Genomic DNA, 120,182 nt, shown 5'->3' with positions numbered 1-120,182 from the left:
CCCTCCCCTGCAGCTGTCACCCTTTACCCCTCATCTGCTTTATTTTTCTCCCTAGTAGTTATCACCATGTCATGTACATACACATTTCATATTATTTTGTTTACTGTCTGTTCCCCCAACCCGCCATTAGAATATAAGCTCCACAAAGGCAGGGATTTTTATTTGTTTTGTTTACTGCTGCATTTCTAGTACTTAGAAGAGTGCCAGGAACAATACCTGGCACATGATGGGCAGTTAACATATATTTGTTGAATTAAACAGCCCATTGGCTTACCATCCATTGTTGGAATGCTGGTATTACAGTGTCACTAAACACAACGTAAGTTTAAAAAAAAAGAATCTGGTTAGTCCCCACTAAGAAAGCACATTAAAAATGCGCTATGTCATGTGACATTTTAGGCTGGAGGTTACCAATGAAGGTTATGACGTTCCAGCCTGAAGGTCAACATTTACTGAGTACCTTTTAGGTGCCAGGCCCTGTCCTAGACACTGGGAAACAGCGATGAATAGGACAGATAAGGATGTCTTGAGAGAGCTTACATTCTAGTAAGGTACCAGACAGTCCTTGTTTCCTTATGATTTTCTTGTTGGCTTCACTGAGATAACTGTCTCATTAAAATGGCATATATACATAAATACTAGCTTTACCTGTGGTAGATATTATTTCATTGGGCAAACAATTTTGAGCATTTATGTTCCAAGTCATGTCAGGCATTAGGAATGTAAATCATTCCTCTTCTCATGGTGCTCATAGTTTAATAAGGGAAGACAGAAAAGAAACAAATTCCTATAAAAAAGTTTAAGTGCTATGACAGAAGGAGGCACAATTACAATAAAGAGGAAAAGAAAATTTCTCAGTGGGCAGGGATGACTAAGCTGAGTTTTCAATGAGTTGACAGAACAAGAGAACGGAGAAGCACATGCATGGTAGGGAAAACATTAAGTCCCAAGGCAAAGAGGCTAAAATAGCATGGCACACTCCAGGAGGTTTATGAAGGCCCCTGAAGCCTAAGGATGAATGAGTGTGTGAATGTGTGAGAGTGTGTGCGCACGTGCAGATAGGTGATTTGCAAACCAACATGGGTCTAAGATGTAGGGTTAAAGACTTTACATTTCATTTCCCTTTACAGGCAAAAGATAGCTACTGAAGGACTTAAAGGGGGAATGACCATGTTAGCAGTTTAAAATGATCTCTGTGGCAACAATATAGTGGATGGACTGCAGGGACGCAACAGAGGCAAAGAACAAAAGATAGGAGGCCAGTGCAGGTTTTAAATAAGAAATAATGAAGACGTAACCTAATGCAGTGACCTAGGTAACAGAGAGAAGAGATGGTTTCAGAAACTTTTTAGAAGCGAGAAATCAAGGGGACTTGTCAATCACAACAGACCCTGTTCTTTGCCTACCTACCATTCAACCCTCTGATATTCCTTGCTAGCAGAGCCCTGATTTTATTCTAGAGACCACTCGTAGCTCATCCATGTGCACTAGGGAAGGAACCCAAACTCTAGCTCATTGTTAAGTTGTGGTTAGTCCAAATTAACGGTGGCAATCCATTCCTATTGCCCATGGCTGGTTTAGGAGTGGGCAGCATATGATGGTTGTAGCTAATGAAAGATATGTGGAAATCCTTTGAAGGTCATGTCACAACAGTTTTCTCACTCAAAAAAAGTCACACATGGAGGAACAGCTTGATTTTGTCATAATGTGAATGTGTTGACTGAAACTCCAGCAGCGAGTCACCTGATGAGGAGCTAGCCAAGGACAGACTCGTCACACAGAGAACGGAAGACTGAAAAGGGAAAAGGAACATGGGTCCCTGAGGACCTTCCTCAGTCAGTGGGTCAACCAATTTGGGAGCAGCACTATGTCACATCCACAGCTTTAAAAATCTCTGGGTTAGGAAGGTTTTCTGTTATTTGTTGCAAAGAGCAGACTAACAGACATGATAACCCACTAATTTTAGGGAGTTAGGAGACTTGATGGTTAAAACTAGTGTCCTGGGCCTTGGCTCAGAAAACTGATCTGACACTGGAAATAAAGACATATTTGTGGCTTTCTGGTATTACTAATTACTAATTCCTTCTATTCAGCAGAAAGGTGAGCTTATTCATTATTAATTCCACTTAGCTAGTAAAAGTAGAAAGAACAATAGTGATCATGCATACACAGATACAGCTAAGAGAGCACAGAGGAGAGGCCCTATTCCACTTGAGACTTGGTATACTCCCTACCATGAATATGCTTCTCCCTTCTCTTGTCCTATCAACTCACTAAAATTCTATTGCAGTACTTCTCAGGGGTGACTGAATTAACAGATGCAATTGTTAATGCAAACTAGAGATCATCTTCTAGTAGGGAAATGGGAATTTAAGAATAATACCCCATAATCTGCAATTAGAAAGAATATACCTGTAATTTATTGTTGGATCCAACTATTCAATCTCTAAGCTTCTTTATTTTAAAAGAGCCAACTTGAACAGTAATTAGAAGAAACCATTTAATTTTTAAGTTTATAAATAGCAAAAAATGATATTATAAATTCTGAAACAGCTAAAGAACATCTACTTACCTTTGCATAAGCTTTTCCACCTTTTAATTCCTGCCAAAGATAGAGAACACTGAAGGATGTCGTATGATTAAAGACTTAGAATTGAATAGATGTCAAATAATTCTGAAGTATAACAAATATAGATAGTAAAATTCTGATGATCTTATATCCAACTCTCCACCCTCAAAATGACCAGATTTTTTATTTAGAATTTAAATGAAATCTGAAAGAGACAAATGGTGAGAAGATAAGCTAATATTTAATCTACTTGCTGAAGAAGAAATTGCCAAAAAGTATCCTAGATACATTTCAAGAACCTGAATCACCAAAGAAAACTTAATTACTTTCTTAGCTAAGCACATCAATACATTGTAGAAAGATTTTAACAAGAGTTGAAACCCATATGCCAGAGGTCACGATTACCAATTTTTAGGAATTGTCTAAAATATGCTCTATGCATATATGTGTGTGTATGTTTTCCCTCTTTATTCAAATGATAGTGTACTACACACATAGTTCTCTATTTTACTTTTTTTTCCACTTAATATGTATTGCTGTGGGTACTGTTCCATGTTAGTGTAGTAGAAACCCTCTCGTCTAATGTGAACAAGACTGGAAAAAGTAAATAAATAAATAAATACACATTTTAATTTAAAACATTTAACTGTAGATTAATTTGCCAAATCTTTGGATAACACATCACACAGATGTGAGAATTAAGGGTAAAACACTTAGAACAATGCCTAAAACACAGTGTACTCTGTGCATGTGTTTGCCATTACAATTAAGGCCAAACTCCCCTCTCCCCAATCGCTTTAAAATATGTGTTTGCTGAATGGAATTGTCTCCTATCTTGTATTAACTAGATACATAATGTATTATGAACCATTTTCATCTTTAAAGTGGTGAATTTAAATAAATTGAGAAGTGATCTACTGAGAGTGAAGCAATTCTGTTATTCATGAATGCTTGCTGCCTCTCCCCTTCCCTGCCCCACTGATGTCACATGTACCCAGGTGAGATCTATCAAAAATGCTTCTTTATTAGGTTACTGTCATAGTCCTTAATTAGATGAAGCAAAACAGGACAGAACTTTCTCCAGATGATCCTTTTCTCTTCTAACAATTCTTTTCATTGCTCCTCTCTACAACCCAACTCCTCAAAAGGCTCACCCAAGCTCGCTGCATCTCACTGTATTCAGTCTACTCCAGGTGGGGTTTTGTCCTCACTTCCCTCTTCAATGGCTCCTATGATCACCAATGATCACCATTTTTATTCATGCAAAGATTCTGTCTTCATCTTACTTAATATCGCAATAACTTAATATCGCAATAACTTGGCCGCTCTGCCTCCTTTCTTACATAATTTTCTCTATAAACTTCCATGGTGCCACAGTTGTTTGGTTTTACTCCTACCTCAATGACTCTCTTCTCTCTCCTTTGCTGGACATAGTCCTGTTTTCAACCTCTGTAGAAAGAATGCTAGTTATATCCCTTACCTGTCTCCCCTTCTCCACAGTAATAGAATTCTCTGTTTTTGGTTGGGCACCTGGCTACCCAAAATAAAGTACAGTTGACCCTCAAACAACATGAGAATTAGGGCACTGATGCCCCTTTGTAGTTGGAAATCCTCATATAACTGACTCCCCCAAACTTAACTGCTAATAGTCTGCTGTTGACTGGAAGCCTTACTGATAACATAAACAGTCAATTAACACATATTTTGTATGTTAGATGGACCATACAGTGTATTCTTACAATAAAGTAAACTAAAAAGGAAATGTTCTTTTCAAATCATTACAAATCTCCAAAAAATCTCCCAATATATTTATTGGAAAAAATCCACATATATGGGGACCTGCACAATTCAAACTTATCCCAGCTTGCTGCATCCCACTGTATTCAATCTACGCTAGTTCAAGGGTCAACTGTAATGATGACATTTTCTACCTGCTTTTTGTGCTATGGCCCTGTGACTAAGATTTGGCCAAAAGCACACAAGAAGTGGTAAGTATGAATCCCTGCTCCTTTCTTGTACCTGCTAGCAGTAATCTCTAAGTGACAGTGATCCAGAATTTGCTCCAGGGCCTCCTATCTTCTCTAGCTACACTTTCTCTCTGGGTGATTTTATTCAGGTCTACGGCTTAAAATAACGACTGTATGTTGATGACCCTCAAATCTCTCTCTCTAGTCTGAACTTTTCCCGAGTTCCAGAACTAGTACTAGTTCCTAACATTTCATAGATGGCTCAAGTTTAACTTGGGCCAAATAGGCCTACTGATCTCAATTTACCCATCCCCAGTTATTCTGAATCTTCACCATTTCAATAAATAGCATTATTATCTACCCATGTACTTGGGCATAAGGTCTAAGAGCTACCCTCGATTCTTTTTCCTTCACTCACCACATCCAATCCATTAGTGTGTGTGTGTAAGGGGGTCTACCTCCAAAATATATCCTGAAGCATACCATCCAAACTGTTAAAACTCTATAACAAGCATTCCTCACCCAAACCATCCCAACCACCTCAGTGGTCTCTCTGCAATTTATTCTCCACATAGCAGTTAAACTGATCTTATAAAATCATGCCTCTCCTTATTAAAATCTTTAAATGGTTTCAATTATAATTAGAATAAAATTGAAACTCATTACCATGGCCTGTAAGGCCCAATCTGATACAGTATCTCCAACCTCATCATCAACAACTGGTCTTACATGCAAGATTTGTTGTTTATCCTAAGTGGGGGTCAGGTACTTTTCAATACGTGCCTGGATATTTTTCATCAGTTTTAGAAGATTCTTAGCCACAATTTCTCATCTCCTTCTGGGGCTCCAATTACATATATGTTAGAACTTCTTACCATTTCTTATGTCTTACACTCTTTTCTTTTTATTCTACCCATTTTCTCCATGATTTAGCCTGGGCATTTTCTTTTGTCTTATTTTTTAGTTTACCAATGCTCTCTTCAGTTGTGGCAAATCTGTTGTTAAATCCACCTGTTGAGATTTATTTTAATCTATTTAACTTTAAAGTTTAGTTACTGTATTTTTCAGTTCTAAAATTCAATTTGCTTTTAAAAAAATAGTTTCTAGTTCTCTAATAAAATCCTCCATATTGTTCATTAATATAGTTACTGTCAAAGTTTGTCTCTGAACTTTCTCAAATCTGTACTTTCATAGTCTGTTTCTATTACCTATTTTCCTTTTGATTTTTGGTCATGTAGTCATATCTCTTGGTATGCTTGGTATTTTGTGCATGATAACTTGAAGAAATAATTTGAAATATTTTCCTTCAGAGAAGATATACATTTGCTTCTGGCAAGTAATAAGGTAGGGTCAGATCACCTTCACCCAAGCAGAGATGGAGCTGATTGAAAGCTGAATTCTGTCTTTGTAAGAGTTGATCTATATCTACTAAACTCCTCCTTCTAGGATGAAACTTCTAGGGTGTCCCAAAGAAAACCTTGGGGTATTTACCAAGGCCTTTCCTGATGATGGGCCCTGGACTCTAGGTTTCATCCCTTTAGTTCTATAAAATTGCAGGAATCTCCGCTCCTTAGCCTCTCAGTCACTGCTTTTGGCACAACTTCTTGAGCACTGCTTGCAAATAAGCAAATGCTTGAGGGTAAGACAACATCAAACATCAGGCTAATCACTTTACTCTTCTTTATCTCATTATAATAAACCTTTCAAGTCCTCACTGCCTTGCCAGCTTCTGATACCTTCAAGCAGCTATTTTTAATATTTTCTCTAGTTTTTCTGATTGTTTTCAGAAGGAGGGGTGGTCTGTAACAAGATAGTCCATTAATTTCAGAAGTGTAAATCCCCAGGTTTATTATTTTAAAGTTTATTATTATTCCCAGCCTGATATGGATTGAACTGTATACCAGCAAAAAGATATACTTAAGTCCTAACCCCGAGTACCTCAGAACGTGGCTCTATTTTGAAATCAAGTCTTTATACAGGTAATCTGGTTAAAAGGAGGTACTACTATAATATGACTGGTGTCCTTATAAAAAGGGGGAAATTTGAACATAGACAGAGACACACACAGGGGGAAGATAATGTGAAGACACAAAAGAAGATAGCCTTGTATCTGGAATGATGTGTCGACAAGCCAAGGAATGCTTGAGGCTACCAGAAGCAAGAAGAAAGGGATGGAACAGTTTCTTTCTTGGCACCTGCAGAGCGAGTATAGTCCTGCTGAGACCCTGCTGATTTGACTTCTGGCCTACAGAACTATAAGACAAATTTCTGTTATTTTAAGTCACCCATTGTGTGGTAGTTTGTGAGAGCGGCTCTGGGAAACTAACACAGGGCTCTTCTACTTTTAGGTCTGATAGTTAATTTTATTGTCAACTTAATAGGGTCACGGGGTACCCAGATATTTGGTTAAACATTATTCTGGATGTGTCTATGAGGATGTGTCTGTGGTAGTTTGTGAGAGCGGCTCTAGGAAACTAACACAGGGCTCTTCTACTTTTAGGTCTGATAGTTAATTTTATTGTCAACTTAATAGGGTCACGGGGTACCCAGATATTTGGTTAAACATTATTCTGGATGTGTCTGTGAGGATGTTTCTGGAAGATACTAATATTTTAATCAACTGACTGAGTAAAGTACATTGCTCTCCCCAAGGTAGGTGGACACGATTCAATCTGTTGAGGGCTTCAGTAGAGAAAACAGGCAGAGGCAGGCTGAATTCTCTCTCTCACTGTTTGAGGTGGATGGACATCTGTCTTCTGCCCTCATTAGACTTATACCATCAGCTGCCCTGGTTCTCAGATTTTTAGGGTCTGCACTTACACCATTGACTTTACAGTTCTCAGGCCTTTTGACTCAGGCTGGAACAACACTACAAGTTTTTATGGGGCTCCGGCTTGCAGACAGCAGACTGTGGGACTTCTCAGCCTCTATAATTGCATAAGCCAAATCCTTATGATAACTCTCTTTTATGTTTATGTCTATATCTTTATCTTTCTCCACTCTATTGCTTCTGTATAAGGTTCTAATCCTTTAGAATGGTTCTTCCTTAGATCTTTACACGGGTGCCTCCTCTTCAAATGTCACCCTACAGAGAAGTCTTCATAGTCCCCTCCCCTAATTTCCTAAAATGATTTCCCCTTCCTATGTTATTCTCTATTACATCACTGTATTTTATATGTAACACTTGTCACTATATCTCAAATAATCTGGTTACATGCTTACTATTTGTCTTACCACTCTTCCCTTAACTCCAACTAGAAAGTAGAGTTCTTGAGGGCAGAACTTATTCCAGTTCACCACTGTCTGTTCAGTGCCTAGAATAGTACCTGGCACATGGTAGAAATTCACCTGTTTGCTGACTTGTGATTGATTGCTTCCCTTTTTCAGAGGTGCTAGAGTATATTATCAAACTTTTTCATCTTTGTCAAATTTATAAGTAAAAACTAGTATCAGTTTTAAAATATGTATGTAGTTTAAAAATATATGAGGAGATGGAGTAACCTTTTATATGGTTAAAGCAATTTATATTTTCAATTTTGTGACATGTATATTCTGTCCCTTGCTTGTTTTTCTAAATGGTTTTTGACATTTCTTACTGATTTATTTGAAGGTGTTCTTTCTATGCTAAGGAAATCAGTCCTTTGACATGATTGGCAGGTATTTTCCCCTAATTTATTACTTTGCTTAAGGTATTTTTTGCAAAGCAGAAAATGTTTGTATAGTTGAGTTTACTTGTTTTTCTTTATCTTTCTTACTTTTATCTTTATTATTCTCATGTGGCTTTTTCTCATTTCTCACTAGTTGAAAGATAACAAGACTGGAGCCACTCCCTTGGATCTAACAATGGGCACCAAATGGTGAGGATGGAGGAGCTGCTCTACCAGCCCTGGATCCCATACCTTATTACCCGTGGGAGACATAAACTTCTATCTTCTTTAAGTTATTATATATTTGGGTATGCATTACACACACTTATAACATATGCCCTAACTAATACACCAACCATGATAATCTGAGGAACTGGGATGAACAAGTCCTATCTTAAATAGAAAAAGGAAGTAAAAAAAAAAAAGAGAGAGAGACTCTGAGTCTCTTTAATTAGCAGTTTTACTTTACTCTCAACTGATTACATCTTTTTCCTAAAATTCAAAGAAATACAGATCATCTTTCAAAAATCTTGATTAGAACTCCATTTAGAAAAGGTTTCAATGTGAGAGTTGCAGCAGTAAAGTAGAAAGGCAAGAGGATAGAATGCTTTACTCATATCCTAGTTAATCCTTATGATGTCTTGAGGAAGCAATTACTATGGTCTTATTTGAACGAAAAAACTGATTTTTGAAAAGTCAGAAGAATTGGCTATGGTCTCATAGTTAGTAAGTGGAATACATGGGATTCAAGCCCAGTTCAGTACGATGCCACATACATGACTGCACTATACTTCCTTAGGGAAGTCTCTAATCAATTATTGCTACTCCAAATATGACTGTTTCAGAGGTCTGTTTTCATTAAAGGCTTAAAACCTATAAAATGTACATATATATATTTATATTTAACTTATATAAGGCAATATAAGATAATTTAAAATATAGCCACACACATCATAGTGCTACCAGTTCACTCAAAAAGCAGAATGAGAAAGCTAAAAAATGAAACAGCAGGATGCAAGACTGGAGTAGAAAGAACAAGGCAAGGGACTTCTGCTTTTCATTCTAAATCCTTCTCTATTTAATTTTTGAATGTGTATTTTAATGGAATTTTAAAAAATGTATATAAGATACAAACATGAGGTTTACATTTTAAAGACAGTAGCTTAATTCCCCAGTAGTGGTGACTAATGGATTCCTCCATTTCATCCAAAGAAGGTAGGATCATGTATTTATATATATATATATAGATAGATATAGATATATACATATGTGTGTATATATATACACACACAAATTATTTATATATATATATATATATATATATATATATATATATATATATAGCTGAACCATTTGAGATTACCATTTTTGTAGATTATAAGTAATATGCCTTAACCTAATATGTGGAAAGGAAATGTAATAAAAAGAAAACATGAAACTAGAGGGATTTATTTGTGTTTGAGTTCCCTACTGTGCCATTTATTAGCCATGTAAATTTGGGCAAGTAATAACCTCTCTGAGCCTTGGTTTTCCTGAAAAAAATGGAAAAAATAACACCTATTTTCAGGGTTGTTATTAGATATGATATAAGTAGTCCCTGAAACAATACTTAATAGGAATTTAATGAATGGCAGGGTATAAACATCTATAGCTTCTAAAATAATAAAAATGAGATTAATACTTATATGTATAGTGCAGTAAGATAACATCGCTGAATGATTTTAATATATAATTTCAGATTCTTCACTTTATTTGTCACAGTAACTTAAATTATTGCTGCGGGGTGAAGTGAAATCACATATAACAGTTCTAACGATAAAGCAGAGCTAAGTAAAGTGAGTCAGTGACTATGGAACTAATTATGGTTTCTGAAAGGTGAGAAGTAATAGGCTATTTTTATACCTTCCTCATAGATACTCTGTAGACACAAGGATCTAAGATGCCTGTGGTGGCACTTGCACTCATTTTGCACATAAATGAGAACTTCTTCCTCCAGTGAACACAGTTTGCTTGCACCACCTCCCTGAAGAAAAAAACAACAACCAGTTAATTAACTATTATTGATGACTTGTTAAAAAAGCACACATACTTTTTCACTCAAGTCTATAAATGCAAAAGTGACATACTAAATCCAGGATTTGGAAATAGTGAAACATGGAGAAAACAAATTCCTGACAATGTGATCTGAAAACCACTGAAAGATTTTAATTACCCACAAAAACTGAAAGGTGAACTGACTTATCAATTTAGTCTGTATAAATTGAAGCTTTACCATTTATTCATTCACATTTATTTTAATGTGCTGGGTGCTTAAAATATGAAGATGAGAAAGTTAGCATTCCTAACCTTGTAGGGCTTACAGATTACAGTTAATGTAAGAGACAGAAATATAAACATACTTTTTCTAAAATACACTACTGTCACAGTTTTACTCTTATTCTAGTCATAATAGCAACAGCAGCTACCATTTACGAACAGCTTACTATATGCTGTTCAATGTCACAACATCCCTAGGAGGTAGCTGGCATCCTCTTTATAGATAAGGAAACTGAAGCACAAGGAGAGAACTTAACTCAAGGCCACTTAGGTAGGAAGTAGCAGAACTAACATTCGTACCATAGCTGTTTACCTCATGAACCTACTTGTCCACAAAGGAAAAGCTATTATTTTTCCAAGAACTCTGCTTTTCAAGTTTCCATGTTTTTGTACATACTTGATCCCTCTACTGTTCTGTGTAAATACAGGGGCCTTAGCCTTAGAAAGGAAGGATAATTATTTTTCTGACACAGGAAGAAAAGTAAGACAATGGATGAACACAGAAAAGTGGAGAAAGCAAAAGGGGAAGGCAAGAGAGGCAGGTTGAAAAGTTTTGATCTTAGTGAGGTCATAGATGAGGTTACCTCTAAGGAGTGAAGGGGGCTGATGGGGGAGGTGAATGCACATTTAGAGAAAAGATGAGGACAGTTAGGGATAACTGATGTGGTAAATGTGACAGGGAATCAACTTGCAGCTGTCTCAGTGAATAAAATGGATTTGTACTGGGACGAGTTTCATTTTATGGATTTCTCCATCAATACACAAAAATACATGAACAGGATTTGCAAAAACAAATATAATTTTAAAATCAAGCATGTGTTTGAGTGTGCTATCTACATATATGCTTACTTATGTACCTATAAACAGACACACAAATGGGAGAGGAGGATATGTATTTTATCATAGGTTTCATTGTGATGACTTTAGCCATTTTATTTTTTTCATTAGGAGCCTTTAGGTGATTTAATGAAAAATGATGTGAAGAGAGTGTTTGTGTTCTTAGAGCAGTTTTTGTTGAAATCCAGCAGGAGTGCAATTTATTTGTATGGTCATAACAGGCTGGATGAGAATTATCTGGCAAAGGAGGGAACTGGAGGTATTTGTCAGCAGCATGAGACATCTCAAGTAAGATAAGCAGCAGCTAACCTGTGCACTCAAAAGGAAATGAATTTAAAAAATAAATGAATAATAATAACAAAGAGGAAAAGTCTAGAATTGTTTTAATTATTGCCTTGCCCTCAACATCTCTTGGCTTCAAGACTTAGACAATCACTCATGGCCTCTGGAGCTCTGCAAAAGTTATGCAGGTACAACGATGTGCTGGGCCCTTCAGGAGTGTGCTGTGCTTCAAGGCACTGGGTTTTCCTGCCACTGAGACCACTGACGTATGATCAGAAATCAGGCACAACATTAAAAAAGAAACTGGTATTTTGCTTCTCTTGAAAATTACATAAAACTTCTAGTTAGAGATGCAGGTTGAGTCCATGTATGGCCTCTGCTCCCTCCCAAACACCTATTTAAATTTTAAGGCACCATCTCAGGAGGACAAAGAGAACCAGATAGGAGGCAAAAATAAGTGGCCAGGGATGGATAAGTGACAACTGATACAGCAAATCAAAGAGAGCTGAACCTTAAAGCTGGTAATAGTGAAAACCAAGATCAGGAATCTTAAATTGTATCAAAGTAGAATGAAGAGGGACAAAAGGCTCAAGGACTGGTTAAAAACTGTTTAGAAACGGACCCTTAGACCATCTCCATGTCTCCTGCAGAAGACTGAGATTTAGTCCCTGACAAGGTAAACAAGAGGCATCTCTGCATTGCCTGACTTGAGTGTGGGAGATGGGGATGGCTAAGGGGATGCAAATGACTTTCTGATGCTGAGACCTCCAACCTTCTTTCCCTAACCTGGCTCTTCAGAATATATTCTTCATGAAGATGTGGGAAGAACATTCTCTGGGGAATCGAACCAGCCCCGAAGAAAAGATCTAATGAGATAGATGGTAAGGGTTTCCAAAGAGGTAGCTCAGTCAGATCAATCTACAGTAAAAACCTGAGTCAACAAACACTCTCAACATGTACAAAGCTTCTAAGCAGTTTTTAGTGCTTCACAGTTAAGTATGAGCAGACACTTGAGGAGAATCTCTTAATAGGAAAAAGAGACAGAAATGAATAGCAAAAAAGGCAATTTGAACAAAACGGTGTATGCTGGAAGAAGAAAAAAGATTCTCAGAGAGATAGAAACTGCATCTACCACACAGGAATAAGATGCTATTGAAAAAAAGAGAACCTACAGTGAAACTAAAGAAGTACTCACAGAAATAAAAAATTCTGGGCTTGATATTCTATTAATCATTCCAAACCCACTCTCCCCTTCTCTCTGGCCCAGGAGGCTGGCCTGTATGAACTGTATCAACCAGGCTCCTTAGCCATCTGACTCTGAATCTGCCAGAGGGACAAACACCAGAAGGACAGTGCACTAGGATAGAGGAGTTGCTGTATTGATTCTCCTGGTTTCTTCCCTTTCAGGCCATGTTGGAAATGGGTAGAGGTTGGTGACTACAGTTTTCCACAATATGCCTTGTAGCATATTGTGCATTTATAATTTTGTTAAAAACCAAATCAACAAATTGAAAATTTCAACTGTCAGAGTACAAAATTCAGTTGTCAAGTACTGAATCTGAAAATAGGAACAAAAATACACAACACTGTAAGCCATTTTTTTCTTACCTGCATAAAAAAAAAGCTCTGAAAACTTTCTTTATTGGGTAACATGAAAATTGAATGGTATCTTGAAGTGTTATTCAGCCAATTATTCTAGGAATGATGTCATAAGTATATAAAATTCCATTAAGATTAATTGCAAAATCCTAAAACTTTGCTTTATATTTTGTTACTTTTCACTTGTTTGTGAAATAACAATTCCTCAGTAATACTAATTATGGAAACACGTCTCTAGATTTTTATCTAGTTTAAAACCCTCTTACAATGTAGCAGCCTTTCCATACCAAGTAGTATATGTGATCATTTGCACAAATGGAGGGCAGCTTTGGCCTGAGTAACATGAATAAAAGAAATCAAGTGAACTCTGTATGTGAATGTTTCTCTTAAAAAAAAACACAACAAGAAGGAGTATTTACAGAAATACTGATCTAGTTTAGTGATGGAATGGAGGAAGGCAACACTAAATCTGGTGGGCTTGTGATGAAAAAGAGACTAAAAAATTTCAGCACAGTATCATAAATGTGCACAGAAAACTAAAATTATGGTGTAGAACACAGATTAAGAATGCATCTTAATAAAGGACATGACATTAAATCTTCAGGGAAAAAAATGCACCTCGTAACCCTTTTTTCCCATCTACTTACTACCATTTTCTTTTCCTTCAGATCCAGGCTCCTTGGAGATGATAATATTAATGATGATAACAAGGACAGTATTTACTGAGTGCTTATTATATACCAGGTTTTGCAGTAAACATTTTCTCTGTATTAACTCTATCATCCACAAAAGAACTTTATGAAGGAAGTACTGTTAGCTCCATTTTATAGATGAAAGAACCAGGATAAGGGGAAATGAAGTGATTTGTCCAAGGTCACTCAGCTAAAAAGGGTTGGAAGTGGTGTTTGAAGAACTGTCTACAGTATAGACAATTTCCTCACCTGCCACTTTTCAATTACCTCTTATCAGGCTTCTATCCCCTCCACTCTACTGAAAATGCTCACCAGTGAGCAACTGATTGCCAAAGCCAATGGGCTTTTTTTTTATTACCACAGCTGACCTCTCTTAAACATTCTTGCAATACTGGACTATTCCCAGTTTCTCCTTCCTCTGTCTCCTTAAAATGTTAATGTCCACCAAGGTTCTACAGACTTGGTTTTCTTTTCTTTATACTCTTACGGCCTTAACTACTATGCATATACTAAGAACATCCAAATCTGAAGTCTTCCACTGTAGTCTTTGGATTCATATAGCCACTTATTTACTGCTGGTTTCCACCCAGGACTACTAATCTCTAGGTAAGGCCTCTGACCTCTGTTCACCATGGTACTCACCAGCAACCTGGTTACCCATCAGCTTGAAGAGTTATTAAACTAGTCACATGGTTTGCCTAGGGGTGTAAGTGACAGAGACAGCCAGCTGCTTCTCCAACATCATCTCTTCCCTTCCTTAAAAACAGAACCCTGACTTGATTCAGAATAGCAATGTGTCCATTTGAAAGACTGCATTTTCCCATTCTCCTTTGTAGCTAGAGGTATGCTTACTACAAGTCAGTAAGACATAAAGGAGGTTATCAGGCATGACTTCTGAAAAGGCATAGTGAAAGAACAACAGCTGTCCTTTTTACCTTACCCCTTCTTCCTTCCTCTTCCTGGAAAATGGTTATAATGATGGGTAAACTGTCAAAAGCTACTTGAACCACAAGGCTACCCTGAGGAGTGCCATGGTGATGGTGCACAGAGATGGAAGGAAGATGGTCCCAATAACCATGTAGCCCTGGACCATCTCCCTCCGAACTTCTAAAATCTTATTTAACATGCTGATTTTGGGCTTTGCTATATGCAGCTGAACTAAATCCTAACTGATGGAGCCTCGGTCAAATCATTCCCTAATAAAGGAATCTATAGGGTTAAAATATTAATTCACATTGAGGTACTGCTCCAAGAATCAGTCCCTAGCCTTCATCATCCCACAGAAACTGTCTTGAGATATCCACAAATAAACATGGGTTTGGGGGAGCCTTGAGTTCTAGCTGCCGGCTGTGACACCAGTGGAGCCCACTGAGGAGGGCTGCTCTGAGAAGGCAGGCCCATGCCTTGGCTGGTGCTGGAACTTTATTAGTTTCCTTTGGTGATATCACGTTTACCTGATTCTTCACGATCTGTGTAGCCTTGCATGGTGTCTGTACATTTGAAAGAGCAGAAAACCCTTCTAGTAATTACAGACTATTTTTTTTCCCACAAAAAAACTGAGGGCTTTTCAATTTTCTCCAGGGCTACTTAAGCCTTCAGTATTCAAATAATTATTTTTGAGTCTCTCACTACTTCATTATCTTTGTTTCTTCTCATTAAAAAATTTTTTTTATTGAAGTGTAATTGATATGTGATATTACATTGGTTTCAACTATACAACATAGTTATTCAACAGTTAATATATATTATTAAATCCTCACTTCAGCTAGTGTAGTTACTACCTGTCAACATAGAAAGATGTTAACAGAAATATATTCTCTGTGCTGTACTTTCATCCCCATGACTAATATATATATTATGATTTAGATCTTGTGCCTATCTCCTTCACCTATTTCACCTCCCCTACCCCAACCTGTCCCCATGGTAACCACCAGTCACTTCTCAATTACAGACTAATTTTGGCAGGTAAAGACCTTCTCTTGCAGGTTCCTGAACTGATAGGAATTCCTCTGGGATTGTGCCAAGTGGGGATGGAGCTGGGTCACAAGGCTGCTTCCAGGTCCACAGTGAAGGCTGACTCTGGTCCTGGCTGCTAAACTGGAAGAAGCTTGCCCCCTACAGACTTAGCACCAGCCCCATCCACCAAGAGATGGCAGTCCTGCCACCAGTCCCATCTATCAAGTGATGGAGCCACATCTATCTGTGCCTCCCAGTAACAAGGCCACTGTACACCCTGAGTAGCCCCATGATGTACCCAGCCCTGCTTGACCCATCTTGGATATGGTCCTGTCTGCCCAGCGACACAGAAGACACACTTGTTGGTGCTCTTGGAAATAGGTCTACTGACCACAGACCCAACTGCACACCCTGAAGCAGCCCTGTGGCCCTGCTCTAGTCCTGCTTTACTATAGTCTAGTGGCAGCCCTGCCTGCCCAGGGACCCAGTGGGAATCATGTCTGTACACCAGAAAATAGGCCTGCCAACCTTGAACCAGACTGTGGACCCTGAAGGAGCCCTATGGCCCAGTTCCAGCCCTGTTCTATCATGGTCCTAAAGGTAGTCCCACCTGCCTGGGGACCTGACAAGAACTACATCTGTCCACACCCCTGGTAAAAGCTCTGCTGTCTGTGGACCTGACTGTAGCCCCATGACCTTGTTTCAGCCCTACCTGACCACAATCCCAGAGGTAGTCCCATCAGTCTGGCACCCAGCAGGAGATGAAATCAGTCTGTAGAAACTGAAAGAGTTGTTGATCCCTTCAAATGTACACACCAACACAAGCTACATGGTTCACAAAGAATCAGGCAAACATGACACCACTAAAGAAAACATAAAATTCCTATAACGAACTCTAAAGAGATGGAGACCCACAAACTGCTTGAAAAAGAATTCAAAACAATCATCTTAAAGAAGCTTAGTGAGCTGCAAGAGAACACTGAGAGACAATGAAACAAAACCAGGAAAACTATATGAACAAAGTGAAGTTCAATGAAGAGAAGCCATAAAAAGACCCAAACAGAACTTCTGGAGCTGAACACAACATCTGAATTGAAAAATTCAATAGAGAGCTTCAACAGCAGACTCAACCAAGCAGGAGAATCAGTGAGCTTGAAGACAAGTCATCTGAAATTGCCTAGTAGAAGGAAAATAAAAAAGAATAAAATGAGTGGAAATAACCTATGGGACTTATAGGAAACATAAAAAGAACCAACTTATGCATTATGGGAGCTCCAGAAGGAGAAGAGAAAGAGAAAAGGAGTGGAACATTTATTAAAGAAATAATGGCTGAAAGCTCCCTGAGTCTGGGCAAATAAACATCCAGATTCATGAAGCCATTAAATCAAGGAGAAAATTAAGAGGGAATTAAAAAAAAAGATATCAAGACAAACAAAAACAAAAACACAACATACCAAAACTTACGGATTGTAGTAAAAGCAGTACTAAGATGGGAGTTTATAGCAATAAACTTACATTAGAAGTTAGATCTCAAATAACCTAACTTTATACCTCAAAAATTGAAAAAGTACAAACTAAGACTAAAGTTAGAAGGGAGGAAATAATAAAGATTAGGCAGACATAAATTAAAAAACAGCAAAACAATAGAAAAAATTAAGAAAAATAAGAGTTGGCTTCTTGAAAAAATAAGCAAAATCAACAAATCCATAACTTGACAAAGAAAAAAAGAGAGAAGACAAAATCAGAAATGAAGGAGACATTACAAGAGATGTTTCAGAAATAAAAAGAATCATAATGGACTATTATGAAGAATTATCTGTCAACAAATTGGATAACCCAGAAGAAAATGTTAAATTCCTAGAAACATACAACTTACCAAAATGGAATGAGGAAGAAATAGAAAACCTGAACAGACCAATAACAAACAAGGAGACTGAATCTGTATTTAAAACCCCTGAACAACAACAGAAATTCCAGGACCAGACAGCTTCATGGGTGAATTCTACCAAATATTTAAAGAAGAATTAGTACAATTCTTCTTAAACTCCTCTAAAAAAACAGAAGAGGGACCACTTGGAGACTCATTTTATGAAGCCAGCATCACCCTGATACAAAAGCCAGACTAAGACACCAGAAGAAAAGAAAGCCACAGGCCAATATCCTGGTGAATATAGATGCAAAAATCCTCAATAAAATATTAGCAAACCACATTTAATGGTACATTAAAAGGATAAACATATGCAAATCAATTAATGTGATACACCATAATAACAGAATGAAAGATAAAAACCACATATCATCAGAATAGGTGCAGAAAAAGTAGTTAACACAATTCAACATCCATTCAAGATAAAGACTTTAAACAAAACTGGTACAGCAGGAACTCAACATAATAAAGATTATATATGAAAAGCCCACAGCTAACAACATAATGGGGAAAAACTGAAAGCTCTTCCCCTAAGATCTAGTACAATACAAGGATATCCACTCTCACCATTTCTATTCAACATGGTACTGGAAGTTCTGGCCACAGCAATTAACCAAGAAAATAAAAATTAAAGACACCAAAATCAGAAAAGAAGTAAAGTATCCCTATATGCACAGGACATGATCTTATATATAGGAAACCATAAAGAACAAAAGAACCTAAAGAACAAAAAAGCCATTAAAACTAATAAATGGATTCAGTAAAGCTGTAGGATACAAAATTAACATAAGAAAAAAGTGGTATTTCATACACAATTAAGAATCTGAAAAGGAAATCAAAGTAACAATCCTCATAATAGCAATTAAAAGAATAAAATACCTTAGAATAAATTTAACCAAAGAAGTGAAAGACATGTACACCAAAACATACATGAAGAAAATTAATGAAGACACAAATAAATGGGAAGACATCTTTTGTTCATAGAATGGAAGAATTTACATTGTTAAAATAGACATACTATCCAAAATGATCCACATATTCAATGACTCCCTATCAGAATCCCAATTAAATTTTTTACAGACAGAAAAAAATATCCTAAAATTCATATGGAAACATGAAAGATCCCAAACAGCCAAAGCAACCTTGAGGAAGAAGAACAGAGATGGATTCATCACACTTCTTGATTTCAAAATTTGTTATAAAGCCATAGCAATTAGAACAGTATATTACAGACATAAAAATAGAAACAGATCAATGGAACAGAATAGAAAGTCTAGAAATAAATCCACCCATTTATGCTCAACTAATCTTTGACAAGGGTGCAAAGAACACAAAATGGATAAAGGATAGTGGGGGAGAACTGGTTATCCATATTTAGGAGAATGAAACTGGACCCCTTATCTCACACTATACAAAAATCAACTCAAAATGAGTTAAAGACTGAAACATAGGACCTGAAAGGGTAAGACTATTAGTATAAAACATAGAGAAGAGGAGGAGCCAAGATGGCAGCATGAGTAGGGCAGTGGAAATCTCCTCCCAAAACCATACATATTTTAAAAAATAAAACAAATACAACTATTCCTAAAAGAGAGATCAGTGGATACAGTACAACAGCCAGGCTACATCTACATCTGCGAGAACTCAGCACCTCAAGAAGGGGTAAGATACAAGCCGCGGCCTGGCGGGACCTGAGCGCTCCCCCGACCCCGGCTGCCCGGTGGGAGGAAAGGAGTCAGAGCAGGGAGGGAGTGGAAGCCCAGGACTTCTAAATACCGAGCTCTAGTAATCCACACCAGCAGTGCAGACACACAGTGGGTGGTGTGCTGGATATTAGGGAAATGGAAAAGTAAAACCTGCGAACGGGTCATGGTAGCTGGCTTCCCTGGGACAAAAGAAAAGCAAGTACTTTTTGAAAGTCTTAAAGGGACAGGGGCCTCACAGCTGTACAGAAGCGTCCCAGCACACTCAATCCAGCAGGCTAGGAATTCTGCGGAACCTGGGGAGCCCCAGCCCCCTGGGTGGCAACGCACCCCTGAAGCCCCTCACAGTGATAGGCAGCCTGCCAGTTGTTCCCCTGGCTGGTGCAGCCCTGACATAGCAGCTGAGCAGCTGGAGAGTGGCCACACTCACATCAACTGCCCAGAATCTTCTCCCAGTGCCCAGCCGCCTGAGCCAGACCCAGAGGCTGCCGCTAGTGTGCAGCTGCCTGGTACAGGCAGAGGAAACCCGGGCAAGGTGCGAAGGGGCGCCGTTCTCACAGGAGAGCACACCCAGCATGCCTGCTACTCTGTGCAGGGTGCTGGGCTACCGTGATGGCAACCCCACCCAGGGCAGCTTAGGGGATTAATTCAGAGGCTGCTCCAGGTGTACGTGGAACCTACACAGGCCATGGAGAAGGGCAAGGTGACCAGCAAGCAGGAAAGGACTTTGTTCTCCCAGCTGACACACGTGCTACCTGCCACAGCTACCTCTATCACCATGAAAAGGCAGAAGAATTTGGTCCAGTACAGAATTACCCAGACAAACTCCAAGAGAGGGCCTGGGGAGATAGATTTAACTAATCTTCCTGAAAAAGAATTCAAAATAAAGGTCATAACCCTCCTGATGGACCTTCAGAGAAATATGCAAGAGCTAAAGGATCAAGTTGGGAGGGAGAATACAGAAATGAAACAATCTCTGGAAGTACTTAAGAGCAGACTGGATGAGGTGCAAGAGGCCATTAATGGAATAGAAATCAGAGAGCAGGAACACAGAGAAGCTGAAGCAGAGATAAAAGGATCTCCAGGAATGAAAGAATATTAAGAGAACTGTGACCAATCCAAACAGAACAATATTCACATTCCTGGAGGAGAGAGAAAAAGGGATAGAAAGTGTCTTTGAAGAAATAATTGCTGAAAACATCCCCAAACTGGGGGAGGAAATAGTCTTTCAGACCATGGAAGCCCACAGAATTCCCAACACAAGAGATCCAAGGAGGACAACACCAAGACATACAATTTTTAAAATGGCAAAAATCAAAGACAGAGTATTAAAGACAGCCAGAGAGGAAAAAACGTCACCTACAAAGGAAAATCCATCAGGCTATCAGACTTCTGAACAGAAACTTTACAGACCAGAAGAGAATGGCATGATATATATAATACAATAAAACAGAAGGGCCTTGAACCAAGGATACTGTATCCAGCATGATTATCATTTAAATATGAAGGAGGGATTAAACAATTCCCAGACAAACAAAAATTGAGGGAATTTGCCTCCCACAAACCACCTCTACAGGATATTTTAAAGGGACTGCTCTAGATGGAAGCACTCCTAAGGCTAAACAGATGTCACCAGAGAAAAAAAATAGCAAAGAGAGCAGACCAACCAAATACTAACTAAAGGCAAAAAATAAAATCAACTACCCACAAAAGCAGTCAAAGGAAACACAAAAGACCACAAAATAAAACACCTAGAATATAAAGAATAGAAGAGGAGGAATAAGGAGAGAAATAAAGAATCATCAGACTGTGTTTATAATAGCTCAATAAGCAAGATAAGTTAGACAGTAAGATAGTAAAGAAGCTACCCTTGCACCTTTGGTAACCATGAATTTAAAGCCTGCAATGGCAATAAGTACATATCTTTCAATAATCACCCTAAATGTAAATGGACTGAATGCACCATCAAAAGACACAGAGTAATAGAATGGATAAAGAAGCAAGACTCATCTTTATGCTGCTTAAAAGAGACACATGTCAAACCCAAAGACATGCACAGACTAAATAAAAGTCAAGGGATGGAAAAAGATATTTCATGCAAACAACAGGGAGAAAAAAGCAGGTGTTGTGGTACTTGTATCAGACAAAATAGACTTCAAAACAAAGAAAGTAACAAGAGATAAAGAAGGACATTACATAATGATAAAGGGGCCAGTCCAACAAGAGGATATAACCATTATAAATATATATGCACCCAATACAGGAGCACCAGCATTTGTGAAACAAATGCTAACAGAATTAAAGGAGGAAATAGAATGAAATGCATTCGTTCTAGGAGACTTCAACACACCACTCACTCCAAAGGACAGATCCACCAGACAGAAAATAAGTAAGGACACAGAGGCACAGAACAACACAGTAGAACAGATGGACCTAACAGATATCTACAGAACTCTACACCCAAAAGCAGCACACATTCTTCTCAAGTGCACCTGGAACATTTTCCAGAATAGACCACATACTAGGCCACAAACACATATTCTTCTCAACTGCACATGGAACATTTTCCAGAATAGACCACATACTAGGCCACAAAAAGAGCCTCAGTAAATTCAAAAATATTGAAATTCTACTAACCAACTTCTCAGACCACAAAGGCATAAAATGAGAAATAAATTGTACAAAGAAAACAAAAAGGCTCACAAACACATGGAGGCTTAACAACATGGTCCTAAATAATCAATGGATCAATGTCCAAATTAAAACAGCAATCAAGCAATATATGGAGACAAATGACAACAACAGTTCAAAGCCCCGACTTCTGTGGGACGCAGCAAAGGCAGCTCTAAGAGGAAAATATATAGAAATCCAGGCCTATTTAAAGAAGGTAGAACAATCCCAATGAATAGTCTAAAGTCACAATTATTGAAATTGGAAAAAGAAAAACAAATGAGACCCAAAGTCAGCAGAAGGAGGGACATACTAAAGATCAGAGAATAAATAAATAAAATTTAGTAGAATAAAGCAATAGAAAAAATCAATGAAACCAAGAGTGGGTTCTTTAAGAAAATAAACAAAATTGATAAGCCCCTAGCCAGACTTATTAAGAGAAAAAGAGAATCTACACACATCAACAGAATCAGAAATGAGAAAGGAAAATCACCATGGACCACACAGAAATACAAAAAATTATTAGAGAATACTATGAAAATCTATATGTTAACAAGCTGCAAAACCTAGAAGAAATGGACAACTTCCTAGAAAAATACAACCTTCCAAGACTGACCAACGTAGAAACAGAAAATCTAAACAGACCAATTACCAGCAAATAAATTGAATCAGTAATCAAAAAACTACCCAAGAACAAAACCCCTGGACCAGATGGATTCACCACTAAATTTTATGAGACACATAGAGAAGACATGATACCCATTTGCCTTAAAGTTTCCAAAAAAATAGAAGAGGAGGGAATACTCCCAAACTCATTCTATGAAGCCAGCATCACTCTAATACCAAAACCAGGCAAAGACACCACCATAAAAGAAAATTACAGACCAATATCCCTGATGAACATAGACGCAAAAATACTCAACAAAATATTAGCAAACCAAATTCAAAAATACATCAAGAAGATCATACACCATGATCAAGTGGGATTCATCTCAGGGATGCAAGGATGGTACAACATTTGAAAATCCATCAACATCATCCACCACATCAACAAAAAGGACAAAACCACATGATCATCTCCATAGATGGTGACAAAGCACTCGACAAAATTCAACATCCATTCATGATAAAATCTCTCAACAAAATGGGTATAGAGGGCAAGTACCTCAACATAATAAAGGCCACATATGACAAACCCACAGCTAACATCATACTTAACAGTCAGAAGCTGAAAGCATTTCCTTTAAGATTGGAAACAAGACAGGAATGCCCACTGTCCCCACTTTTATTCAACATAGTTCTGAAGGTCCTAGCCATGGCAATCAGACAACACAAAGAAACACAAGGCATCCAGATTGGCAAGGAAGAAGACAAACTGTCCCTGTTTGCAGATGACATGATATTGTACATAAAAAAACCCTAAAGAATCCACTCCAAAACTACTAGAACTAATATCTGAATTCAGCAAAGTTGCAAGATACAAAATTAATACACAGAAATCTGTTGCATTCCTATACACTAATGATGAACTAGCAGAAAGAAATATCGGGAAAACAATTCCATTCACAACTGCATCAAAAAGAATAAAATACCTTGGAATAAACCTAACCAAGGAAGTGAAAGACCTACTCTGAAAACTACAAGACACTCAGGAGAGAAATTAAAGAAGATACCAATAAATGGAAACACCTGTGCTCATGGATAGGAAGAATTAATATTATCAAAATGGCCATCCTGCCTAAAGCAATCTACAGATTCAGTGCAATCCCTATCAAAACGCCAACAGCATTCTTCAACAAACTAGAGCAAATAGTTCTAAAATTCATACGGAACCACAAAAGACCCCAAATAGCCAAAGCAATCCTGAGAAGGAAGAATAAAGCAGGAGAAATTGCACTCCCTGACTTCAAGTTCTACTACAAATCCCCAGTAATCAAGACAATTTGTTACTGGCACGAGAACAGAGCCATAGACCAATGGAATAGACTAGAGAGCCCAGATATAAACCCAACAATATATGGTCAATTAATATATGATAAAGGAACCATGGATATACAATGGGGAAATGATAGCTTCTTCAACAGCTGATGTTGGCAAAACTGGACAGCTACATGTAAGGAATGAAACTGGATTATTGGTCTAACCCCATACACAAAAGTAAACTCAAAATAGATCAATGACCTGAATGTAAGTCATGAAACCATGAAACTCTTAGAAAAAACATAGGCAAAAATCTCTTGGACATAAACATGAGCAACTTCTTCATGAACATATCTCCCTGGTCAAGGGAAACAAAAGCAAAAATTAACAAGTGGGACTATATCAAGCTGAAAAGCTTCTGTATAGCAAAGGACACCATCAGTAGAACAAAAAGACATCCTACAGTATGGGAGAATATATTCACAAATGACATATCCAATGAGGGTTTGACATGCAAATTATATAAAGAGCTCATGCACCTCAACAAACAAAAAGCAAAAAAGCCAATTACAAAATGGGCAGAGAAGAGGGGCGGAGCCAAGATGGCGGCGTGAGTAGAGCAGTGGAAATCTCCTCCCAAAAACACATAGAGCTATGAAAATATAACAAAGAAAAATCTTCCTAAAATAGAGACCACAGGACACAGGACAACATCCAGACCACATCCACACCTGCAAGAACCCAGCGCCTTGTGAAGGGGAGTGCTTTTTGGAAATCTTAAAGGGGCAGGACAGGTCACTTAGACCAGAAGCAGGGAATCTGGGGATCTCTGGGCACTCTAACCCCCTGGGCAGCAGGGAGCACAGAGGCCCCTTACAGAGATAAATAGTCTCCTGGCTACTCCCCCTCCAACGGGGCTCCACCATTTTGGAGGAACAGCCCCAGCCAGGCCAAGCCCACAGCAACAGCGGAGATAAACCCCAAAGCAACTGGGCAGGAAGCAGAAGCCCTGTCTGCGCACAGCTGCCCAGCACAAGCCACTAGAGGTCGCTATTCTCCCAGGAAAAGGCTACAAACCAACAAGAAGGGAAGCTCTTCCAGCGGTCACTTGTACCAGCTCTGCAAACTATCTCTATCACCATGAAAAGGCAAAACTACAGGCAGACAAAGATCACAGAGACAACACCTGAGAAGGAGACAGACCTAACTAGTCCTCCTGAAAAAGAATTCAAAATAAAAATCATGAACATGCTGACAGAGATGCAGAAAAAAATGCAAGAGCAATGGGATGAGATGCAGAGAAAAATGCAAGAGCAATGGGATGAGATGCAGAGAAAAATGCAAGAGCAGTGGGATGAAGTCCGGAAGGAGATCACAGATGTCAGGAAAGAGATCACAGAAGTGAAACAATCCCTGGAAGGATTTATAAGCAGAATGGATAAGATGCAAGAGGCCATTGAAGGAATAGAAGCCAGAGAACAGGAACGTATAGAAGCTGACATAGAGAGAGATAAAAGGATCTCCAGGAATGAAACAACACTAAGAGAAATATGTGACCAATACAAAAGGAAAAACATTCGTATTATAGGGATACCAGAAGAGGAAGAAAGAGGAAAAGGGATAGAAAGTGTCTTTGAAGAAATAATTGCTGAAAACTTCCCCAAACTGGGGGAGGAAATAATTGAACAGACCATGGAACTATACAGAACCCCCAACAGAAAGGATCCAAGGAGGACAACACCAAGACACATAATAATTAAAATGGCAAGGATCAAGGACAAGGAAAGAGTTTTAAAGGCAGCTAGAGAGAAAAAGGTCACCTATAAAGGAAAACCAATCAGGCTAACATCAGACTTCTCAACAGAAACCCTACAGGCCAGAAGAGAATGGCATGATATACTTAATGCAATGAAACAGAAGGGCCTTGAACCAAGGATACTGTATCCAGCACGACTATCATTTAAATATGATGGTGGGATCAAACAATTCCCAGACAAGCAAAAGCTGAGGGAATTTGCTTCCCACAAACCACCTCTACAGGGCATCCTACAGGGACTGCTCTAGATGGGAGCACCCCTAAAAAGAGCACAGAACAAAACACACAACATATGAAGAATGGAGGAGGAGGAATAAGAAGGGAGAGAAGAAAAGACTCTCCAGACAGTGTATATAACAGCTCAATAAGCGAGCTAAGTTAGGCAGTAAGATACTAAAGAAGCTAACCTTGAACCTTTGGTAACCACGAATCTAAAGCCTGCAATGGCAATAAGTACATATCTTTCAATAGTCACCCTAAATGTAAATGGACTTAATGCACCAATCAAAAGACATAGAGTAATAGAATGGATAAAAAAGCAAGACCCATCTATATGCTGCTTACAAGAAACTCACCTTAAACCCAAAGATAAGCATAGACTAAAAGTCAAGGGATGGAAAAACATATTTCAGGCAAACAACAGTGAGAAGAAAGCAGGGGTTGCAGTACTAATATCAGACAAAATAGACTTCAAAACAAAGAAAGTAACAAGAGATAAAGAAGGCCACTACATAATGATAAAGGGCTTAGTCCAACAAGAGGATATAACCATTCTAAATATATATGCACCCAATACAGGAGCACCAGCATATGTGAAGCAAATACTAACAGAACTAAAGAGGGAAATAGACTGCAATGCATTCATTGTGGGAGACTTCAACACACCACTCACCCCAAAGGATAGATCCACCGGGCAGAAAATAAGTAAAGACACACAGGCACTGAACAACACACTAGAACAGATGGACCTAATAGACATCTATAGAACTTTACATCCAAAAGCAACAGGATATACATTCTTCTCAAGTGCACATGGAACATTCTCCAGAATAGACCACATACTAGCTCACAAAAAGAGCCTCAGTAAATTCCACAATATTGAAATTCTACCAACCAATTTTTCAGACCACAAAGGTATGAAAGTAGAAATAAATTCTACAAAGAAAACAAAAAGGCTCACAAACACATGGAGGCTTGACAACATGCTACTAAATAATCAATGGATCAATGAACAAATCAAAATAGAGATCAAGGAATATATAGAAACAAATGACAACAACAACACTAAGCCCCAACTTCTGTGGGATGCAGCGAAAGCAGTCTTAAGAGGAAAGTATATAGCAATCCAGGCACACTTGAAGAAGGAAGAACAATCCCAAATGAATAGTCTAACATCACAATTATTAAAACTGGAAAAAGAAGAACAAATGAGGCCTAAAGTCAGCAGAAGGAGGGACATAATAAAGATCAGAGAAGAAATAAACAAAATTGAGAAGAATAAAACAATAGCAAAAATCAACGAAACCAAGAGCTGGTTCTTTGAGAAAATAAACAAAATAGATAAGCCTCTAGCCCAACTTATTAAGAGAAAAAGAGAGTCAACACAAATCAACATAATCAGAAATGAGAATGGAAAAATCACGACAGACTCCACAGAAATACAAAGAATTATTAAAGACTACTATGAAAACCTATATGCCAACAAGCTGGAAAACCTAGAAGAAATGGACAACTTCCTAGAAAAATACAACCTCCCAAGACTGACCAAGGAAGAAACACAAAAGTTAAACAAATCAATTACAAGCAAAGAAATTGAAACAGTAATCAAAAAACTACCCAAGAACAAAACCCCGGGGCCGGACGGATTTACCTCGGAATTTTATCAGACACACAGAGAAGACATAATACCCATTCTCCTTAAAGTGTTCCACAAAATAGAAGAAGAGGGAATACTCCCAAACTCATTCTATGAAGCCAACATCACCCTAATACCAAAACCAGGAAAAGACCCCACCAAAAAAGAAAATTACAGACCAATATCCCTGATGAATGTAGATGCAAAAATACTCAATAAAATATTAGCAAACAGAATTCAACAGTATATCAAAAGGATCATACACCATGACCAAGTGGGGTTCATCCCAGGGATGCAAGGATGGTACAACATTCGAAAATCCATCAACATCATCCACCACATCAACAAAAAGAAAGACAAAAACCACATGATCATCTCCATAGATGCTGAAAAAGCATTTGACAAAATTCAACATCCATTCATGATAAAAACTCTCAGCAAAATGGGAATAGAGGGCAAGTACCTCAACATAATAAAGGCCATATATGATAAACCCACAGCCAGCATTATACTGAACAGCGAGAAGCTGAAAGCATTTCCACTGAGATCGGGAACCAGACAGGGATGCCCACTCTCCCCACTGTTATTCAACATAGTACTGGAGGTCCTAGCCACGGCAATCAGACAAAACAAAGAAATACAAGGAATCCAGATTGGTAAAGAAGAAGTTAAACTGTCACTATTTGCAGATGATATGATACTGTACATAAAAAACCCTAAAGACTCCACTCCAAAACTACTAGAACTGATATCGGAATACAGCAAAGTTGCAGGATACAAAATCAACACACAGAAATCTGTAGCTTTCCTATACACTAACAACGAATCAATAGAAAGAGAAATCAGGAAAACAATTCCATTCACCATTGCATCAAAAAGAATAAAATACCTAGGAATAAACCTAACCAAGGAAGTGAAAGACTTATACTCTGAAAACTACAAGTCACTCTTAAGAGAAATTAAAGGGGACACTAATAAATGGAAACTCATCCCATGCTCATGGCTAGGAAGAATTAATATCGTCAAAATGGCCATCCTGCCGAAAGCAATATACAAATTTGATGCAATCCCTCTCAAATTACCAGCAACATTCTTCAATGAATTGGAACAAATAATTCAAAAATTCATATGGAAACACCAAAGACCCCGAATAGCCAAAGCAATCCTGAAAAAGAAGAATAAAGTAGGGGGGATCTCACTCCCCAACTTCAAGCTCTACTACAAAGCCATAGTAATCAAGACAATTTGGTACTGGCACAAGAACAGAGCCACAGACCAGTGGAACAGATTAGAGACCCCAGAAATTAACCCAAACATATATGGTCAATTAATATTTGATAAAGGAGCCATGGACATACAATGGCAAAATGACAGTCTCTTCAACAGATGGTGCTGGCAAAACTGGACAGCTACATGTAGGAGAATGAAACTGGACCATTGTCTAACCCCATATACAAAGGTAAACTCAAAATGGATCAAAGACCTGAATGTAAGTCACGAAACCATTAAACTCTTGGAAAAAAACATAGGCAAAAACCTCTTAGACATAAACATGAGTGATCTCTTCTTGAACATATCTCCCCGGGCAAGGAAAACAACAGCAAAAATGAGCAAGTGGGACTACATTAAGCTGAAAAGCTTCTGTACAGCGAAAGACACCATCAATAGAACAAAAAGGAACCCTACAGTATGGGAGAATATATTTGAAAATGACAGATCTGATAAAGGCTTGACGTCCAGAATATATAAAGAGCTCACACGCCTCAACAAACAAAAAACAAATAACCCAATTAAAAAATGGGCAGAGGAACTGAACAGACAGTTCTCCAAAAAAGAAATACAGATGGCCAAGAGACACATGAAAAGATGCTCCATATCGCTAATTATCAGAGAAATGCAAATTAAAACTACAATGAGGTATCACCTCACACCAGTAAGGATAGCTGCCATCCAAAAGACAAACAACAACAAATGTTGGCGAGGCTGTGGAGAAAGGGGAACCCTCCTACACTGCTGGTGGGAATGTAAATTAGTTCAACCATTGTGGAAAGCAGTATGGAGGTGCATCAAAATGCTCAAAACAGACCTACCATTTGACCCAGGAATTCCACTCCTAGGAATTTACCCTAAGAACGCAGCAATCAAGTTTGAGAAAGACAGATGCACTCCTATGTTTATCGCAGCACTATTTACAATAGCCAAGAATTGGAAGCAACCTAAATGTCCATCTGTAGATGAACGGATAAAGAAGATGTGGTACATATACACAATGGAATACTACTCAGCCATAAGAAGTGGAAAAATCCAACCATTTGCAGCAACATGGATGGAGCTGGAGAGTATTATGCTCAGTGAAATAAGCCAAGCGGAGAAAGAGAAATACCAAATGATTTCACTCATCTGAGGAGTATAGGAACAAAGGAAAAACTGAAGGAACAAAACAGCAGCAGAATTACAGAACCCAAAAATGGACTAACAGGTACCAAAGGGAAAGGAACTGGGGAGGATGGGTGGGCAGGGAGGGATAAGGGGGGGGAAGAAGAAGGGGGGTATTAAGATTAGCATGCATGGGGGGGAGGGAGAAAGGGGAGGGTGGGCTGCACAACACAGAGAGGACAAGTAGTGACTCTACCACATTTTGCTAAGCTGATGGACAGTAACCGTAATGTGGTTGTTAGGGGGGACCTGATATAGGGGAGAGCATAGTAAACATAGTATTCTTCAGGTAAGTGTAGATTAAAAATTTAAAAAAAAAAAAAAGAAAGAAAGAAAGAAAAGGGGGATTACTCCTTAACAGGATAAAACTATTGGTAAATCAAAGATCAACGCATGCTTTAAATATCCTTAATGTTGATCACTTAAAGGGTGTCAGATGATCAGCTATGGAGGTACTCTTTTCTGATAATATTCCTTTCTCTTAATTAAAAAAAAAAAAAAAAGCAGTTACTGTGTGCTGACCTCCAATGAGTTCTGCACAGTGGTATAGAGGGCATGTCAAAGTGTGGGCAAAGGGTCTGTTTGTTTCTACGCAGAAGATCAAGGCCTAGCTTGGATACCCAGAAAATGAACTAAGATACGATATGAGGAGGAGCTTCCGGCATCAGCACTCTCTGGAGGACTCGTGCCGGGGGATGATCATCAAAAAGCCTCCACAGGGATCCGGACGATGCTGCGGTTGTGGCTGCATCCAGCCCACCGTCTCCTGGACTTGCCATAAGAAGGAGGAGGGAGATGTCTAGGCTGGCATGTGCATACAGTGAGACAACGAATTTGACTGGATCTGTACTGTTGGAACTCAACCAGGAGTTGGGAGGGGTGCAAGTTGTAGCACCCCAAAATCTCATGACTATAGACTATCTATGGTTAAAAGAACATATGGGATGTGAACAGATCCCAGAAATGGGCTGCTTTAATTTGTCTGATGGTTCAAGTACAGTTGGAAAATATCCATCATATCATAGATAAATTTTCACAAATGCCTAGGGTGCCTAAATGGTTTTCTTGGCTTCACTGGAGATGGCTGGTAATTATAGATTTGCTTTGTTTATGTCACCGTATTCCTATTATGTTAATATGTGTGTGCAAATTAGTTAGTAGTTTAAAACCTATACATACTTAAGGTACTATACAAGAAGATATGTCAAAGAAATAATCAATCCTCCCAAGTTTCCTTCATATGCTACATCTATAGCTTTTCTTCTTCCTTCCTAATTACAAACCTTAAATAGAATTCGTGCCTCATATCGAATTTACCGAGTATCATAATTCCTCCAGGTGGTAAAGATACCTCGAGACAAGTGCTGGGCATAGAAGCCACAGGGCGTAAATCTGCAAAGAAGTAAAAAGCTAACCTTTGCAAACAATATGGCTTCTCTCTCACTTACCAACTTTACATTTCCCTGTATGGCCCCGGAAGATGACTGGTTAGCCAGAGACGGGTAAGATTCCTCAAGGGAGGAACAACCTAAGACAGGCACAGTCGCAGGGGGGCCATCAGGTGAGAATTTGGGGATCAACAGAGGTGAGGCTCAGAACCTCACCCCCCCTGCTTTGAGAGAAATCTTCTGCATCCGTGGATGTCTTGCTGCCCTTGTCTAGCCTGGATTAATACTTAGTCCATAGGCACACACCTGATCATCTGATCATCTACATTTGCCTTCTTACAGCACTAAACTATGTTTTCTACCTTTATCTTGCATCTACCTACCACTTCAGCATTTTATTAAAAATAAAAATAATAATAATAATAGGAGAAATGTGGGATCAACATATAAATCAAGTACAAAAATCAAATGAATATTCATATTTGACCTGATGGTTTATAGGTCATATTGCATGATCAAAACCGAAAGTTTCTGTGATGAATGCCCTTGTACTGTTCACCATGTAAGAATTTATTCACTCTGTAAGAATTCGTTCACCATGTAAGAACTTGTTCGTTAAGCTTCAGAAGATTGGAGACTGACGAGAATTAGGCTTGAGATGGATTAATGATTGTACATTGAGCATTGACCCCCCTATACTGAATTTTATTGTTGTTAACAACCATTTGATCAATAAATATGAGAGATGCCCTCTCAAAAAAAAAAAAAAAAAAAAAACAAAATGGGCAGAGAAGATCTGAACAGAGACTTGTTCAAAGAAGAAATTCAGATGGCTAACAGGCATATGAAAAGATGCTCCACTCTGTAATCATCAGAGTAATGCAAATTAAAACCACAATGAGTTATCACCTCAGACCATTTAGGATGGCCACCATTCAAAAGACAAACAACAACAAATGTTGGTGAGGTTGTGGAGAAAGGGGAACCCTCCTGCACTGTTGGTGGAAATGTAAACTAGTTCAACCATTGTGAAAAGCAGTATGGAGGCTCCTCAAAATACTCAAAATAGACATACCAATTGACCCAGGAATTCCACTCCTAGGAATTTACCCTAGGAATGCAGCAGCCCAGTTTGAAAAAGACATATGCACCCCTATGTTTATCACAGCACTATTTACAATAGCCAAGAAATGGAAACAACCTAAGTGTCCATCAGTAGATGAATGGATAAAGAAGATGTGGTACATACACACAATGGAATGTTATTCAGCCATAAGAAGAAAACAAATCCTACCATTTGCAACAACTTGGATGGAGCTAGAGGATATTATGCTCAGTGAATAAGCCAGGTGGAGAAAGACAAGTACCAAATGATTTCATTCATCTGTGGAGTATAAGAACAAAGAAAAAACTGAAGGAACAAAACAGCAGCGACTCAGGTGGAGAAAGACAAGTACCAAATGATTTCATTCATCTGTGGAGTATAAGAACAAAGAATAAACTGAAGGAACAAAACAGCAGCGACTCACAAAACCCAAGAATGGACTAACAGTTACCAAAGGGAAAGGGATTGGGGAGTATGGGTGGGAAGGGAGGGATAAGGGGGAAAAGGGGGCATTATGATTAAGCACGTATAATGTGGTGGTGGGGGACTTGGGGAAGGCAGTATAACACAGAAACAACAAGTAGTGATTCTATAGCATCTTATTATGCTGATTCACAGTGACAATAATAGGGTATGTGGTGGGGAATTGATAATAGGAGTCTAGTAACCGTAATGTTGTTCATGTAATTGTACATTAATGATAGCAAAAAAAAAAAAAATCCAAAAGACAAAATTCTTTCCCTGATGGACCTTACATTTTAGTAGATGAAATAGCCATTACATAAATAAAGAAATAAAGACATAAAAAATAACATCAGGTAGTGATAAGTTCTTTGAAAAAAATAAAGCAGGGTAAGGGGGTAGCGAGTTAAAAAGAACTCTATTTTAGATACAGTAATGTAATGGTCAGTATTATGTGTCAAGTTTGCTTGGCCCAATGCAGTTATTCAAACAACAGGCTCAATGTTGCTGTGAAGATATTTTGTAGCTGTTATTAAAGTCTATAATCAGCTGACTTTCAGTAAAGGAGATTATTTTAGATAATCTGGGTGGGCCTGGTAAAATCAGTCAAAGGTTTTAAAAGGAGAGGCTTCCCTTTAAGAAGGGTTCCTCCAACTGTGTTGAAAGATAGAAAACTTGAGAGAAAACTTAACTCTAAGACTATGTTATCTTAGAGTTTTATTAACTAAGGAAGGAACTACATTTTGAATTAGATATATTTTTACTCTGCTTTTAAAAAGCCGGTTTCAAAATGTTTTGTATAGTGGTTCTCACAGGGAACTCCACAAACCAATCAGAAACTCAGAGAGTAGCACCTAGGAATCTGTTTTAAAGAATTCACTAGGTAAGGCTTGATGACCACTAGTCTAGAGAAAAAAAAATGGGTATAATTCCACCAACAAAGACTTTAAAACAGCAACTATTGGGTCCATAAGAATCACCCTGTGCTTGTTTAAGTGCAGAATTCTGGGTCTTTGCCCACAGAGTCTGATTCAGTAGATATGAGGTGGACCCAGAATAATTAGGTAATTCTGATGCAGATGGTCCATAGATGTCTCTGAGAAACCATTCTCACTGGTCAATAGTCTCCAGTATGATCAAGCTTACAATAACATTTGATGTGGTTGACCACACCCACCTTCAGAATCACTTCCTGTGTTTCCAGACTCACCACTGTCTGTCTTCTTCCTACCTTCCTAGCTACTCAATCACTATTTCCTTTACTGAATTTGCCTGTTTTTCCCAACCTCTATTAATGTGTCCTAAGGATCACTCTTCAGCCCTCCTCTTTCTTCCATGTGGGGTACTCCTTAATTGCTAATGACTCAAATTATATCTTCAGACACATCTATCAAACAGGTTTCTCCACTTGGATATTTTAATGGCATCTATAACAATATGCACAACACTCAACTCTTTCTTTCCATCCCGAAACCTTCTCCTCCCCTATCTCCTACCAATATTCCCATCCAAATAGATTGCACCACTTCAGATTCCTTTCTGGATCTCTCATATTTCCTGTTTTTGGATTCATCAAATTTTCCTTGTTGATCAGGATTGATTCAAGAGAAATAGCTCTGGTTGTTGCTTCCTTTGCTCTCAGAGAGTTAAAGTTATTGGTAACTCAGGTCAAGTTTATCCAGTGTTCTGATTTTAGAGTTCTGTTGCCAATATTTTAAAAGAAACTATCTCACTTTAGGTTAGAGAAGATTAAACTTGGCCCAATCTTTGAGGCAGCAGAGAACAGCATGTTATACGTTTAGTCCCGGAGAAGGTCACTGAGAGTGACTGATTACTAGGCAGCTCTCCTGAGCACCCGGATAACTGAGGAGATCAGTACTCAGCTCTGCTGCTGGCTGCTGGGAGGTAAGGACTGGAGGAGGGTATCAGATGACTGCAGACGTGCCTATCAGGGATGGGAAGCCAACGGACGGACATGGCAGCCATCACAGAGAGACAGCTGCTCCTGTACACTAGGGATTAGCAAGGTTTTCTGGAGAATACATAAATGACATAAATGACTGAAATTGTTATCTTTGTTGACTCCAGCCAGGCTGCTCAGTGACACACTATCCAGACTAGACTTAGCTAGCTGTAAATGACTTAGCCTGATCTAAAAATGGACAAAAAATTCACTATTTCCAGCCTGCTTACAGTTTTTTCTCCTCCCTTTCTCTTATATACCCTGTTTTTGCCTTTGTCCCTCAATAGTCTAATGTCTGTCTTCCTCATGTAAGAAATAAACAGTTGACAGAGTGACCAATAAAGGTGTCTTGAAAACCTGAGTTATTCTTCGACAATATATTGTTACATAAAAAAATTCAAAACATGCAAAGAATGATACTATTTCTACTACAAAACCACAGCTGTATGTTTTTGTAAGTGTAAAACAATGTATGTAAATGCTGAGAAGGAAACATGCTGAACTGAACAGTGATTGCTTTTGGGAAAAAATGGAATTGGGTGGTATCACATAGAAATTTTTTTATATCACATAGAATTTTAACTTTATTGTTTCAGGTTTGTAATCAAAATATGTAGATGTATCTATAAATAAAAATAGTAATAATAAACTTAGAATGCAAGAAAAAAAAGAACTGCACTGAACATTTTGGGACATTTTGGAGGGAATCTGGGAAGCCCTTAGGGAGCAGATGGTGTTCATTCTATTTAATCCCTGCAGAAGGCCCATTCTTGCCTAAAGAGCTGCTGAGAGCTTCTGTGCCCCATTACAGAATTCTAGATTAGCATTTAGCCATTCCATTACTCTTCATTCCTGCTTTTCTTGGTTATCAAGTTGCCTTATTTTGGCCACATATTTCAGCTTGCATTTTCATACTAGACTCTTTGATTACTGACCAGGTTTGGATTTGCACTTCTTATTTTGATAGTGTTACCTTGGCAGGATCCCATGTTTGGTAGCTGCCTTCAGGTTTCATGCAACTAAAGGCTTTTGAATAAAAGCTTTTGCTCCTGTATTCAACTTTGGGGCACTACAGGATAGGCAACTCCTGCTTTCTCTGGTGGGGTTGGAACATGGCAATCATATTCACCTCCATTTACTCATGTTCTAGGATTATTTTCCTTTCATAGAACACATGATGTTGTTTCACACATATGTTGTGTCAGTTCCTGGAAACTGGGATGTTGTCTTATTTATTTTTATACTTCATGTCTGTTGAGTTTAAAATTCTACAATTTTGAAGATTTACCAATGGAGAAAAAGGGTTCTTGCAGAAATGATGAGGTGAGCTGCTAGCTTTCATTGTAAATGTTACCCTGACTACATAATGTTTCGTGCATAAAGGAAAGCAATGATGTTTTTACTAAATCAATAAATCTATTACTTCTCATTCTGACTGTGGAGAGCATAGTTTCAACATTAAACTACTTTATAAATATATGTGCATAAATATATATATCTTAAAAGCTCTCACTTAATAAAATGTGACCCAAGCCATCTTGTAAATATGTGACAGTTTAAAAAGTCACACAGCCCAAGAGCTACTAAAACAAAGTTCTAGGTAAATGATACCATTCTTTCATTGTTAAAATTTAGCAAATAAAAAAATTGGTTATTACTGAATAGATGTAGGTTATTACTAAATAGATGTTATTTTCTTCTTTTCCTTGTTTTCTGTTTTTCAGTTTCTTATTTTTACTTGCTTTAATTGATTTAGTAATGTGGGTGTTAGAAATGTGAATGTAGTATAAACCTAATTAATAGCAGAGAGTAGATGCCACTGATTGTAATCACCAAAACTTTTGACTCTCTGTCACATCTCTAGGTGACCAAATAGATTTTACTAATAATATGTTAGAGTTTAACTTCTAATATTTTACTTTGATCAGTGGTGCCGTCTCTGTGGTACATAGTCACAAAGCATTAATATTGCATTAAATTAAAATGCTATGAAAGAAAACAATGTAAAAAGTATAAAGAATATCTGCCATGCTTTTATTATAATTGTTAAAAAGGAGACAATAAAATGGATCACTTGTGTTGGGCCCCCAGACAGCAAACTGAGACTTAATATCCAGCCTAATTAACAATTTCAACCTTCCTCAGAAATGAAACCTTTAAGTAGTCAACCTGTAACGTCCTGCTCAGCACTAGGAAATTTACTTACAGACTCCTTCCTTCCTCTTCGGAGGGTAGCCTTGTCTAAAATATGCATTTTTTGCTGATAATTTATTTTTCCCACTCCCTCTCTGCCTCTAAAAACTTTTCCTTTTCTGCAGCACGATAGAAATTGTTTCAATTTTGCTAGATGGGATGCTGCCCAATTCATGAATTGTTCAATAAAGCCAATTTGATCTTTTAATTTCTGTTAAACTTTTGTTGTTTAACATAGTCAATAATCTCACTTGAAAATAAGTCAAAATTCAAATCATGTTTGAAGAGAGGCAAAACAAAAGAAAGGGCTTTCTAGGTATTTACCTCTCTATCAGTACATTAAGTTACGACCTTACAAAAAAATATCTATTTTTTGACCCAGCAAGAGGATTTGAAAGTAATGACATAGTCTCTACCCCTGCTTATAATGGTGTGAATTTTCATTAATTTGTATTGATTGATTGATGTAATGTATTGACACGGGTTTGACGAGGGCCACATCTTGGTTTAGTGGTAAGGAGCATTACAAGCAATTAATGATGGCTTCTTGAGTGTGGCAGCTTATGTAATGTGTTTTTTCTCACTCTAGTGTTAAGACATTCAAAGTATTATCATGAGCACATTTTCAAGATCATTCTGTTGGTGAGATATTATCTCATGAAAACATCACAGCAACCCCACTTAGGTATTGTTATTGTCTTTATACAAATGAAGAGAGTGAGATTGAGGGGTTGGAACTTGCCTGATGTCAATCCCCTATAAAGGAGCAGACCTAGGATTTCAACCTAAATGGGTCAGATTTCACAGAATATGATCTTTTTACTCGGTTAATGAAGTCATTTTATAATGTAAGTATATTAGTTACTGTTATCAGAAAAGTTTTGGGTGGAAAGAAAGGAGCTAAAGGAACAGCATGAGCAAATGTGGGAAGATGGGAATGAGCCTTTTGATGCATAGATTTAATCAGCAGTACCTGTTGGGAAAGCAAAGAGAATGTTGTGTGGCCAGGTGACGGAGGCTTTAGATGTCAGAAAGAGTAAGGATTTAACTCTCTTCGCAATGGTAAGTCACAGTTCATTCTTGATAAAAATAATACTTTAGAAAGATTAATCTCATGGTGACTTAATGAGAGATGTATTTAGAGAAGTGAGTTAGAAAGTTATGCCATAGACCAAATAAATTTGAGCCTAATTATAGTCCATATATTTTACTGAACAATTTTTATGTTTATGCATTGAATTTTTATATTTTGATTATAACTATGAAGTACTTTACATATATTATTTGTTAATCCTCATAACCATATGGTGAGGAAAGTATTATAATCTTCATTTTATAATGAGGAAACAGGTTCAGAGAGGTCCAAGTTAACAAAGTTTAGTGATGGAGCTGATCTCCAAATCCTGGGTAATCTTTTTGCAGAGCACTGTGCTCCCTGTTTTGAATAAAGAAGTGGAAAGAAGGCCTACATAGTAATGAGGAAGAGAGGAACTGATAATTGACTTGGCGAGATAGTAAAAGCAGTTGGTTTCAACATTTTGAGTTCTTGCCTACAGTAAGAAATATATTTTACATTACAAACCAGGTCATATCTAGTCACACATATAATCAGAACAAACTCATGAAACAGCATTTATTAACCCTCATGATATATAATGCACTCTGATATTTTCTATTTTATTTCATTAAGATTTTACTCATTGTGACCCTTTAATGATAAGTGGATTGTGGCTCTGAGTGGAAAAAAATGAGCTTTAAGATATGAAAAAGAGAAAAAAACTGCATCATTTCGAGGTTTAGCTTGAATGAAAAAAAATGGATACCACCAATTGATAAAAGTAAAGAAGGAGTTGGGGCGGAGCCAAGATGGTGGCGTAAGTAGAGCAGTGGAAAACTCCTCCCAAAAACACATAGAGCTATGAAAATATAACAAAGAAAAATCTTCCTAAAATAGAGACCACAGGACACAGGACAACATCCAGACCACATCCACACCTGCAAGAACCCAGCGCCTTGCGAAGGGGGTAAGATACAAGCCCCAGCCCGGCGGGACCCGAGCGCCCCTCCCCCCGGCTCCTGGAGGGTGGAAAGAAACCGGAGCGGTTTGTTTTTTTTTTTGGCAAGTGCTTTTTGGAAGCCTTAAAGGGACAGGGACCCCGTTGCTAGGGAGGCAGGGTGGTGGGACCGGTGAGCGGGTGCCTGGGACCGGCACTTCAGGACGGAGGAAATTGCGCGTTTTTCCCCTTTTTTTTTCTCTTTTTGGCGAGTGCTTTTTGGAAGCCTTAAAGGGACAGGGACCCCGGTGCTAGGGAGGCAGGGCGGCGGGACTGGTGAGCGGGTGCCTGGGACTGGCGCCTGAGGACAAAGAATATCCTGCGTTTTTCCCTGCGGGACTGGTGGGCGGGTGCCTGAGACCGGCACTTGAGGACGGAGGAAATCGCGTGTTTTTCCCCCTTTTTTCCCTCTTTTTGGCGAGTGCTTTTTGGAAGCCTTAAAGGGACAGGGACCCCGGTGCTAGGGAGGCAGGGTGGTGGGACTGGTGAGAGGGTGCCTGGGACCGGTGCCTGAGGACAAAGAATATCCCGCGTTTTTCCCCTTTTTTTTTCTCTTTTTGGCGAGTGCTTTTTGGAAGCCTTAAAGGGACAGGGACCCTGGTGCTGCTAGGGAGGCAGGGCGGTGGGACTGGTGAGCGGGTGCCTGGGACCGGCGCCTGAGGACAAAGAATATCGCGCGTTTTTCCCTGCGGGACCAGTGGGCGGGTGCTTTTTGGAAGCCTTGAAGGGACAGGGACCCTGGTGCTAGGGTGGCAGGGCAGCAGGACCAGTGAGCGGGTGCCTGGGACTGGTGCCTAAGGACAAAAAAAAACATCAAGTGTTTTTTCCTTTTTTTTTTTTTTTTCTGTTCCCTCATTGTTGCTGTTGTTGTTTTGGTTTGGAGAGTGCTTTTTGGAAGTCTTAAAGGGGCAGGATAGGTCACTTAGACCAGAGGCAGGGAATCTGAGGATCTCTGGGCATTCTAACCCCCTGGGCAGCAGGGAGCACAGAGGCCCCTTACGGAGATAAATAGCCTCCCAGCCACTCCCCCTCCAACAGGCTCCACCATTTTGGAGGAGCAGCCCCAGCCAGGCCACGCCCACAGCAACAGTGGAGATAAACCCCAAAGCAACTGGGCAGGAAGCAGAAGCCCTGTCTGCGCACAGCTGCCCAGCACAAGCCACTAGAGGTCGCTATTCTCCCAGGAAAAGGCTACAAACCAACAAGAAGGGAAGCTCTTCCAGCAGTCACTTGTACCAGCTCTGCAAACTATCTCTATCACCATGAAAAGGCAAAACTACAGGCAGACAAAGATCACAGAGACAACACCTCAGAAGGAGACAGACCTAACTAGTCCTCCTGAAAAAGAATTCAAAATAAAAATCATGAACATGCTGACATAGATGCAGAGAAAAATGCAAGAGCAATGGGATGAGATGCAGAGAAAAATGAAAGAGCAGTGGGATGAATTCCGGAAGGAGATCACAGATGTCAGGAAAGAGATCACAGAAGTGAAACAATCCCTGGAAGGATTTATAAGCAGAATGGATAAGATGCAAGAGGCCATTGAAGGAATAGAAGCCAGAGAACAGGAACGTATAGAAGCTGACATAGAGAGAGATAAAAGGATCTCCAGGAATGAAACAACACTAAGAGAAATATGTGACCAATACAAAAGGAAAAACATTCGTATTATAGGGATACCAGAAGAGGAAGAAAGAGGAAAAGGGATAGAAAGTGTCTTTGAAGAAATAATTGCTGAAAACTTCCCCAAAATGGGGGAGGAAATAATCGAACAGACCATGGAATTACACAGAACCCCCAACAGAAAGGATCCAAGGAGAACAACACCAAGACACATAGTAATTAAAATGGCAAGGATCAAGGACAAGGAAAGAGTTTTAAAGGCAGCTAGAGAGAAAAAGGTCACCTATAAAGGAAAACCCATCAGGCTAACATCAGACTTCTCGACAGAAACCATACAGGCCAGAAGAGAATGGCATGATATACTTAATGCAATGAAACAGAAGGGCCTTGAACCAAGGATACTGTATCCAGCACGACTATCATTTAAATATGATGGCGGGATTAAACAATTCCCAGACAAGCAAAAGCTGAGGGAATTTGCTTCCCACAAACCACCTCTACAGGGCATCCTACAGGGACTGCTCTAAATGGGAGCACAGAACAAAACACACAACATATGAAGAATGGAGGAGGAGGAATAAGAAGGGAGAGAAGAAAAGAATCTCCAGACAGTGTATATAACAGCTCAATAAGCGAGCTAAGTTAGGCAGTAAGATACTAAAGAAGCTAACCTTGAACCTTCGGTAACCACGAATCTAAAGCCTGCAATGGCAATAAGTACATATCTCTCAATAGTCACCCTAAATGTAAATGGACTTAATGCACCAATCAAAAGACACAGAGTAATAGAATGGATAAAAAAGCAAGACCCATCTTTATGCTGCTTACAAGAAACTCACCTTAAACCCAAAGATAAGCATAGACTAAAAGTCAAGGGATGGAAAAACATATTTCAGGCAAACAACAGTGAGAAGAAAGCAGGGGTTGCAGTACTAATATCAGACAAAATAGACTTCAAAACAAAGAAAGTAACAAGAGATAAAGAAGGACACTACATAATGATAAAGGGCTCAGTCCAACAAGAGGATATAACCATTCTAAATATATATGCACCCAATACAGGAGCACCAGCATATGTGAAGCAAATACTAACAGAACTAAAGAGGGAAATAGACTGCAATGCATTCATTTCAGGAGACTTCAACACACCACTCACCCCGAAGGATAGATCCACCGGGCAGAAAATAAGTAAGGACACAGAGGCACTGAACAACACCCTAGAACACATGGACCTAATAGACATCTATAGAACTCTACATCCAAAAGCAACAGGATATACATTCTTCTCATGTGCACATGGAACATTCTCCAGAATAGACCACATACTAGCTCACAAAAAGAGCCTCAGTAAACTCCAAAATATTGAAATTCTACCAACCAATTTTTCAGACCACAAAGGTATAAAAGTAGAAATAAATTCTACAAAGAAAAAAAACGCTCACAAACACATGGAGGCTTAACAACATGCTACTAAATAATCAATGGATCAATGAACAAATCAAAATAGAGATCAAGGAATATATAGAAACAAATGACAACAACAACACTAAGCCCCAACTTCTGTGGGACGCAGCAAAAGCAGTCTTAAGAGGAAAGTATATAGCAATCCAGGCACACTTGAAGAAGGAAGAACAATCCCAAATGAACAGTCTAACATCACAATTATCAAAACTGGAAAAAGAAGAACAAATGAGGCCTAAAGTCAGCAGAAGGAGGGACATAATAAAGATCAGAGAAGAAATAAACAAAATTGAGAAGAATAAAACAATAGCAAAAATCAACAAAACCAAGAGCTGGTTCTTTGAGAAAATAAACAAAATAGATAAGCCTCTAGCCCAACTTATTAAGAGAAACAGAGAATCAACACAAATCAACACAATCAGAAATGAGAATGGAAAAATCATGACAGACTCCACAGAAATACGAAGAATTATTAAAGACTACTATGAAAACCTATATGCCAACAAGCTGGAAAACCTAGAAGAAATGGACAACTTCCTAGAAAAATACAACCTCCCAAGACTGACCAAGGAAGAAACACAAAAGTTAAACAAACCAATTACGAGCAAAGAAATTGAAACGGTAATCAAAAAACTACCCAAGAACAAAACCCCGGGGCCGGACGGATTTACCTCGGAATTTTATCAGACACACAGAGAAGACATAATACCCATTCTCCTTAAAGTTTTCCAAAAAATAGAAGAAGAGGGAATACTCCCAAACTCATTCTAAGAAGCCAACATCACCCTAATACCAAAACCAGGCAAAGACCCCACCAAAATAGAAAATTACAGACCAATATCCCTGATGAATGTAGATGCAAAAATACTCAATAAAATATTAGCAAACAGAATTCAACAGTATATCAAAAGGATCATACACCATGACCAAGTGGGATTCATCCCAGGGTTGCAAGGATGGTACAACATTCGAAAATTCATCAACATCATCCACCACATCAACAAAAAGAAGGACAAAAACCACATGATCATCTCCATAGGTGCTGAAAAAGCATTTGACAAAATTCAACATCCATTCATGATAAAAACTGTCAATAAAATGGGAATACAGGGCAAGTACCTCAACATAATAAAGGAAATATGTGATAAACCCACAGCCAGCATTATACTGAACAGCAAGAAGCTGAAAGCATTTCCTCTGAGATTGGGAACCAGACAGGGATGCCCACTCTCCCCACTGTTATTTAACATAGTACTGGAGGTCCTAGCCACGGCAATCAGACAAAACAAAGAAATACAAGGAATCCAGATTGATAAAGAAGAAGTTAAACTGTCACTATTTGCAGATGATGTGATACTGTACATAAAAAACCCTAAAGACTCCACTCCAAAACTACTAGAACTGATATGGGAATACAGCAAAGTTGCAGGATACAAAATTAACACACAGAAATCTGTAGCTTTCCTATACACTAACAATGAATCAATAGAAAGAGAAATCAGGAAAACAATTCTATTCACCATTGCATCAAAAAGAATAAAATACCTAGGAATAAACCTAACCAAAGAAGTGAAAGACTTATACTCTGAAAACTACAAGTCACTCTTAAGAGAAATTCAAGGGGACACTAATAAATGGCAACTCATCCCATGCTCATGGGTAGGAAGAATTAATATCATCAAAATGGCCATCCTTCCCAAAGCAATATACAGATTTGATGCAATCCCTCTCAAATTACCAGCAACATTCTTCAATGAATTGGAACAAATAATTCAAAAATTCTTGTGGAAACACCAAAGACCCCGAATAGCCAAAGCAATGCTGAAAAAGAAGAATAAAGTAGGGGGATCTCACTCCCCAACTTAAAGCTCTACTACAAAGCCATAGTAATCAAGACAATTTGGTACTGGCACAAGAACAGAGCCACAGACCAGTGGAACAGATTAGAGACTCCAGACATTAACCCAAACAAATATGGTCAATTAATATTTGATAAAGGAGCCATGGACATACAGTGGCAAAATGACAGTCTCTTCAACAGATGGTGCTGGCAAAACTGGACAGCTACATGTAGGAGAATGAAACTGGACCATTGTCTAACCCCATATACAAAGGTAAACTCAAAATGGATCAAAGACCTGAATGTAAGTCATGAAACCATTAAACTCTTGGAAAAAAACATAGGCAAAAACCTCTTAGACATAAACATGAGTGACCTCTTCTTGAACATATCTCCCCGGGCAAGGAAAACAACAGCAAAAATGAGCAAGTGGGACTACATTAAGCTGAAAAGCTTCTGTACAGTGAAAGACACCATCAATAGAACAAAAAGGAACCCTACAGTATGGGAGAATATATTTGAAAATGACAGATCCGATAAAGGCTTGATGTCCAGAATATATAAAGAGCTCATACGCCTCAACAAACAAAAAACAAATAACCCAATTAAAAAATGGGCAGAGGAACTGCACAGACAGTTCTCTAAAAAATAAATACAGATGGCCAACAGACACATGAAAAGATGCTCCACATTGCTAATTATCAGAGAAATGCAAATTAAAACTACAATGAGGTATCACCTCACACCAGTAAGGATAGCTGCCATCCAGAAGACAACAACAAATGTTGGCGAGGCTGTGGAGAAAGGGGAACCCTCCTACACTGCTGGTGGGAATGTAAATTAGTCCAACCATTGTGGAAAGCAGTATGGAGATTCATCAAAATGCTCAAAACAGACCTACCATTTGACCCAGGAATTCCACTCCTAGGAATTTACCCTAAGAACGCAGCAATCAAGTTTGAGAAAGACAGATGCACCCCTATGTTTATCACAGCACTATTTACAAAAGCCAAGAATTGGAAGCAACCTGAATGCCCATCGGTAGATGAATGGATAAAGAAGATGTGGTGTATATACACAATGGAATACTACTCAGCCATAAGAAGTGGAAAAATCCAACCATTTGCAGCAACATGGATGGAGCTGGAGAGTATTATGCTCAGTGAAATAAGCCAAGCGGAGAAAGAGAAATACCAAATGATTTCACTCATCTGAGGAGTATAGGAACAAAGGAAAAACTGAAGGAACAAAACAGCAGCGGAAATACAGAACCCAAAAATGGACTAACAGGTACCGAAGGGAAAGGAACTGGAGAGGATGGGTGGGCAGGGTGGGATAAGGGGGGGGAATAAGAAGGGGGGTATAATGTTAGCATGCATGGGGGGGAGGGAGCAAGGGGAGGGTGGGCTGCACAACACAGAGAGGACAAGTAGTGACTCTACAACATTTTGCTAAGCTGATGGACAGTAACCGTAATGTGGTTGTTAGTGGGGACCTGATATAGGGGAGAGCATAGTAAACGTAGTATTCTTCATGTAAGTATAGATTAAAAATTTAAAAAAAAGAAAGAAAGAAAGAAAGAAAAGGGGGATTACTCCTTGATAGGATAAAACTCTTGGTAAATCAAAGATCAATACATGCTTTAAATATCCTTAATGTTGATCACTTAAAGGGTGTCAGATGATCAGCTATGGAGGTACTCTTTTCTGATAATATTCCTTTCTCTTAATAAAAAAAAAAAGAAGCAGTTACTGTGTGCTGACCTCCAATGAGTTCTGCACAGTGGTATAGAGGGCATGTCAAAGTGTGGGCAAAGGGTCTGTTTGTTTCTATGCAGAAGATCAAGGCCTAGCTTGGATACCCAGAAAATGAACTAAGATACGATATGAGGAGGAGCTTCCGGCATCAGCACTCTCTGGAGGACTTGTGCCGGGGGATGATCATCAAAAAGCCTCCACAGGGATCCGGACGATGCTGGGATTGTGGCTGCATCCAGCCCACCATCTCCTGGACTTGCCATAGGAATGAGGAGGGAGATGTCTAGGCTGGCATGTGCATACAGTGAGACAACGAATTTGACTGGATCTGTACTGTTGGAACTCAACCAGGAGTTGGGAGGGGTGCAAGGTGTAGCACTCCAAAATCTTATGACTATAGACTATCTATGGTTAAAAGAACATATAGAATGTGAACAGATCCCAGAAATGGGCTGCTTTAATTTGTCTGATTTCTCTCAGAGTGTTCAAGTACAGTTGGACAATATCTATCATATCATGGACAAATTTTCACAAACGCCTAGGGTGCCTAAATGGTTTTCTTGGCTTCACTGGAGATGGATGGTAATTATAGATTTGCTTTGCTTATGTCACCGTATTCCTATTATGTTAATATGTGTGTGCAAATTAGTTAGTAGTTTAAAACTTATACATACTTAACGTACTGTACATGAAGATATGTCGAAGAAATAATCAATCCTCCCGTATTTCCTTCCATATGCTACATCTGTAGCTTTTCTTCTTTCTTCCTAATTACAACCCTTAAATAGAATTCGTGCCTCATATCGAATTTACCAAGTATCATAATTCCTCAAGGTGGTTAAGATACCTCGAGACAAGTGCTGGGCATAGAAGCCACAGGGCATAAATCTGCAAAGAAGTAAAAAGGTAACCTTTTCAAAGAATATGGCTTCTCTCTCACTTACCAACTTTACATTTCCCTGTATGGCCCCGGAAGATGACTGGTTAGCCAGAGACGGGTAAGATTCCTCAAGGGAGGAACAACCTAAGACAGGCACAGTCGCAAGGGGGCCATCAGGTGAGAATTTGGGGATCAACCGAGGTGAGGCTCAGAACCTCACCCCCCCTGTTTTGAGAGAAATCTTCTGCATCCGTGGATGTTTTGCTGTCCTTGTGTAGCCTGGATTAATACTTAGTCTATAGGCACACACCTGATCATCTGATCATCTACATTTGCCCTCTTACAGCACTAAACTATGTTTTCTACCTTTATCTTGCATCTACCTACCACTTCAGCATTTTATTAAAAATAAAAATAATAATAATAATAAAGGGAGAAATGTGGGATCAACATATAAATCAAGTACAAAAATCAAACGAATATTCATATTTGACCTGATTGTTTATAGGTCATTATGCGTGATCAAAACCGAAAGTTTCTGTGATGAATGCCCTTGTACTGTTCACCATGTAAGAATTTATTCACTATGTAAGAATTCGTTCACCATGTAAGAACTTGTTCGTTATGCTTCAGAAGATTGGAGACTGACGAGAATTAAACTTGAGATGGATTAATGATTGTACATTGAGCATTGACCCCCCTATACTGAATTTTATTGTTGTTAACAACCATTTGATCAATAAATATGAGAGATGCCCTCTCAAAAAAAAAAAAAAGTAAAGGAGATATTATTGGAAAGGAGAGTTGATTAAGTTTCCTGTGGCTACTGTAACGAATAACTCAATACTTGGTGGCTAAAACTACAGGAATTTACTCTCTCACAGTTCTGGAGGCCAGAAGTCCAAAATCAGTATCAGTGGGCCAAAGATAAGGTGTTGGCAGAAACACTCTCCTTCCAGAGACTCTAGATGAGAATTCGTAGCTTGTCTCTTCCAGCTTCTGGTGCCTGCTGTTCTTTGGGTTGTGGCTGCATCACTCCAATCTTTACCTTCCCGGTCACACTGCCTTCTTTACTTCTTGTGTGTGTAATCTCCCTCTGCCTCTAAGGACACTTGTGATTGCAGTAAGGGCACACCTGGATAATCCAGAATCATCTCTCTACCTCAAGATTCTTAACTCAGTCACATCTGCAAAGCCACCTTTTTTGACATGTACAGTAGCATTCCTAGGTTCTAGGGAATTGGGTGCAGATATTGTTGGGGGACTATTATTCAGCCTACAGTCATGGACAGAGGAAAATACAGTCAGTTTAGCTTTTGAAGGGAAAGATGTTCAGTTAGGTTGAAAACAGTTAGGAAAACAGGAATTGAATTTTTAAATATGTAATAGATGAGGGTTGTAATTATATATTAGGTGTTTGTTTACTAACATCAAGGGGAAAGTTGAAGCTATGATATGAGAGTGGATATGCTTATGCAAGTAGAAACCAAACTGATCTTCATAAAGCATACAATGTTGGGTATTGGACATGCTTAATTCAGATGTCAGAAAGCAGTGAAAACTATGAGTCTACAGGCACATGGGTTTACCAGATGATTATGCCCCTTCCTCCCTCCCTTCCTTTCTTCCTGTGGGTGAAATTAAAATATTTCCAGAATCTCTTGCCTAGCTTTAGTGCACCTCCATGTCAATAGGTGTTTACAAGGAGTGGAGAGAAGTAGTCTATCTCCATATCAATAGGTAATTATGAGTGAGGGCATATCTGGACCAGAGAGGCTGGGTGGGCTCACTTCTTCTGCAGGTGGGTCAAGAGAGACATGCGTCAACTGCTTGTAAGAAATAAATGGGTTTCTCCCACTTTATGTCTCCCTCTGACTGACTTTGGTTTCACAGGTATTTGGCCCTGGGATTTTCCGCCCAGAGTTATACCTGGGGTAGTCAGCAGGATCTCTGAACCCAAAATCTGCCTATATGGGTATGACCCTGGGGCAGGCTGCCCCTAGTGATGGTGGGGAGATGCCCGGAACCTCCCTGTGGATAATGGGGAGGCCCCAGTGACTGCAGTGGTAGAGGGTGCATCTTCACCCAGGAGCCCCTAGTGGGTCTAGGGTAAAGCACCTCTTACAGGGGTAGGGCTTTCCCTGGAATTGGGGAAGGGTGGAAACACCAGAAGCTGTGGAATTAGCCCTCTGTGAGATAGAAGACTGCTTAGAGGCCCCAAGTGGCCATGTAGCAGATGGCATTGTAGGATTTCTTTTCCTTGAGATAGTGGAAAGTGTTACTGAGGAGAGAGAGAAGGTTATCAAGGAGAGAGAGAGGGTTATTGAGGAGAGAGAGAAACTTTGGCAGGAGAGAGACATGCTTCGTCATCACTTGGAGGAGCTGGGTGATGACCTATGGGATGCCCTTAAGAAAGAGAAACAGTTATTGAGAAGACAGGTCGTGCTGGTGGAAGACAGCAGCGAGGGAGGAGGCAGCTGGAGAATCGGCGTTACAGGAGACTGTGGGGGAGGAAAGAGCAGAGCCTTCATCCGGGGAGATGGTAGGGGAGATGTTGGGAGAGGATGAGGGGGTGGGGCTGAGGGCCGATTAGTTGCTGAGGCCACTGCCGAGGCACCAGCCTCTCCTGTATTAAAGTCCTGCCAGGTTGTAATAAAGTAAAAATGCAACAACTGCGGGCTCCTCAGGTGGAGGAGCCGCCACCCCCCTCCCCCACGCCAGGTTGTGGAGCACTCCATGCTCTGCCCCTATACCCAGGATGAGCTGGTGGACATGAGTGTCCAGTATCAGCAGTAGCCGACGGAACCTCTGCCTGCATGGCTTCTGTGTCTCTGGGATGTGGGGATGGAAAACACTGTTACGTCGGGTTCTGAAATGGATAGACTGGCTTCCCTGATAACTCATCCTTCCTTCCAGAAGTGGTTGCAATGTGCCCATCACATCTCAGGGTATCAGGCACTTCTGGATTGGCTGCCAGCAGCCATCAGGGCAGTTTGGCCTAATCAAGGTAATTAACGATAATTACCCACTAGCTGGAAAACGTATGTAGAGCTCCAGCAGGTGTTACAGGAGCTGAGCATGAAAAATATCACCTATAATATGGACTTACAGGGTCCCGATGAGGAGTTGTTCACTGTAGGAATGAGAAATCTGGTTCTCCATACAGCTCCCCCATCTCTCTTTGGTTCCCTAGTGACTATTCTTGCCCCCCACATAGGGCAACCCATAAGTGAGGCTACTCATACTTTAGCAGATCTGGGGGAAATTAAAACAATAAGAAGGAAGTATGGGCTATGACCAAGGTTCAAAGGGCCCCAGGAAGGTCTTGAAGACCCAGATGTGGGTTCATTTGATAAAGACCAGGGTGGTAGAAGAGAAACTTGATGGGCAGCCCAATAGGATCTTATTAGAACTGTGGCACCAATTAAAGCCAGAGAACTTCTAGCCGCTGAGGTCCAGGACCCGGAAGCTGGAGGCAAAACCCCATGTCTGGCCTGTGTCCCTGCAAGACTTCCTGGGGGACAGTACTCAGGCTCTGCCTGAACCCTCATCCCCACAGGACGATGACTGGGCATCATAGTTTGACTGAGGGAGGGTCAAGGCCCCCATCTTGGGGGATATGGTGGAGACCAGAGGCCACATGTAGAATTAGCAATTCATTGGTCCCCCATGGATGTACAACGTCTCCTGGCACTGGTAGACACAGGAGCTGAATGTTCTCTGATTAATGGCAATCCTGAGTATTTTCCTGGGCCCCCTGCTGTGACAGATGGCTATGGGGGTAAAGCAATTAGAGTGAAGAAAGCCCAAATCCCATCAGGATAGGGCATTTACCCCCAAAGGAGTATACTGTGTACATTTCTCCCATTCTGGAATATATTTTTGGGGTGGATATCCTGCAGGGCCAGTGGTTACAGAACACTGCAGGTGAGTTCAGACTGAGAGTACATGTGGTAAAGGCAGTTCTGAGGGCACATGCTAAGCACCCACCTGTAGTTCTGCCTGTACCTCAGTGAGTAACAAACACTAAGCAGTATAAATTGCCTGGGGAAATTGGAGAAACTCTACAGGAGTTGGACAAGTTGTGTATCATAAAGCCCACTTAGTCCTTTTGATTCCCCGTTGTGGCCAGTGTAACAGCCAGATGGCTCCTGGCATATGACCATGGATACAGAGAACTGAATAAAGTTACACCCACTTTTCATGCTGCTGTCTTCACTACAGCATCCCTTAGGGACACACTCAGTCATGAACTAGGGATGTATCATTATGTTGTGGTCCTTGGTATTGCATTCTTCTCTACTGACATAGCACAGGAAAGTCAGGAAGAGTTTGTCTTCACATGGGAAAGCCAGCAGTGGACATTCACTGTCCTCCCACAGGAATACCTCCACAGTCCCACCATTTGTCATGGACTTGTAGCCAAGGACTTAGCCACATGGAAGAAACTTCAAATGGTGCATCTGTATCACTACATTGATGATATCATGCTCATGTGTGATTCAGTTGCAGATTTAGAAGGGGCAGTTCCTAGACTGTTGGAACATCTACAGGAGAAAAGATGGGCTGTGAACAGCACCAAGGTTCAGGGACCTGGTTTGTCTGTGAAATTCTTGGGGTTGTCTGCTAGGGTAAAACTATAGTTGTTCCTGAAGCAGTCATAGACAAGGTCCAGGCTTTCCCCACCCCTACCACTGTGGCAGTATTACAGGAGTCTGGGGGCTCTTTGGGCTGCTGGAGAGTGTTTATCCTGCACTTGGCATGAATTCTGAAGCCCTTATATGGGTTAGTATGAAAGGGCATCAGGTGGGGCTGGGATGAGACGTGCAGCTGCTTTTACTGCTGTTAAGCGAGCAGTCAAGTCTGTATGGGCCTTGAATGCAGTGGACTCATCAAGGCCCTGGGAGCTAGATGTTTATGTAACCAAAGATGGTCATGGATGTGTTCTATAGCAGCAGCTTGAATGGACACGCCAACCCACTGGATTCTGGTCATAACTGTGCAAAGGAGCAGAGGTCTGGTACCCTTAATAGAGAAGCAACTGGCTGCTGCGTACCACAACTTGATGGCTATGGAGCGCATCCCTGGAACAGCTCCAACAAAGGTAATAACCATCTATCCCATAGTGGGGTGGGTGCAAGTCTGGACCCAAAGACCACAGAGTGGCGTGGCGCAGATGCCTACTGTGGCTAAATGAGGTGCATATTTACAGCAATGTAGTGTAGCAAGGGGCTACTAGCCCCTTAAGTGAAAAACTCCAATGCTTATTGGGGCCAGTGACATATACCAGTGGAGAGCAGGAAGAGCTTATTTTTGAGCCATTGGTAGTTGAGAGTCCTTATCAGGAGGGAAAAGCCCCTATACCTGAAGATGCTTGGTATACAGATGGCTCTAGTTGTGGGCAGCTCCCAAAGTGGAGGGCTGTGGCTTTCCATCCTAAAACTGAAACTACATGGATGGAGGATGGGGAGGGGAAGAGCAGCCAATGGGCCAAGTTGCAAGCAGTATGGTTTGTGATCACCCAGGAGTCCTCCTCTATAGTTGTCTGCACTGACAGCTGGGCTGTCTCTTGGGGCTTGACCCTGTGGCTACTGACATGGTACCATGCCAAATGGATGGTTGGTCACCGGCCACTTTGGGGGCAAAACTTATGGCAAGACCTATGGGCTCCTGGTCAGACTAAGACAGTTACCGTTTATCATGAGACTGGCCATGTGCCTTTGGCATCCCCAGGAAATAATGAAGCAGACACAATGGCCCAGGTACATCAGCTAGAAGGAAAGCCTGTCTCTCATATAGCCCAATGGTTACATTGGCATTTTTTGCATGGGGGCAAAAGACAATGTGGGCTGTAGCCCATCAGTGGGTCTTGCTGTTGACTTTGTCAGCAGAGCCCAGAAGGAGTGCCTCGTGAGCTCTAAGAGGGGCTTACATTGAGTCCTGCAGCAATGGGACAATAACAAAGGGGCCCATGCCCCTTGTCATTTGGCAGATAGACTATATTGGGCCTCTGCCCATATCAGAAGGATATCGGTATGCCATGACTTGTATGACACAGCTACTGGCCTGTGCGTTGCTTTTTCTGCACATTGTGCAGATCAGCAAATCACCAAATGTGACCTAGAGCATCTCTTTTCAGCTTAAGGCTGGCCACAGGTGTTTGAAAGTGATCAAGGCATGCACTTTACTGGACATGCATTACAAGAATGGGTACAGCCATTAGGAATAGAGTGGAAGTTTCATGTATCATATAACCCTACTGGAGCAGGAATGATAGAGAGGTACAGTGGTTTGTTGAAATCTGGCCGGGAATCAGACACCAATAGTCTATGGGGCTGGTCAATTCATTTATGAAAAGTGCTACAGCCTTTGAATGAGAAGCCCTGAAAAGAATCCTTGAGCTCTGTGGATATGCTAACACACCTTGCTGTCTCTCCTATCTAACTAACTGTATGTATAAACCTGGGAAGCCAGGATATGGCCAACAGAGCAACATCCTGCTGCCAGCCCCAGCTGCATTTAACCCTTGAGACACTGTTGAGTGGATGCGGCTCTGGACATTTTGACACATGGACCAGTGATGGCTGGCTCTTCTGGCACCTTGGGGAAAAGACCTGGAAGCTGGCCTCATGTGTATTCCTGGAGTAATAGCAGAGTGGCCCCCGAAGATCACAGCAGTGTACCCAAAACATCCAGGAGCTGAGAGCATCTTACAGGAAAGTTTTGTTTTATGTTTATGGCCAGTGCATGTACCTCCCTTAGCCCTATATATTGACCCATCTGTAACTCCCACAGGGAGTAGGGTGAAAGTCTGGTATACTAGACCAGGATAAGATCTCATTCCTGCCACTGGCCTATCACAGGACCACTCTCTTGCATGTATCCTACCTGATGGACAAAATTTGCCTATGCTAGTGTCATTAAAACATGTATCTTATTGCCCATAAGGTTATTTTCTCCTACAGTCCCTATGGCCTGGATGTGCCCCTTGGCTGCAGCTGCCATGTGGTGATTGCTCTGAACTCCCTACCTGTTCAGCTATTGACAGCCTGTGAAATGGGTGAACTATGGACTTAATCTGCATGGGATTTTGAACCTAGTTGAATCCTCCAGTTTGAGAACTATTATAATTTCATTTCTGTTGTTATTGTATCTTATTAGTCTGGTTACAGTGCTCCTGTTTTCTTGCCCAGCGGCCATTGCATAAGATGGGGAATGAGTAGACTGTGAGGTGAGATTTCTGGAGGGGTGGGCTGTGGGCAAAACTGCAGTATTTCCAGGATCTCTACTCAGCTTTAGTGCATCTTCTTATCAGTAGGTGTTTCCAAGGGGTGGAGAGAAGTAGTCTACCTCCATATCAATAGGTAATTACAAGGGCCAGGGAGGGCATATCTGGACCAGAGAGGTTGGGTCGAGCTCTCTCTTCTTCTGCAGTAGGGTCAAGAGAGATGCAGGATGTCTGCTTGTAAGAGATAAACAGGTTTCTCCCACTTTATTTCTCCCTTTGACTTATTTTGGTTTCAAAGGTATTTTTGCCTCAGGGATTTTTTCCTCCTGGAATTACCCTTCCTTTCTCTCTTTTTCTTTCTCCTTTTCTCTTTCTCTCTCTTTCTGTCTCTCTCTGTTTCTCTGTTTCTCTTTCCCTCTTCTCCCTCCCTACCTCCCTCCATTCCTTTTTCTCATTTTTCCTTTCTTTTCCCCTTAAGAAATCACCATATCTTAGAGCAGATTGATGTAGAGCTGCTTTGTGCAAATACAAAGCACAGTGTATTTTGTTAGTGTAGCACAGTATCTGCCATATAGTAGGTGCTTGAACAAAATATTTGTTGAATGTGATAATTCTTTTTTTAAAAAAGTGAGTTCTTACTCTAAAAATCGAGCCTTTTTCTGTCCCATTATGTGTCTCTTCTTGGCTATCAGAAACCTGCATTCAGAATTTGGCATGAGACCTTAGAGAATATATAGGTTCAGTTGTAACCCCTTGTCTAGCTTGTGGTTTTCAGCGTGGGGCAGGTTTATTTTTGATTCACCAAGACTGAATAATGACAATGGCATATTGCAGATAAAAGGGGGCTTATACCAAACTTTATTCTCATGGAGGTAAGCTGAGTGCTAGAATTCTGTCTGCCTCTGTCTCTGCCTCTGGCTAAGCCTCTGCCCCAGGCTCTGTCTCTGCTTTCCTCTCTCCTGCTCTCTTGCTCTCTTCTGTAGGCTCTGCTTTTAGCAAGGAGGGAACTCTTTTTACAGCAACAGTGGCAATAATGGCATATTGCCAATGGGTGTGCAAACATGTGCCTGTGCAGTAGGCTAAGTATTACATCATTGCACATATACAATGGGTAGATTAGATTAGGATCAGGTGAAGATCCTGGCTACGGAACTTCCATTTCCCTTACACTCTTCATTTTTACTCTTGAGGTAACAGAAACAAAGAGAGGATCAGTGATTTGTCTAGGATGATTTAGTGCTCTTTTCACTACATTCTTCTGCCTTTTCAGATTCATTTTAAGCCAAGGCTCTCTTGGGTTTATCTATCAACTTGAAGAAGCAGTACCAGGAAGGGGTAGTACTCTAAGTATTTCCCCTCTTGGTATTCATTTTAGTCAAAAGCAAATCCTTCATTCCATTGATACCCAGAATTGTTCATCAAAAGTTCCTGTCACAACTTTGGAAATGTATGGAACCATTTTTTAAAATTATTACTATGAATGGGGAGAGGAGGGCTTCTGGTCTTTAATAGCTGGGAAAATGGAGTGCTTGTAAATTCTGTAATGAGCAGGACAGTGTATCATAACAAAGAAATACATTACTTGAAAAGAATTAATAGAATGCAATGTCCTGTCCCACAAAGAGTTGTCCTCTATGTGTTTACACTGGAATAGACTTTTTTGACTTCATCTCATCTCCAAGTGAGCTTACAGTGAAAAAAAAATTATGGTAAAAAATAAAAATATTTTTAAGATACTAATTTTATCTAGGTGTGTCAAAGCTGGATCTTAGTAATGATGTTAGTTATTTTTTTGCAGACAATGATAGCTCCAGCCAGGGGTATGGGTATCATGGTAGATATTCTTCAGGATCATTCATCATAGGGAAGTCACATTATGTTGAGTAACTTAAGGAATAGACTCTCTTCAGAGGAGCATAATGTGAAGTGACCTCGAACTGTAGATAAGAAAAATATGAAAAAGGATGTTGCTCCCATTAATCTAATGCTGAGAATTGCTTTGTGTTATCAGAGATGTAGGGCATGGATTTAATGAGAAGGGATTTTTCAGAAATTCATGGATGATTTTGGAACAATTTCTTATTATTTCTTGCATTGGAAAGATGGGGCATTTCATTTACAAAGCCACCATCAAACAATTTTTTATTTTGCTTAAGTACTATTTGTCACTTATTTTTGAGCCAGGCATTTGCTTTACAGATATCATTTCATTTAACCATTTGTCTGTGGAATCTGAACAATCATTCATTCAGGATTCAGTAGTAAGTGGAATTTTTGAGCAGGAGAATTACACGATGTGTATTATACGTGAGAAAGATGAACATGATGAGAAACTAGAGGTACTTAATAGATAATGACTATAGTCCAGTTAAGAAGACATGAGGACATAAACTGGAATAATGGTAGTGGAGATAAAGACAATGAATTTGGATGAGATAGGTATAATTAAAGGCCAAGTGAGAATGATTCCAGTTTAGATGGTGGGCTTTGGATTTATTGAGTTGAGGCAGGGTCTAATCAATTGGAGGTGTTGTACTTGAATGTAATGCTTTACGAAATGCTGAGTGTAATAGGAAAGGGGAACTTATAGGCTGGTCCATGAGATCTCATTCAGATTTGGCAGTGGGATTCAGTATAGAGGATTGGTAGCTCTGGCTTAAAAAACTGCCACTTTTTCTGCCTGACCTTGGGCAATTTACTTAGTTGTGCACATCCCCAGCATTCCCAGCTGTAGAATGTCCATAATAATATATTACCTTTCATCTAGAGTCCTTGTGATATTAGGATAACATTGCCTTGGTCAAAATGGGTGCTCAAAAGATGGTAATTATTATTTTTGCTATGTTTTATTAGCCTTATTTATTCTCATTCTCTCATGAGTATACAGTGGAATTTTCCAGTGGCTATGTGATATGTTATATGATATCACAATAGATTGAATACAGTAGCAGATAATGAGAATCCAGCTGTCTTCTATTAAGTCAAATACTAAACAGATTTGCAAAAATTTAAACAATACTACTCTTCTCACTGAATTCTTATTTTTGGAAAACAATCTTAAAAGCAACATTAAAAATATTATGTTAACATATAATGAGTTCATTATTGTCATTTAAAAATGCATTTGTGAATGAGTATTTAAATATTTAACACTTAATTTTGAATATAATAGATGTCGATAGACATCACCCACATAAACATATCTTCAGGGTCTGCAATAATGTAATGGCACAGTGGGATCTGGTAGGGTAGTATCAACTTCAGAGTCCAAGTCCATTGAACAGTAAAGCTGACAAGTAACTGATGAAAAAAAAGAGTTTGGTGGAGGTGAACTTCTGGGAGGGAGTGATAAGAATTATATAGCTGGGGACTTCAAGGGAAACAATAGGCTTGGAAAGGGTGGTTTCAGATAGAGCTGAGCCTCTCCATTCAGTTCTTTCTACTATGCCATACTACTGCCTAAGAGTGTTTTAGGATGAAAGATTACAACAATATATTCTAAGAATTATTTGTTTTATTGGCTTTTTATCATGCTACTGGCATGCAGTGTTCACTGGGGGCTCTTTCTGGAAAGGGTCTAATTGCAACTGCAGAAAGCTATGTTGTTACCACCTGAGGCTTTATATGGCAAGTTGGAAAATCACCTGACTTAGTTTAAATCTATGTGTATTCCAAGCAACTTCGGGAGAGAAAACCAGCTCTGGGGCATCTTTATTTAAAGTTTCTTTCTAAAATCCTTTAGATAGGGGCTTTTGTTAATTGTGACTAGGTAATTTTTAAGGGCAAAGATTAAAGTGATGGTGTTCTTTCCCTTCTCTTCTCTCCTTTTAAAATGATTTTAGAATTTAGTAGTGTTGATTGAGTTTAATACAGTGATCACAGGTCAAGGCTTGTGTGACACAATTCATTTTCCAGTCTGCACACATTAGTCATGGTCTGGAGTACAGTGTTTAGTATTTTCAGATACATTGTGTTTTCCTTGCCTTGAAAATTTTCTTTTGCAAAAGAATCTTGTGATTAAGGTTTTAAAAAGATTAAGGGCTCAAAAAGAAAGAGAAACAAACAAAACTTAGATTTCAGCGTAAAATTTGCAAAATAAAAAAGCCTTTTGCATTATGTCATTCCCACTTCCCAAGGTTTCAGTTCTATGCATTTGATTCTTTTACACCTCTGAGTTAAGTCAAATAGTTTGCTAATTACAGGTATTCATTATTGCCAGAAAAAATAGAGTGAATTTGAATTTCAGAAAAACAATCATTTTTTTTAGTGTAAGTATGTTTCAAATATTGCACAGAACAATACTTACACTAAAGAATGATTAGTTGTTTGTCTCCGTTGAATTTAACTGGTCAGCCCATGTTTTATTTCGCTAATTTTGCAACCCTACCTAAACTCAGCATAGGCAGGTTTTTTTTCGTGTGTGTATTACTTAGCGTTATATTGGTATGTCTTTTCAAATGGTTTTGTAGTTAAAGACAAAAACATAATTTTCTCAGTGAAACAATTATTAGTTGGCAGAAAGTGTTCTTATGTGTAAAACAGAACCCTTAATTGTCAGAATTGGAGTCCTAAAACTACTACTTGTGCCTTGCAAATCAAGTTTTGCAGCTTAGCTTGGGAATGTTCCCTGCTGGTGCTGGGTAAACTGGCTCCACCCAGCTGCTGAAATGTGATACAAATTGTAACAAAACCGGAAGTTGGCTAAGCTGCCTTCCCTTCTCAAGGTAAGTGGCTCCTGTTTGATTCCAGAGCTCTTTGCAAAGTCCTTAAAAACTGAACCCAGCTAGGCTTGCAGTACTGACAAGCAGGCTGCTGTGCTGATCGGGGCAGTTAGCGACCCAGGACAGCTGCTTTACTCACAAATTGTTCTGGAGCTTGTATTGAGCTAATGAGTGTTCACTAACGAGTTAGGTTAATAATATGTCCTGTGACTGTGACTACCAAGCTTTAATCCCAAGAAAAGCGTGATTGTAGAGTCCTGTTTGGGATCATGAAAAGCATGGACTGTATTCGTCCAGGACACTCTTTCTTCCTTTCTCTCTTTTTAAAATTTGAAACTGTGGAAACCCCTTTTAAATTGAAATCTAATGGCATAACTAACTATTTTAAGTTTACTTAGAGCCTTAGTTGCTTTTTAAAGTGCGTTTTAATCTAGAAACTTCAGCTCTGCGCACACCTACCCCTAGTGTGTCTTTAGAATTTCAGAAAGGCTCTGACTTACAAGGTGTTGTTACCTTTGCCTTTAATTTTTTTGCATCTTGTCAGTTCTTGTCTAGGGGAAAGGGGATTTTTCAATTTGTAAATGTGTTTGTTACTAGGAATATTTTTTCAAAACGCTAATCCTTTCAGTTCATATATTTTCTTTTTTCCTCTGAATTAAAGAAAAAGTGCAAAGATTTGAATATTGTACTTGGACAGTGCAGAGGTGGGAGGCTAAAATTTGTTCTATTAATTTATTGAAAACAATGAGCTAGAGTTTTTAATTGATGACTTTGTTTAAAGGGATGGGTTCTACTAAATTGTTTAGTAAGCTGATCTGTTGATTTTTTTGGCCTATTGTGCCTTCTGTGTCTTCTGTTTCTCATCTGCCCATTTGGGTAGCCAGAGTCTCTGGAAATCACATGGTACAAGTGCTGCTTGCAAGGGTGTCTCTGCTGGTCAGTGATAGCAAATCAGTAAGCGGGTTTGCCTTGGCTACCTCCAGGAGTTTGCATGGGACACACAGAAGACAGAGTAGTTGTGACAGAAAAGTGTGATAACGTATCTTATTAGCAAAAAGCAAACTTTATAGAGGTTCTGAGAAGAGAGCAGTTACTTAAAGTTGGTGGAATTAGTCAGACACTAACAAGAAAGGCAATTTTAATGGAAGACTTGGTTTATGGTGGGCCCTGTGCTAGATGTTTATAAATGTTATTTAATCTTCAGTAAGGGCCTTGGTATTGGTAGCATTGTTCATAGCAACAGGAGAGACATAAGGCCTGAAGAAGTTAAATGATTTGTCTAAGGTCATTAGGTGGTGGTGCCTGCTGAATTCAAACCAGCAGCTTGATTCAAACCATGTTATTTCAAATTCTGTATTGCTTATGGTCTCATAGATGCAGTAATTGATGGCATTTTAAATGGACCCTGAAAGAGGGGTAGAGGTTTTACCTATTAAAACAAAAACAGTGAAAGTAACATAGAATGTTTGAAAATAGGAAAAAAAAAATTAGACACCTTACAATTAACTTTATGTATTTCTTTAGTCTTCACATATTTATATTTTTTAAATAACAGATTTAAAAAATTGTTATAATATATTATAAAGCATCACATGCTTTTAAAATTACTTTTATTATTTTTATATTATAAAGCACTATATGCTTTTAAGAAATTATGCACAATACAAAGAATTTAAAAAAGAGGAAGTCCACTCTTTGCCTATTGAAAATACTCTCCTAGAGGTTAACCACCATTAAGAACGGTTAAAGGTTAAAATGTGGAGTATGGTGGGGTTTTTTTTTCTCTTTTCCTTTTAAGTAGTATATATTTTGGTACACTGTGTATCATTTTGTAGTCTACTGTTTTCATTTCTCAGTGTGGCATGAGCAAGTTTTAGGTACATGCAGATTCATGTCTGAGGATTTTTGTCAAATAATTGAATTCTTGCAAAGCACTTAAAATAGTGCCTAGCTCCTACAAAGCATTCATTAATTATTTACTGTTATATTTGTCATTGTCCACTTTATTTTATTATTTTATATGGAGACACTATTCTATAGTTTGGATATAGCATAGTTCATTTTTGTAACCACTTAAATTGTCTTAAAATTTTGCTATTACAAATAATCCTCGTGTAACTGAGTTTTTCTGTAGGATAAATTCCTAAGAGTAAAGCTCCTAGGCCAGAGGGTAAGCATTCTTTAGTTTAGTAAGATAGTGTCAAATTTCCTCCAAAAATGTGGCAATTTACACTCTTGACTGTTTACTGACTGTAAGTGTGCTCATTTCTCTACATCTTTACCTATATTAGATATTATCATTCTTTTTCATTTATGTGAAATGATAGGCAGGGCACATGTTTTTACATAGTTTAAGCATAGTGTATAGAGATTTTTGTATCTTATTTTTTTCCTTTAGTATATACTCATTTTTATATGGGTAGGAATTTGATGAATGAAATACTGGAGGTACTGATTATAGGGAAGAACACTGGCGGAAAAAAACAGTGGTGTGTATTCCAGGAAATGGTACATTGTCGCTGGGGCATGGGGAAAAAGTCCACAAAATTGGGTTGGGTTGAATAGTAAAAATATTAAATGTCTAATGCTTTTGTCCTTAATAAGCCCTAGGAAGTTGTTGAAGGTTTTTGGGGAGAGGAGTGATAGGATAAGAATTGTGCTTTAGAAAAATGATCTTATGGTGCCTTGTAGGACAAATGAGAATGGAAATAACATACACAGGAAGACCAGCTGAGAGTGTTTCTTTAATCTAGGTGACAGGTGATGAAAGCTTTTTGCTTGGAAGTGTTAAAAAAACAATTCAACCAAATAAATTTGAAGATCAAATTGGATTTCTTAGGTGATTCATGGATCAGGCAGCATCCCCTCTAGCAAGAAGCCAGATACAGATAGGGAGAGGTGTTCAAAGGCAGGAGAAGGCAGTCATAAACAGGAGGAAGGATTATTTTGGGTGAGGTCACCTTTATTTGGAGACAAAAGGGTCTTTTTAGGTGGATTATCTTCCTTTGGGGGATTTAGAGGGCACACATGACATTATCTTATTGATAAATTTCTGACCTACTACATTTCTGGGGAGGTTGAAATTGCCATTAGTTTAGGTATTAAGTCTCAGTTTGGTGACTTGGCCTAGCAGAAGTTTCCCATTGTATTTTTCCCAGGGCCTGTATTTTTGTTTTTAATAGACTTAATGGTGGAATGGAAAATAACAGGAAGATGTAGTAGAGGGAATGGAAAGTAAGAAAGAGAAGCAGGAGGAATAGATAGGGGTGCAGAAGTGGGGAGGCAAAATCTGCAGAACCTGTTTGGAAATTGGGCTTCTAACAAGTGTTTGCAGTCAGATCTTGAGAATTTTGGGGCTTCAAGTTTCACTGACTAGAAATGTGTAGACAGGCCATCAGAATAGAAAAGTTAGGTGCAAAAACTAGTCTGGTTGAAAAGATGATGAATTACATTTCAGACAAATTGAGCTTAATTAGCATCCACATTTCCAATTCTATACACAGTTGGAAATTTTTATCAAAGCATTGTGGAGATGTGGGGTGGGGGCAGTTGAAAGATTTGGGAAATATCTAAGGGTGATAACTGAGGCCGTGGAAGTGGTAAGTATGCAGAGAAACACGAAGGCTAAGGGAAGTCTTGGGGTTGGATATCTTCATGTAAGGGTCATGAAGAGGAACCAGACTAAATTACAGTTTTTTTTACACTGACTATTTCTGTTAGAAAGATAGATATGAGCAGGATGGAAAGAGGGTGAGGCCCACCAAGAACTCAGGAAGTTAATCAGATTAAGACAGAGAGCTAGAAAGGGCTCACACCCCTTGCAATGTGAGTTCATTTCACATGCTCTGAATGCGGGCTGACCTTGAGACTTGCTCCAGCTAATGCAGACGAAATAGTGCAGAGACAAGGGACCAGCATCATGATTAATTTTCCTAAAAATGCTGAGGTTAGCATAATAAGCACAGGAGAGACTTATCTTAAGGCTAAGATTCCACTTTTGAAAGAGAATTGGTAAATTAGATTCATCCAACAACTTAAGGTAAGGCAAGCAGTCTTTACTGGTGTGTTCCCAATAGTTGGGAGTGGCCACTATCTTAGAGAGGAACAAAAGGTTTGTCCGACAGAATTACCTAGAGGACTAGCTATAGACAATGACATATTGCCTTTCTCCAGAGACAGACATCATGAGACTGCCTGACAAGCCTATGCCTCCCCACTCCCTTTACTTTTATTGTATTCTTCAAACTCCTTGAAAAGAGAGAACCTCAGCTTTTGGGCATGCCTCTTCTTCTCTAAGGTTGCCCAAACTACCCTTCCTTGGATTGTGTATCTTTAAAAGACTCCTTACTGCTCAACTTATTTCAGTCGTGTCTTTGTCACTTTGCTAATCCATTCTGTATTCCAGACTTTAAGCATAAGTCTTCACTCTCTCTGTCCTACTCCAGATACTCAGGTAAGCCTGCCTTTATTTACCATGACTCTAGCCCATTCCTCCCTTAGAGTATATTCAAATAATACATTCATTCTGCTTCACTACTGTGTCTCTGCCCTTCAATTCTTTGTTGCAGTGGGGACAGGTACCGAGGGGAACATACTAAGCCCCCAACATTTCTAACATCTGACCTTGGATCTAATTAGACAACCCTTCATTGCCCCTAAAAGTACATACTCACTTTTTTCTTTCTAACTCTGGTTCATTTATTGATCTCATTTAACCTATGCTCATTCTGAATCCTTTTTCCTCCTTAATGCCTTAGTTAACATTCAACCTCCAGGGAATGATCTGAGGCTATGCTTAGTGGTTAAACCCTTAGAAACTTAGACCATAGCCCATACTTTTCACCACTCATTTGCTGTGACACTGGCACATATCTTAATCAGTGCCTTACTTTACATCTGGGGGAAATAATACCCTGTAACTCTGGGGGCAGAGGGGAATAAATTCCTAGCCCAGGGCATATTACCTTTGAAGCCAAAATCAGTCAAAGGGAAAAATGAAGTGGGAGAGATCCATTTACTGCTTACAAGCAGTCATCTACTTCTGCTCACCCATGTCTCTAGAGACATGGCTGTAAAAAGGGACCCCCCCAACCTCTCTGGTCAAGATATACCCTTGCTCCCCCCCCCACCCTTGTAATCACCTATTTTATGGAGATGGACTACTTCTCTCCACCCTTTGGAAACATGTATTGATATGGAGGTGCACTAAGGCCAGGCAAGAGATTCTGGAAATATTGCAATTTTACCCACAGCCCACCCCTCCAGAAATCTCACCTCACAATCTACTGGCTCACCATCTTCCCCGGTGGCTCCTGTGTGAGAAAATTGGAGCACTATAACCAGACCAATAACATATAATAACAACAGCAATAAAATCATGATAATTCTCAAGCTGGAGGATTCAGCTAAATTCAAAGTCTTATTTAGATGAGGTCCATAGCTCGCCCATTCCACAGGTGGTCAGTAGCTGAACAGATAGGGAGTTCAGGGCAATCATCCTGCAGCAGCTGCAGCCAGGGGGTGCTCCCAGGCCATAGTGACTGTAGGAGGAAATAACCTTAAGGACTATAAGATACATGTTTTAATGATACTAGCATAGGCAAATCTTGTCATTCAGGTAGGATGTATGCAAGAGAATGGTCCTGTGATAAGACAGTGGCAGGAATGGGATCTCATCCTGGTCTAGTATACCAGACTTTCACCCCCCTCCCTGTGGGAGTTACAGATGGGTCGATATATAGGGCTACAGGAGGTACATGCACTGGCCATAAAGATAAAACAAAACTTCCCTGTAAGATGCTATCATCTCCAAAATGTTTTGAGTACACTACCATGCCATGATCTTTGGGTTCCACTCTGCTATTACTCCAGGAATAGCAAAAAGCCAGCTTCCAGTGTTTTCCCTAAGGTGTCAGAAGGGCCAGCCATCGCTGCATGTGTTGAAATGTCCAGGGTCACATCCATTCAACAAAATCTCCAGGGTTTAATGCAGTTGGGGCTGGCAGCAGGATGTTGCTCTGCTGGCCATATCCTGGCTTCCATAACTCCCCTTTGGCTTGAACTTACAGTTGAATAGGAGACGCAGCAATGTGTGTTAGCATGTCCACAGGGCTCAGGTCTCCTTTTCCGGGCTTCTCATTCAAGTGCTGTAGCACTGTTCATAAACGAAATGACCAGCCCTGTAGACTATTGGTGTCTGACTTCAGGCCAGATTTCAACAAACCATTGTACCTCTCTGTCATGCTTGCCCCAGTAGGATTATATGGTACATGAAACTTCCACTCTATTCCTAATTGCTGCACCCATTCTTGTAACACATGTCCAGTAAAGTGGGTTTGATCACTCTCAATCACCTGCGGCTGGCCATAGGCTGCAGAGAGACACTCTAAGCCCCTTTCAGTTGTTTGTTGATCTGAATGATGTTCAGAAAAGGTAACCAACAGTCCAGTAGCTGTATTCACACAAGCCGTGGCATACTGATATCCTTCTGATATGGGTGAGGCCCAATATAGTCTATCTGCCACCTGACAAGGGGTATCAAACCCTTTACTAGGTCTTTCCACAGCGCTTTCCTCCAAAGATGCTACTGACAAACCATCCATTTGGCATGGTACCATGTCAGTAGGCACAGGGTCAAGCCCCAGTAGATGGCAAGCCATTAGTACAGACAACTATAGGGGAATGGTTCCTGGGTGATCACGAGCCATACTGCCTGCAACTCAGCCCATTGACCCCTCTTCTCCCCATCCTTCATCCATATTGTTTCAGTTTTAGGATGGAAAGCCACAGCCCTCCACTTTGGGGGCTGCCCATAACTGGAGCTGTCAGTATACCAAGCATCTTCAGGTATAGGGGCTTTTCCCTCCTAATAAGAACTCTTGGCTACCAATGGCTGAAAAGCAAGATCTTCCTGCTTTCCACTGGTGTATGTCACTGGCCCCAGTAAGTGTTGGAGTTCTCCACTTAAGGGGCTAGTAGACAGGGTGCTACACTGCTGTAAGTATACACCCCATTTGGCCAGTGTAGATGTCTGTGCCAGGCCACTCTGTGGCCTTTGGGTCCAGTCTCGTGCCCACTCTGCAATGGGATAGGTGGTTATTACCTTGGTCTTAGCTGTTCTGGTGATAGGCTCCATAGCCAGCAAGGCATGAAACACAGCAGCCAGTTGCTTCTCTAGGAAGATATACTGGACCCCTGCTCCTTTCCACAGTTGTGACCAGAATCCAATAGGTTGGCATGAACGTTCAAGCCATTTTCTTCCATGTGGCCAAGTCCTGGGCTACAAGTCCATGACAATTGGTGGGACTGTGGAGGTATCCCTGTGGAAGGACAGTGAATGTCCGCTGACAGCCTTCCCACCTGATGGTAAACTGTTCCTGACTTCCCTGTACTATTTCAATAGAGAAAAAAGCATTAGCAAGGTCCACAACATAGTGATATATTCCTAGTTCATGACTGAGGGTGTCCATAGTGCTGCTATAGAGGGAACAGTATGCAAAGGGGTTGTGACTTTACTCAATTCCCTGTGATACATGGTCATAGGCCAGGAGCCATGTGGCTTTTTTCACTGGCCACACCAGGGAATTGAAAGGACTTTGAGTGTGCTGTCTTTACCACTCAACTCAGAACTGTCTTTACCACAAGTACCCTCAGTCTGAACTCACCTGCAGTGGTCTGTAATCACTGGCCCTGAAGGATATCCATCCCCAAAATATATTCTGGGATGAGAGAAATGTACACAGTATACTTCTTTGGGGGTAAACACCCTATCCCCAATGGGGTTTGGGCTTTCTTCACTCTAATTGCCTTACCCCCATAGCTATCTATCACAGCAGGGGGCCCAGGAAAATGCTCAGGGTTGCCATAAATCAGAGAACATTCAGCTCCTGTGTTTACCAGCGCCAGGACATGTTATACATCCACGGGGGACCAATGAATTGCTAATTCTACATATGGTCTCTGGTCCCCACCATGTCCCCAAAGGTGGGGGCCTTGATCCCCACCTCAGTCAATCCAGAATGCCCAATCTTCATCCTGAGAGGGTGAGGGCCCAGGCGGATCCTGAGTACTGTTCCCAGGAAGTCTTTAAGGACACAGGCCGGACATAGGGCTTTGACTCTGGCTTCCATGTCCTGGACCTTAGCAGCTGGAAGTACTGCCCTGGCTTCAATTGGTGCCACAGTTCTAACAAGACCCTATTGGGCTGCCCATAAAGTTTTTCTTTCACTACCCTGGCCTTTAGCAAATCAACCCACAATCTGGGTGCTCAAGACCTTCTTGGGGCCCTTTGCAACTCTCCTTTCAGTTGCAGCCTGTACTGTCTTCTGTGGTCTTATTGTTTCAATCTCCCCCAGATCTGCTAAAGTAGGAGTAGCCTCACTTACTGGTTGCCTATGTGGGAGCCAAGAATAGTCACTAGGGACCCAAAGAGAGGTGGGGAGCTGTATGAAGCATCAGATTTCTCATTCCTATGGTGAACAACACCTCATCAGGGCCCTGGTGTCCATATTATATAGATAGATGATATTTTTCATGCTCGGCTCCTGTACCACCTGCTGGAGTGCTGAATACATTTTCCACTAGTGGGTAAGTGTGGTAAATCACCCTGATTAGGCCAGACTGCCCTGATGGCTGCTGTCAGCCATTCCAGAAGTGTCCCTTTGCCTAAGGTGTGATGGGCACTTTGTAACTGCTTCTGGAGGGAAGGGTGAGTTGTCAGGGAAGCCAGTCTACTCATTTCAGAACTGACATAACAATGTTTTCCACCCCCACATCCCAGAGACGCAAAAGCCATGTAGGCAGAGGTTCTGATGGCTTCTGCCAAAACCAGATGCTCATGTCCATCAGCTCATCCTGGGTGTATGGGTGGAGCATGGAGTGCTCCACAACCTGGGGAGGGGTGCTCCTCCCCCTGAGGTTATTGCGTTTTTATTTTCTTAATTACAGTTGGATGAGCCTTTAATAAAGGAGAGGCTGTTTTCTCAGGTGGTGGTCTCAACAACAGATCAGCCCTTGGCCCCTTCTCCTTACCCTCTCCCGACATCTCCTCTATCATCTCCAGGGCTGAAAGCACCGCTCTTTCCTCCCCCTCCCCCACAGCCTCCTGAAAAGCAAATTCTCCAGTTGTCTCCTCCCTCACTGCTAAAGTAAAGTATCTTCCAGGATCATGACCTGTCTTCTCAATAATTGTTTCTCTTTGTTAAGGGCATTCCATAGGTCATCACCCAATTCTTTCAGGCGGTGCCGAAGTGTGTCTCTCTCCTAGCCAAAGTGTGTCTCTCTCCTTGATAACCCTTTCTACTATTTCAAGAAACAAACACCCCACAATCCCAGCTGCCATATGGTTTCTCAGAGTTTCTAAGCTGCCTTCTGTCTCATGGAGGACTAATTCCACAGCTTCTGGTGTCTCCGCCCTTCCCCAATTTTGGTGAAGGACCCACCCATCTAGGAGGTGCTTTACCCTTTTCCAGTTTCTACTAAGGTCTCCCAAAGTGAAAGCTCAGTGGATAGGGGGCTCCTGGGTGAAGCTGCATCCTCTACCGCTGAAGCCACTGGGGCCTCTGCACCATCCACGGAGGGTTCCAGGTATCTCCCCAGCAGACCTAGGGGCAGCCTGCCCAAGCATTGCACCCATGAAGACAGATTTTGAGTTTAGAGGTTTTGCCAGCTACCGCCAGGTGTAATTCCAAGGTGACAATAAGTTCCCAGCCCAGGGAAAATTACCTTTGAAACGAAAATCAATCAAGGGGAAAAATAAAGTGGGAGAAATCTGTTTATTGCCTACAAGCGGTCGTCCACTTCTGCTCACCCATGTCTCTCATGACCCAGCTGTTAAAAGGACCCCATCATACATCTCTGGTCCAGATATACCTTTACTCCCCTCCCCTTGTGATCACCTATTGATATGGATATTGACTACTTCTCTCCGCCTCTTGGAAACACCTATTAATATGGAGATGCACTATGGCTGAGTGAGGGATTCTGGAAATACTGCAGTTTTACTCACAACCCCCACACCTTCTGGGTTTTGAGAAATGTATGGGAAGTTCTTGCTATAATGCCTGATATGTTGTAAGCCCTTAGTAATTATTACTTTTGTATTATTATTTTCTACTGTACCTACTGTACTTCTAGATTTCTATAATGAAATGCAAATTTTTTTCCATTTGGTCCTTGTATGATCTTAGGCAGTAGTTTTTTTTTTTATTTAACAAATATATATATATATATATATTTTAATTTTGGTATCATTAATCTACAATTACATGAAGAACATTATGTTTACTAGGCTCCCCCCTTCACCAAGTCCCCCCCACATACCCCTTCACAGTCACTGTCCATCAGCATAGTAAGATGCTGTAAAATCACTACTTGTCTTCTCTGTGTTGTAGAGCCCACCCCATACATGTACAATTATACATGCTAATTATAATGCCCCCTTTCTTTTTCCTGCCCTTATCCCTCCCTTCTCACTCATCCTTCCCAGTCCCTTTTCTTTTAGTAACTGTAAGTCCATTCGTGGGTTCTGTGATTCTGCTGCTGTTTTGTTTGTTCAGTTTTTCTTTGCCCTTATACTCCATATATGAGTGAAATCATTTGGTACTTGTCTTTCTCTGCCTGGCTTATATCACTGAGCATAATACCCTCTAGCTCCATCCATGTTGTTGCAAATGGTAGGATTTGTTTTCTTCTTATGGCTGAATAATATTCGATTGTGTATATGTACCACATCTTCTTTATCCATTCATCTACTGATGGACATTTAGGTTGCTTCCATTTCTTGGCTATTGTAAATAGTGCTGCAATAAACATAGGGGTGCATCTATCTTTTTCAAGCTGGGCTCCTGCATTCTTAGGGTAAATTCCTACAAGTGGAATTCCTGGGTCAAATGGTATTTCTATTTTAAGCATTTTGAGGAACCTCCATACTGCTTTCCACAGTGGTTGAACTAATTTACATTCCCACCAACAGTGTAAGAGGGTTCCCCTTTCTGCACAACCTCGCCAACATTTGTTGTTGTTTGTCTTTTTGATGGTGGTGATCCTTACTGGTGTGAGGTGATATCTCACTGTGGTTTTAATTTGCATTTCTCTGATGATTAGTGATGTGGAGCATCTTTTCATGTGCCTGTTGGCCATCTGGATTTCTTCTTTAGAGAACTGTCTGTTCAGCTCCTCTGCCCATTTTTTAATTGGATTATTTGCTTTTAGTTTGTTGAGGTGTATGAGCTCTTTATATATTTTGGATGTCAATCCTTTATCAGATCTGTCATTTATGAATATATTCTCCCATACTGTAGGATACCTTTTTGTTCTATTGATGGTGTCCTTTGCTGTACAGAAGTTTTTTAGCTTGATATAGTCCCACTTGTTCATTTTTGCCTATGTTTCCTTTGCCCAGGGAGATAGGTCCATGAGATTTTTGCCTATGTTTTTTTTCTAAGAGTTTTATGGTTTCATGACTTACATTCAGGTCTTTGATCCATTTGGAGTTTACTTTTGTGTATGGGGTTAGACAGTGATCCAGTTTCATTCTCTTACATGTAGCTGTCCAGTTCTGCCAGCACCATCTGTTGAAGAGACTGTCATTTCCCCATTGTATGTCCATGGCTCCTTTATCGAATATTAATTGACCATATATGTTTGGGTTAATGTCTGGAGTCTCTAATCTGTTCCACTGGTCTGTGGCTCTGTTCTTGTGCCAGTAACAAATTGTCTTGATTACTGTGGCTTTGTAGTAGAGCTTGAAGTTGGGGAGTGGGATCCCCCCCAACTTTATTCTTCCTTCTCAGGATTGCTTTAGCCATTCGGGATCTTTGGTGGTTTCATATGAATTTTTGAACTATTTGTTCCAGTTCATTGAAGAATGCTGTTGGTAATTTGATAGGGATTGCATTGAATCTGTATATTGCTTTGGGCAGGATGGCCATTTTGACGATATTAATTCTTCCTAGCCATGAGCATGGGATGAGTTTCCATTAGTGTCCCCTTTAATTTCTCTTAAGAGTGACTTGTAGTTTTCAGGGTATAGGTCTTTCACTTCTTTGGTTAGGTTTATTCCTAGGTATTTTATTCTTTTTGATGCAATTGTGAATGGAATTGTTTTCCTGATTTCTCTTTCTATTAGTTCATTGTTAGTGTATAGTAAAGCCACAGATTTCTCTGTGTTAATTTTGTATCCTGTAACTTTGTTGAATTCCGATATTAGTTCTAGTAGTTTTGGAGTGGAGTCTTTAGGATTTTTTATGTACAATATCATGTCATCTGCAAATAGTGACAGTTTGACTTCTTCTTTACCAATCTGGATTCCTTGTATTTCTTTGTTTTGTCTAATTGCCGTGGCAAGGACCTCCAGTACTATGTTGAATAACAGTGGGGAGAATGGGCATCCCTGTCTTGTTCCCGATCTCAGAGGAAAAGCTTTCAGCCTCTTGCTGTTCAGTATGATGTTAGCTGTGGGTTTATCATATATGGCCTTTATTACGTTGAGGTACTTGCCCTCTATGCCCATTTTGTTGAGAGTTTTTATCATGAATGGATGTTGAATTTTGTTGAACGCTTTTTCAGCATCTATGGAAATGATCATGTGGTTTTTGTCCTTCTTTTTGTTGATGTGGTGGATGATGTTGATGGATTTTCGAATGTTGTACCATCCTTGCATCCCTGGGCTGAATCCCACTTGGTCATGGTGTATGATGGCAGTAGTTTTTTACAACCTTTGTGAGCTTCAGTTTTCATACAATAAAAAAACCTTGGTATGTTTCCTCCAAGGATCAGAGTTCATACATGTAAAGCACTTATTGTGATGTCTGGAATAGAGCAGGCATTCCATTAATAGTACAGGCAAACCTTGGAGATATAGTAGGCTTGGTTCCAGACACCAGAATAAGTGAATGTCTCAATAAAGTGAGTCAAAGTAATTTTTTGATTTTCCAGTGCATTAAAAGTTTTGTTTATACTATAGTCTGTAGAGTATGAAATAGCATTATGTCCAAATAAAAAATGTGTATATCTTAGTTAAAAAAGACCTTAATTGCTAAAAAAATGCTAACCATCATCTGAGCTTTTAGTGATTCAAAAGCACCAATCGTAGATCACCATAACAAATGCAGTAATGATGAAATCGTTTGAAATATTGTGAGAATTTACCAAAATGTGACTTGGGGACAGTAAGTAAGCAAATGTCATTGAAAAAAACAGCACCAGCAGAATTGCTTGATGCTGGGGTGTCCTGAACCTTCGATTTATAAATAACTCCATATATGCAAAGCATGATAAAGCAAAGTGCAATAAAATTAGGTTTGCCTGTATCATTTAAATGATAGATTAATAGTACTTGCTTCTGTTTCATCTTTAAGTTTTGTTTCTTTAGAGAAAAGGCAATTTCACTTAGCACAGGACTGCAGACAGGATTTTTGTGAGGGCCATGTGGAATGATCCACAGGAAAGCTCCATGACATGTAATAGGATGTTTGCTTCTAAATATTTTTCCAGAAGATGGAAAAATTACTTGCTGATGATGCTTTGATTAGGGGAATTAGGATTAGATTATAGGGTTCCCGATTACTTTTTTCTTTAGTAGTTTTCCCCTATTACTCCACTTTTCTTGCTTTCACTTAAACTCTAAACCTCTTTTTCAGAATTTTCAGCCATCTGTCAGACCAGACAAATCTCAGATTGATATCCAGTGTGTCATTTTTAAATGTTCTTTGTTTTTAGAACCCTTCCGAAAATGTCATTACTGTTAATAAAAAAAAAAATAATTTTTTCTCTTCTTCCTTCATGCTGTGAAATGGAATCTGAAACATTTTTATCTAAAGAAGTGGAAATACTTGACCTATTTTTCAATTTCCCTATAATTTGAGATTCAGCTATCAAAGTCAATTTAATTCTTGATGTGAAAGTTTCCTATGGAGGTATAGTTAAATTCTTGGAGAGAAGGGAAGCAAATTTTCTGATATTCCAGAAGGCTTGAAGAAATTAAATGAAGATGAAAGAAATATATGAAAATCTTAGCTGTCTAACTACAAAAGTATTCAGAAGAAATTAGCACATACTGGTGATATGGTAAGTTAATAGTGATAATAAATAATGGCAATTACATTTATTGACAACTTAGTGTTTTAGGCATTGAGCTAGTTATTTTCGCATTCATTCTTTTAAGAGCTTCTATGAAAGAAATCTCTACATTGCTTCTCAGACTTTCAGAATAAGACTGAACAGTCTAAATTAAGTAGGCTAATTTAGATTTCAACTTTGTCCCAGTATGCCCTCAGTCACATTGTTCACTGTAAAATTTGGATCCTTGTTGAAGATTCTTTCTTCAAGGAGGAGTAATGACGTAGAGTGAAGACAGAACATGGGAACTGAAGTTAGGTTTAGGCTCTAATCCTAAAAGTATACTTAATTTACTGTGCATTCCTCACCTCAGTTTCTTCATCTCTAAAATGAAGATAATACCTGTTTGTTGTAAGGATTACATTAGATGTAGAATCTACCAGGTTCTTGCCAAATGACTGCTTCTTTCTGTTTTTCTCCACACTCCCCTTTCTTCCCTCCTCTATAGTAGAACTGTGATTCTTTTCTTTCTTTTGGTCATAGAACTTTGTTTTCTCCATGTCTACATTAGTCTTAAGTTCTGTGACTTTATCAATCTCCTTATCCTTTTATGATTCTACCTATTTTTAAAGACTCTTTCTGCTTAACTCTGCCACTCTGCAGGTGAACACCTATTTCCACCTCTAACCCCAGTCCCTCTAGGTTTTCTGTCACAGGCCTACCAGGTTTGCCCCAGATTCGGGATGAAATGGTAATATTACAAATGTGATATGTACCACAACTAATTTCTAATTCACTTTGGAATTTCAGTCCACTTTCTAATAGAAACAATGTTATAAATGGTGGTTCTGTCTCTCGGCAAAAAACCTAGAAGCAAAAGCATGTTTATCAAATAAATTAATTGAAATACCTTATACTTGTAAAAGAGTAAGAGAAAATAATGCCATTGTATTTCTAGTAATAAAATAAAATGAAAACAATATTGAGTAAGAAGTAGTTATTTACCTTGAACAGTGTAGAATGTACTTGATGGAAATTTTGAAAGGAGCATTCAAGGGCTCTAGGTATTGCAATGGTTTTATATTATGGCTAATTATAACTTTTTTTTCTCATACAAAAGGTCACTGAAAATGATAATTTGTTAGCCATATTTGTGGTTTTTCTTTAGGTTTAAAAATGGAGTAAGAGAGAGTAAGACATTTCCTAGTTCCCAAATCTTCCTTATTGCTTGGCTTCTTTGTTTCTTCTGTAGCTGAGAACTCTCCCTTATTACTGAAATCCTGATGCTGCTAATTTAGAACTTGATTCAAGACTGAAACTGAGTTGTCTGTATACACCACAAAGTAATGTTTTTCACACTACAAGTTAAGACCTGTTGGTACAACAATTCAGTAGGATGTAATCAGCATAAAATAAAGAATTGAGAATATGTTTACTACTTGTGGTAAAGGTACATAATGTTTCTACTTACATAATAATAATGAAATAATAATGACATGTTTGTTGGCTCATAATCTGAACATATTTATTACTTTGGGTGTTATAAAAAAAACCCTCTACATATAGCAAAAAAAAAATCCTTTTCCAAATTACTTGTGTATTCTAAAACAAATTCTTTCGGTTAAACTTTTGCTTTTCTTTAGGCTCATTCTTCACAATTAAGAAAACCTTGTTTTCTCATGTCTCTGCATCAGTTAAGAGTCTTAGTGTGTGCTTACACTTATATTTTGGGTAATGTAGTGTGGGTGTTACTGGCTGATTTCCCACATTTTTTTGTGTGTGTATGTTACCTTTTGACCTGTGATGCCTTAATTTAAAATAAATGACTAGCAAGAGCTAGAGCTTGAATGCAATATAACCAGACTTCATTATATGCTAGCTTAATAATCTGATATGGTTATAAAAGATGTACTTTCCTCCATTTTTTTCTTTTTCTCACATGTTCTTGGAGTCATGCAATACAAACACATTTAATGACCAATTTATTAAAACATTCTCAATGCATACTCCTTCTAAATACTTTCGTACATCTGAATACTTTTCAATGGGATTCTTCTCATTTTTCCTGAATTTAACTTTGTTGTAATAAATATATTATCCTGATTAATATCACTTGCCTCTGTGGTCCACAGTAGTAATGACATATTCATCCAAGCACAAAAATTTGTAGTTAAATAATAAAGAATACATTTGTTTTGAAGTTTTATTTTTGTGTGAGTTGTATATAAAACATGGCATAAATGATCATAATACCTTTTTACCAAGTGCCTTAGGAAGGAAGGAAGGAAGGAATGAAGGAAGGAAGGAAGGGAAGGAGTGAGGGAGGGAGGGAGGAAGGAAGGAAGGAAATTCAAGAAAAAACTAAACAAATTTTATCAGGATTAGGAATATTTCATTTAGAGAATCCCTTTTAATCTTTCAAACTAATAGGTCTATTTTTGTCCTGGGGTGACAAAGTGCAAGTTATGATATTGTAGGGAAAATGGAAATTCCATGGCCAGGATCCTCGCTTGGTCTTAATCTAATCTACCCAATGCACATGTGCAATGAGGTGATACTTAGCCTACTGCACAGGTGCATACTTGTAGACCCATTGGTGGTAAGCCATTTTTGCCTGTGTTGCTATAAAAAAAGTTACCATGGGGGGCGGAGCCAAGATGGCGGCGTGAGTAGAGCAGTGGAAATCTCCTCCCAAAAACACATAGAGCTATGAAAATATAACAAAGAAAAATCTTCCTAAAATAGAGACCACAGGACACAAGACAACATCCAGACCACATCCACACCTGCAAGAACCCAGCGCCTTGTGAAGGGGGTAAGATACAAGCCCCGGCCCGGGGGGACCCGAGCGCCCCTCCCCCCGGCTCCCGGCGGGTGGAGAGAAACCGGAGCGGTTTTTTTTTTTTTTTTTTTTTTTGGCGAGCGCTTTTTGGAAGCCTTAGAGGGACGGGCCCCCGTTGCTGGGGAGGCAGGGTGGCGGGACCGGTGAGGAGGTGCCTGGGAACGGCGCCGGAGGACAAAGAATATCCCGCGTTTCTCCCTGCGAGACCTGGGGGCGGGTGCTTGAGACCGGTGCCTGAGGACGGAGGAGGTCGCGCGTTTTTCCCCTTTTTTTTTTTCTCTTTTTGGCGAGCGCTTTTTGGAAGCCTTGAAGGGACGGGGACCCCAGTGCTAGGGAGGCACGGTGGCGGGACTGGTGAGCGGGTGGCTGGGACCGGCGCCTGAGGACAAAGAATATCCCCCGTTTTTCCCTGCGGGACCGGTGGGCGGGTGCCTGAGACCAGCACTTGAGGACAGAGGAAATCGCGTGTTTTTCCCCTTTTTTTTTTCTCTTTTCTGCGAGTGCTTTTTGGAAGCCTAAAAGGGACAGGGACCCCGGTGCTAGGGAGGCAGGGCGGCGGGACTGGTGAGCGGGTGCCTGGGACCGGCACCTGAGGACAAAGAATATCCCGCATTTTTCCCTGTGGGACCGGTGGGTGGGTGCCTGAGACCAGCACCTGAGGACGGAAGAAATCGCGCGTTTTTCCCCTTTTTTTTCTCTCTTTTTGCCGAGTGCTTTTTGGAAGCCTTGAAGGGACAGGGACCCCGGTGCTAGGGAGGCAGGGCGGCGGGACTGGTGAGCGGGTGCGTGGGACCAGTGCCTGAGGACAAAGAATATTGAGCATTCCTTCCCTGCGGGACCGGTGGGTGGGTGCTTTTTGGAAGCCTTGAAAGGACAGGGACCCTGGTGCTAGGGAGACAGGGCAGCAGGACCAGTGAGCGGGTGCCTGGGACCGGCACCTGAGGACAAAAAAAAAAAAAAAAAAAAAATCGCTTGTTTTTTCCTTTTTTTTCCTTTTTTTTTTCTCTTTCTTTCTGTTCCCTCTCTCATTGTTGCTGTTGTTGTTTTGGTTTGGAGAGTGCTTTTTGGAAATCTTAAAGGGGCAGGACAGGTCACTTAGACCAGAAGCAGGGAATCTGGGGATCTCTGGGCACTCTAACCCCCTGGGCAGCAGGGAGCACAGAGGCCCCTTACGGAGATAAATAGTCTCCTGGCTGCTCCCCCTCCAACGGGGCTCCACCATTTTGGAGGAACAGCTCCAGCCAGGCCAAGCCCACAGCAACAGCAGAGATAAACCCCAAAGCAACTGGGCAGGAAGCAGAAGCCCTGTCTGCGCACAGCTGCCCAGCACAAGCCACTAGAGGTCGCTATTCTCCCAGGAAAAGGCTACAAACCAACAAGAAGGGAAGCTCTTCCAGCGGTCACTTGTACCAGCTCTGCAAACTATCTCTATCACCATGAAAAGGCAAAACTACAGGCAGACAAAGATCACAGAGACAACACCTGAGAAGGAGACAGACCTAACTAGTCCTCCTGAAAAAGAATTCAAAATAAAAATCATGAACATGCTGACAGAGATGCAGAAAAAAATGCAAGAGCAATGGGATGAGATGCAGAGAAAAATGAAAGAGCAGTGGGATGAAGTCCGGAAGGAGATCACAGATGTCAGGAAAGAGATCACAGAAGTGAAACAATCCCTGGAAGGATTTATAAGCAGAATGGATAAGATGCAAGAGGCCATTGAAGGAATAGAAGCCAGAGAACAGGAACGTATAGAAGCTGACATAGAGAGAGATAAAAGGATCTCCAGGAATGAAACAACACTAAGAGAAATATGTGACCAATACAAAAGGAAAAACATTCGTATTATAGGGATACCAGAAGAGGAAGAAAGAGGAAAAGGGATAGAAAGTGTCTTTGAAGAAATAATTGCTGAAAACTTCCCCAAACTGGGGGAGGAAATAATCGAACAGACCATGGAATTATACAGAACCCCCAACAGAAAGGATCCAAGGAGGACAACACCAAGACACATAATAATTAAAATGGCAAGGATCAAGGACAAGGAAAGAGTTTTAAAGGCAGGTAGAGAGAAAAAGGTCACCTATAAAGGAAAACCAATCAGGCTAACATCAGACTTCTCAACAGAAACCCTACAGGCCAGAAGAGAATGGCATGATATACTTAATGCAATGAAACAGAAGGGCCTTGAACCAAGGATACTGTATCCAGCACGACTATCATTTAAATATGATGGTGGGATCAAACAATTCCCAGACAAGCAAAAGCTGAGGGAATTTGCTTCCCACAAACCACCTCTACAGGGCATCCTACAGGGACTGCTCTAGATGGGAGCACCCCGAAAAAGAGCACAGAACAAAACACACAACATATGAAGAATGGAGGAGGAGGAATAAGAAGGGAGAGAAGAAAAGACTCTCCAGACAGTGTATATAACAGCTCAATAAGCGAGCTAAGTTAGGCAGTAAGATACTAAAGAAGCTAACCTTGAACCTTTGGTAACCACGAATCTAAAGCCTGCAATGGCAATAAGTACATATCTTTCAATAGTCACCCTAAATGTAAATGGACTTAATGCACCAATCAAAAGACATAGAGTAATAGAATGGATAAAAAAGCAAGACCCATCTATATGCTGCTTACAAGAAACTCACCTTAAACCCAAAGATAAGCATAGACTAAAAGTCAAGGGATGGAAAAACATATTTCAGGCAAACAACAGTGAGAAGAAAGCAGGGGTTGCAGTACTAATATCGGACAAAATAGACTTCAAAACAAAGAAAGTAACAAGAGATAAAGAAGGACACTACATAATGATAAAGGGCTTAGTCCAACAAGAGGATATAACCATTCTAAATATATATGCACCCAATACAGGAGCACCAGCATATGTGAAGCAAATACTAACAGAACTAAAGAGGGAAATAGACTGCAATGCATTCATTGTAGGAGACTTCAACACACCACTCACCCCAAAGGATAGATCCACCGGGCAGAAAATAAGTAAAGACACACAGGCACTGAACAACACACTAGAACAGATGGACCTAATAGACATCTATAGAACTTTACATCCAAAAGCAACAGGATATACATTCTTCTCAAGTGCACATGGAACATTCTCCAGAATAGACCACATACTAGCTCACAAAAAGAGCCTCAGTAAATTCCACAATATTGAAATTCTACCAACCAATTTTTCAGACCACAAAGGTATGAAAGTAGAAATAAATTCTACAAAGAAAACAAAAAGGCTCACAAACACATGGAGGCTTAACAACATGCTACTAAATAATCAATGGATCAATGAACAAATCAAAATAGAGATCAAGGAATATATAGAAACAAATGACAACAACAACACTAAGCCCCAACTTCTGTGGGATGCAGCGAAAGCAGTCTTAAGAGGAAAGTATATAGCAATCCAGGCACACTTGAAGAAGGAAGAACAATCCCAAATGAATAGTCTAACATCACAATTATTAAAACTGGAAAAAGAAGAACAAATGAGGCCTAAAGTCAGCAGAAGGAGGGACATAATAAAGATCAGAGAAGAAATAAACAAAATTGAGAAGAATAAAACAATAGCAAAAATCAACGAAACCAAGAGCTGGTTCTTTGAGAAAATAAACAAAATAGATAAGCCTCTAGCCCAACTTATTAAGAGAAAAAGAGAGTCAACACAAATCAACATAATCAGAAATGAGAATGGAAAAATCACGACAGACTCCACAGTAATACAAAGAATTATTAAAGACTACTATGAAAACCTATATGCCAACAAGCTGGAAAACCTAGAAGAAATGGACAACTTCCTAGAAAAATACAACCTCCCAAGACTGACCAAGGAAGAAACTCAAAAGTTAAACAAACCAATTACAAGCAAAGAAATTGAAACAGTAATCAAAAAACTACCCAAGAACAAAACCCCGGGGCCGGACGGATTTACCTCGGAATTTTATCAGACACACAGAGAAGACATAATACCCATTCTCCTTAAAGTGTTCCACAAAATAGAAGAAGAGGGAATACTCCCAAACTCATTCTATGAAGCCAACATCACCCTAATACCAAAACCAGGAAAAGACCCCACCAAAAAAGAAAATTACAGACCAATATCCCTAATGAATGTAGATGCAAAAATACTCAATAAAATATTAGCAAACAGAATTCAACAGTATATCAAAAGGATCATACACCATGACCAAGTGGGGTTCATCCCAGGGATGCAAGGATGGTACAACATTCGAAAATCCATCAACATCATCCACCACATCAACAAAAAGAAAGACAAAAACCACATGATCATCTCCATAGATGCTGAAAAAGCATTTGACAAAATTCAACATCCATTCATGATAAAAACTCTCAGCAAAATGGGAATAGAGGGCAAGTACCTCAACATAATAAAGGCCATATATGATAAACCCACAGCCAGCATTATACTGAACAGCGAGAAGCTGAAAGCATTTCCACTGAGATCGGGAACCAGACAGGGATGCCCACTCTCCCCACTGTTATTTAACATAGTACTGGAGGTCCTAGCCACGGCAATCAGACAAAACAAAGAAATACAAGGAATCCAGATTGGTAAAGAAGAAGTTAAACTGTCACTATTTGCAGATGATATGATACTGTACATAAAAAACCCTAAAGACTCCACTCCAAAACTACTAGAACTGATATCGGAATACAGCAAAGTTGCAGGATACAAAATCAACACACAGAAATCTGTAGCTTTCCTATACACTAACAACGAATCAATAGAAAGAGAAATCAGGAAAACAATTCCATTCACCATTGCATCAAAAAGAATAAAATACCTAGGAATAAACCTAACCAAGGAAGTGAAAGACTTATACTCTGAAAACTACAAGTCACTCTTAAGAGAAATTAAAGGGGACACTAATAAATGGAAACTCATCCCATGCTCATGGCTAGGAAGAATTAATATCGTCAAAATGGCCATCCTGCCGAAAGCAATATACAGATTTGATGCAATCCCTCTCAAATTACCAGCAACATTCTTCAATGAATTGGAACAAATAATTCAAAAATTCATATGGAAACACCAAAGACCCCGAATAGCCAAAACAATCCTGAAAAAGAAGAATAAAGTAGGGGGGATCTCACTCCCCAACTTCAAGCTCTACTACAAAGCCATAGTAATCAAGACAATTTGGTACTGGCACAAGAACAGAGCCACAGACCAGTGGAACAGATTAGAGACCCCAGAAATTAACCCAAACATATATGGTCAATTAATATTTGATAAAGGAGCCATGGACATACAATGGCAAAATGACAGTCTCTTCAACAGATGGTGCTGGCAAAACTGGACAGCTACATGTAGGAGAATGAAACTGGACCATTGTCTAACCCCATATACAAAGGTAAACTCAAAATGGATCAAAGACCTGAATGTAAGTCACGAAACCATTAAACTCTTGGAAAAAAACATAGGCAAAAACCTCTTAGACATAAACATGAGTGATCTCTTCTTGAACATATCTCCCCGGGCAAGGAAAACAACAGCAAAAATGAGCAAGTGGGACTACATTAAGCTGAAAAGCTTCTGTACAGCGAAAGACACCATCAATAGAACAAAAAGGAACCCTACAGTATGGGAGAATATATTTGAAAATGACAGATCTGATAAAGGCTTGACGTCCAGAATATATAAAGAGGTCACATGCCTCAACAAACAAAAAACAAATAACCCAATTAAAAAATGGGCAGAGGAACTGAACAGACACTTCTCCAAAAAAGAAATACAGATGGCCAAGAGACACATGAAAAGATGCTCCACATCGCTAATTATCAGAGAAATGCAAATTAAAACTACAATGAGGTATCACCTCACACCAGTAAGGATAGCTGCCATCCAAAAGACAAACAACAACAAATGTTGGCGAGGCTGTGGAGAAAGGGGAACCCTCCTACACTGCTGGTGGGAATGTAAATTAGTTCAACCATTGTGGAAAGCAGTATGGAGGTGCATCAAAATGCTCAAAACAGACCTACCATTTGACCCAGGAATTCCACTCCTAGGAATTTACCCTAAGAACGCAGCAATCAAGTTTGAGAAAGACAGATGCACTCCTATGTTTATCGCAGCACTATTTACAATAGCCAAGAATTGGAAGCAACCTAAATGTCCATCTGTAGATGAATGGATAAAGAAGATGTGGTACATATACACAATGGAATATTACTCAGCCATAAGAAGTGGAAAAATCCAACCATTTGCAGCAACATGGATGGAGCTGGAGAGTATTATGCTCAGTGAAATAAGCCAAGCGGAGAAAGAGAAATACCAAATGATTTCACTCATCTGAGGAGTATAGGAACAAAGGAAAAACTGAAGGAACAAAACAGCAGCAGAATTACAGAACCCAAAAATGGACTAACAGGTACCAAAGGGAAAGGAACTGGGGAGGATGGGTGGGCAGGGAGGGATAAGGAGGGGGAAGAAGAAGGGGGGTATTAAGATTAGCATGCATGGGGGGGAGGGAGAAAGGGGAGGGTGGGCTGCACAACACAGAGAGGACAAGTAGTGACTCTACCACATTTTGCTAAGCTGATGGACAGTAACCGTAATGTGGTTGTTAGGGGGGACCTGATATAGGGGAGAGCATAGTAAACATAGTATTCTTCAGGTAAGTGTAGATTAAAAATTTAAAAAAAAAAAAGAAAGAAAGAAAGAAAAGGGGGATTACTCCTTAACAGGATAAAACTATTGGTAAATCAAAGATCAACGCATGCTTTAAATATCCTTAATGTTGATCACTTAAAGGGTGTCAGATGATCAGCTATGGAGGTACTCTTTTCTGATAATATTCCTTTCTCTTAATTAAAAAGAAAAAAAAAAAAGCAGTTACTGTGTGCTGACCTCCAATGAGTTCTGCACAGTGGTATAGAGGGCATGTCAAAGTGTGGGCAAAGGGTCTGTTTGTTTCTACGCAGAAGATCAAGGCCTAGCTTGGATACCCAGAAAATGAACTAAGATACGATATGAGGAGGAGCTTCCGGCATCAGCACTCTCTGAAGGACTCGTGCCGGGGGATGATCATCAAAAAGCCTCCACAGGGATCCGGACGATGCTGCGGTTGTGGCTGCATCCAGCCCACCGTCTCCTGGACTTGCCATAAGAAGGAGGAGGGAGATGTCTAGGCTGGCATGTGCATACAGTGAGACAACGAATTTGACTGGATCTGTACTGTTGGAACTCAACCAGGAGTTGGGAGGGGTGCAAGTTGTAGCACCCCAAAATCTCATGACTATAGACTATCTATGGTTAAAAGAACATATGGGATGTGAACAGATCCCAGAAATGGGCTGCTTTAATTTGTCTGATGGTTCAAGTACAGTTGGAAAATATCCATCATGTCATAGATAAATTTTCACAAATGCCTAGGGTGCCTAAATGGTTTTCTTGGCTTCACTGGAGATGGCTAGTAATTATAGATTTGCTTTGTTTATGTCACCGTATTCCTATTATGTTAATATGTGTGTGCAAATTAGTTAGTAGTTTAAAACCTATACATACTTAAGGTAGTATACAAGAAGATATGTCAAAGAAATAATCAATCCTCCCAAGTTTCCTTCATATGCTACATCTATAGCTTTTCTTCTTCCTTCCTAATTACAAACCTTAAATAGAATTCGTGCCTCATATCGAATTTACCGAGTATCATAATTCCTCCAGGTGGTAAAGATACCTCGAGACAAGTGCTGGGCATAGAAGCCACAGGGCATAAATCTGCAAAGAAGTAAAAAGGTAACCTTTGCAAACAATATGGCTTCTCTCTCACTTACCAACTTTACATTTCCCTGTATGGCCCCGGAAGATGACTGGTTAGCCAGAGACGGGTAAGATTCCTCAAGGGAGGAACAACCTAAGACAGGCACAGTCGCAGGGGGGCCATCAGGTGAGAATTTGGGGATCAACAGAGGTGAGGCTCAGAACCTCACCCCCCCTGCTTTGAGAGAAATCTTCTGCATCCGTGGATGTCTTGCTGCCCTTGTCTAGCCTGGATTAATACTTAGTCCATAGGCACACACCTGATCATCTGATCATCTACATTTGCCCTCTTACAGCACTAAACTATGTTTTCTACCTTTATCTTGCATCTACCTACCACTTCAGCATTTTATTAAAAATAAAAATAATAATAATAATAGGAGAAATGTGGGATCAACATATAAATCAAGTACAAAAATCAAATGAATATTCATATTTGACCTGATGGTTTATAGGTCATATTGCATGATCAAAACCGAAAGTTTCTGTGATGAATGCCCTTGTACTGTTCACCATGTAAGAATTTATTCACTCTGTAAGAATTCGTTCACCATGTAAGAACTTGTTCGTTATGCTTCAGAAGATTGGAGACTGACGAGAATTAGGCTTGAGATGGATTAATGATTGTACATTGAGCATTGACCCCCCTATACTGAATTTTATTGTTGTTAACAACCATTTGAACAATAAATATGAGAGATGCCCTCTCAAAAAAATAAAATAAAAAAAAAATAAATAAATAAAAATACAAAAAAAAAAAAAAAAAAAGTTACCATGATGCTAAGAGCAGATCCTAGAGAAGTGAGCGAGAGAGCAGGAGAGAGGAGAGCAGAGGCCAGGAGTGGAGAGAGAGCCTGGAGTGGAGGCAGTGCCTAGGGCAGAGGCCTAGCCGGGGGCAGACAGGATTCTAGCACTGTACCTACTGCAGTGAGAATAAAGCTTGTATAAGCCCCTTTTTACTCCCAACATTCCATTGTCATTATTGGTCTCAGTGAATCCAGAGTGAACTTGCCCAGGGCTGAAACCCTTAGCGAGACAGCTATCTTTTGTTTCATTCTCTATATTGTACCTGTTGTAGAAAGGGAATATTAGAAGCTTCAAAGTCATACAAAATTGGTGGGTGTTTTTCCAGTGCTTGAAGGATGACTTACTAATGTAACAGCTCATTATCAATATTACATAATTTTAACTTAAATGTCTCCATGGATAACTCCTTATTCCCTTTAAAAATTTTTTTAAATTTTGTTATCATTAATCTACAATTACATGAAGAACATTATGTTTACTAGGGTCCCCCCTTCATTATTCCCTTTTATAACTATACAATCTGTTGGCATAGATTGTGGTTAATGAATTAATGTATCCATTTGTAAAAAGGCTATTCCTTAAATCATTAACTGGAAAACCATAATTAGCCATTTTAATGAAAGTAAATATCACCTTGAAATGTCAGCATCAAACCAAAGACAAATTGCTATTGTCTACTTCTCTCTCTGACCTTGTTTGTTAAATTTTTCCTAATGAATGCCAAGTGGTGGTGCCTTAGTCCCTTCTCTTTCCCTTTTTACACTTCTTGATCTAATAATTACCAATATGCTTCTCCACTTTGCTTTCCTAAAATCATGATATTAAGGAGAAGGGGACCCTGAGTTTATTTAGTTCATCTGCTGTATTTTGCAAATGAAGAAACCCAGACAGAGATTATATGACTGGATTGATGTCATTTTTCTACTTACTGCATAGCAGAGACAGAAGAAAAATCAAACCATGTTTCCACTTTTACCTGACAGAAAGTCAATGCCAAAAACATATTTGTTACACTGAATTCTTTCCCTGTACTATTCTTAAGGTGGGTGGCACAGTGCTGCATTTTAATCATCGTGATGACTTGGCCAAGGTCACATGGTTAAAATTCTGACCTTGATCTTTTTTAGTAAATCTTCCCTGATCCTAAAAGCAGGTTTGCCTCTAACAAGTTATACTTTTCCTGTAAGTCTATGGAGAAATCTTGTGCTTCTCTTACGCTATAGATTTTTTTTCAGAAGCTCTTGACTGATTCATTTGTTTTCTTGCTTATTCTTAAATGAGAAAAATTCTAACTTTGATGTTTGATAAAATATAAGGGTGTACAGTACTGTTGGATCCTATGCTATCTCCTTGGTAGTTATGGTTGTAAGCTGCAGGACTGGCTAAAGTGGATAGCCCCCAGCACAACTTCTCATGTCTACCAGGAATTCCTGTCATTCAGCTCTGGCCCAATGTGGGGTGTGTAATTTACATGACTATAAAAGGATAATTTATTCTAGTGATTGGGTGTTTAACTCCGGGGTGGGGGTGGGGCGAGTCCTGTGGCAAAGCACCAATTGATATGTACATGCACTAAAGCCAGGCAAGAGATTCTGGAAATATTGCAATTTTACCCACAGGGTGCTTTATTTTTATCTATGATGAGATCTATGATAAAACTTTGTTTCTATGGAGAATGACCTGTTTCATTGGCTCTTCCCATCAGCAATCTTGTTCACAGTGCTGATTTTATTTACTGCAATGTAGCCTATCCCTGGCCCATCTACCTCTAACCTTGTATGTTATGATTCTCAGGTCCTAAATATATGCTCAAAGTGAAGTGGTTGATGGTGGGTAGAAGAAGGTGGGACTGACACAAAGTAGCTGGTTTTCTAGTAGGTAGATGGTAGGAGGTAGATAAACTGGGTGAAAGAAGAAAATTATTTGGGCTGACAATTGTGTTTCTTAATTGAGAGGTATCTGGGCTTTCGGTAATAGATACATTGTTTCTTAAAATTGATTGTTACCCTCAGTTTTCAGTGTTACAAATTAAACGATCAACTCTGTCATCATGATTAGTTTAATGGGAAATTGGGAGAAGTCATGTCAGATTTATTTAGGACATATTTAAATCCAAAAGAAAGTTTATTTTTTCTTTAAGCTTTCTAGGATGGATTAAAACCTTTTCCTTATTTTGGACTAGTTCATTTTTTCCTAATCATGCTAATGAAAACAAACATTTATTGTCTTCCTTGTCAGATTTTGAGTGTGTCTTTGTAAGTCTGGGGAGAGGAAATCCTGGGGCAAAATACCTCTAAAAACCGAAATCAGTCAAAGGGAGAAATAAAATAAAAAATCCTTTTATTGCTCACAAACTGCAGTCCCCAGCAGTCTCTCTTTCCTACTCCAGCAGAAGCAATACCGGCACTCCCCTCACCTCTCAGGTACAGATAAGCCCTCCTTGCCCATGTAATTGCCCACTGATAGGGAGATGAACTTCTCTCCACCCCTGAGGAATGATGCAAATGCACTAAAGCCATTCTTTCCACCTCTGAACGCCTATTGGTATGCAGATGTATTAAAGCCAGGTGAGATATTCTGGAAATGTTACAATTTTACCCAGTCTTCATTTTATTAAAACAACTTGAAAGGTGGGTCTTAGTTTCCTTGTTTTTCAGGTAAGGAAGTGGAGGTGTAAGTGATATGCTTAAAGTCCCATAATTGGTAATTGGTAGAGCTGAGATTCAAATCCAGGTCAAACTTCACAGATCTCACTTTTTTTTCATTACGTATTTTTGAGAATATGGCTAGCTGATTATTGAAAGCAAGTAGTTATCTAGAATTCCTCGCTTGTGGTATGAAAGCTTTTATATTTTAATTACTTGTGAAAATAATGTGCTTTTAATCTTCTTTTTGAGATGGCAGTTCCTGGATTTACCTTTGATGCCTTCATACTACTGTTGCACATTAGTTCTGTGGCTAATTATCCCAATGGAAAAGTAACAGAGTCCTGTGATGGAATGATTCCTCAACATGGGTATACTTCGCTCTCTGATCCTGCTTACAACATTTCAGTGAGTCAGATGACATTTAGACCAGGAGATCAGATTAAAGGTATTGTGATGGATTATTTGTATTCTGAGTTTCACTCTTCTACTGTATATTGAATCTTTATTACTATTGGATTATACAATTTCACTTAAATCTGTTCACTTGTTTTTGTAAGGTATAATTTTCTATTTCTCATGTTATGTTTAACTGCTATATAGACAACTGTATTACTTAAGCAGTATATCTACTCATTCAGGTAGAATAATCGACATTTTTTTATGTTTAAGTATGTTTTTTGTCATTATTTAATATATCAACTCAACAGAAGAGGAAAATAAAGTTTATTTTATCTGGTTTAGGCTATAATAAACCATTATCCTTCTTGATATAGGGTAAACTCTTGTGTTTCCTGATTCTTCTGCCAAAATATAGGCTGTTAAAGGTGCATATGTAACAGTATTTTTATAGACTATTTTCAGTAACTCTAGAAATGCAAAATATGAACAGATACTCTTTCAAAAAAAGAGTGTATGGAAAATAAGCTTGGAACACTCTGTGTGTCATATATAATATACGTCTTAGAGTTCCATACTACGCAGTAGGATGTGTAACTCCCGGGGGAAGGGTTTTCCTGGCCCAGGGCAAATTTCCTATGAAACTGGTAAAACTGAAATAAGTCAAGGGAAAGGGTAGGTTAGGAGAAACCATTTTTATTGCTCACAGCTTGCTTGAATTTGCTGGTCAGGCTCTGCACTACTTATTCCCTCTGGCCGTGGCTCATGCAATGCCCCATGGTGTGCCCTCTACTTCCTGCATGCCCCTTCTGGGAGTAACTCCATTGGTGGGTCCTTGGTGACTGGCAGATGCCAGACCAGTTACTTATCAGGAACTGAGGGGAGGAGAGAATGGCTGTTTTTTCTCCACCCCTTGCCTGAGATGAATGGGAGGCCCTATGGCAGAAAACACCTATTGATATGTAAATGAACTAAGGCTAAGCAGAAGATTCTGGAAATTTTGCACAAATGTTAAAGGTCTGAGGGGTTTTCAGTAAAGAAACAAGTATTTACTTTCATACATTTTTCAAACTAATAATCCCATGAACCAGTCCCTGACTGTCACCTACCTTTCCCCATTACGGAATGGCTGTGGCTGTTAACAGCTTACTAAGTGAATGCTCCATGGAACACAGTATGGAACTTCTTTGTCTGTAGGATGCATTCTATTGTTTCTCCCTTGGAGTAGTTTTGTATACATTCACCTGATTCTGACTGTGATGTTCCTCCTCTAGTTTCCTTTTTGGGATGTTAACCTATCTCTTAACCTATCTTTTTGTTTCTCAAAGTTACTTTGTCAGGGCTGCCATTTAAAGGCTTTCTCATAGAAGCACGTGATGCTGAGGATCTGAGTGGCCCTCCTATTGGCTCCTTCACACTTATTGACAGTCAAGTGTCACAGCTTCTGACTTGTGAAGATATAAAGGTTTGTGTTTAGTTTGAAACTGATTTCTGTCAGTTTCCATGGGTTTTTCACTATATGGTGGTGGTTGCAAGATAAACAATTGTGCTATCCATGTACTGCAAGTAGATTCAAAATGATCCAACTTGCCCCCGAGTCTTACTACTTGCAGTGTATTTCTATACATCAACATCCTGAAATAGGTAGCTTTTGATATTTTATAAAATATTGACTTCTATTGTGCTGAGTTTTTGAAGGATATTTATATTGAAGATAGAGTTCTTGGTTGGGACAGAGGTCTAATTTTTGTCATTCATTCATTCATATAATAAACATTTACTATGCCAGGCACTGTCCTGGTGCAAAGGATATGGTGCTGGACAAGATTTACTCTTATTTTTTAAAGATCTCATAGCCTTACACATAATTAAAATATATGTACATATGATATATGACATGGGTAGAATATAAAATATAGGACAGATACATAGGTAGAGCAATGTAATGACAGATTAGAAGCATACACAAAGTGGGTGGGGGTGTCACACACAGGCTAGAGGGAATTGAGAGAGAGCTTGGAGGAGATGATCTCCATTCTAGGTCTCAAAGAATGAGTAGGAATTTTCCAGGTGAATGAAAGTGGGAAATAAGATTGTTCATGAGAAAGGAATTACTAAAATAAATGCTACATATTTGGAGCAGGAATTTTTTCTTTTGATGAATCTTCTGCATTCTATTTGTATCTATTAATGGAAGGAATATAAATTTGTGTTCTAAATGAAGTAATGAGTTGGCTTTATGTAGCATTCATACACTCAGTATTCATACATCTCTTCAGTTCTTACATTTCTGCTAATTCTAATTTATTCACAGAGCCAGCTGTTTATTGGGTGTCAACTAGTCAACATGTATTTATTGAGTACCTGAGTCCCTATTATAAATAAAATCATCTTTCCCAGAATGCCAAAGTCATACAATGATAAATTAACTTTGCAACATGATAGTTTCAGCCATGCTGAGCTGTTGAGTGACTGAATGATAGTTCTTTTCCATTTTATTTCAGGGGTCAGCTGTGAGTCACACAAATCCATCCAAAAAAACAGAAATTAAAGTCTACTGGAATGCTCCAAGCACTGCTCCAAATCATATACAGTTTCTGTGAGTAGGAGAGTTTACAACTTTGTAACTAATGTAAAGGAAACAATAATGATCTGTATCATTTTTCATACCTGGTGGACATATCAGCTCTTAGCAGAGGATTAGTATGGTAATGATAATACCTTAGTGATGTAAATGGTTGTTTTGCTTTTTTGTTTGATTTTTTTCCATCCAGCATAGGACCTGGCATCTAATAGACACTTAGTAGACATTTGTTGAGTGAATGAAGTGTTGCACTGTCTTCACACTAGTGACAGCCATCAATTAATACTTGAGTCTACATGGTGTATGGATTCATACTTTTTTTAAATTTGCTCATGTGTCCTGAAATTTGGAAGACTTTTTTGGCAGTGTTAACACCTTACAGATTAGATTGTCAGACAAGTAGGGCCCTGCATGCTCTCAGAAGTATGAAATTCAGTAGAATTAGAATGATACTTCTTCCTTAATCTTAGATGCAAAGGGAAATGGGATGTCATAAAGCCATTTAATGATGCCCGAGTGCTGTTATAGACATATTTTAAGGAGAAAATTGCTCTCCTCACATGTCTCTATTTTCTGCTTCACTTTGTGCACAGGTTTCCCAAGCACACAGTAACACAGCTTTGCACCTGTGTGTGGTCTGGCATGTGAAAAAGGGAAATGTGATCCAGTAAGAGCCAACAGTTCATTGTTTTTTCATGTGAAACCTTCATAAGAGTGTATATCAATAATAACTTAATAAAAAAAAAGAGCCGATGGTTACTAATGCAGTCTCTATATAGCTTCTTGCTGTGGCTGCTGGCCACACATACCTGACAATAATTTGAACAGTGCCCTATGAAATGAGTAGTATTGTATGTTCTTTGTATGTCAGAAAATAGAAATATGTGTCATTTAGTCCCTAGCCCCAGCATCATGACTGCTGTGAACGTGCCCAAAGAACAGACAAAGGAGTGAGAATCAGAGAGAGAGTGTGAGTGAGCGAGAGAGCAAGTGCCCTAGAAGTTCATATAGTCATGGGGTGGAAGAGGCATTAGAGATTTGCCTCAGACAAATTAGTAGTGCTTTAGGTATTGTTAAGTTGTTCATCTCTACTTCATTCCCTTTTTGTTTTCCCTTGGTTTCATGATAATGGGCCATAACCAGAGTTCTGTCTGATTTCATTGATATGGCATTTCAGAGTCACAGTTGTTCAGAAGTATAAAATCTACTGGGTGAAGATTCCTGGACCTGTAATTTCACAACCAAACTCACTTCCTTTTACGACACGTGAAGCTACGATAGCCCCTTTGTCAACGTTACCTCCAGTCTCCCATTTAACAAAATCCGTAAGTAACATTTTTCTGATTTCACCAAAAGGCATCTAAAATAATAGCTTCTTTGGAAATTATGGTTCTTTGCTTGGTGAAGTGTGTAGAGAAGTAGCCGTACTGGATTGTGGCTGCAAGTTTTTGAGTTCTCTGTAGGAAGCTGAAGGCAGTCTTCATTGCAACATTCCAATTTATAGGTTAGAATAAAGGTAGTGCAAGACCCTGCATGCTGAATGTGTGCTTATGATGTTCACACACAGCCTATACTAGCAGTGGTTACATTTTTATTTGAAAATAAATCTGATTAAGCAGCAGCTTTTTTTCTTTTAAATCAGCTAAATATCAAACATGGGGAAGAGCTTAAAAGGGTAAAGCTAAATGTAGACAAGGTGTGGAGGAGAATCTTGAAATGGTGATATAATTCTTAGATCTTAATTCTTTAAGGCAGTGCACTCTGGGAAATTCTGTGTGATGAACTACAGAAACTCTTCTGCAAGCACATCAACTGGAATTCCATTTAGGCCTCTGATTCAAATGAGTTATGATTGAAGAAAATGTATCTTGGAATGGGTAATGCATATTAGAAACACTAGAAAAGTTTTACTGAAGTCAATTCTGGTAAATCAGGCTTACTAATTCAGAAGTGAATATAATGAAAAATGTCATGTCAGGTTATTACAGTTGAAAGAGGAAACTTGGGCCTGACTCCTGACTTATCTAATTTCTGTGTGACTTTGGGCAAATTACTTAATTCTCTAAGTCTCAGTTCACCTATAAAATGAGAAATAATATCTATCTCTTAGAAGTATCACTATAAATATAAGGTTTCAAACTGCTTTGTATTTACTAGATATTCAGTAAATATCAGTTCCTTTTGTATTTTTTTCCCCGTTATCCTTTTACAACTCTTTGTTCTCATAGGGAAGACTAAGTAAAGCTCTTGCACTGCTATGTAATGTCTCATTTTTGTCTTCCTTTTCTTCTATGTTTTGCAATATATGATGATTATATTTCATTACATTATGAATGTTTCACTTTTGTTTGACTATACAATTAGATCCATTATTTCCACCAGTTCTCAGTTTATTTAGTCTTCATGTTTATTTACTTAAAAGCTGAGCTACTTTAGGGGAGTAACCAGTCATTTTGGACCTGAACTTCCCAGTTAGAATCTGTTGACAGATTATCTTTCCAGTTATTCGCATGCAAGACATTAGCTCTTGCTGGAGTTTTTAATGTGTCTCTGCACCAATAATCTTCAGTTAAAGGGAAGTTCTTTCAGAATGTTGAGATTATAGCATTTGTAGAACTAGAAGAGATCTAAGGGTCTATTTCACTCAGTCCCTGTTGTCTAGTTGAAGGTGAAGGAACTCAGAGAGAATAAATCCTTTAGTGAATGTAATGGAGGAAAGGGGAGAGCCAAGACTAAAGCCCAAGTTTCTACTTCCTAGTAGCTTGTTCTTTCTACTCTAGAATGATTTCTCTTTAAGTTCCAGTGAAATAATAAGAAATAAATATATATTGGACTCTGCCCTGGTTGCTAATATTTGATCTTTGACCCTAGCTCCTGATACAGAGCTCCTAAAACCTTTGTAATTTTCTGCTTAATACGGGCATCAGACAGAGCTCCTAAATCCCTTGGTATTTCCCAGATGATACAAGTGTCTTTTGTTCTAAGGCAGTGACTCTGGGTGGCTCCTGGATGGCGGCTGGTTGCCAAAAGGACCTGCCATGGTTAGAAGCTGGGAACTTTCAGCTCCACTCTCCATTCTCCAGAGAGGGGCTTCAAAATGAGTTGATAACCAAATATGCCTATGTGATGAATCCTCCATAAAAATAGAAAATTATGGGGTTTGGAGAATTCCTGGGTTGCCGAACACATAGAGGTAATGGGAGGGTGGTGCCTTAGAGGGTCAGAGAAGCTCTGCCCCCTTCCCATATACCTTCCCCTCTGCATCTCTTCCCTCTGACTGTTCGGGGTTGTATCCTGTTATAATAAACTGGTAATCCAGTAAGTACTCTGTTTTCCTGAGTTCTGTGAGCCATCCTAATGAATTATCAAACCCAAGGAGGAGGTCATGGGAACTGCCAATGCCCTCCTGTGGGAACCTGGAACTTGTGATTGGCATCGGAAGTGGGTGCAGTCTTAGGGGATCTGACAATAACTTCAGGTAGATAGTATCAGAATGGAATTGAATTATGGGACTCCAAGTTGATGTGTTCAGAGAATTACAGGATGGCTTAGTATGGCAAACTCTCCCCTCCCCAAGCCCTGACATTTGCTGACCAGAAGTATTAGTAGTGTAGAAGACATGAGAGTTTTTTCTACACAGTTCCCATTAAATCTAGTTACATGAAGTGATGTTTAGCTCTCTTCTGAAATGTACTGTCAGAGCCCATTCTAATGACAGCATCTAATAACTGTTCATTTGCTCTGTCAGACTGTAGAGCTGACATTTTTTTTTGGTAATTCTCTTATTTGCCATACCAAGAAGCTCTGAATTAAATCATTGTAGATTGGTTTTGTTTTTCCCCAGCTAAATTGTTATTAGCATTATTTGAAGTGGCAGTATATGTAGCAATAGCCATTTTTTCTTATATTATTTTAGTGTCAAATTTGAACCTGAATTCTAGAAACAGAGTCAGAGTCTAAATATAAAAACTTGCTAAGGGTTTGTTTGTTTGCTTTTTAAAATTCCTTCTCCAAAATTAGAGGGTACCCTTTATGCTAAGAATGTCAACATGGTCTTTAATATTCCCTAAGAAGTTTCTCAAAATTAACCAGAAACTTTCTCCAGAACTTAATTAATGTGAAATATTTTGTGTCTTAAAGGTACTTTAATACTCGTGCACAATTACAGTCTAACTAATGTTGTATCTTCCAAATTTTAATTAAAATTAATAAGTTTAAAAGTTCACAACCTAACTAGTGCTCTGATCATTTCTAATTTAGGATGAGTCTTGTTCCTTATTTGACTCCTTATTATGAAAAGTTATTCTCATTAAAACCTGTGCTTCAAGGCAGTGACTCTTCTGTCATTGGAAATTTTGATAATTAAGATTTTTTTCTCCCTTGTCATTTTTCTAGTTCAGTGCTTCAGACTGTGGGAACAAGAAGTTCTGTATTAGGAGTCCCTTGAATTGTGACCCAGAGAAGGAGCATGCCTGTGCCTTCTTGTCCTTCACACGAGATAACCAATCAGTGATGGTTGAAATGAGTGGTCCCAGTAACGGCTATTTATCCTTTGCATTTTCTCACGACAGATGGATGGTTTGTACCTCTCATTTACTTAAGTGGTAATGAAAGCAAAATCACTGGAGTGAGCCTAAACAATGGCAGTTTAGTTATTCATTCCAGAGTCAAATGATTTTACTTAAGGGAGGAATGGGCAGGGCAGGGCAGGAGTTACTAACTTAGAACAGGTTCTAAGTTAAACTTCTTTGGGTATTTCATGTTTTTAACAGTAGGGCAATTAACATACCTCTAAGAGCAGACTGTCCTAGGGAAAGAAAGGAAAATCATTTTCTTTCCAGTGGATTTGCCACTTTACGTTTCTATCTCTGTTTATCTCGCTGATAAAGCAAAAAATGCAGGTAAGGAAAGTTGCTGTGCATAAAAATCTCATCTTGTCTGTGATGCTTTTCAAACCCCAGTTATATTCTCAAGTGGCCAGCAACTACAGCATGCTCTGGGCGTCCCCACTGTGGTAGTCACTGGTGCATTTTCCCAACAGTGAATTAAGCATGGAGCGTCCAGGCAAAAGTGTGTTCTTTACCAGTAGGCTCCTTTGTCAGATCTACAGAAGGCTGCAATTTAAACTGATTCTCCCTAGGTAATGCTGAATGCATTAGATGATTCTCTAGGTGGCAGCCTTGTGCTACGGTGTGGAAGAGCAGAGTGCTTAAAGAATCCCGATTTCCCAGGGAGAAGGAAGAAGAGTATTGTGTCTGGGACACATGTATGTCCTGTTAAGGCAGAGTTAGCAGTGACGGGCAGTAATGAATACAGATGGATAAAGCCTCTTACACATTAGCAAAGGCAAGGAGTCTTTTCTTGAGAATTATCTTCCTGTTAGGTTTTAAACTTAACATCACTCCTTTATGGAATCATATTTAAAAAAAAAAAGAAAGGAATACTGAGATTCTGTGGTAGAAGAGCTAATGTTTTCCCTAAAGGATCACTCTGATCATATTGGTCCTTTACACTGGTTGCAAGTATTCAGAGAAGGTAGTTGTAACTTTTTTTAGGAGGAAGAAACTGCAATGTAAGTATATGACCTATATATTCTACTGTATAGTTCCAGAATGCACTTGTTATCTTCTTTCATCAAACAAGGGATATACCTTAAACCTATGAAATATAGGCTATATCATATGCTTTTAAAAATAGCATATGAAAGTTATGACTCTTTTCTAAAGACACTTTTATGGGAAATTCTGTCCTTGCTCGAATAATGTTGCAATTGTTTAAAATATTTTCCCCCCTTTTTGTAATTCCCACCAGACCTATAAGCAAATCTTTTTGTGTATTGTCAGTTCTGGCAAATATGAATCAAGTTTGGTGTATAGGTTAGACAACAAGGCTGGGCTAGAAATCCAGTGTGACTCTAGTAAGTGTCAGACGATGGTAGTACCTGGTGTGTGAATGTGATGGAACTGGCTAGGAAGGGAATTCTGAAGATCAGTCCAAGGGGGATTAACAATGGTTAATTTTTGAAATAAGTGTGTAGTTTCATTAGGGCTTATCACACATTTAGATATGTGTTCTAACTACTTAAATAAAAAACATTCCAGTCACTCTATAGCTATACTTCATAAAATCTGCCAGCAAATGGAAAAGGTGCTACTGTTGCACTCAGTGTGGTGATAAGCCTGTAAGTATCCAGCTATTTCTGTTCTAAGTTGTAGAGATAAAAAAGCATTTATCTCTAATTCAAGATATATTTATCTTACTTAGAAATCTTATGTTTCTAGTATAGCACTCATCAAAAATGTTTATAAAAAAAACTTAATTATGCAGGTGCAGTTGATTTACAGAGCAATCTTATTTAATGATTAAAATCATCTGTACACCTGTTTGCCTAAACTGGGGAAAATAAATCATCCTTAAAAAATATTTTTAAAGTGGTTATTTCTATTTTTGGTTATTTAAAAATTTTTAGGATATTTTTACAACCTGCTATTTCTTTTCCGTATGTAATATAAATTCTGAAGGTGTCTGATGTTATGAATACTGATTAGATAATCTAAATCACACCTTTTTTTCAGTTGGCTTGTAAATTAATGATAGCAATTGTTTTGGTATTAGGTCTCATCACTAAAATTGGTGGCAAGTATAATTTTTGCATACTTTTGCTAACAAAGACTTGCTAATGTCTGAATTTTAACTGAATTTGAAAGTATACCCATCCTCCCCATCTCAGATGTTTTGTTAAATGATATATAAAGTATACATACTATATATTCACTTCTTTTCTCTTCCCCCGCCCAGTATCATCTTGCTGTATACATAATTTCTCAGTGCTAAAACTCTAGAATGATCCCAGTCCTGACGTCTTCTCTTACACTCCAGGTTGGGATTTCTAGCTGCCGGCTGATCTTGTCCACATGAGCGTTCCTGGACAACACAAACTATCTTCTACAAAACTGAACTTATTATCTTCCCTCCTAATATCCTCTTGTGTTCCCCATTCTTGGGGATCAGCAACAATAATCAAAAAGCAGCTACCATTATTGATTTTCTCATTTCTTTTCAAATACTGGGCAATTTATAGAGTATTTCATCCATTGATGCCATTGTCTTCTATTGTGTCCAGAGAATTTTGGTTGTGACTTAGATTTCTCCCTTTTATTCCCCTCTCAGGTCCTTCTTTCTCCTACTCATCCCCAACTTTTTGTTCTAAAAAGTTTAGACCTACATGAAAGTTGAAAGAATAGTACAACAAGCACCAGTAAGTCCTTCACCTAACATTTGCTGCTTACTCATTCTCTCCTACTCTCTCTTTCCATGTGTGAGTATATGTGTGTATACATCAACCTATGAGGCATAAATACACATTTTTTCCTGAACTATCATCTGACAGTTAAAATATAAACATATCATTAACATTTTACCTCTAAAATTTGTAGCACATGTTTTCCAAGAACAGGGACATTTTCTTACAATTGCCGTAATACCTTTATCACATTGAGAAAACTTAATGATGGTATAATAATGATTTTATACAATATACAGTCTATATTCCAATTTCCTCAATTGTCCCAATGAAGTCTTTTATAGCTGTTTTTTTTTTTTAATTCCGATACAAGACCCAATCAATTATCACTCAATGCATTTAATTGCTATATCTCTTTAATCTCTTACTTTAGTGCAGTAACCCTACCAGTTTCTTGATTTTTTTTTCCCAGGTCACTTGTTTTGTAGAATATCCCACAATTTGTAAAATTGATTCACGTTGAGATTTTTGGCATAAATAATGCCTAAAGGATGTGTTTCCATCTCAGTGCATCATATCAAAGGTGCATTATGTCAAATTCCATTATAGAGGATTCTCTATTTTATCACTGGTATCTGTCAGATTTTTCCATTGTGAGGGTGTATTTTCTCTTTTTAATTAATAAGTAATCTGTGGGCTGATACTTTGAGTCTGTCTGAATGTTCTATTCCCCAATAATGTTTTACCAAACGATTTTAGCATCTATTGATGTTCCTTCCTGAATCAATTGTTAAATTTGCGATTGCAGATACAGGGATGTTATAGTTCATTTATTAGCTAGCATTATCCGAAAAGAAGAGCTTTCTTTTCTCTGCACCTCTTCTCTTTTGGAAAAGAACACTATGGACTAATGTCTTTTCCCTGTTGTGTTACAGTGTATTACCATCGTTCTTTTAAATACCCATAGGGACCCAAACGTGGCCAATGGCAGCCCATTCAAGCTGGTTTCTGTCCCCTTTTGATCCAAGTCTCTATTAATTTTTTTGAGTATGTTCTTATTTTCTGGTGTAACATGTTCTCCAATCATCTTATTCCATGCATTTCATAATTTCTCAAGGGAGCTCTGTTTCCTTTAAATAGGAGTGGTATTTAGAAGTCAAGATTTGGGTAGTTACATGTTCATTGCCACCATCTTCCATATAATTTTGATTCTGTCTTTTACATACTTCTTTCATTTTCTTTATTGCACTGGCACTATCTCTGACTTAGCTTACACCTTTTTGTAATAAAAGTATTTTGAAAAATACAAAAAGTATTTTCACCTTTTTGACTGCTGCAGTAACCCCTTACCAGTACTCCTGCCTACACTGATTTCTCCTTTCTGTGTCATCTTTCAACAGCCACTGGTGTTCCTTCTCAAGCTACAGCTGAGACCATCTCAATCCTAGAGCCCAAACCTTTGTGAACCTTTAGTAGTTAAAATAAAAATGTTCTTTTTCATAAGCATGGCTTTCAAAATTCTTCAAAGTCCTTGTTGAATTTCTAAATTTCCAGCCTTACCCTGTATATGTTTTAGCTAACATAACTATCAGTTTTTAAAAATTTTCATTTAAAAAATATTTCTATATCTTTGATCCCAGAAGTTCGTCAGTCTGGAAAATTTCCCCTTAATCCCAGCTCTTCCTTACCCACATGTTTAAGTTTTTTATTCTCTAAACCTTAGTTAATTACTGTGTTTTCCCATAAGCTTTTCAATCCTTTGGTCCTACATAATTTGGTACTTTGTCTAAATCTGTTTTATCATATTTCACGTACTATTACAGTTATCTCTCCCCCATTAAAACATAGTTTTTGATTGTATGGACCATCTAGTTATCTTTATTGCTCTCACAGTATCCACACAATGTTTAAGAGGTGTAAATACAAATAGGTTTGGATGAATATATACAAAGTATATTCACACAATGTTTTCTCACTGAGTGTGTTCTAAATCTTGAATCGAGAGGAACAAATCAGGGAAAGAGGTTCTGTTCATTTCAGGGATTTTGTAGAACTTCTTACATGTGTGCTTCTATATTCTAACCCTAGGCTTTATAGAACTGTCTGGAGCCTAAGGCTGGAATAGCGCCTTCTCTTACCTTCATTATAGAGTAGTGAGAAATGAGAGTTATCTCTTCTCCATTCCTGTCTTGCTTTCCAATATTTGAAAGGTGTGCTTATAATGATTTAGTATGTAAATTGACTTAGCATCAGTTTGCCTCAAAGTCAACCATTCTGTTACATTAGAATTTCTTGTAAATAACAAAAGAATTCTTATGCCTCATTGGGAATAGATATCCTAGAGAACACATTTTACTGTTTAAGTCAGAGATCAGTGAACTTTTTCTGTAAAGGTCCAGATAGTAACTAATTTAGAATTTGTGGGCATATCATCTCTGTTGCAGCTACTCAACTCTGATGCTAAAGCACTTTCAGACAATCTGTAAATTAACAGGTGTGACTGTGTACCAATGAAAGTTCATTTACAGACACTGAAATATGAATTTCACATATTTTTACTTGACATGAAATAGTCTTCTTTTTCTAATTAAAAAAATACCATGTAGGTATGTAAATACCATTCTTAGTCCATGGGCTGTACAAAACAGGCATCAGGCTGAATTTGGACTGTGTGCCATAGTTTGTCAGTTCCTGGTTTAAATAATGACAACTCCAAATTTTTTATCTTGAGTTGGGCTAGTTCTGATTTGAATATCAGGTGCTAATGGTGAATAATTGCTTTCTAAGGTATGTGCTTCAGAGTTCTCAAAAGTGGGACTTTAAAAAACAAATTTAAAACACGTTAGATTATAGCAAAATTCATGATAACTTTTTAGTTCTTGAATCTTGTTTAAAGAATTTAGTGACTAAAGCACATAAAATACATTGACAGTTTATGGAGAACAAGTTAGCATAGGTGAAAGAACAAGCTCTATACACAGTAACTTAAAGTCCAGATTTTTCATTTGTACTATCACTTAAATGAATGTACTTTGAAGATGCTGTCTAACCTCTGATAGTCACTTTGAATAAGATTCAACTTTTGGGAGCAAAGGGATATTACAGACTAAAGGATAGATAAGAATTAGGCTGACAAAAAAATACCTCCTTGAGCTCAGGCATTGGTCTCAACATGTAATAGAAAATCTATAGAGTGTGTACAATATTAGCATTTTTGATTATAGTGTCTTCCATCTCAGAAGTTACCCCCAAAACTTAACATAATGCAGTGCACTTCCATCTCAGAAGTTACCCCCAAAACCTAACATAATGCAGTGCACTGACAGTCATGAAAATTTTAGGGACATAGATATTTACTTACAAAGAAATATCCAGAACAGTGTTCACGATGACTTAAGTGAAAAAACGTAGGAAAAATGTATATATATTCCCATTTGAGATGAAGAGATGGGTTTAAATGCAGATAGGCTTGGATGAATATATACAGAAGTATTCACAGTACTATTCAATTAGGAATGGGTTTATGGGCATGTATTTGCTTTTGTATTATAACAAAATTATTTTAAATTAATAAACCAGACAGCCATTTCTCCAAAATTCCTAGTGTCCTTCAAGATTGTCAGTAAATTCTGTTTTGAAAGCATCAAATACTAATCGATTTCATTAGAGACTTTTTAAAAAACAGAATGTTCAAATTTTTCTACTCACTGGCAATTGTTTTTCAGGGTGATGATGATGCTTATGTGTGTATTCGTGAAGGTGAAACTGTGCACATAAAACCTTCCCATCTGATGGGGCGAAGCCACCCTGTGATGGACTCTGGGGTAGGTGTGAAAATTCTGGGCACCTCCACCTGACCTGTCCTCATCTGGCTGTGTGGCTGAGCATGGCTGTGCTGCAAGATAGCTACAGACCTGCAGTTAATGGCAGAGCCCACGTAGGGGCCTGGCAGCCAGGTTCCTCTCTTATAATAATCAGGGAGTCATTGTTCTGCACTTAAAAAATTTTTTTACTATACATATTTAATAAAATTGTATATAAGGTGTACAACATGGTGATTTTATATTCCTATACATAGAGAAATGATTATGATAATCAAGCTAATTACTATATCCATCTCCTCTGATAGTTACCATTTTTTTTTTCTTTTTTGGAGTGAGAGTGCCTAAAATCAACTGTCTTTGCAAATATCCAGCATACAGTGTGGTATTAACTATAATCATCATGCTGTGCATCAGATTTCTAGACTTAGTCATCTCCCATAACTGCAAATTTGTGCCCTTTCACCTACATTCTCTCCTTTTCTACACTTTAGAAAGCCCTAGGCAAGTTTCTCTGGAAGGAAATGAGAAATGCATTCTTGCCTGTGTCACATAATCCTTGTTTTGCATCTTACAAAAAATATTTTATGGTTTGTTAAGATGGTCAAAGCATCAGGCCCTTTTTAAAAGCTTACAGGCAGTTGTTTAAGACACTTATGTCAGTGGCCCGAAGGATTTCTTGTCCAGTGAGAGGAACATATGTGGTGAAGACTGGTTCAGAGCCATGGCTAGTTGTCTCACAAGCCCCCTCGTTGGCATCTGGGCAAGGGTGGCCTATTTCTGGCAGGGAGGTGTCTTTTGCACAGGGCAGTAGATAAACCAATGAGCTGTGACCAAGCAGTAGTTATGTCTGATGACATGTCACATTCTTGGCAGAGCTTTCTGGTGGGGCTGGCACTTCTCCCCAGTGGTATGTTGCATTTGGGCCATGAAAGTACTTCTTGCTCATTATTTCTTCATGGGTTTTGATTGTGTATTAGTGGCCAGATAGAGTTAGTACATCTGCCAAAGTTTCTAACCCAGGTAGAGGAATTGGGGGGTTCTGACTCAAAGTAAAAATAATATTTCTGCCAAGTGGGATAAAGACAAATAAACTGGGAGAAAATGTTTCTTGGATTCTTCAAAGAGGAGATGGAAAAACAGCAACACTGTAGACAAAACATGCACAAAGGATCTTAGAGAAAGGAAATTGAACAGGACAGGACTATGATCATATTTTTAGCAAATCTTTGGAAAGTGCTGAGAAGACCTATTGTGTGTTTTTGTAGGATGCTCTTAAGGATATGGCCTGGAGGCTGGTGGACGGTGTTATGCAGTGTTCCTTCAGAAGAAATATTACCCTTCCTGGGGTTAAGAATAGATTTAATCTAAATACAAGCTACTACATTTTCCTAGCAGCTGGTGCAGCTGTTGATGGTAAGTATATTGATAAAAACAATCAAATGTTTTTCTCTTTCTTATTCCTTTTTCCCTCTTTTCTGGAGATTACTGTAATTGCTCATTTTTAAGATACGTATTTGTGGGTAAAGACTTACCAAAAGCCACGCCCATTTTGCCTGACAATTTGTCTTTGGTTGATCTAGCTTTGTTTTCCTGGAAACTAGATAAAAGTACTCTCAACTGTATTGTAAGGCAACGTGCTTGCAATAAAAATGACTCTGGCTGGTAAACTGCATTTGAATCTGGAAGAAGTATAAACACCTGTAAGAAGCCACACCTCGGGCTTCCCTGAGTGTTGTCTTTGGCAGATCTCTTGCAGGGATCCTGTAAGAAGTAACTTTGGGGTTGTTGCAAGGGATATTGCCTTCTGTGGGATCACCTGTCTGACATGAATCTCATAGGAGCTTTCGAACCTGAGTTTCTCCAGGAAGGTGGAGGGGTGGGGGTAAAGAAAATAGCTCCTGGGTGGTTGTGTAAACTGCTACGAGACCTCCCACGGAAGGGCCTCACAGTGCCCTGCAGGTGGGTTGTGCTTCCTGTTCTGCATCTTTCTAAGTCAATCTGATGCCAGGTGCAGCCTAAAGTAGCTTTATGGGTTTGAATGTTTAGTTTTTCTTTAAGATGCCCTGGTAGGTACTGCAACACGTATTAATAGGAATAACTAGATTTTTTTGAAGGTCTTGGCTAATGATGTTTTGAAGAATGGCAGGAAATGCCAAGGGTAGTAGTATTTATTGACTCATTGCTTGGGAGATAAAACTGACTCTAAACTTTCAGAATATAGCCTCCTTTGAAAATGTGGAGAAGCTGGGCATATCAAACGGAGGGTTAGGGGATAGAGGAAGAGCAGAAATGTGGTGAAGGCACAATTGTGAGAAGCTTTGCATATTCTTCATGTGGTTTAGATTTTGTACTATAGATTAAATGGAGACAGAAAGGTTTTGAGGCAGGATAAAATATCTACTCAGTATTTTTTAGTTGTAGGTGATCTGTGGAGTTATCTTAGTCAAATTGTGTATTCTTATTAGAACCAGCACCAGCAAATATGGCTTGAAAATCATTTATTGGTTATATGATAGTGAAATAAAATTACTCAGTGCTTAATGAGTGCTGGTCACTGCCTAAGCACTTCATTTTTATCATAAAAACTATACCATGTATGAACTATTAATATCCCTGTTTTATCTGGGAGGAAACTGAGGCTTACAGAGATTAAATGATTTGCCCAGACAAATAAAAATCACTGGAATTTGAACCCAAACTCTCTTGTGAATACTCAAAGCCCAAGTATGCAACACTTTTGAACATGGAAAATGTAAGAACTGAATTTTTAATGAGGAAAAGGTCAAATATTTGTGTTTTTAAGCAGACATCACTAAATTACAGGTAACTGTGTTTGTTACTGTAGCAATCACTTATTGTACATTATATACATCTCATTTATTTCTCACAGAGGTTAAATAGATATTATATTGCCCATTTTAGAGATAAGGAAACTGGAACCTAGAAAGGTTGACTAACATGTTCAAAATCAAACAAGTAGCTGAGTTAAAAATTAAAACCAGGTCTGTTCCAATGACAAAAGTCATGCCCTTTCTGTCATACCAGATTACTTCCTTTGGTGCCCAGCATGTTATAGCGGCTTCCTAAATGATTATTGACTCAAATGGAAGTCTTAAATTGCTAGGGAATGTAACAGTTTGCATTTATACTTTAAAAAGTTTTATACTTAAAAAATTTATACTTTAAAAGACAAGCAATTTCATTTAATGGATGAATTCTGTTGCATGTTAAAGTGTGTGTGTGTGGGTGTATGGCAATGCCCCATATTTCTACTAGGTCAACACTGTGGAAATTGGAACATATTATCTAATAAAAACATTTTAAATAGTAGTTCTAAAAGCCCCCCAGACAAGCCTAGTTCATTGATAATACATGTGCAGAACAGAGAATTGCTTTATCTTCCTCTCCTGTTCGTGTGGCTGTGCTGATGGCATGGTGAAATGTCTACCTTGTCTTTTGTGGTGTTTCTCAAAGTATGATGGTCAAACAACCTCCTTCAGGACCACTTGGAGTTACTGCTAAAAATGGAGATTCCTCAACTCCATCCCAGACCCACTGAATCTCTGTTGTTGAGGCTTGGATTGCGTTCTTAACAAACATCCCAGGTGGTTGATCTGTGTTCAGTGACCTGATAATTTATTGCTCTAGGACAAGGTTTCCCAAGTAAGAGGTACATATTGGAAGGCAGTCCAGGGGATACAGGGACTAATACTAGAACTTTCCATTTAGGTTTATTTTATTAAAAAAATTTCTATTTTCATGTGCTTTATTTATAGTGTTCATAATGTATTGAAACAATAATACATGAATATGTTTGTTAGTTAAAATATACATATATTGGGGTACAGACTCATTGTTTCTTTTTAAATGGTGGAGTGCAAAGCAAAAAGCAAAACAAAACAAACCTTCAAAAAAAAAAAAACCAACCTAGACATTACTGCTCCAGGGAATTCATTTTCAGTTCCTTTGTATTGAGGAACGAAGTATGGTTACCACATAAATCATTGTCTCTTCTGTTATCCAGTTCTATTTATGTGAACCATTTATAAGTTTTCACTTTACTTAAAAGCACTGAGACTTTATAAGGTTGAAACAATTTTTCAAAGCAATCATAAAATCTCTGTAGCCCATATAAATGTAAAATGTACCCAATTTTAGTAAAACCCATTTAAAACCTTTTCTAACTGCTATTTTCCTCCCCAGAATGCTGACATTGTCTGATCATGAGATAAGTAGTTATGTGAAATGCTGAGTGTTTGAACTGAAAGATAGAACTCACTTGGGTGAATAAGTAACTCACAATTAGGAAGTCTACCGATTTAAATAATTAATGAACCAGAGACCTGTTATTAAATGACCTGTTATTTCAGTAATTCAGGAATACCATAGGTCACATAATACTATAGAGCCTTGTACTAATCATGAACTCAACGTGCCTCAGAGCAGAACTCCAAAATTATACTGGGGCCATGCGATGGAACTCTGAAATTATAATGGACTTCTGCTTTACTGAAGGTTAAGTTCTTGCTTAGATCATGGCTCTGCAGTGAATCAAAGTTTGGAAAAACTTTTTTTCCCACTTGACTCACAGGCTGTTGGGGATGTTGTCTGCTTTTCATCTATCACTCTTCAAAAGCAGTCTTTTTAGATTCATCAGTGCATTTCTTGTCATTTTCAATAGTTTTCTCTATCTTTTCCTTTTTGACATTTTTGTAATTCCTGATAGTTGTTTTCTCTTTCTTCTTGAACACTCTTTTCATTAGAAGTATTCATTAGAGAAACTCTTCTTGCTTTCTGCTTTGTCTCTGATCTTCCTATCTGATCTTTGTGGTATAATAGTATTTGTCAAATGAATAACCAGGTGTCCAGCACCATTTGTTGAATAGTCCAGTTATCTCTAGTGCTTCACAGCCTCTTTATCATATACTAAAGATCTGTCAGTAAATCAAGCTTACATTTTAGTTTATTTTTCCATTGATCTATTTGTCTATTACTGCACTAGTTGAAATTTCTATGGCTTTATAATACATTATGAATTTTGATAGAGCAAGAGTCCTGTCCTGACTTCTTTTTTTGGGAATTCTTGCCTCTTTCTTGTGTATCTACATAAACTTTAGAAGTGATTTGTCAAACCCCATTAAAAATCCTATTGGGTTTGTGATTGGAATTGCAATGAAATTTTAGATTGACATGGGGAATAACTGATAATTTTTGCAATACTGAGTCTTCCCACCCAGGAATATATATTGAGATACTCCATTTATTCAGATCCTGTGGTTTTCTTTATATTTTCATATAGAGCTTATATATTTTTGTTACTTTATTCTTAGCTATTTTATAAATTTCTAATACGAACTGTTATGGATGGTATTATTTTTCTTACATTTTGTAAATTTGTTGGTGCATAGGAAAGTTGCTGATTTTTTTAATGTTTATCTTGTACTTAGCCATCTGGATTTCCTTGGATTTCTACATAAACATTGTATTTCATGCAAATCATGACAGGGTTAATAGGCCTCATTTTCCTTCTTGTCTCATTGCATTGTTTACTCCTCCCAGAAAAATGTGGAGTGGCAGTGGTGACATGGCAAGCATTCTTGTCTTGTTCCCAATTTTGCTGGGAATACTTCTGATATTCAGTGTTGTGTTGTGTTTGTTGTATTTTTCTGGTGGGTATCTTTTCTTGTTTTAGGAAATGTTCTTATATTCCTAACTTTACGAAGAGTTCATGTCATGAATGTATGCTCAATTTCATCAGATGTCTTTCAGGCAGGAATTGAGAAAATATTGCATAATTACTTTTAAAGATTTCTGAAGGGTGAACAGTTCTCACTCTCCTGGCATAAACCTTGCTTGGTCATATTTTATTTTCCTCTTCATGCCCAGTTTTGATTCACTAACATTTTATTTAAGCTTTTTGCCCAGTATTTGTAAATGGTTTTGGTTTTTGGTCGTGGGTTGTATGTATTTGTGTGTGTGTGTGCATGCCTACCTAGCTTTTGTTTTAGTGTTAGACTAATCTCAGAATGAACTCTAAGAGTAAATAAATAAGAATTTGTAAAGTTAAAAAAAAATTTTTAATGGTATGATAGAACTCATCCACGTAACAAGTTGAGTCTTTAGAGATAGAAGTATTTTTTTTAGTCAGCCAAATATTTCCATTGGTACTGTACTACCTTCCAGAATTACTACTACTCCTTTAAGTTTTGTAATTGTAGATTTTCCCAGAAATTCATCCATTTCATTTAGATTTTGGAATGTTTTTGGCAGACTTAAAGTTGTATGTACCATTTTCATATGATTTTAAAGAATATCTTCTATATCAACAACTATTTCGCTCTTTCTATTGCTAATAATTCTTTGTGATATTTCTTTTTACATTGTGGTCAGACTTGCCAAAAATTCAACTGGCTTTATTGGCCTTTTACAGACTTGATTTTTTTTATTTTTAGATTTACTAGTTTGTTAATTTCCACCTTTATTTTAAATCAATCTTACTTTCAGGTTTCCAAGGTTATATTTTGTTGTTTTAAATGCATCTTGGATTAAATGATTACTTCAATGCTTTAAGTTACGTTTTTGAAAGGAAATGCTTTTAAGATGATAAAAACTTCTTTTGAATAGTACCTTGATTGCATCACATGTGTTTTGATATGAAGTATCTCATTGTTATTCATTTTTAAGAAAACTTGTGATTTTAGTTTTGATTTCCTATTTAACCCAAAGGTTTATTTAGAAAAGTAGCTTTATAAAATATCTGGGTGGACCATTTTTTCCTAGCTTTTTATTGTTGATTTTTAGTTTTGTTGCATTTTGGATAGATAATGTAACTGATATCCTATATATAATAATTTCTTTCTGGAAATTACTGGGATATAGTCTATAGTCTAATACTTATTACTTGTTTGGGACAAAGACATATATATCTGCTTTGTTAAATTTCTTAATTATTTTTATTCCTTTGGACACTTGCTTATGTTCTGAAAATACTGTTTTTTTCCTTAATTTATTTACTTATTCTCCTTATGATTTTAGCTTGTTTAAATTTTCTTTGGTCAGCATAAAAAATGTTTCTGTGAACATTCTTGTGCATACATCTTTGGTGAGTATTTCTGTAAGATAGGTTCCCAGAATAAGAATATGTATACACTCACATGCATACATACCCAAACTAATTGGAATAATTCAGTACATTCACAGGTTTAATTTTATATAAAGTTAATAATAATGTAATATAATATCCTCAATTTGTTTACATCACTATTATTTGGGATTCTAGTCTGTTAGTCAAACCCTGGTTAGACTGACTTTATGCCAAATAATATAGCATCAAAGTGCTCTTCTCTGTCCTTTTTCCAGGCCTAATTTCTGTTTGTTTATCTAGGATTCTATATTTTCTTTTATATGTATTCTTTTTCAAGAATTATATTTGCCATTTTCAATGATCTGTGTTCATATTAACAGTAATTATTTTGACTTAACATTGTTTAACTGGTCTTTTGCATACCACCATTTCTTTTGCTGTAATGTTTCCATTTGTAGTCCTCATTTTGATTTATCTCTTGGTTGGCTAACTTATTTCCTTAATTTTTTTCAAGATCATGTGTACTTGCACATATGTTTATTTTGCTTTTGCATATGAATGACATCTCTCTTGACATTTATTTATTTATTGCCTTAAGACATTTTGTTCCCATGCCATGCCACTGTCTTTCCATTCTTTTCTTTTATCTGTTCCTTTGAAACCAAACTACTGTTCAACAATGAAAATCACAAACCATTCTTTTATTACTATTTATTTTAAATAAATGGCTTATGTAAAGCTGCGTAAAAGCTGTAATTTTTATGAGGAATCAATTCTTCATTCTTTTTTTCTTAATTTCAGGTCGTATTTATAAGCATTTTCAGCAGCCTTTGATTACTTATGGAAAACATGATGTGACAGCCTATCCAGAGAACATAGGAGGATCCCGTTCTTTACTCGTTCTGAAGGCTCATGGTAAGTCACATGTGTAATAGTATATTACTACTTTGGGGAATAAACTTACCTGGAGACTCAGTGCTAGCTGGATTTGGAATGGTGATGGGCATAATTTAAGAAATATTTATAAATCTTCTTTGTTAAACATTAACATCTATAGGTAGCACTATCAATCTTAATGTTTGCTAATTTTGATTAGAAATGGAGAGTAGGGATAATTCAGTGGTTTTAACCCTCACTGCACATTAAAATCAATGGAACTTTTCAGACATCTGTAATTTTAAAAAAACTATCTTAGTTGTTTTTAACTGTAGCCAGGATTGAGCATCACTGGATTAATTAATGTGACCTTTATGTAGCCTTAAATATTCCATTTATGAAAATAAACGTTAATAAAAAATGGTTTGTGATTTTTATTGTTCGACAGTAGTTTGGTTTCAAAGATACAGTTTTGTTCTGGAAATCTGTACTTGTACTGATCAATGCACGAGTATTTGAGGGAATACAAAATGCTCAGTGGTATACTTCAGTATCCTATATTTAAAATGCTGAAAGGAACCCAGTTGTAAGAGTAGTAGCCTGAAAACAAGGCTCTAAGGTGTTCTGGTTCTGCAGGTGAATGGTTGGTTCCACTTAAAAAGTAGCCTGGCATATTGCTGAAAAGATGAGACTTTAAAGGCGGGGAATTGTGTAGTGTATGCTAACTATACTTTGAAAATTATTTGTATTTTGGGGAACTTTCCTTATTTGGTATATTCCCGTTATCCATTCCAGTAGTTTCAATAAATGTTATCACAGTTATGCTTGAAAATAACTTTACTGTTGTTAATTTGCTTCTAGTAGTGAACTCCAGTTTGACGTTAACTGCATTCAGATATAATGTGCCTATTTGTTTCGCATTATTTTATTGGAGTGAGATGTGAGAAGATTCCGAGATAACTGAGGACAGTTATATATTATATAGACAGGCTATATTATTATAATGTTTAAGAGCACAGTTGCTGAAGCCAGACAGGAGACTGGGTTTGAAACCCAACTTTGTAAATTTGGGTGAGTTACTTAACTTCTCAATTTTCAGTTTCCCCATCTAGCAAAAAACTGGAATAATAATAACTACCTCATAGGATTATCATAAAGGTCAGTTAGACTAATACTTGTAAAACACTTAGAGATAATGCCTGGCATGTAATAGGAACTGTGGAAGTGTTAGGTATTAAGAGTAGAAATGGTGGCAGTAAAAGCTATGATACATAGGGTGTTTTTAGGTTGTGCTCATTTGGATGTATTTTGCTGGCTATTTTATGTTTTCTGAGCATTTGGCTTGGTCATTTAAGGAACAACTTTGCTTGTGATGTCAACCATTGTACTTTCTTACCTGTAGGTGCCTTAATGTTTGTGGCATGGATGACTACTGTTAGCATAGGAGTACTCATTGCTCGGTTCTTCAAACCTGTTTTGTCAGAGGCTTTCTTTGGTGAAGCAGCTTGGTTTCAGGTAGGTGGGAGAAAAAGTTTAATGCAATTTCTGTATTATTTGAATATTTCAACATGAAAACATGAAGTATGCTTTCTTTCTTTGTGGTTGTAATTGTAGTTCTGGAATCCTAATAATTTCTCTTTGCCCTTTGGTTTCCTAGAAAATACTTGATGGAGGTCAAAATAGAGACAGCTTTGTGAAGGGTCAGACTGGGTTGGAAAATATATCAAGGCCATCTGCATCCCTTTGTAACAAAGAGTTTGGGACCCAGATGATCCTGACTTATGTGTCTAGTTGCCCGGGGAGAGGCTGGAAGGTCATTCACCCACTGTACTGAGTACAGATGGGTCAAGGTGGGCAGGAGAGCAGAAGAAACAGTGGGTGCTCACTGCATTTCCAAGCAGAGGTCTGTCCCCTGGGTGATGGGCCAGTGCATGTTAGACTATCCCTAGCTCACCAGTCAGAAGCACCTGTCTCCTATATGTTTGGGAAGAGAAACTAGAAGTGTTTCTTTTCATGCTGAGCTGAGGAAGCAATCTCATAATAAATGAGCAGGAGTCAATAAGTACCCCTCAAACAAAGCAAAACAAACCTTATCTTTCATGTGTTATGCAGTATAGATATTTGCACATATAGCGAAGATCAATGAGTATGTGTTGAGATAGAATGCACATGTCTGTAGAAAAAATACTGCTTGTTGGAACAGTTTTGACTTCATAAGGGGGTTCTTAAGCTTCATATTCATATAAATTTGTAACCTTTAAGATTTACCTTATCTAACCTCATTTCTCACTATTGGCTGGCAGGGGCAATCTGTTTTATCCATTCTCACTACTGCTACATGCCTAGCTCCTGTCTGTTTTTGCCTTTGATTGCTCTCTCTCTCTCTCTCTCTCTCTGTCTCTCATCTCATCATGTGGATATTGCCAATTGGAGAACTCTGTGTCTCCTCTTCACCAGTCCAAATCCTCTACTGCCTTTAAAACTGTATCTCTCTCTAAATATAGTGTGACATACAGTATATACAAGGTGGTGATATGCCCTACTTTCCCTAGGATAGTTTTGGTTTGCGTCAGTATCCTGGCAAAATCAATTAACTGCCCATTTTCACTCAATATTCTTCTCATTTGGACGATGAATTGCACATTGCATATATGTTTCTCTCAGCTACTTGATTTTATCCCAAGCTTCTTGGGAGATAGTACTTTCTGTTTCCTTGCTATCTCATTGTATCTGGGGTAGCACTGCGCTTGGTGGGGGAACTTCATAAAAAAAGGAACTTCATTTGGAGGGAAATGAAGGACTTGGCAAGTGTGTTCTGTGTGTGGAATGTCCATGCCTGCTATCTCTGCAGGTGAAGTTGTTACAAATGCTTTTGATTGATGAGGATGGCAGCTTAGGGTTTTCTTTAAAATTCAGTCGTACATTAAAATATTTTTTTAACTGACCACAAACTGTGATGGATCTCAGAGGAATGGGTGTGCCTTCAGTGAATCTCCCCCCATGACTTTTTCACCGCAGTAACACCAGCTCCTTTTTCCTATGTAGTTAATGCTCATCTCACTTTGATGTTTCATCCTTGCAGATCCATCGGATGCTCATGTTCACTACTACTGCCCTCACCTGCATTGCTTTTGCTCTGCCATTTATTTATAGGGGTGGCTGGAGTTGGGTAAGTATATCTTAAGTAAGATGCTTTTAAAGAAATTCATTTTAATCTCGAAGGAGATTGCTATGTTATTCCCAAATGGTAGATGAGAAGATGTTTCTGCATGTATGTATCTCTTTCATTCCTTTTTAAATCATCTGATGACTATTTCACACAGTTGGAGGGCAGGGATAGAGTGAGGATGTCAGTGCAGATTACTTGGTAATGAAGTATATTTTTAGGCTGCATCAAATGTTATGTACACAATATATAGCTTTCAGAGTGTTTGCACTGTAGACTGGTGAAAAGTCAAAGTGTGGAACTGAAGGAATGTGAGCACTGCGAGTGGTTTTCTCTAATGCTCTGATTACCACTAAGCTAACAGGACTTGCATTCCACCTATGGGACCAGCTGTGCAGAGTGTTTTATGTGTGTTATCAAATTTAAACCTCAAATGAAGTAGTTATTGATAATAATCTCATACACAAATGAAGAAACTGAGGCTTATTCTCAAATGCTTATCAAGCTTACACCTCTTTAGCTTAGACCATTCCCTTCTTGAGACTCACATGTACAACTGTCTACTTAGGTCTTCAACTTGCATGTCTAAGACATCTTCAGCTTACCACGTCCAAAATGGAATGCCTGATATTTCTTACCAGTCTTGGTCTACCTGCTGCATCCCCATGTTAGCTGTTGGTGGTTCCCTTCTTAGGCCAAAACCTTGGAATTATCCTTAACTCTGCTTTCTTATACACCCCATATAAATTCATCAGGAAATCCCACTAGCTCTACAATAAAATACAACACGTCTCACCATCACTGACACTACTATTTTTGTTTGAGCCAGCATCATCTTTTGCCTGGACTGTTGGAGTAGGCACCTGATTGGTCTCTCCACTTCAGCCCTGGTTGATGCACAGTATGTTTTCAACCAAGAAGGCAGAGTGATTTTTTAAAAAATGTAAGTCAGATCATGTCATTCCTATGCTCCAGATCAGTTTCCCTGCCTCTCAATTTTGTTCAAAGTTAAGGCCAAAATCTTTCCAAAGACCTCTGTGATTAGGCTTCCAGGTACTTAGAACTGATCGCAACCTCTCCTTATCCCCTAACTCTTCGCATTCACGCTGGCCTGCCACCCGGCATGCTCCTGCATTGTAGTCTTTGCAAAGATACTTCCTTTTGCCTTGGTCCTGCTTCCTCCAGTCCCTCACTTCTTTAAGTCCTGCTCAGTTAGTAGCTTCCCAGAGAGCCCTTCCCTGCTCTGTTGTTTCCCATTGCACTCTTTACCGTATGGTATTGCATATAGTTTACTTACTTATTACATTTTTTCTTTAGTCTTTTGCCTTCCACACTAGCATGTAAGCTCTGTGAAGGTCAGGATATTTACTGCTGTGTTCACTGGTGTATCTTACGCACCTAGAATGGATTCTGGCACATAACAGCAACTCAAGAAATATTTATTGAATGAGTGAATAAGGCTTACTGAGAATAAGTGATGTACCTAAGGTCAGAGCCTGTCTTTCCATTTTACTTTTCCAGTTTTATATCCAGTCAAAATTTAATATTTTAATTAGGGTTATTGCTACAAGGAGTTATATTGATGGATCTTGGGTCACAGATATTACTAGGAAATGTTTCTCCTGCTTTTTAGATAGTTTGTAAATTGGTCACCTATTGTTTTTAAAGGCAGTTATGAAGATTTTCTCATAAAAATCAAGACATCAGAACCTTGTTTTATCCAGGCATTTGGGACAAGTGTACAAAACACTTATTTTGTGAGCTGTAATTTGTAGTCTTTGCAGTTTATGGATAGGATAGTTTAGAGGTTAAGAGTACAGTTTTACAGCCAGAGTACTGAGATTCAAATCTAGATGTCCTCACTTATTACCTGGGACCCCTTGGGCAAGTTACTTAACTTCTCTGTCTTCCCATTTACTCATCTATAAAATGGGGACAGGATAGTATCTACTGCACAGGCTTCCTGGGAACTGAGAGTCAGTGGCCTGCAAACAAACTGGACAGTCCCCAGCACACTCGAAGCACATACAAGGATTTTCTTGCTGCTGTTACTGTTCTTTATTGGACAGAGTTGCTTTCCATCTCCATGGTACTGGCTATAATTTTATCTGTGTGTGACCAAGTCCATGGTTTGAAAGTGTTCTTTTGTCATCTTTAGTTCCTATTTACAAAAGCTTCCTAGCATGGCTTAGAAACCGCTATATCCTTGTTCTAGATCACAGATTTTAGAGCCTGCCTGAGCATGGAAGTCAGTGACAACAGATGGTCATATCCCTCCATCCAAACAGGTCACAAGTTAGAGCATTATCTTAGTTCTCGTCTTTAGGTTTTAGGTGAAATGACTGTGCAAAGTAGTCTAACCCAACTGTTTGCTGTTCTGAGCAGGCATGCAATGTCACTGAGAGGCATGTGGTTAAAGTGTTGAGATACTTGATGTTTTTTCTTGGGTTAGAACTTCATTCTGAACAGAGGAGATAAGATTTTAATATAGTGACTATACAGGTTATTCATTTAATCAACAAACACTTGCTGAGTGACTAAGGTGCTTAAGCACTGGAGTTATAAGGAATCAAACAGAACCTTCATCACAGGGAACAGAGATGTCTGAACAAATAGTTACAATACATTGGGATGATTGCTCTTAACACATGGATACTAACTAGTCCTAGGTGAGCTGCAAATGGCTATACTGGTGTTGGAGATCATCTAACATCCCGACGGGGAAGAGAGGCAGTGTTCTGTGCATGGATTCCGCCACAAGCATTTACACCCTGTGTGGCCTTGGACATATTACTTCGTATCTTTGAGCTTAGTTCCCCCCTTTTAAAAGTGGGATATTGATAAGTATCAAGCCTCATGGTGAACATCAGTGATAATGTATGTAAAGTATACACCTGGTGTAGAGTAGATAGTCAGTGAATGGTGCCTATTGTTATCATTATTAAATGTTTAAAGCTACAGAAAAACACTTTATCTGTGTGTATTATTTATAACTTGAGGATTTAAATTGATAGATGAGATCAAGACCATTAAAATGATACAACTTTGTTCAGTATGCAGGTTATCATCCGTATCTTGGTTGTATTGTGATGATTTTAGCAGTTCTTCAGCCTCTTTTGGCAGCCTTCCGGCCACCTGTATATGACCCAAGGTACTTACAGCTTTTATATAAGAATGCTCTTAATGTGGGATATTGTTAGTTGGCAAACTAAGTTCTTTTCAAGTTGAAACATTTTGCATTTCATAAAATTCAGTGATAGATTATATTTACTTTAAGAGGTTTTAAAATGTGTTTCAGATATCCAATTCCTAGGCAATAAGGGAAATTGCATGCTCTTTATTCTTTGGGGAATTAATTGCAGTTCCATCACTTTTAAGAACACTGACTGGTTCTTTATTTGGTAGAAGGCAAATGTTTAACTGGACTCATTGGAGTATGGGAACAGCTGCTAGAATAATAGCAGGTAAGTAATTGTGATGCCACTTATTCATATATAATTGCTGGCTGTTTATACTGCAAGTTGTAATTTGGCTTAAATGATTTTTAGATGCTTTAGTAATTGGAGTAATTGCTTGTTGAGGAGAAATCAGCCTTAAACATTGAAATCCAGGAAGTAATTTCTAGAGGTAACCATTTAAGTCATTATTTTAGTTTTAAGCTTAAGGTTTTAAAAATGACTTTAAAAAACTCCCTGTTAAGACTTTTTTTTCAAGTATTCACTTGTGCCAGCAGAATAAGTTACGCTAATGGCCAAATACGTAAGCAGTTCAAGTTGAGGGTCATTCACGAGTTGGGCTGAGGTGGTCTGGGGTGGAGGTGGGGTGTCCCAGTCCTCTGTCTCTAGGTCTTTTCCATGGGATGGTACCTTCCAGAAAAGGGTGGTTTTCAAAAGTTAAGTATGGCTGTCTAATATATTTCAAGGCTCTACACAGTAAATACCTAAGCTAATACCTCTTACTCTCACAGTTTTGTAGTCTGTGCGGGTTCTTCATGGGAGGGTAGGTATAGTCAGCAATGGTTGCCTATGATGCACACTTGAAACTTTTTGGAAAGTTTGGGTGCCTCTTTTTTAACAATTGGTAGATCATAATTACTTTTTCATTTTCATTTTTCAAGTCTTATAATTAAAAAAGCTAAACTAACTATTTGGTCTTAAATATTAATCTAATTCATCTCATAAACTTTTAGGATGTTTGATGTGATGCACACATACACACACTCACAGTTACCTCTCTTGGTAGTAACTACATTTGAATATATATTTCTGTCTTATAAATATAGTGGCAGCAATGTTCCTGGGAATGGATTTACCAGGACTGTGTCTTCCTGGCCCATGGAAAACCTATGCAATGATTGGATTTGTAGCTTGGCATGTTGGGACTGAGATTCTTCTGGAGATACATACTTACCGACTCTCTCGGAAAGGTGATTTCCTCAAAATGCCATGTTACATAGAATTACTTTTATACAAACTATAAGAATATAATTAGTTTCCTAACAGTACTATGGTTGACTATTACATGGTAGCTCACTAAAACTTTCTGTGGTGACTCAGTCAGCGGTAGAACTTGTAGAAATTTTTCTGCCTTTGTTTTTTATATTCATTAGTATTAGAATCTGTGAGAAAATATAAGGGGAAGATTTTAGGTTTGCGGGAAGAAGTCTTTGTTTTGACTTTGCATGCTAGTCTGTCCTGGAGCCACTGCTAGATGAAAACGCGAAAGCCGGGAGCTGAGAACTCTGAGGTGGAAGAAGAGGAGCTGCTCCAAGCTAACACAGGGCACAGCTGCAGACCGATTTTACCTATTGGACAAACTTTCTGTGTGCTATTACTTAGGTGGCTGTATATATCATATCTAGCTAGCTAACTTGGCCCAGATAGGAAGAACTTCTTTGCTCGGGCTCTCCAGAGGCAAAGTCTGTTTTGATCTTAGTGCCAAAAGAGCCTTAGACAGGGTCAAGAGACCTACAGCCATTGGGGGGTGGGGGGGAGATTACTAGAGGATGCGTGACATTTTCAACTAGCTTGGATTCTGGGCCATGTCCTTTGTGCCTTATCTGGTTTTCAATGCCCCAAATGATAAGTAAAGGTGGCCTTCTAAAAACAAAACCACTTTGTTGTCTAGTGTACATGCTGTGAATCTAGGAGCTTGGGCAGCTTTTAATAGAGTGATAAATACCCTTTTATTTTTTTGTTCTTGTTAGGATCACATAGATGGGGCTTTTGGGGACCACTGGTTTATGGCTTGCTGTTTGAAGAACATATGTACTTAAAACGTGGTTTGTTAGGACTTTGATATGGTATCTATTGACTAGGAGAAGAGACATATTTTAAGTCCCTTGACGATTGTGTGCCATGCTATCTTGTCCAAATTTGTGAGAGTCTTAAATATTAAGGAAGTTTACAACATTTGGTTGCTTGAAATGGGAGAATACGTACTAGTGAAAATCAGAATGCTACAAATCAGGGCTTTTTTTTTCAGTCAGTTACCTGTATACTCACTGGACTTACAAACTTACATTGTTGTTCTTGACAGTTGAGATACTGGATGATGATAGAGTTCAGATCCTTCAGTCATTTACTGTAGCTGAAACACAAGTAAGTCCTCCTTTTCTTATTTATTGACATAAATTTAATGATAGCAGTTTCTTTCATATCTCAATTTCTTTTTTCAGGGTCATGCTTTTAAAAAGGTGGTGTTAGCAGTTTATGTCTGTGGGAATGTGACTTTTCTCATTATATTCTTATCTGCAATCAACCATCTATGAGCAAGCAAAGACCTTGGCTTTGCAAATAGGTGATAATTATCATCAAGCCAAAGCAACTTAAAGCCTGTACTGACTGCCTGGAGTATATTCATGAATTCTAATTTGGATGACCAGACCATGTCTGTAGATGGATTCTGAAGTCTGGTTCTTTGGAGATCAACATTCAACAGGGTCCTATAGACTATGAACTAATGTCAAGCTCTTATGTATCAAGGGAAGGTTGTACTTGTGGAGAAATGACTCTCAAATATTTTTTACACTGAGATTTTAAGAATGTTAGCATTTCATGACGAACTATTTGGAAAAACAGCAAGATGTCAATAGGACAAAATGGAGATTGTAATAAGTAAATGTATTTTGGAATGTATAAGGTGCTACGGTACTTTAAAGAAAAATTACTTTTTTACTTTTTTACTACTTTTTTTTATCTAATGGTCTTTCTTAGGACTTTTGAGAAGCTACGTTTTTGAGTATTCTGTATATTTTGTTACTTCTCAGGTAAGGGTGAAAGTGAGGCCAACTCCATTTCATTAACATTTAAATATATTATGAATATTATAATTTTTTAACAATGAAATGCAAGTGTGCAATGTCTGCTTAAGACTTTATATATTCAGCTACAGAGCTGCAATGGCATTTTATATGTTAATTGTTTTGACTGTAAGATTTAAGTCCTAGCCTTTGAAAATTACAGACCTGCATTTCAAAATTAATAAAATTCACCCTTATGAATATATTTAAGTTATTCTCTTTCTTTGTAGTAATAAATACTATGGATGGTTCTCTTTTTTTAGAAGTTCCTGATGCTGTAATGAATTGGAATAATCACTGTTATTTTCTTACCTATTCCAGTAAATTCTGTTTTCCTGTTGGGTCTCCTATTTGCTATGAGGACTTCTAGCCAATGGGTGGCACCACAATATCAAAGTACTGCTTTGTTCTTGTTCCCTTGTGCTGTGATTTCATTTTTAGTACTTAAGATAATATCATGGGTGACATTTTCTTTAAGATCTACCAACTCTTAATCTTTTTTTGAAAAATTCCTGCCTTTTTTTTTTCGGTGGGGGCTGGATGTCAGGGTTATGGGTTAGAAACTGAAATTAGGGACTGATGTTATTTTCTGGTTTCATTTCTGTATGTTTTGTAGCCATGATTCTTTGTAACAGTTGTTTAATATTTTCCTTTACATACCTTTGACCCTGTAACAAATGAATACAGCTATCTTAAGCAAGGAAAAAGCAAAACAGGACATTCTTAAAATAAAAATTTTAGGGAGGCTTATTTTATTTCTTTAGGTGTACTTTCTGATTATGTTATAGTTTCTGCTGGATCCAAGGGTCTAATTTCTGTCTGGTATAAATAATAGCCTTGGCTGTGTATCTAATCTTATTGGGCAAAATGATATGAAAATTTTGTTTCTTCTCCTTATGTAGGTATTTATAATAAGTACTTAGGGTTGAGATGTGAACTTTCTGTGTTCAAGTTCTAAAAGTGCCAGGCTACTTATAATCTAAATTTTCTTTCTGAATGTCTTTATTAAATGTGTACTAAAATATTTTTCTCCAGTTTTCAATTATAGGGGGTTAAAGATTAGTAAATTTCTCTTAATAAATTATATTTGATATTTGACAAAGAAAGATTATTTTAAGGAGATGAGCCTTGGTGTGATTGGTTTTCAAATACATGAACTTTCTGGATTTCCAGTGCTTAGGCTAAGATATTTTAACTTTTTCTTTTTCCAGAATTCATCTGTTGTTACAGTTTTGAAATATTATCAGCTGATATGCAGAGTTGTCTAAAAAGTCTTTGTCATTTGTCTGTCAAATCTTAGCAGACCAAAACTTTTCATTAATATCAAATTACGATTCTTCTGCTTAAGAGTGGTTGATATCCACAGATTGAAAATGCCTATTCTTCACTCCTGTCAATTTTTCTTCTTGTTTTTTAAATAAACAATCTGGGATTTTGTTTGTTTGTTTGTTTCTTTTGTTAGAAGTAATAGTTAACTAAATGCCTTTATGTCTTCAGCATTGTTGCCCTAAATAGTGAGCAAAAATCGTAAGTTGTCTTCTTGCAGATGGGTTCCTCTATAAAATAAAAATAAGCATGTTTTTTGGAAAAAATGGAACCAATTCTAGAAAATTATTGTTCAAGTAGCATTAATAACTGAAGCTATTTTTGTTTTTATTATTTTCTGGTCTATGGAAATT

At 38.7% G+C, this 120,182-nt stretch overlaps 1 protein-coding gene across 3 annotated transcripts; it reads left to right on the top strand.

Annotated features, from left to right (window-relative positions):
- Positions 1-58,845: 58,845 nt before the first annotated feature.
- On the top strand, positions 58,846-119,940 carry FRRS1 (ferric chelate reductase 1). 3 transcript variants are annotated; one of them, XM_037024558.2, is made up of 16 exons: positions 58,846-58,873; positions 87,279-87,474; positions 88,754-88,890; positions 89,930-90,024; positions 91,187-91,334; positions 94,405-94,587; positions 100,978-101,076; positions 102,342-102,489; positions 108,962-109,075; positions 110,439-110,551; positions 112,119-112,205; positions 115,256-115,353; positions 115,608-115,666; positions 116,485-116,628; positions 117,741-117,802; positions 117,880-119,940. In XM_037024558.2, the coding sequence occupies exons 2-16, from the start codon at positions 87,279-87,281 to the stop codon at positions 117,970-117,972; spliced, it is 1,776 nt and encodes a 591-aa protein (XP_036880453.2). In that variant the 5' UTR covers positions 58,846-58,873; the 3' UTR covers positions 117,973-119,940. The 3 variants fall into 3 exon arrangements, with proteins under 3 accessions (XP_036880453.2, XP_036880444.2, XP_073090434.1); XM_037024549.2 differs by lacking the exon at positions 58,846-58,873 and adding an exon at positions 71,576-72,937; XM_073234333.1 differs by lacking the exon at positions 58,846-58,873 and adding an exon at positions 75,575-75,743.
- Positions 119,941-120,182: the final 242 nt, after the last annotated feature.

The sequence above is a fragment of the Manis javanica genome, chromosome 4 (assembly GCF_040802235.1).
Source record: "Manis javanica isolate MJ-LG chromosome 4, MJ_LKY, whole genome shotgun sequence".
Taxonomy (NCBI): Eukaryota; Metazoa; Chordata; class Mammalia; order Pholidota; family Manidae; genus Manis; species Manis javanica.
The sequence above is the reverse complement of the archived record's forward strand: the minus strand, read 5'-3'. Positions and strand labels throughout refer to the sequence as shown.

What these genes read in the sequence shown, in the direction of transcription:
- FRRS1 (XM_037024549.2), top strand. An exon ending in TCTCCCATTTAACAAAATCC is followed by an intron (nt 91,335 to 94,404) that starts GTAAGTAACATT and finishes TCATTTTTCTAG; the next exon opens with TTCAGTGCTTCAGACTGTGG. An exon ending in TTACTGTAGCTGAAACACAA is followed by an intron (nt 117,803 to 117,879) that starts GTAAGTCCTCCT and finishes TTCTTTTTTCAG; the next exon opens with GGTCATGCTTTTAAAAAGGT.